We start from the raw sequence: 144,179 nt of genomic DNA, 5'->3' as shown, positions 1-144,179 counted from the left end.
ACTTTGGGAAACTGAGGCAGGAGGACTGCTTGAGTCCAGGGGGGTTCAAGGCCAGCCTGGGCAAATTGGAGAAATCCCACCTCTACAAAAAATAAAAAAACAGCAGAGTATGGTGATATGTATCTGTAGCTCTAGCTACTTGGGAGGCTGAAGCAGAAGGATTTCTTGAGGCCAGGAGATAGAGGCTGCAGTGAGCCTCATTCACACCACTGCACCCCAGTTTGGGTGACATAGCAAGACTTTATCTCAAAAAGCATATTTTCTAGGTTTGTCTATTGAGAATCTCAAGAAAAAATGACCAATCCAGTAGCACGGAGAAAGCTAGCCCTCACATTGTGGGTTCTGAATACCTTTTCCAGTGAAAAGAACTAGGGTTCTTTAGATAACTATCTAACTCCAAGTCTGTAATAGAAAATGTACAAGATGAGCCTGAAACATATTATAGCATAAAGCAAGGGATTAATTAAAGAATATGGGATCCTGAGAAAAGAACTCAAGAGACAACTTGAAGAGATTGTCATTGGTTAAAAATGGGACAATTTGAGCACCAATAAACAGTAAACTAATAACTGAAATAAATCAAATTATACAAAATGCTTTAAAATTCATGAGTTCATGATGATACTTAGAAATAAAAACAAAAAATCATTTTGAGGATGCTAGGGAGCTAATTCATTGTTTTGAAAAGTGATAAAGGGAAATAATTGACAATTTTATCTTCTTTTCTTCATAAGCCATACCTCAGGATAATCAAATAGCTGATAATGAAATATATTTCTTTAAATAAGTATTCATAACAGAAAAAGAAAGGGTAGATGGAGAATATCACCATTTTGCAACCATTAATGAGACAATCCAGGAAGATCTTCAATGGCTACTAACATCACAAAAAGAGAGACAACCTGATATAAAGTTCCCCCTGATCCCCATGTTTAACCACTCATGAAGTATCTTGTCAGAAAGTCAGACCTGAATGTAATCAAGCCTCTATACATAACAAATAGTTTTCAGGAAAAAACAGGGAAGGAGGGACATATTAAATGACACCATGAAGATACAGCCAGCAAAATCCAGTATGTGAACACTTATTCAGGAAAAACCTGGTTTCTTCAATGACAAATTGTGTATGTGTGTGGGCGGGAAGGGGGGGCAGGTAGGCAGAGATAGGGGAAGAAAGAACACTATAGATTGAGATGTGAGACATGTCAGTTGCAATACATGGATTTTGATTTGAACAAACAATGAAAAATATGAGACAATCAGAGAAGTTTGATTACTGACTGGATATCTGTTGGTGTTGCAGAATTATTTTTCAGTTTTTATATATGTTAATGGCCATGTTAAAAAAGAGCCCTTATCCTTCAAAGATGCAGTTGGAAATATTTACAGATTGAAATATTTACAGATGAGATTATGTGATGTCTGAGATTTGCCTTAGGGAAGCCAGTATTGGCAGAGGGTAGTGTGCAGGGTTTGAGAAGAAATGTGTTTGGCCATTATTTGGTAATTGTTGAAGCTAGGTAATAAATGAAAAGTTCATTGTATTAGTCTCCCTATTTTTGCTCATGTTGGGTATTTTCTATTAAAAAAGGGGAATACTGAGAGATAAGACTTTCTTTCACCCTAGTTAAACCAGGGAATAAACTGACCTTTTAAAAAATTATTAAATGGGAAGCTTAACTGATATTTTGGAATTTTCAAAGTACAATAAAGAGGGCAGGTATATCCCTAGAAACTACACCATAGGTCTTCTTGGAGGTGTGACATGTTCTTGATGACTTCTAGTTCATTTTTGCTAAAATGTGTTCCCTCTAGGACACTGAGAGGAGTGCTTGTGATTTCGGATCTGAGGTCAGCTCTTGCAACTCTTTCCCATAGGGCTGCACCACAGAGTGTGCAGAGTTGAGGGGCTCTGCTGCGTGTTGTTTGTTAACTCTGAGTGCGAAGGGTGTGCAACTCTCTTTGGTTCCTTTCCAAAAGTATTTCTGACTCCCCAAGTGCAGAATGGGGGTCAGGTGGACCTCTTATCAGGAGCCACGCTGAGATCTCCATCTCATTTTGCTCAGTGAGACTGTCAACTGGAATTGTTTTCCTGAAGGGAAAAGTGTATTTCCTTTTACTATTGCCAGAGCCAGTTGTTCCCACCAATGGTATTTTAATTGCATACCAAGCAGCCGTCTACATATTTTGTTGCCCAACATGTCTAAATTTGTCACAAAGTATTTTCCTTTTTGAGCAATGGAATAGAGTATTTTAAAGGAGGACGTGTTGTACAGATATATATCAGGGTGAGGTCCCTAATTGGCTGGAATTGATACAATGAGTAACTTATTTTGACATCAAAAATTAAATGTCTTGAAATGGTACGGTCTCTTTTTTCACACATTTGGAGGCAATATTAAGATTACAGGATGTATAAATCATTGCTATGGTACAGTTGAGAAAATTTGTCAACTTTAGACTATTTCTGTTTTGACGATATAGTCTAGAAATAAAACTGGGTATGTTTGTCTTACCCCATTTTATTACCTATTCCCATGGGTATCTGAGGGCATATTCCCACAAATAGAGGTTCTCCAAATGTCCTCTGGGCCTGACTTAACTTGAGAAATAAGGCTCAAAGCTATTGGATTATCGTTGGGGTTGGGGCCAGGGAGCTAGTTCAGAACCAGCATCCAGATCTTTTCCATACTTGCCCTGGTTAAATATGTTGATGTTGGCCTGTGCTTGCCAGTTGCTCTGTCACTCTGTCACACATTTAGAGCTTTTTAACCTGAGCAGGTATGTCCAGAAGGTGCAATTAATGTCAAATGCAGGACAATGGCCTGACCCAAGTGTGTGAGTGGTGATGTGGCAACACCTAGTGTCTTGATTTGAGGTCAGAGTTGAGCCTGATGAAGTATCTGGAATTCCATTCTAAGCCCATGTAATTTCTGGATTTTCTGGCTTAAATGCATCATTTCATCTTGGAGAAGGAATATTTAGAAAGAAATCTTTGTTTATTTTTAAACACTGTGTCATCGAGATGGGACAAACATATCATCAAATTGATTCAAAAATTTGATTAAAAAACCAAAAACAAAACAGAATTTTATAGTTGAAAGTAATTAAATTGATATGAATTAGCACATTCATTTATTCATGTACAGAGTGGAGGCTCTGACACTTTTCAACATTGGGCCAAGTGTAGGGAAACTGTGAGGAAGACAGTTTCTCTCTTCAAAGAATTATTACCATAGGAAACCTAACAGAGATACAGCCACACCTTTGGTGTTCATGGTTTTGACTCTTCTCGTGTTATCCTCAAGGCCTGACATGAAGCCATTTAGAATTTCGCAGAGGGACAGAGCATGGTGGGTGGAGGTGGGGGGGTCACAGAAGTGACTGCACTCTGCAGACTCCTCCTCCACCCCTATACATACACACCAGCCATGTTAGAACTCAGTTTTGTTATTATCTACTCCAGTACAAATTTGATAGTAGACAATCTATTGTATTTAGGACTTTGCGGGTATTTGAAGATTTCAGGAATGCAAAGCTGGGAGTGGGACAGGTAAGGGCACTGCAGCAGCTGGTAGGAAGATCACTGATCCAGCCTGGGTGGGTCAGAGAAGGCCTTGTGGAAGACAAAATGCTCATGCTAAGCCCTGGAGAACTGGCAGGAGTGGGCCAGGGAAATACACAGTAGGCAGTCACTGAATATCTGGGATGAATTTTGAAATCCATGCAGAGGAAATAGCATATTGAGAGAACCAGAGGGTGAACAGCATGGCAAATTTTGGAAGACAGTAAGTAGCTCAGCCATTCAACACTTGATGAATATTTATTGAGCATCTACTATGTGCTGGACTCTGTTGTAGGGATTGGAGATATAATGGTGAACAAGATAGTAAAGCTTCTGTTTTTACAGAGCTTGCAGAGAAGAACTGTACTAAACTAAGTAAACAAGAAAATTTCAGACAGATAGAACTATAAGAGGATGTGCCAGAGTGATTAGGAGTAAAGCTAAAACTTAATGGCTATTCAGTATTATTAAAAGCTATGACTTTTACATTAAAAAGTGATCATTTATTTGGAAGACTGAAGGTCTAATTATATTTTAGAGGAACTTTTATGTTATGGCAGAAGAATCCTTTTGGCTGTCCCTCAAATTGCCAAAAGTAAGATTGATCTTGCCCATGGGAATGAGAGGGGGCATAGGCAGGTGATAAGAGGAAAGAAGGTGTCAAGGAAAGGAAGAAGAGGGAGAGAGTGGTAGAAAGAGTGAGTAAAAAGATCACAGTGCACATTGTGGAGTGGATTGTTAATAATAACTGCTGTTTACTTTTTTTTTTCTTTTTCTTTTTCTTTTTTATTATTATACTTTAAGTTCTAGGGTACATGTGCATAATGTGCAGGTTTGTTACATATGTATACCTGTGCCATGGAAGATAAATCCTAAGCAACAAGACACCACTTCCTAGCTTTGTAATCAGATGACAAAACTTTCCTCCCAATATATAGTGGCCACTTTAGAGTCGTTTAATCTGTTTGATAATTGTGGTTCTGGGTCAAGTTACCTAGGAAGCAGACTCTGAATTGGACACCAGCATGCAGAAGCTTATTAAGGAGTTCTTTTAGGATTAGCACCTGTTGGGGAAGTGTAGGAAGCTGAACTGGGCAGAGGGAGAAGTTGAACCCTAGTGTAGCCACAACAAAGGCATGAGAGATCCATGCCAGCAAGAAACTCTGGAACTGGACTACCACAGCAAAGGTATCATAAGTTGGTGCAACGAAACAAGCCTTTACATCCCTGTGCTGCTAGTCACTGGATCCAAGCCACCCCTGGGAAGGGAGCATAAACTTGCTCAAAGTGACTCTCTTCAGATAATGGCAGTCCCCCAATAGGGGTGAGAATTGTTAGCTGTCAACTCTCACAGTAGTTGGTGGAATGAGTATTTTAATCCTCAAAGTGAGGAGTTGTGTGGCATATCACAGACCTGCTATGATTGTCTAATAAAAGCAATTTTTAGATAAAAATATATTAATAAAAAAAAAACTGCTGGTGTTTTTCTGAGTGTTCATGATTAGCCAGGCACTGTGCTAAGTGAATTAGATCTATTAATTTACCTTATTTTCGGCACAACCCTGTGAGGTAGTTACTATTATCATCTTCAGTTTATGGGTAAGAAAACTGAGATGGACTATGCAAAAAATTGAAACTGGACCCCTTCATTACACCATATACAAAAATCAACTCAAGATGGATTAGAAACTTAAATGTAAAACTGAGAACTATAAAAACCCTGGAAGACAGCCTAGGCAACACTATTCTGGACATAGGACCTGGCAAAAATTTCATGACAAGGACTCCAAAAACAATTGCAACAAAAACAAAAATTGACCAGTGGGACCTAACTAAAGAGCTTCTACCCAGCGAAAGAAACTATCAACAGAGTAAACAGACAACCTACAGAATGGGAGAAAATATTTGCAAACTATGCATCTGACAAAGGTCTAAAATCCAGAATCTATAAGAAACTAAAACAAATTTACGAACAAAACACAACCCCATTAAAAAGAGGGCAAAGGTGTCGGGCATGGTGGCTCACGCCTGTAATCCCACACTTTGGGAGGCCAAGACAGGCAGATCACGAGGTCAGGAGATGGAGACCATCCTGGCTAACACAGTGAAACCCCGTCTCTACTAAAAATACAAAAAATTAGCCGGGCGTGGTGGTGGGCACCTGTAGTCCCAGCTACTCGGGAGGCTGAGGCAGAAGAATGGCGTGAACCTGGGAGGTGGAGCTTGCAGTGAGCTGAGATTATGCCACTGTACTCCAGCCTGGACAACAGAGCGAGACTTCGTCTAAAAGAAAATAAAATAAAAAAGAGGGCAGAGGACATGAACATTTCTCAAAAGACACACACATGGCCAACAAGCATGAAAAAATGCTCAACATCACTAATCAGAGAAATGCAAATCGAAGCCACAGTGAGATACCATCTCACACCAGTCAGAATGGCTATTAATAAAAAGTCAAAAAATAACAGATACTGGCGAGGTTGCAGAGAAAAGAGAATGCTTATATACTGCTGGCAGGAATATAAATTAGTTCAACCATCATGCAAAGCAGTTTAAGTTTCTTAAAGAACTCAAAGCACAGTTACCATTTGACTCATCAATTCCATTACTGGCTATATACCCAAAGGAATATAAATCATTTGATCATAAAGACATATGCACACATATGTTCATCACAGTACTATTCACAATAGCAAAGATGTAGAATCAACCTAAACACCCATCAATGGTAGAATGGACAAAAAAATTGTGGTGCATATATACCATGGAATACTATGCAGCCATAAACAAAGAACAAGATCATGTCCTTTGCAGCAACATGATGTAGCCATTATCCTAAGTGAAATAATGCAGGAAGAGAAAACCAAATATCACATATTATCACTTATAAGTGGCAGTTAAACACTGAGTACATATGGACACAAAGAGCCAACAACAGACACCAGGGCCTACATGAGGGTGGAGGTTGGGAGGAGGGTGATAACTGAAAAACTACCTATTGGGTACCATACTTATTATGTGGGTGTTGAAACAATCTGTACCTGAAACCTCCATGGCATGCAATTTAGGTATACAACAAACCTACACATGTTCCCCTGAATCTAAAAAAAGAAAACTGAGTCAGAGAGAGGTTTGATGAGTTGCCCAGAGGCATAAAGCCAAAGGCGAGACTCAAAACCAGACATCCTGTTTCCGCAGTCTAAACTCCTCCCCATGAATCTCATGGCTGCCCTCAATGGCTTTGGTATGCCTCAGTGCTTCTCTGTCCCATGTTCATTTACTGTGCCCACAGAACTGGGAGACTCATTTTTGGAGTTTCAGTGTCAGCTCAAGCTTGTGATTTTACAAAAGCAAGTTAAGCCTTCCTGGTGTCAAAGCTTTGGACTCAACCTTCTGTTGCCTTCTAGGGATGTCACCCAGGTAGACTATGAGGATCTTGAGACAAAGGTGAAATTCAATACAGGATATTTTCAGAATCTCTTTTCTGCCCAAGAGATGAAGCTCCCACCAGGCTGCAGATGGTCCCTCTGATGCATTTTTCAGCCCATCCCTGGACTTCTAGGATAGCCTATGAAAATCCTGGTGGTTTAGTGTCATAGAATTGAAGCCTGGCAAGGAAATACCAGGGTTTCCTTCAGTGATGTCACATTGATGAGAATCTGGAAACAGATTTTAATGACCTTCAGAAAAGGTGAGTTCATGGCATTATTGGGTCATCCATTCTTATGTTTAACCACCCTGTGATCAGCACATTGTTTTCCTCTTGTACTTACTGTGACTCCATTTCCCACCTTTTATGTACTTGAACTCTCTCCAGAATTTTCAATTATCTAGGTGCAATGCCTAACATTTAAATTAAATCTAAATTCTAACACAGAGCTTATTCCAGACTCTCTATGAGAATTGTATACTGTTAACTCAAACCTAAGCACAGTGGGGAGGATTATGTGATAGACATAAATTTTCTTTGACTGTCTTACTGAATTTACAAAGTATTTCTGGAATTGCAATTTGATGCTTATAATATTAATTACTGCAAAATGATTTCTTTGCATGTAAATGAACATCGATTTGGATGATGGGAGACAACTAAAACCATAATATTATTACTGATATAATGCTACACAGAGGACAGAGCTGGGTTTGGGCAGCAGAGGCCTGAATCCTGGCTCCATGACTCACTGGCCAACCTTGAACCAGTCACTTAAATGTTCCACAGCTCAAGTTACTTAGCTGAGAGCAGAAGGTTTATTAGATGGCTTTTAAGTTCTTTCCAGTTTTAAAAGCCAGGGACTCCAAACCATTAGAAGCAGAAAGTAGAATGGTGGTTCCCCGGGACTGGGAAGTGGGGGCAGGAAAGGAAAGTTGTTAGTGGGTGTAGAGTTTTAGTTTTGCAAGATGAAAAAGTTCTAGCAATCTGTTGAGCAACAATGTGCATATAGTTACCACTACTGTACTGTTTACTTAAAAATGGTTAACATGGTAAATTTTATGTTATGTGTTTTTACCAAATTAAAAAGTCAGGGACCCCAGTGGTCTTCCTTTTTTTGGCATCTCAGTGAAAATACTCTTAATACAAAGAGGTACACTGAAATTTTAAGTCATATTTATCTTGAGGTCTACATGAACTCTGACACCCTACTCCAGAACACACACACACACACACACACACACACACACACACACACACACACACGGTTTCTGGGGAATCACTGTAGAAATGCCCCCTTTTAAGTGCATTTTAATGGCGAGGAAGTTATCATAGTGTTCCTAACGTGAAGATTGTTTGGCTGGATTTATTTATCATCAGGAATTTTTCCTTCATGATGGCCTGGAAGAATTTAGAGTTTATCTCCAACATGGGAAATGTTATCCAGCAATGGTCTTCCTTAAAACTTATCCTCAAAGCCAAGGAGTTGGCAAAGACTCACATTTGGTGTCCGAGCAAAGACAGCTGAAGTGATTGCTCCCGCTGTTCACAAACTACGCCTGAAGGAGGTCTCCACACTGCTTTTCAACACTTGGTTGGATCCCCAGTGTTGACATGGTGACTCAGAGGAGAGCTGAGCTGCTTTGTGAACATCAGAGCATCAAGATCTAGCAGGCTTGGGGGGCGCTTCGAGGTGGGACGGCTTGAATGTTGTGAGCAGGAGCAGATGTTCCCAGCAACCTCCCACCCCACCCCTTTCCCTAAATAGTCCTTATTTATGTATTTGTTGCCAGTAATATTTTTCCATTGTGCATGTTGATATAGAATTCAGTTAGTGCTGCTGAAGCTCCAGAAAGTTTTAGAAAGAAAAATCTGAAGTGAAACCCATTGCCTGCCAAAAAGAAAAAGAGGCACAAATGCCCTTAGCAAAGGAGAAGTGTTCTGGGCTGCTGTTCCTATTGGGATGTTGCCAACTCCACCTTATCACCTTGTAGATTGTGGAAAGCTGTGGACTAACTTGAGGCACAAATTGACTCCACGTGTTTTCTCCCATGGTGAACTCTTGCTTTCTGATCACTTCAGGGCAGGAGAAGAGAGGCAGTGCTTGGTGGGCATGTGGCTTTCTGCTAGTCGGGGTGTGGCGGGGTGGATTCTCCAGCTGAAACCAATAAAATCCACTCAGAAGAATTCTTCACAAAGTTAGATGGGAGTTTGACAGTCCCAAAATGCTCACACAATTTCTGCAGCTGTGCAGTTCTTAAAAAACAAAACAAAACCCAAAACAACAACAACAAAAAGTCTTAGAAAAAAGGACAGTGTTTCTAAATTCCTCTTCCCACAGGCACTCTATGCCTGCCTCTGGGCACGTCATCAGAAAAGCTCACTTCTCAGTGATGTTAATTCATCAGTCATTGGAAATACCCCTGTTCAATCATGTCTGAAGCTGGTCACAAAAGTTTTCTGCTTCTTGGTAGAAGTGTGGTCAGTTTCATCCCCACTGATTTTATCTGGGCAAATGGGCTCCCCTTTAAGTGTGTTGAGGTGTGAATATCATCTCCTAGAGTTTTCTAATTTTGTATATGGCTAAGAAACCATTCAGGTTTTCTCCTGTCCTGTGTTTGGGCCATCTTTTAAGTTTGTACCACTGCACATGCTACAACTTGTAGAAGAATGGGTGCTGAGTTGCTGTGTTAAAAATGTGTTTTCCTTTCTTTTAAGGATCACAATAAATGGTGTTCTTCTCAGAAACTAGTATACAGTGTTTACAGCAGCATTATTCAACAACCTGTGTCCATCAATAGATAAATGAATAAACAAAATGTTAGTACATATATACAATGGAATAATGATCTAGTCATAAAAAGGAGTGAAGGGTGGGCGTGGTGGCTCATGCCTGTAATCCCAGCACTTTGGGAGGCCGAGGCAGGCAGATCACCTGAGGTTGGGAATTTGAGACCAGCCTGACCGACTGGAGAAACCCCATTTCTACTGAAAATACAAAATTAGCCAGGCATGTTGGTGCTTGCTTGTAATCCCAGCTACTTGGGAGGCTGAGGCAGGTGAATTGCTTGAACCCGGGAGGCAGAGGTTGCAGTGAGCCGAGATCGTGCCATTGCACTCCAGACTGGGCAAAAAGGGCAAAACTCCGACTCAAAAAAAAAAAAAAAGGAGTGAAGTACAGATACATCATACAATTTGGATGACTCTTGAAAACATGATGCTAACACATTAAAATATTTTAAAAAAAGATATGAAAGAAGCCAGACACAAAAGATCACATACTGTGTAATTCATTTTATATGATAAATCTGGAATAGGCATATCTACAGAGTCAGAGAGCAGATTAGTGGCTCCTTGGGGATGGGGGAAAGGGAGAATGATATGGTATGTTTTTCTGGGGTAATGAAAAAGTTCTCAAGCTAGAGAGAGGGAGTGGTTGTATAACATTACAAGTGCACTAAATGTCACTGAATTGTGTACTTTAAAATGGTTAATTGTATGTTACATGAATTTAATCTAAAAACTTTTTTTTTTAAAAGATGTATGTTGTTTGATTTTTTAGAGGTGTCCTATTTTTGTTTGGGTGTGTGTCTTTCCTTCTGTGCCAGCCCAGAGAGGCTTATTCACATTCTATCTAAACGATCCGTTTCAGGCCCTTGAACTATGTACAGTTGATATTTAGCCTGTCTTCTTATATTCTCCCCCAGAAATTTATACATCCACAGCATCTCCCAATTTGCCTCTTTTTCTTAGTGACAAATATACCCTTTTCAGAATCTATGCTCAAGACTAACTCTGATTGCAGGTGAGAGGAACTCTGGAAAATTGGTAGCTCGAGATGAATAATTTGTTAGCTTTTCAAAGCTTTGGAGGTCAGGGTGCCACAAGTGGAGCTTTAAAAAACAAACAAACTGGCTGGGCGCGGTGGCTCATGCTTGTAATCCCAGCACTTCCAGAGTCTGAGGCGGGCGGATCACGAGGTCAGGAGATCCATCTGAGACCATCCTGGCTAACATGGTGAAACCCCGTCTCTACTAAAAATACAAAAACAAAATTAGCCAGGTGTGGTGGCGGGCGCCTGTAGTCCCAACTACTCGGGAGGCTGAGACCGGAGAATGGAGTGAACCTGGGAGGCGGAGCTTGCAGTGAGCTGAGATCGTGCCACTGCACTCCACTCTGGGCAACAGAGTGAAACTGCATCTCAAAAACGAAAACAAAACAAAACAATAACCAAAACAAACAAACTGAATACCTCCTTTACTTCTGGTCTTTTATGAAATTTCTTTCGCTGACTTTTCTCTGTGAAATGTTCTAATAAAGGAAAGTATTTTCCTCCTGCCTGTTTCTGTATTAAAGCCTCAAAGTATTAGAAGATGCTAAAATGATCCTATTGGTAAAAGTAGATAACCCTATAAATCCAGTAGTCATTGGGCAATTGTAATTTATATTCTGGGAGTGGGAGCCCCTGACTAGGAAGAGACCCATGACTGAGAGGAGGCAGCAGAGGAGGATGGAGTGAATGAGCAGGGAGTCAAGTGGGCCCATTAGAAGCAGAGGAAAAGAAATGAGGATGGGTGTTTACAGCCTGGAGATTTTGCATGCATGGTGAGGCAAGACATACTTAGGATTACTGCTCCTCTGCTTCTATTGATGATGCTACAAGAGCCTCTAGATAGAATTGTTCTTCAGTTTGATAATCTGGTTCTTTGTTCATGTCTTTTACCCTCAGGAAACAAGGACAGCAGTTTTCCTACTTAAGCCAAGAAAAACCGACTTTATGAATAAACTTAGTGTTGAATCCCTGGGGGACCCAGATTGACAAAACAAGCTCAAGTGGAGGAGCTACTAGAGTCAAGTTCCGTGTACCAAGGGTAAAAATCAATCTTCTTGTTCAAGGAGAAAGGACTGCAATAGCTTTTTTAAACAGCTCTCTGGACTTCAGATAACTAGTCAATATTCAGATAAGCTAAGTAATAGTTAACCAAAAGCACACATTGAATTTATCTTGAAGTTCATGGGTTTTAAGATGACGGAGATTGGTTATCATAAGTTTGAGGAAGTTCAGCAAATGCTCCTGGGGTTGAGTTGGTAGACACAGAAATTCTTTAGGTAAGAGTTTAGATGACTCAGAAGATTCTGCATCTGATCATTCATTGTTTACAAGCCCTTCTCAGTGGCATTAAAAGAGTGTTCCTTTCATAAGAGTTTCAAAACAAAACCAAGATGGGCAATTCTTAAGAGAATACATTTTGGAACTAAAAACATTATTGTTTTTGAAGTAAAATATAAAATTAAGACAACTTTATATTTTGAAGTAAAATATAAAATTCTTCAAATTAAGAAGAATAATTTGATCTATTCTTATATGAGAGGTTCTCCATTTTCTCCCAGTGATACCCTCTTCTTAGTGCCTGGAACATGCACAGCCAGGAAAGAGTCCTCCTATCCACAGGTGATTAGTTTGGGGTGGGCAAGAGACTTAAGATGGACCAATCAGATCTTGTCACCTGGAGGAATACGGAACCCGGGCATGGAGACTGTATCAGTTCATTCTGAGTATCTAAGGCATCATATTGCCCTTAGTATATGAATGACTAAGTTGAGAAGCTGGTCTATGGAGAGAAGAGAATTAAGTATATGTGCAGAGAGAAGCAGTCATAAGAGCACACTTGGTCCCAGAGAGAGAGAGGGAGAGGAAGGGCAAAGGTACCTGGTGACTTTCTGGGTTCCCTAAGACCAGCTCTGGTTCCTCTGTTTGGCCTCTTTGAGATTCCTTTGTGTGTGTCTTCATGATGTACTCTTTTTGTTCATGCTGGCTTGAGTGGGTTTCAGTTTCTCACACTCCCGAAATGATCCCCAAATAGTTCAGTTCTCTGCTCACCACCTAGTGCCAGCCCCTCCAGGGCAAATGGTGATCTCCTCCATTTTAAAAGCTTTTCAGGGGTGGGGATTCCAATTCTCATAAAACCCTATTCCAGTGTTTAGAAACCTTTAATTAGAGTCTTTCCTATTCCACACCAAACTGTTACATAAATGATAGTCCGTTTTTCTTCCTTTTTTTTTTGTCCAGTGAGATAGGTAATAATTTTCTTACTTGAAGGCTTTAGATCTTTTATTGGTATTTCTTACTAATGAAATTACCTCATTATAAGAATCAGATAGGAGGTGTGTGTTAAAAATTCAGATTCCCTGTCTCGTCTGGATCTGATCCAGAGATCTAGGGTGGAGCTAGGAATCTGTATTTTTAACAAGCACCCCTAGCGATTTATATAATCAGGGAAGTTGAGAAAGACTGTATTTAACAATAGTTAACAAGTTACCCCTTGTGATTTACTGTCTCCAAAAAAATGTGTCACTTCTAATTGCCTCCCCACCTAAGTCTACAAGTTTAAACTCTTCATTCTTTCCAAGGCTCAGAACAAATGCCAGTGTTTTCATGATCCCACAGCTGGGGAAATCTTGTCCTCTATTTTGAGTTTGAGAAAGTGGTGACTGAGCAGCACTTGGTACAGGACAATCTAACTTTGATATTTGTCTCTGACTTCCTTATGGAATTTCTTCTATTTTTTTCTATTATGGTTATTCAGTGACTTGTCTGGTATTCCCTGTCAGACTGTACACCCATCCACACAGGAATTCTTTGCAGCATGCCACAGAGGGCTATGTAAGGAATAGGTTCATGCAGGGTGTGTGTAGGGCCTTTTGGTGATCTACCCTGGAGGCCATCCTGCTGTGGCTAAGGGGTTATAGGAGAGCCCACCCTGTTGAGAACAATTGTGGAATTCTCTAGGGCCAAATCCAAAGAGGGCTTACCTCCCAATGTGTGTCCCCTACCCTACCCCATTGAGAGTAGCACAACAATTAAGGCCTTTATTAAGAAAAGGTCTACCAGGGTGAGTGGGGGAAGAAGCTGACTTTGGGGGAAATGCAGTTTGTCCAGTGGCAACGGTATCTTCTTCCTCGTTTTGCCTTGGGGAAGAGAAGGTATTTGTTTTGTTCCCTCTACTTTCTACAAGATTGAGGGGTTTAGTCTATTCTTCTCTCCGTAGTTAGAAACACAGTTTATTCTCTGAAAGTTACTGTGCTCCTAAACCTGAAACCATCAGAATGTGCAGCACTGCATGTGAGGGGAAGGAGTTAGAGAGAGATGGCAGAAGTAAGAGGGTGCTGGTGTGGGGCAGGAGGCAGTCTGCTTTCGCACTGTTTGAAACCCAAGGGATAGGGTGTTCCCTGTGGTCAAGGAAGGACTGCCAATGGGGGCAGGGCTTAAGTTATCTTGCTAGGAGCTTCTAAGAGCGATGCCTCTTTGGGTGAGGGAACCTAGGCCATAAAAACGTGCGGATGGGCCATCGTTTTAGTGGATAAGGGTTTTTAGTGGATAAGGGTGGTGAGGAAGAGGCAGGGCCTCTGAACCTCAGTGACTTTCCACGTGGCGTGTACTATGCAGGAAGAGGTCCCTGAGTGATACGGTTTGGCTATGTCCCCACCCAAATCTCATCTTGAATTCCCACGTGTTGTGGGAGGGACCTGGTGAGAGGTAATTGAATCATGGAGGCAGGTCTTTCCCGTGCTATTCTTGTGATAATAAGTCTCATAAGATCTGATGGTTTCAAAAAGGGGAATTTCCCTGCACAAGCTCTCTTCTCTTGTCCTCTGCCATGTGAGACATGACTTTCACCTTCCACCATGACTGTGAGGCCTCCCCAGCCACATGGAACTGTAAGTCCATTAAACCTCTTTCTTTTGTAAATTACCCAGTCTCAGATAAGTCTTTATCAGCAGTGTGAAAATGGACTAATACATGAGCATCCTCTGGAAGGCAGCAAATGTATCCCCTTGAGACAGGCAGCATTTAGGTTCCTGCCACAGGGCGAGGTACAGCAACAAAGAACAGACAAAGGGAGAATAGACTTGCCACCCATGACTTATGGCTACTGAAGCAAGAGGATGCCATCTCTCACCCACTGCTCACCACTGAAACTTTTGTGAGGAGCATGTGTGTGTTGGGGGGTGGTAAAGAAGAGCGAAAGGAGGGAGTAAGAGGGCAGAGTGGGAGAGCAGACCTCTCCCCATCTTCCCAACCCAGGCAGTTTGAACCAACGGCTCAGCTAAAGGTGAAGAAAAAAGAGAAAGAAAGCTTTGCACAGGGCATAAGATGGCTTTAATCACCAAAGAAGATGAAAAAAGAATGGGACTCAAGTTGAGATTTTGTTAAGGGAGGTGGCTACCCAGAAGAAAGGGGATTTTGAGAGGGTGAAATTAGTAACCATTATTTAGAAAATTAAAATGATTCCATGCTTGTACTTCTTAGGGAAACCAACATATGCAATGAATAGATTCTCTATTCAATTGTATTATATCATTTTTCAGATATGAATCCTGGACTAACCTCTGTATTTGAGTAAAGGTAAGACCAGGACTGTTATAATGGAAAGATTACTTGCAGCTCCTGCACAACAATATCATGTTGCCTTTCTAACAGTGCCTTTAAAGAGATGATGTATAGATGCGCTAAGCTATCCATTATCATGCCCATTCTTTACGTTATTTGTAATTTTCTCCTTAAGTTCTATTTTGTGCAAGTGCTTTTATAGTTTTATTGAGGTATAATCAACATATAATAAATTATATATATTCAATATGTATAGTTTTATAAGTTTCAACATATGTATGAAACAATGAAACCATCAACACATTCAAGATAATGAACATAGCCACCACTCCCAAAAGTGTCCTCATGTTCTTTTATCTTTATGTACTTATTTTATTTTATTATTTTTTTTGAGATAGGGTCTTGCTCTGTTGCTCAGGGTGAAGTGCCGTGGCATGATCATGGCTCACTGCAGCCTTGACCTCCTTGAGCTCAAGCCATTCTCCTGAGTAGCTGAGACTGCAGGTGTGCAACACCATACCCAACTAATTTTTTGTAGAGACGAGGTCTCACTATGTTGTCTAGGCTCTTCTTGAACCCCTCAGTTCAAGTAATCCTCTAGCCTTGGCCTTCCAAGGTGTTGGGATTATAGGCATGAGACACCATACCTGGGACCTCATTTCCTTTTTTTTCTTTTTTCTTTTTTTTGAGATGGAGTCTCGCTCTGTCGCCTAGGCTGGAGTGCAGTGTCCGGATCTCAGCTCACTGCAAGCTCCGCCTCCCGGGTTTACGCCATTCTCCTGCCTCAGCCTCCTGAGTAGCTAGGACTACAGGCGCCCGCCGCCTCGCCCGGCTAGTTTTTTGTATTTTTTAGTAGAGACGGGGTTTCACCATGTTAGCCAGGATCCTCATTTCCTTTTATATCTCTTTCTCCTACTGCCTCTTCCTATCCTCCTCATGCCCTTACTCCCCCAACCCTGAAATCCTCAGGCAACTTCTGAAATGTTCCCTGTCATTTTTTGGATTAGTTTACATTTCCTAGAATTTTATGTAAATGGAATTATTCAATATGAATTCCTTTCTTTTTCTGGCTCCTTTCACTTAGAATTATTTTGCAGTTCATCAGAGTTGTAGTTTGTATCAATGGTCCACTCTTTTATATTGCTAAATAGTGTTCCATTGTATGTATATACCACAATTTATTTATTCATTCACCTGTTAATGGATAGTTGGGTTGTTTACAGTTTTTGTCTGTTATGAATAAAGTTGCTATAGACATTTGTGTACAAATCTTTGTATGAACGTATGCTTTTATTTTTCTTGGGTAAATCTGTAGGAAGTAGAATGGATGGATCATGTTGTTACTGGAAAGGGGTCCCAATCTAGACCCCAAGAGAAAGTTCTTGAACCTCGCATAATAAATAATTTTGGGCATGTCCTTAGGGTAAATTGAAAGCAAGTTTATTCAGAAAGTAAAGGAATAAAACAATGGTTACTCTATAGGCAGAACAGTGGCGTGGGCTGCTCAACTGATTATACTTGCAGTTATTTCTTTATTATAAGTTAAACAAGGGGTGAGTTATTTATGAATTTTCTGGGAAAGGGGTGGGCAATTGAGGGCTTCTCCCCTTTTTAGAGCATATAGGGTAACTTCTGAATGTTGCCGTTTCATTTGTAAACTGTCGTGCTGCTGTTGGGAGTATCTTTCAGGATGCTAATGTGTTATAATTAGCACATAATGAGCAGTGACGATGGCCAGAGGTCACTTTCCTCGCCATCTTGGTTTTGGTGGGTTTTGGCCTGCTTCTTTACTACATTATTTTATCAGGAAGGTCTTTGTGACCTGTACCTTGTGCAGACCTACTGTTTGATCCTGTGACTAAGAATGCCTACTGGGAATGCAGCCCAGCATGTCTCAGCCTTATTTTACCTGGCCCTTCTTCAAAATGGAGTGGCTCTGGTTCAAATGCCTCTGACAATATGTAGATGTATGTTTAACTTTTAAAGAAATTGCTAAATTGTTTCCCAAAGTAGATATAGCATTTTGTGCCCCCACTAGCAGTGTTTGAGGCTCCATTTCACCTATGTCTTTACAAACACCTGCTGTGATCAGTTTTTCTAATTTTACACATTCTAATCAGTATGTACTGCCACCTCATTGTGATTTTAGTTTGCATTTCTTTAATGACTAATGGCATTGACCATAATCATTCCTATAGAACATCATTCTGATTTTAGTCCAATATACTGAGATCACTAAATTCTGTTCCCCCTTTTTATAGTGGTCCTTTTCTGCCCAGTTTGTTGCTGAGCATTCCAGCGACATTGTGCTACATCCTGTTGGCTAAGCTGGTGATAAAGCCACTAATAAATGCCAACCATCTCATTCAATGACATCCCTTATATTGGCGCTGATTATAACCAAATTTTGTGTCTCACATTCTAGTTGATGTGTACTTAGACATGAGAAACAGGATCTAGACCCTATATTTTTTATTTATTGATAAGATGTTAGATTTGGGGAAATCAGATTCCTTGGAATTATTGTTTTTTCCCCTTTCAGCATGATCCGTCTGTTGAAGACACTGAAATTGACCTGGCCTAGTACAAGTTAAGTATCCCTTATCTGAAATGCTTGGGACCAGAAATGTTTAAATATTGCATTTTCCCCAGATTTTAAAATATTTGCATGTACATAATGAGATATCTCAGATATGAGGCCCAAGTCTAAACAAGAAATTCATTTTTGTTTCATATACACCTTACACATATAGTCCGAATGTAATTCTATATAATATTTTAAATAATTGTATATGTTTTAATCACACGAGGTCAGGTGATATGGTTTGACTGTGTCCCCACCCAAATCTCACCTTGAACTGTAATAATCCCCACATATCAAGGGCAGGGCTAAGTGGAGATAATTGAATCATGGGTGTGCTTTCCCCCATACTGTTCTTGTGGTAGAGAATAAGTCTCAAGAGATCTGATGGTTTTATAAGTGGGAATTCTCCTGCACCAGCTCTCTTGACTGCTGCCATGTAAGATGTGCCTTTACTTCTTTGCCTTTTGCCATGATTGTGAGGCCTCCCCAGCCATGGGGAACTGTGAGTCCATGAAATCTCTTTCCTTAATAATTTCCCAGTCTCCAGTATGTCTTTCTTAGCAGTGTGAGAACAGACTTATACATTAGGTGTAAAATTTTCCACTGTGGTGTCATGTTGGTGCTTAAAATTTTCAGATTTTGGAGCATTTTGGATTTCAGATTTTTGTATCAGTAAATCTGACCTGTATAATTCTTCCACTGGACAACACAGGCATTTTACATAACCTTCCATTAATGTATCTATCTCTTAGGCTCCCTAACCTAAAGACTCATCTACACTAAACACACATAAAAAGTGGCATAAATGAGTATGTTTTCAGATATAGGGTGACTATTAAATACCCTCTGAACTTCTTCAAGATATTAGTAAAATTGATTTTATTTTTTTGTAGCAGTTTTCTCTTTTATTTTTATTGAAGGAAGCACATGATTACTTTTTCCACTTTATCACTCTTTCGGGTCCTCTGCTGAATTCAGAACTCTTCCCCTGACTTCTTCTCACCAGGTTTAGATACAGTTCCCTTTCCATCATGAGGAATTCACCACCCTACTAGTCTTTTATAGTTCAGGTTGTCATAAATCTTTTATTTATAGCTCACAATCACTCTTCCTGGGTGTCTTGCTTCCAGCACCACATATGTTTTAGAACAAAGTTGACTCATATGATTTTCAATTATAATTTAACATGCTTCCCTTTGTATTTCCTGCCTGGCTGTTTTCCATAAGATTTCCAATTCTTATCTCTCTCTTCCTTGACATATTAGCTCTGTTAGAAAGGCTCAGACTTACTGACTTTGTAGAACAATTAGTCATGATTCTTCTATGCATCTGTCCACTATCTTGCTACAAAGATGCTGATTTTCTTGACATACCAATTTGTCAATATGAAATTGTGAAATATATTATGTGAGCCCTCTCTGTGGCCCCTTTAGAAAATTTGGATATTTGAAAGTATCTTTTTGTATTCATCTTAACGCTGATCTTAACAGTCCTAGAAGATTCTAATTTTGAGAAGTGTTTATGTGTGTGTGTGTGTGTGTATATATTTATATATACCCCCAATGCATTCTTAAAAGAAATGCCTTTAGTTGATTCATGAATATTCACTGATTTTATTCAATGATGAATAAATCTAGTATTTGACAACTGTTAAGCCAGCATGATTTGGACTCTTCTTCTACCTACTTTTCCTGGAGTCACCACTGTGATTATACTAGCTTTGAAGAGAGAAGTTCGGATTGATTTGAAGTAACATGTGAAAATGTGGTTGAGGTTCCTTACAGTCTCTAGTGGAAATCTGTCCACATTAGAGAACCTCCGCATGAGGTGGCATGATTGGTTTTATGTGTTCCAGGGAGGCCTAGTATTTGACAAGCTGGGAATGTTTTGGATTAAAATGGAAGCACATTGGCAGAGTGGTGTGGGGAAGCTTGCATAAGGTATAATGCCTGTCAGCACCCTGCCTTGATCGAGCTGGTGCTTACAAGTTCCTCAATTTAATGAGTCCAATATACACCTATGAGTTTTTATAAGCTAACACCAAAGCAAGTTAGAAAAAGTTGAAACACATATGTTTTTTGACCAACTGTGATATTTTCAGGTACTCACCCATGAGGCTTTAAAATGCCTATAAAATTTTCTATTGGAAGCAGTTTCTGGAAGCAATAGTGTACTTGAGGTCTAAATTTACACAGCCCCTTGAAGGTGCATCACCTTCATGATCCAAAGATCTGCCTTGTAGCAATTCCTTCTTCTTCATTCTTCTATAGTTTTGCACTTATATATTTTGGCCAGAAACTAAACTTTTTTGCTTACTCTAATGCCCTTTGATCCATAGAGTTATTCAAATTTTAAAAAGTATTGAAACTACCAAAAGGGTTACTAAATGGTATAGTTGGGGGAGGAGAGAGGTGATTGTAATGGAATTATCTGAATAACAAAGATTGGACAATAAATCTATTTTATTTCCTACCTTACTGATGAAAATCTTTGTAACTTTTTTTTAACCTTAATAAGTTCAATATAGTAAGCATAATGTAACTTTTCTCTAATGATTGAGAATGCTGTTGTACCCGAGGCTTACGGTTTTGAACATTGACTGTCATTGGGAATAGTTCCTTGCATACAATAGATGCTCAGTAAATATTTACTGGAAAAACAATGAACGAATTGCACAGTACTACCATTCCAGAAATGAGAGAGAAGGACTTAAGTCTTCAACAACCCCAGGGATACATTGCCTATTTTTCTATAAAAGATTGTCTTTTACTCTTTATTTTCTAAATTATTTTGTAAAAAGTGGAACACAAAAAGGATCATTCAACTGAGTGTTAAGTTTAGATGGGTTCTGATGAACTGAGCCTTAACGAAATATTTTTTAAAATTTTGTGTTTTGTAGAGAAAATGTTAAAAAACACTGACAGTATTAGTAAGAAACAGGTTTGCTCAGATGTAGCTTAAGACACTGTAAAGCTGTCTTGAGCATTCAAGAATGTAGTGGGTTTTGTGTGTGCCAAAACCCTTTAGCTTATACCATCCCAGTCGACTATCCACAGAGTCAAAAGGAGCACAGCTCAAGCCAAAAAGCGTGACAGGATGCACAGTATATATTGTATATTGCCCTCTTTTAAGATTTGCTTTTTCAAAGAAGACATGAAATGAGTATTCCCTAGCCAGATTCTCTACTCTCTTCATTACAGCATAATTGGCACTATGGTTTCCCTGACATCTGTACCAAAGATGTTGCTGATTGCTGAATGCATGATATTGGCAGTGGTTGTCAGCTGTTCTGGGTTAGTGCAGCTGATGTAATCACCAAAGTTTCATTCATAACAAGAGCTTGTCTTATAAGGCCCCTTAACCACTCAAATATGGATTTGTGCTGTACGGTCAAAGATCGAGCATGTATGCAGCACGAAGAAGTCCAGAACGTTCTGGTAGATATTTTATTTGCCAACAATATTTCTTTCAGTTGTGTCCAATAAAAATAGTTTGAGTGGATGAATGGTGTGGAGAGACAAGGTTCTTATACCTAGAGGTCTCTCTGATCTTTCATCTTTCCCCCTGAGATCTCTGCTCCACTTTTCATCAAAAGCGCCAGAGACACGCTCCTTCAGGATTGATTCTCATGCTGGTTTCACAGGGATTGATGATGTATGTTTTTCTTGTGTAGCCATGTGGATGGAGTAACTGATCTTCCTTGTTGAGCAGTTAATGAGTGCTTTTCTTTGCCTGGCAGGCTTCTATTTCTCTTTTAAAACTTGGCTCAGGCATCTTCTCTGCAAGGGTTATTTCTTGTCACCCTCCCCACTGCCAACAACTCTGCTTCTGCTCTCATAATATCATGTGTTTATGTCTGTCAAAGCACTCACAACGCTGTATTGAAATTTTGTGTTGTACATCTGTCATCCTTTCTAAAGTGTAAGCTTCTCTAGGGCAATGGCTGGTTCTTATTCATCTATTTATCTATGTATATCCTGTCCTGAAGCATCGAATAGCAAAGAAATATCTTTCTCAAACTGTAATGTTTGCAGACAACTTTAGCTGGTGCAGGGATTTAGCTGGTGCACGGACCCAGCACTCAGTTACATTCAATTGCATATAAGAATGTTATTCCTCTTTATAATTTTTTTCCAATTCTTCTGATAATGACAAGAGGAAATTCTTACTTGGTTCTAACATGTTATTAATGTGTCCCTAACTTTGCTAAGGCTTTATTTTAATTGACTTTGGGGCTTAGAGTCTTTAACAGACAACTGTATCCACCCAGAATGTCATAATATTGTTTGTTTTTCCTAGAGTTTATTTATTTTTTGGCCATTTTCTGTTTATGGCAAGGGATACTGGTTTTTCTTTATTGTTGTGATATGCAATTTCCTGATAAATTTTAATTTATTTCAATTAAAATGAGTCAAATATTAATAAAAAGATGTAAGATGATATGTGAAGGTGGCTTCACTGTCAGATTATCATGTAGTATGTAACCCTGAGCAAGTTAACAAGCCTCTGTAGACCTCAGTGTTCTTCAATAGTAGAAGGGAATGGAGTTAAATATCACATTAATACGAATATATAAGGTCAACCATAAGATTACAAAGAAATCTTTTATGGAAAATTTCTCTTGTTTCTTGAGGGGAATATTCACTTTCCTCTCCCATTATCAGTCTTTGTGTGGAAAAGACTGAGAAGTACCAATGAATGTAAAAGTGGTGTGTTCAAAACAAGGGCTGTAATAACTGAATAATCATATAATTTACATAGTAATACATTATAGGAGCTTTACGAACATTGCCTGTCATCATTAAAAACAAGCAGTCCTTAACAGGCACTCTCAGCCCTACTTCCCTGCCAGACAACACAGAAATTTAGTGGCTTCCTCAGATTTCAATTCCAATTTTTCTGATTCCAAAACCCACAAGTTCTTCATCCTTTGCTACACTTGAATTACAAAGTGAAGCCACGAGGGCCTGAGATTCAGAAATCTGTAATGACAATGCATTTAAACATGCACATAGTATCTACACAATTGTACATAATAACATCCTTTTTTTAAAAGAGAAACTGGCTGGTATCTGAGGGCTCTAGAAATCATCTATCGGAGGCCAAAATCATGTAATAGTTGACCATTCAGTATCTGAAGCTTCACATTGTGTGCGTGATCTTTGTGTAGAGGTGGGTTGGCTAGAAAGCTTAGAATCTGTGCTTCCCCTTTTGTGTTTTTCATGGTTTTGTAAGAAGATGGGAATCTTAAATGGTCTTCAAAGTGGAAAGAATAATATTGGTTCAAAAGGGGCAACAGAGATCCCACAATGTTTGGAATGGAGGAAGGTTTCACATCTTTCTTCTGATAGCTGTCAGGAGTAAATACCACTAACTGGCCTCAGATAATCTACCCAAGATGCTTAATTCCTTTCCTGAGCAGAGGATAGCAACACTTCAAAGATGATCCTCATTTTTTTATTTGCAAAAGTTTATTCGCAAAATTTTTTTGCAAAAGTTGTTTTTGCAAAAGTTTTTTTTGCAAAAGTTGAAGAGTAGGTAATCCCAAGTTTCCATATTTGTAGTGCTCACAAATCAATTAACAAACCAACTCTTAACTCCTTTTCCAGATAAATGCTTTGCATTAACAAAAGTGGAGATATTTAGATTGATTTGCTCCATTAGCTGGATCCATTACATATACTACTTGATATACTATTCCCTAGGGGTTTGTATATGCCACTATAGTGAAATTCAAAAAAATTTTCCAACCTATATTTGTAATATAAAATGTATATTTTGTCTTAGTCCCCATTTCTTGATATACAAGTCTTAAAATCCTTAGAATCTACAAAGTGATGTATTTTTGTATGCTAATAACTTGACTGATGGCTGGCAGTCTCTAGGTAGCTTCAGGATGGCTTCTAGTCACAGAAAGGAAGGCAGGATTGGAGGTTCGGGACTTTCAGCCCCTCTACCCAACCTCCAGGGAGGGGAGAAGGGCTCAAGTTTAAGGCGATCACCAATGGCCAGTGATGTAATCAATTATGTCTATGCAATGAACCCTCCATAAAAACCCAGAAGGACAGGTTTTGGAGAGCTTCCAGAATAGCTGAACATGTGGAGGTTCCTGGAAGGGAGTGCACCGAAGGAGGACATGGAAACTCCTGGCCCCTTGCTCCATACCTTATCCTATGCATTTCTTCATTAGCATTGTTGGTAAAAGCCTTTATAATAAATTGGTAAATGTAAGTATATCTCTCTGGGTTCTGTCTATCATGCTAGCAAATTAATACATCCAAGGAGAGGGTTGTGTCACCTCTAATTTATAGCCAATTGATCAGAATTACAGATAAAACAACCTCTTGTGACTGGCATCTAAAAAGCAGGGGGCAGTCTTGGGGACTGAGCCCTCAGCTTGTGGGATCTGACACTATCTTCAGGTAGATAGTGTCAGAATTGAACAGTTAGAGGATACCCAGCTGTGGCCACTGCAGGAATGATTGCTTGCTTGCTGTGTGTGTGGAAAAACCTTCACACATTTGGTCACAGAAGTGGTCTGTGATGATTGTTGTGGTGTGAGAGCAGAGGAAAAACAGTCTGTGTCTTTTTTCTACTCAAAATGTTATAAGTGCAAAGGTCTTAGTCACATTCAAAACTGTCTTTATTTTTCTGACTTCATCTTATCTCTATTTGCCATCCACATTAGAAAATAAAATCTTAGAAAATGTCTGGCAAACATGATAATTTTAGGTTACAACCCAGTATACTTGAGGCTTTCCTTGTGTCTCTTTTTCTTGTCCCAGGCAATCGTGCCATTTTCCAGGGTTCCACACAGGAACTTATGGGCCTGCAGACTTACTGGGGCATTCGATAGCCCCACTCACTGGAGCAAAGGGCACGGGGACACAGCATCAAAGGTGCTGTCTAAAAAGGTGCCTTTATATCTTATTCTTGCTGCCCTGATAAGTCTTCTTCAAAGATTCCTTTGTCTTATGGAATCTTTATTGAGTCTGGGCAAAAACCTTTTGTTTTTTTGGTAGTTTTAAAACTTTATTTGATGTATTTGATGATCAGCAGCTGGTTCTTATTCACATTGGCTGTAGATTTTTGAAAGTGGTAACAGGTACAGAGGTGACCAACGTATAGAGCTTGTTTAGTGAATCTTCATCCTCATTATGTTTTCTGGACGACACAGATATGGTATTGGACATTCCTTATTTCTTTGGCCCAGACAGCTTTGTTGAGCCTGGCATTAATGGACACATCTGGAGTATCCATCTCCTTCATGGCAAATTTCTGGTTCTCTTGGAGTGCCTGAGGGGCATGCTTCTTGAAGCCCACTCCACTGATGTGCTTGTGAATGTCATTGATGGGGTAGTCTTCGGTCACCACCTCTTGATGGAAGAAGAGCCCTTCTTCTCACCACCCTGTTTTGTGGGAGCCATGCTGCCAGGCCTAAGTTGGAAAGGAAGAGCGAGAAGGATTCCCAACAAACTTATTAGAACCACATTGCTTGCTTCTGTTCTTATTGTTTAAGCTAGGACCCAAACAATGCAATCGCAGCTTGAAAGCCTTCCTCACAAGGCTATTGTCTCTTTCAAAGATTCAAAATTGTATTTTGAACCTCAAAACTGAGCTTGGACCAGTTTTGGGTTGGGCATATTGCAGTTTATTTTATTATAACCCTCTTATGGCTTATACAGACATTTTATATATATAATGTTCCATGTGTGAAATATTTAAGAAAACCAACATGGGTAGTGACATTTTGCATTTCTGCAGTAACAGCTTGACTCTGCGGGCATGAAGCTGGAGTATCCCAGCTGCCTGGGCTGGTAGCAGGCACCCTGGGGAACATGGGTGTGCAGGAGATGGAGGCTGTGTATTGTAAATTCTTCAAATCACTGTCCTTCCATATATATGAAACTATTCATTTTTATAAGCCCGATGGAGCATTAAATGTTTTGTTGCTTCTAAATCTCACTGTAATGAAAACTTATTCCTGCAGTCTACTGAAGGGTTCAATCAATGTTTTTCTCTTAATATTTCTATATCCTTCCCTGCTTGATAGAGTCAGTAACTATAACCAGTCAGATGTGAAAGAGAATAAATAAATTCTTAAGTCCTTCATCAGAAACTATACTTAAATAAAACAATTTTAATTGTACACATTTGTCATATATGTTGTTCTTTTGAGATGAAGGTATATTTTGGAGGGGGGTAGAGTTAAAGGGCTTTATAACTAGTGGAATTTAGGCTAAAACTGTCAAGTAATATTGCAAGTGTCTAGCAGGTGGCAACTGTTACCCTGGTTCCTGCATGGCAGGCCCTTGAGCCCTGAGTAGTGCAGAGGTTCTGGAGTCAGGTTACTTGATTCCACAGCCTAGCTTTTCTCTTGATGCGTTTCCTCAGGCCCACCGTGTGCATCCGCATCCTGTTCCATGAGGTGGCAAAGATAAACCTATCTCAGAGGGTTGCTAGGGGGACACAATGAGTTAAAGTTTGTGAAGTCCAGCCAGGATGTGAAATCTTAACCATCAAACCTTGCCTTCTATGCAAATCCAAACGCACATTTTTTTCCTCATAAAGGTGGTGTCTAATAGATGTTGTCCAGTTACATCATTGGGAAATTATTTGATATTTACCATGTATAAAGTGCTGTACTGTGGTGGACAGCAGGAATGTGAAATGGCTTAACATGGTCTGCCCCCAGGGAATTTAGAAATGTGGCAATAAAATGGGGACATAAAAAGGTGGTTTTCAGAGCAAGATAGTTTATGCAAAGGGTCAGTTGGAACCATAATTCTTCAGGGACTATTAGCTCAAGCTGACATAGGCTGGGGTCCCAGGACTTTGTGTGTGGTATTCCATTTCATGCTTCTTTTGTTAGAAAGGTGTCTTTCCTCTCCAGGAAGCTTTCTCTGGACCCATTTCTAACCTCTGGGATTACTGGGCAAAGAATGGGGAGGGAATTTCATGCAGGAAGAATATCACAGAAAATGAATGGACTAGAGAGCACAGAGGGCCTATGTGAATTTGATTCTGTGAAAATATAAAATGTATCATGGGAAATAGTGGGGAAGTTGCTGAGACAGCACGTGATGGGAGCCATCAGTAGCAATTGGGCAAGGGTTGGAATAAGCAGACTTTATGTGTTAGGAAAAATCCAATGGCATTGTGGAGAATGGAGTCCCTAGGGGCAGGACTGAGTCAGGGAAATCATTAGGAGGCTATCATAATAGTCCAGGTGAGGGTGGTTGTTGGGACCTATAGCTTAGTACATTTAGAGAGGACAGGGTGGATTCATGAACTATTTAGGAGAAAAATCTGGTGAATTTTCTGACTGGAGATCAAGGGTGGTATGGGTGATTTGGACTCATGAGAAGGAAGTGCAGGAGAAGAGGCAGGGTCAGCTTGGGAGAAAATCATGAGTGCGAGGAGCCTGTGCAACATACAGAGGGAGTGTCCTGTAGAGGTTGGATGTAAGTTGGAAGCTCAAGGGAGAGATCAGGGTTGAGAGAGATATTGTAGCATTACTGGCATATGTGGTTGAACTGTGTCAAGGAGGGTGTGGAGCAGGGAGAGAGCGGGTTCAAGATGGGTCTTGGGAAGCACTTAAAGGTAGGAGAAGGAAGAGCAACCGTAAAGGAGTCTGTGAAAGAATGAAGATGAGGGCAGGAACCAGAGTGCAGGGAGCAGGAAGTAAATAGGAGAAAACCCGTGTGGATTACCTTTATAAAGCTTGGTAGTTAAGATCTGGGGAAAGAAACAATAATTAGAAGAAAATGCAGTGAAAGCTGTGTACTGCTGGGATAATCTGGCCACAGGGTTGTGACTGCATGAACCAGGTTGATGACAAGCAATAGGAGGTAAGAAAAAAATACCAGGAGACTAGGCAGGAAGGCTCCCTAAGGCTGGGAGACTAGACAGATGGGGCTGCCATTGTCAGGAATAAAGTCGTTTGTAGTCACACTGTTTCCAGGGACATGTGTTTCTAGGTTGATCATGGAATGGAAATTTTAAAATAGAATAGGATGTGGTGGTGTTATTATTTAAACTAAGATTTTACTTATATGTACTAGCAAAAAAATGCCAGAATGTTTTTTTAATGAACACCTACTTTTTATTTAAATGTGCTGAGGTTGTGCCTAAAAATGACATATTATATTAATTTGCATTTCTTGGTTGGAAGGCAGGCAGTATCTTATAATGTGTAAGCACTCAGACTACTAGTTCCCGCTTGTTAAACATGGGGATAAATAGAATACCTTCTTGAAGAGGTTGTTTCGATGACTAAATGAGATCAGCATACATATAAGCATAGGGGTCAGCACATAATAAGCACTGAAAGAAGGTTATCTGTTATTTTTATTTTGATAGTCACTCCTGAATATGATTTTTATGCAAATTGCAGTTTATTGAACAGGGTTTCAGTCATTTAAAACTTATGATAATTATATATAAGCTTATATTTACTTCTGAGCTACGAGAATGAGATATTCTTACCTAAATAAAATTACAGAAATTCTTAGAAGAAAATATGTACCTACTTAAGAGAGCTGTTTTTTTCCCCACCATTTTAGGAACTCTATTACATGCACATGATTTAATTCCATGTAAACTAAAGCTAACAGGTAGACACTTTGGGCACTTTACAAGTTATTGAAATCTGTTTGCAAATGCAGAATGTCTATTAAATAACATTTAACCCAATGCGTCCACCACAGAACTTAGCCTTCAAATTTTATTTGTTTAAGTATATTCCACAGAAGAAAAAAATTATACTGAATTCAGAAAACATCTCTCTCCGATATGTCAAAGTTACTTGGGGGTTTTGATAATTTTTATTTGTGTGAATGTGTGTGTGTGTGCGTGTATGTGTGTGTGTGTGTGTGCACATGCTGAGACTAACTAGAAAGGACTTTATCTTATGTCCCTTTTAAATGTGACTTTCTCTGGGATGGTATTTTGGATATTGTAGATACTCAACAAATATTTCTAGTATGCCTACAAGAACAAAATACAATTTTTGTACTAATTTCTAAAATTGGTTCATTATTTGATGCAGATATTAGATTTTGTGTTTACTTTAATCACCTCATATCAGGATGGGAAGATATCTCATGTCAGTTAATGGTATGCTTTTCTTCTGAAATGTATATCTATAGATTATTTTCCTTTCTTTCCCAAGTAATAGAATAATTCATTATGGATTGAGTTCCTAGGAAATTTGATTTCCGTCAGGCTGAGATTACTATATCCAGGAACAATACAGGTCAGGTTTCTTTTCTCATGGAGGATCTGGGTTTCATATCAAGAAATATTCATTTATTTCATTTCCTCCACAAAATTCTGTGAGATATGGTATGCTTTAAGTTTAATCTGAAATACACAGATTTGTAACAGTCTTTAAATGAAATTAATTCTTAAAAGGGGTTTTTAACTAACAATTACTTTCACTTTCCACAACTGTGGTGTAGGCTTTCATTATAAAATGAAGAAAAGGGACAACCTTGTGCTAGGGTGCCTGTCAGAAGCTCACTTGTAAATAGGGAAATGCCAGATTATTCATTGCACAGAGCGAAATTCAGACTTGCTTGAATTAAATGAATTTCTCACTTCCATTCAGTGTGATATTGCCCATTGGTCTTGACCAAGGGGTTTTGTTGTTTTTGTCTGTTTTTTTTATTTTTATTTTTTCCTAATTTGACCAGCTCTGTTTCCTTTCTTTGGATAAAAAGATACCTTTTCAGAAATGAATCTGAAGTGATTTCAGCATGGTCAGTGTGGTCTAGTTTGGCTGGAGGTAGAGGTTCATGATTAAGGGAAAACATGGAAGCTAAGGGCAAACCTGACTGGGTTTATCAACCTTTATCCTGCTTCACTTGCTTTTAGTTGATTTAGCTATTTAAAAAAATTACTTACCCTGAATATCACTTAGCTAAGCAATATATCACAAGACTCCCTTCATTTTCTCTATGGTAATGGTTGCCTAAATGGTTTTCAAATGACCATCCTGAAACTGAAGGGAGTCTTCAATTTAGGGAGACTTCAGTTTCACAATGATAAAGATTGCCTGATAAACTGATTTTCAGAAACTTAGAGTCTACTCTTGTTCAGTTTGAGTCACTTGAGACCACTGACTCTTCAACTGGGCCTGTGTAAATGTCCAGTGGGTGGCCTTTTGACATCAGAGGGCCATGAGCTCAACCCTCAGATCATGCTAATATTGTCATTTTGCAAACATACATCCTATGAAGAGCCATGAATCTTGACTAATTCTTGCACAGAACATAGATTACCACACTTTTCCTTACCCCCACTCACTTTTCTCTGCCTCACACCACTCTGCTCCGCTATTCCAAAAGGATTCCCAGTCCCCATCTTTGGGGAGGTGGGTTTGAGACCTGCTTTCCCATCTCTTGGTTTGGCTGCCACATAAATAAATGCTTTCTCTGCTGCAAATCTCATTGTCTTGGTGATTGGCATACTGCATCATGGGCAAAACAGGTCTAGTTCAGTAACAGCATCATTGCTGGGAAAGGAGGAGATCTCTAAGATTCCAAAGTTCCATCTAGACAATGTTTTGGGTCTTTCTTTTTTGAAATCTCTAAAATATGAATTTCAGTGGATTGTATTATATTTATAAGACAGTCTACATTGTTTACAGTGCTTCACTAAATCCTAGAGTTTATACATGTCTAAAGCTTTACGTCTATCAATTAGTCAAATGACATAAACTACAGTGGTGAAGACAGGAAAATATAGGTCTTCTCAATCATTGTTTAGTTTCTCCATTTTAAGATATGCGTTGAAAAATGGGTAATATTTACCCAGAGCAAAACAAACAAACAAACAAAAAACACTTTTTGGAGCCTGATGCTTGATGGGATGTGACCAAAAAAAAAAAAAAAAAAAAAGAAAAAAAAAAGAAATCTTGTACTAGATTCTGTGGTTATAAGGCTAAGGAGGCACTAAAGCTAATGTTTCAGCAGTGTGCAATTAAAAACACTCTTGGTAAAGTCTCTTTTCTTAAACATATTGTGGATTTCCCTGTCTCTCTTTCTGTATCTATTTTATATATTCATCAAGGTTCCAAATTCCTTTAATAACCAGAGAAAACCTTTTTTGTTTTCCAATAATAGGTAAAAGTTCAAATGCAAATAGAGTGTGGGGTTTGAGTAATTCAAATTCACATTAAAGTGCAAATGACTAACACCAGAGTCCTTCCTCAAAGTAAGGATCCTTTGCTACTGGCCTGGAAGGCCTGAAACTGTTCTGTTCTGTGAGCAGGCATAATGCAACTTGGATCTGTTGCTTACTATTTCTTCTTTTTCTGTGTGACTCTGTTGTTTTGAATCAACAGATTGATTCTGTAGCACCAATAACGCATTCATCACTTCTGCATGTTATCTCTTGGCTTTTGGATAATATGTGGCATTGGAATAATTATAACTGAGACTGTTGTGTCATAGATTAAAAACATATGATTTGAAGCAAACGTACCTTTAGAAAAAGACAACATTTGGAACTTGTTATCTTTGTATGCATAACTTTTTTTTTTTTTTTTTTTTTTAAAGACAATCGTATGGGATTCAAATGCTTTGACTGACCTAACAGAGAGCAGTAAAGAGTTTAATGCATTTCTTTCCTCACACAGCTTTCCTGGCCAGAGCTATGATCTGAATGATTGGCAAGCCCTGTAACTGAGTTCCCAGGAAAACAAATGACCTCATGGATGGAGTGGCTCCACATTAGGAAGTGCAACAAAAGTTATGAAATGCAGTCACAGCAGGGAAAGAAGTTCGTTTGCACTTGGACGGTGACCTTTTGTTTCTAAGGTGCCATAGGGTGGGTCACGCTATTAAGTGTCTTTACCTTGGTCCTGGGGGAAAATGTTGGGTCTCTCTTCTCCCCTCTTCTCTCCACTCTTTTTGATCTCAGTTTTTGGCAGCACCTTCTAACTATGTGATATGTTTGAGGCTACCAGGTGAGAATGCTTTTTGGCTTATATTTGATTCCAGGGAGCAGAGCTTCCTGATTCCTGGCTCTTTTAGAACATTCATTCCCATAGCCCTCTCAGTGGTTTGTCATCATTTGTCTGCATTGAAGTGCTGTATATTCTTTCCAATATTGTTATAGGAATTCAACAAGAGCTTAACTAGTACACCCTTTACATCTTTGTTTGATATGTTCAAGAAGCTATAGATGAGTGGGAGAGGTGGAAGCTTTGCCTCTGGAGAAGGGCTTGTTCTGGGATGGGATCTGGGGCTAGGAAGGAGACATCTCAGGAGTACTTTGGTCACCAACACGTATCTGTCAACACAGATACTCGGTTCTTTTCTCTATCCTTGTCTGAGTGGCCCCTAGAAATCTGGCTGACCATGTGCCTGACTGAATTCTCTTGCTATCTGAAGATTCTGCACTTATCTTTTCATTGTTACCTCCCTAAGTGCTATCCTAGATACCTTGGGCTCAGAAGATTGTAAGCCGAGAAGACTCTTCTTTCTCTGTCTTCCTAGTCTTGATCTTTTGCCTATCCTGATGATTTTTCCTTTTTTAAATAGACTATTCTTTAGAGGAGTTTTAGGTTTACAGCAACATTGAATGGGAGGTGCAGATTCCCTGTATAACTATCATTTGTTCTTTGTATTGCCTTTGCTTCTTTGTCAAAGGTCAGTTGACTATATCTGTGTGGATCTATTTCTGGGCTGTCTATTCTGTTCCATTGATATATGTGTTTATTCTTTTGCTAGTAAGACACTGTCTTGATTACTGTAGCTTTATAGTAAGTGTTAAAGTTCGGTAGTTGCTAGCTAGATTAACAAAGAAAAGCAAAGAAGATCCAACTAAGTACAACCAGAAATGACAAAGTTGACATTACAACTAATCCCACAAAAATACAAAAGGTCCTCATGGACTATAATGAACAACTCTATGCAAATAAATTCGAAAACATAGAGGAAATGAAAACAATTCCTGGAAACACACAACCTCCCAAGATTGAACCATAAAGAAAGTGAATATTTGAACAGACCAATAACAAGTTCCAAAATGGAATCAGTAATAAAAACTTACTGACCCAAAAAAGCCCTGGACCAGATGGGTCTACAGTTGAATTCTGTCAGAGGTACAAAGATGAAGTGGTACCACTGAAATGATTCCAAAAAATTGAGGAGACGCTCCTCTCTAACTCATTCTGTGAAGACAGTATCAGCCTGATACCAAAATCTGGAAGAGACACAGTGAAAAAAGAAAACTTCAGGCCAATATCCCTGAGGAATATAGACACGAAAATTCTCAACAAAGTACTAGCAAACCAAGTACAGCAGCATATCAAAAAGTTAACACACCAGCCTGGTGTGGTGGCTCACGCCTATAATGCCAGCACTTTGGGAATTTAAGGAGGGCAGATCTCATGAGGTCAGGAGATTGAGACCAGCCTGGCCAACATGGTGAAACCCTGTCTCTACTAAAAATACAAAAGTTAGCCGGGTGTGGTGGTGTGCACCTGTAATCCCAGCTACTCAAGAGGCTGAGGCAGGAGAATTGCTTGATCCTGGGAGGTGGAGACTGCTGTGAGCCGAGACTGTGTCACTGTACTCCACCCTGGGTAACAGAGTGAGACTCCCTCTCAAAAAAAAAAAGAAAAGAAAAGTTAACACACCATGATCAGGTAGGCTTTATTTCTAGAATGTAAGCGTGGTTCAGCATTTGCAAGCCAGTAAATGTGATTCATCACATAAATGGAATTAAAAGCAAAAATCATATGATCATCTCGATATTTGCAGAAAAAAACTTTTGATAAAATCTAACATCCCTTTATGATAAAAACCTTCAACAGACTAGGCATTGAAAAAACACGCCTAAAAATAATAACAGCCATCTATGACAAACCCACAGCCAACATTATACTGAACAGACAAAAGCTGGAACGATTCCTCTTGAGAACTGGAACAAAATAATGATGCCCACTCTTATCACAACTATTCAGCATAGTAATGGAAGTCCTAGCCAGAGCAATCAGGCAAGAGATAGAAATGGAAGGCATCCAAATAGGAAAAGACATCGAACTATCTGTCTTTTCTGACAATCTGATTCTGTACCTACAAAACCCTAAAGGCTTCTAGAACTGATCAATGACTTTCTCAAAGTTTCAAGATCCAAAAATCAATGTACAAAAATCAGTGGCATTTCTATACACCAATAACGTTCATGCTGAGAGTAAAATTAAGAACATACTTTCATTTACCACAAAAAAAAGTGAAATATCAGGGAATATGGCTAACCAAGGAGGTAAAAGAGGTCTATAAAGAGAACTGCTAAACACTGCTGAAAGAAATCAGAGAAGATAGAAATAAATGAAAAAAGCATTCCATGCTCATGGATTGGAATAGTCAATATCATTAAAATGGCTATATTGCCCAAAGCAATGTACAGATTCCATACTATTTCTTTCAAACTACCAACATAGTTTTTCACAGAATTAGAAAAAGTGTCCTAAATATATGCACCCCCAGAATGAACCTGAATAGGCAAAGCAATCCTAAGCAAAAAGAACAAAGTCAGAGGCATCACACTACCAAACTTCAAACTATACTACAAGGATATAGTAACCAAAACAACATGGTACTGGTGTAAAAACAGACACATAGACCAATGGAACAGAATAGAGAACCCAGAAATAAATCCACACGTCACAGCCATCTGGTCTTTGACAAGGCCAACAGAAACAAGCAAATGGGAAAGGACTCCCTATTCAATAAGTCGTGCAGGGATAACTGGTTAGCCATATGCAGAAGAATGAAACTGGACCCCTACCTTACTACCTTTCATCATATACAAAATTAACTCAACATTTGTTAAAATTCTAAATGTAAGACCTGTAACTATAAAAACTCTAGAAGAAAACCTAGGAAATACCCTTCTTGATATTGGCCTTGGCAAGGAATTCTTGGTTAATTTTCCAAAAGCAATTGCAACAAAAAATTGACAAGTGGAGCCTAATTAAAGAGCTTCTGCAACCAAAAGAAACTATTAACAGAGTAAACAGACAACCTACAGAATGGGAGAAAATATTTGCAAACTATGCATCTGACAAAGGTCTAATATCCATAATCTGTAAGGAACTTAAATCAACAAACAAAAACCAAATAACCCCATCAAAAAATGGGCAGAGGACATGAGCAGATACTTTGCAAGGGAAGACATACAAGTGGCCAAGAAACATACAAAAAAAGTTCATCACTAATCATCAGAGAAATGCAAATCAAAGCCACAATGAGATATCATTGCACACCAATCAGAATGGCTCTAATTAAAAAGTAAAAAAATAACAGATGCTGGTGAGGCTGCAGAGAAAAGGGAATGTTTATACAGTGTTGGTGGGAATGCAAATTAGTTCAGCCACTGTGGAAAGCAGTTTGAAAGTTTCTCAAAGAACTTAAAACAGAGCTATCATTCAATCCACCAGTCCCATTACTGGCTATATACCCAAAAGAAATTAAATCATTCTACCATAAAGAAACATGCATGCATATATTCATTGCAGCACTAGTCACAACAGCAAAGACATGGAATCAACCTAAATGCCCATCAATAATGGACTGGATTAAAAAAAGGTAGTCCATACACACCATGGTATACTATGCAGCCATAAAAAAGAATGAAATCATGTCTTTTGCAGCAACATGGATGCAGCTGGAGGCCATTATCATAAGCAAATTAATGCACAAATGGAAAACCAAATACCACATGTTCTCACTTGTAAGTGGGAGCTAAATGCTGAGTACATATGGACACAAAGATGGGAACAATAGACACTGGGGAGTACTGGAGGGGGAAGGGAGGGAAGGGGGATGGGTTGAAAGACTACCTTTTGGTTACTATGCTCACTACCTGGATGAGGGGATCCATACCTCAAGCCTCAGCATCATGCGATATACTCATGTAACAAACCTGCACATGTACACCCTAAATCTAAACCAAAAGTTAAAGGGAAAAAAAAAAACGTAAAAAATAAAAATAAAGTTGATTAGTGTTATTCTTCTATTTTCACTCTTGTCCTTCAATATTCTGTTGGTTATTCTGTCTTTCGCCTCTCCATATACACTTTTAGAATCAGTTTGTTGGTATCCACAAAATAATTTGCTGATATTTTGACTATACTGCATTGAATCTATAGATCAATTTGGAAAGAATTGACACCTTAACAATGTTGATCTTGATTATTATTTAAGTCCTGCTTTGTTCGGCTAGGCACAATCTCATTTATGCCTTATAATATTCCTATGAGGTGAGCAAACTGCAAATACAGGTTCAGATAAAGTAGGTAATTAGTTCAAAGTCACACAGGTAGGAAATGGTAGAGACAGGATTTGAATGCTGATCTACCAGGCCCAAGAGTTCTGTCTCTGAACCAGTTTCCAAGGCAGTATTGTGAAGTGCTTCAGGAAGCAAGCTCTGGTGTGAAATTAGCAGGGTGTAAACCTTTGCTCTGGTACTTGCTGGGCATGTAACCTGGCATAGATCTTAACTTTTCTCTTTTTCGTTTCTTCATCTCAAAAATAGAGGAGATGCTATTATTAGTAGCTGTTTTAGTTGTTTGGAGCTTCATAGAGTTGGGGACATATAGTGGTGTGAACAGGGCCTAGTACATAGTAAGAGCTTAATAACCTTTAGCTACTACCATATGCCCACTCCTTGTTGGTCATACCTTTTGGGTCCTGGGTCTTGACACATTTGGGCAATGAAGTCTAAGTATTATAGTAAGGACAATGACTACCTGGCACATCTGGAAGAATGTCTGCTAATCAGTACAAAAACAGTTTTAAATCCAGCAAGTGTGTGTCCCTGTGATGTGATGTGATGTGATAATTATTAAGGTTAACAATGCAGTAATCCTTTTATTCCATAGTGTGATAAAAGCCTTATAATTCCAATATGCCAAAAGGAGAAAACTTGCCTTAAACTTTCCCTAATGTATAGATGATTGATATGGCAAATATTTTCCTGAGTACAAAAAGAATTGTGTGTCAGAACTTGGGACCAGGGACTCCTCAGGAAGAGAAAAGAATGCTGAAATGGGAACTGAGACACTAAGGACAGTCTTCATTAAAAAATGCAAAAAAGAAATGTCATTAGTAAAGCTACATCTCATTCTATTTCTAGATCCAGACCAATGTTCCTCCAACTCTATTCATTGTTGCCTCTCTAAGAAGAGAAATGGGATAAAATTAAAATTTATGTCTGTGAATTAATTTAATTAAAATTATTTTTTCCCTAGTGAGAGAAATTAAACATTGAGAAATAATATTTTTTCAGGTAGGATGAAGCTTTGGAAGAACATAAACCACTGTAATATCTAAGATTTTTTTCATGCCCCACCATAAACCAATTTTATTGAGAATGAGTGAACTAGACCACAGTTGACTCATGTCTCACATAAATTATGCTGCTAGACTCATAACTGGGCTTCATGTCTTTAAAACTTTTAAGTTGATCTAAAATAACGTTAATGGAGGCTTATTTTTAGCTTGTAACTGAAAGGAAAGAGTGAATTTTGGGGTCCTCACTCCTTGCCTCTTCATTCCTGATTGAACCTGATACTTGGGTTGAGTATGATGAGCATCAGTCTGCCATGAACTTCTGACTAAATTCTGGGCATGTTGTTTAAAGCCTTCTGTCAAGAAGTTCCTCTGTGCCCAGTTCCTCTCACTTCTCTACCAATTCATGGTAGCTGAGTCTGCAACTTTGCTTTCCTCCACATCAATATGCACTCTCACCGTGATTTCTTTTTAATGCTTTTGTGTCTATTCAGAAAGCCATGTGTGTGTGTGTATGTGTGTGTGTGTGTGTGTGTGTGTGTGTTTTCTTTCTAGTTCATTTAGGTGGTTGTAAACTCTTTGTTGAAAAAGACCAACCAGGGATTTCCCCCTCCAGTGGGGATTCTTAGATCTCTACTGAGTACACAGAAAATACCAGCAAAACACTTCTAGTCTTCAACACTCCAGTCCATGGGTAAATCATCTGGAGACTTATCAAAGAAACCTTGTATTCATCATCTATTGCCATATTTAAACTATAATTTATGAGAAAGACAGTGAATTAGTTTAGTGACTTCTAGATGTTGGATTCCATGGACCAGTAGAATCTCAGGAAATAGCTTTGGGTATAGAATAGAATTGATAACTTTTTTATTTTGCCAATTATGGGCAAATACTAGCAACTATCCCATATAGTTATATCATTTCATTAAAGAAAGCACACTTGAATACTGAAGAATAGAAATGATATAATCTTAAAATTATAGTTTTTTTGAATTGAATACATTTAACTTTATGAAAGTCTCACTGCATTTTCCTAATTATAATTTTTCCATCTGTCAGTGAAAACTGACATGCACTAGCAGTTTTCTAAGGGTGAACTGATGAGCTCCATCCATCCTTCTCTCGGTTGGTCCTTTCTAATATCTCTTCCTTACTTATTCTGGAAAAGGCCCCAGATAGTATGCAATAATACATTACAATGGCAAATAAAATAATTTTAAAATTAAAAGTCTGTACCCTGACCATTTCTCTGTTTGTATTATTGCATATAGTTGAGGTTCAAGTAGAAAGTATGTTCCAGGGCTGAATCAAATTTACTTTGGGGTTATGTGTGCCACAACTCCATCCATTTTTTGGGGGTGACTTTTTTGTTTTATCTAAAGACTTTTGTAAAACAATAATATAAGAAATATCAATATTTTCAGCAGTTAACATTTTGTTTGCATACCTATAATCCTAGCTACTTGGGAAGTTGAGGCAGGAGGATCACTTGAACCCAAGAGTTTGAGTCCAGCCTGGGCAACATAGCAAGACCCTGTCTCTAAATAAACTTTTAAAAACACCATTTATGAAACCTAAGCACACCCAATTTCATTTAGAAGATTTGCTTGACTCCAAAACGTTTCTGTGCCATTAGTATTGTGACTCTAGAGCAGCGGATATCCTGGGGAAGATGGAAGTCAAGGGTAGAATATGGGAATATAATACTTGTCCAAATGGCTGGGTATCAGCTCTGATATTTAGAGGAAATATAATGCTTATGAAGTTACTGAAAAGATTTAGTATGTTGATTTTGGTCATCAAGACACACAAGTAGGAACTGGAACCTGTGGTCAGTTTTCTTACACTTTTGCTTCTGAGTCAGCTACAGTCTCATATTTTATTTTATTTTATTTTTTTAAAACAGAGTGTCACTCTGTCATCTAGGCTGGAGTGCAGTGGCATGATCATGGCTCACTAAAGCCTCTAACTCTTGGGCTCAAGTGATCCTTCCACCTCAGTCTCTCAAAATGCAGAGACTACAGGCATGAGCCACCATGCTCAGCTGAGTCTCAGGTTCTAAATTCCATTTGACTTGTGATATATACAACACTCTTCATGAACTGCTCCATGTATGTGAGTTTCTCTGCTCTGCATGTAATAAATTTCAGGGGCAAGATATTTATTTCTCTTCTAGGTGGACTGTTATTAAGGTCATTGGAGATAACATTCCTTTTGTACAAGGCCATTTTAAAGTTCTGCCTATTTGTGTGGGCACCCCCGGAGCTCAGTTCCATGTCCCCATCTTAAATGCATCTCTGCCTTGGGGAGTTTTATTGGATAAATGAATTAATTCTCAGCTAATTGGCCATTTCAGTTAAAGAGAATATTCTGATTTCTAAGTCATGCCTTTTATATTAGGTATTATTGTATGTTATAGACATATTTGAACATTACTATACATAACCTTTAAATGAATTCTATGGTTATCATCTACCTGTTTCTGAATAATTTAATGTGAATGTTTTTGTAGCAAAATATAAAAACTTTTAGATTTTTTTGGCCAACCTTGTGCAATATTTAATCATGCTTTTTGTTTTGTTTTAAATGGAGAAAACCTTACAGAATGCATAAGCTCTATTCTATGTCACTGTCAATAATCTGTTAATGAACAGCCAGGATGGCGTTGTTTGAGAGGTAGACACAATAACTAGGATAAAACAGAAGTTATGGCAGGTCTGGGGGAGTCTCACTAAGTGGGTGTGCCATCATTATATGCACTCACCGGAACGATTGATATGTTAGAAGGGAGGGAATAAGTGAAAGGGGACAGATGGAAAATGGCATATTGAAAAAAATCATTACTTTTATTCCAGGCTATGGGAATGGTCACCTGGGAGAGGTTATAGGCCAATGATTCAGAAGTTCCTTTAAAGCTTCTGAGTATTTTTGAAGAAGAATATGATGACTGAGGCAGAAGTGGCCCCAGTTTAGATCCCTTACTGCCCCTTATTATCTATGATTAACTTCTGTGACTCAGTTTTCTCACTGGTAAAGTTGGGATAATAATAAACATATCTTCTGGGATGGTGAGAAGTCTCCACTGCCATTCAGGGTTTCAGGTTGATGAGGCTCTGCCATCACATATGTGTGAACTTCAAGTTCACTGTGCTCGTTTCAATTCCAATTAGCTCGAAGGGGAGGAGCATGGACAGTTTTAAGAGTGAGATCTGGAAGTGGCTCATACCTCTTTCACTCATGTTCCATTGGCTAGATCTCATCATAGGGCCACATCCAATGCAAGGGAGGCTCCAAAAAGGGGATTTACCTATATGCTCAAGGAGAAGAAAACATGGATTTTGGTGAAAATGGAGCAATCTCTAGTACCAGGTGTAATACTACTTGACAAAGTGTTTTTGTTACTATGAACTCTCAGCTTAATAGACCCCATATGCCTGAAAAATATTCATTCATTTATTCACTTGTTTATTCATGCCACACACACTCTTTAAGAACTTACTATGCACTATTTATTATGCTAGGTCTGGTAACTAAAATGGAAATGACTTAGATTTGTTTTTTGCATCAAAAGAGAAAAAAATCCAAATTTCCAAACATATATGTGTTATATTGCATCATAACATATAATGAATAGCAGAAGTCATGTAAACCTCTTGTTTTTTACTGCATCAGAATTATACACCTAGCAGATCTCTTTCTGACTCAATACAGTTCTGACTGAACACACAGAAAACACTCAAACGTATCTCTTCATTAACAGTACATTTATTTGATCAAGGAACAAGTGTGTCTGAAACCCATTAACAAACATGAGTCAACCTATTCAATATGTTCCCTAAAAGGATTTAAATTTTAAGAGAATATTTTGTTATTTTTTAGGGATTTTGGCTAAATTCATTGACCACTTTATTTAGTGCTGTGTAGACAGGACCTTTAGCTCTTGGGGTAATAGATCTTATGGGACCAATTTAGTTTCTTCCAGGAAAGCAAATTTCCCTGCTCTGAATGAGATCTGATTTTCATTAGATGGGTTTACTACAAGGTTATTTAGTGAAAGTAATGTCCAGAAGTTTCTAACTCAATTTAAATTGAGCTTTTTCTCATCCACCTGCATCCCTGTGGTGCCTGAGTCTGAAAGCATGCTGGAATTTCATTTGGGAAGCTACCATTGACACAATTTGGGCTGAAAGCTTAGCTTTTCATGGAAAATGAGTGAAAGAATGCTTGAGCATGACTTTCCTCAGAAGAATAAATTAAGGATTAATGTTGCATTTCAACTAAAGTTGGCTAATGATTATTCTCTGCACTGTGGTTTCTGAAATAACATGATTGTTGGATGAATCACAGAAATAAAAGGAAGGAAGGAAAGAACTAGATCAACTCAGGGGGACAAGTTGCTTGGGAAAATAGCTGAACCACCTAAAGCATATTTTAATTAGCCACAGTGGAGCAAACACTAAATTAACTATGCTTTGGGCTCAACACACCTTGAAGCAGCTAGAGGGATTCTGGGGATGAATAGCTTTAATTTTGTCCAAAGAAAACCACTCTATAATACATCTGTTGGTGGTTAACAGATCTTCAATATGTCTAAAAGACTGAAAATATTGTATATTTAACGAATATAATTTTGAATTCCGCTTTTTCATGAATTCAACTGTAGAAAGGAAAACATTAGAAATGAGGCTCCCAGACTTTACTTATGAGAACTTTTATAGAAATATTCTAAGAAAAAAATTTCATCAATCTTTATAGTGCCTGGAGGACCGCGAAGGACAACAACCTAAGGACCTCTTTGAATATCCCCCAGCCTATGCACTAGGTAGGCAAAAGAGTGTGCATTAATAATTGTGGAGTCAGAATTGTTGAGTTCTGATGGCTCTTAATTCCGTATCACACAGTATCTCTTCTCATGTAGGGTGATGGTCTTCTTAGCAGAACCTACAGGGGCATAGAGCTGGGAAGAATCTTGCCTATAGATTCAGAGTTGGAGAGGGTGGCAACTTAGCATGTCTTCCCTGGAAATGCTGGTTGCTGCAGAAAAGAAGAAGACAGAAGTTTTTTCCATAACTGCTGGGGCTGCTGCCTCCAATTACCATGTAAACTATCTTGGTATTTTCTTCTGTCTGGGGATTTTGGACATTGGAGTGTCTCCAGAAGAGATGCAGTGGTTCTAAACCCTGGTTACATGTTAGAACCTCCCAAACAGCTCTTTAAAAAAAAAATGAAGATACCAAGACCCACTCACAGATATTTGATTTAATTTATCTGGGTAGGGGCCTGCTTATATGTATTTAAAAAATTTTCTTGGCCAGGCGTGGTGGCTCACGCCTGTAATCCCAGCACTTTGGGAGGCTGAGGTGGGTGGATCACGTGGTCAGGAGATCGAGACCATCCTGGCTAACATGGTGAAACCCCGTCTCTACTAAAAATACAAAAAATTAGCCGGACGTGGTTGCGGGCGCCTGTAGTCCCAGCTACTCCGGAGGCTGAGGCGGGAGAATGGCGTGAACCCAGGAGGCAGAGCTTGCAGTGAGCCGAGATTGCACCACTGCACTCCAGCCTGGGTGACAAAGGGAGAATCTGTCTCAAAAAAGAAAAAAAAAAAAATTTTCTTTGGGCAGTAGTTGTGCAGTCAGGGTTGAAAACCATGGAGACAGAGGGAGCTTGATATTTTCCAAGGACTAGGAAATAGTTACATGCTGGACTTGGTCAAAGCCCAACTCAGTTTTTCTTCCCTTGTCACAGACTTTCCAACTAGAAGACATTTATGGAATAGGTCTAGCATTATTCTTGTAATACTGGATACGAACCAGTAACGGTTCACATTTTTCAGTCTGTCTACATTGTTTGTAAACTGTTACTTCAACTACCAAAATTAACTGGACTAGACCACACTGGCTACTGATTAGGGCCCAGTTAACTTCTCTCTGATGCTTTGAATTATTTTATGGTTTACTTGGTTCCTGTCAGTCAGTGATATGCAAATTAAAATTTGGTGTATATTTTTCATAGTGTATAATTGTACAATCTGAAATATCCAAACCGTATCTATACATAATTCTTTCCTATGCCACATCCCCATTTCTTTTAAGCCAAATGTACATGCCCACTTATATGTTAAAGTTAATGCAAACCCTGTTTCGTGGATAAAATTGGAATGGGTTTCTGTGCAGCGTTAAGTTAGCTCTGTGATTAATCCTGTATCTTTGTATTAGGTTATAGTCTCAGGTGATTACTTGGTTCCCTATGAGGTAGAGGCACTTCTTTAATTATCATAGATTTTCTTTACAAATACAGTTTTACTTAGGTATTTAAGGTGGGTCACACTGACTCAGAAGAATATGATAGCTTATTGATTCTATTCCACAAGAAACATCATGTGGCAATCCACAAGAAACTTTCATACATTTTTACATAAAATAACAAAAGAGTCATAAAGGTGTTTACCATGATTAGTAGGTGAATGCTTGGTTAGTTTCTATCCTTCTGAAGACAGCTGATCTAGGGAGGCTGAGGATGGCAGAAAGAATACCTATAGGCAACAGGGAGTATTCAAGATGGCTCTGAGCTAAGAATTGGGGAAAAAACTTGGAGATGGCGCTACTACTTACTGTATCTGGAAAATGACCTGGTTGAGCTAGATTATACCTCAGGCTCTCTGCAGTCCTAAGAGCCTATGGTTTTGTTCATTACCATATTTTACAACTTTGTTTTTGTGTTAGATGATCGCCTCATGGAGCTCAGGACCAGCATTTATATCGTCTTAAATGTCCATGGCATTTAGGGCAGCACTTCTCATTTTCCATGGTAAACTCACTGGTGATATTTAAAAGATTATTAATTTTTGAAAAACATTATGCTTCTTCAGTCTTGTCAGGACACCTTAGGAGGGACTGGTTACTGAGTGATCTCAAGGAAGCAGTTGGAGGCCAGGGGAACTTTAAAGGAGTGAGGGAATTAGTGAGGAGTGGAGGTTCCCTGAAAGAACAAGATGTGTATGAAAGGAGGTAGGAGTGGGAGAGTTTCATTTGAAGTTTCTTTCCTTGTCTCTGCTTGGAGTTGAAATCTGCACAGATGTCAAATCTGTATTATTATTTTACTTAGAAAAAGTTTGTGCATTATATTTATTACTTTGAAGCTTTTCCCAACCTTTTGAAAGAAAGATTACTGAGAACAAATCTCCTAGAAATTAGTCTACCTGGGTCCAAGTGCCAACCTGTGCCAGCTGAGCAGGCTGTAGCTTTGGGCTGATGTCAAGTTGAAGATGGAAATACGAACAAAGAGTTCTGTTTTCCCCAATCCCTTATGGGCCCTTCTGGGCCCTGCTAAAGCCAAATTCAAGGCGGTCTTAGGGGATATGGCTCTAAGGCTGGCTGGAGTGAGGAATCCTTTGAAGTTTCCTGTTTTTTATCCTCTTGTTTCCACTCCGTGAAGGTTTAAGATGAGACTCTGGCTCCACAAGAAGCAGCAGTTTAGAAGAGAGACCCTCTAGAAACTCAGGCATAACCAGCTAAGCCCATCAGTGGGAGGGCAGATTTGGGAACAGAGTCATCTGAAGTTGTATTAGCATTGAGCTGAATTACTGATTTCCACAAAACTGGAAAACATTGCCCTGTGTTACATAAGATGTTTGCCCTTTGTGTTTCCTTGTCAAACTTTGTTTTTGAAATTTCTTTACACATGACTCTTTTAATCAGTTTATTTTTCTTTAACAAAGCATTAAAACCATTGGATATATTTATAGGTTGCGGGAACTGGGACTAACTGGGAGAATATTTAAATTTTTGTTTTCTATTTTTTCTCCTTTCGCTTTTCCCCCGACTGCTTCTGTGGGTCAGACATCCTCTCCTAAGTGCCTATACTCATCCCGACACTCTGAGACCCTCCATTGTCACTCTCTCCCTGGGCAGTGTGTCATGCTCCTGAGCTCTTGGATTCTCAGCCACATCTCACCTCTCACCCCATTATGACACTGCCAGAACAATGGACTGTGTCCTCAGAGCTTGTTAGGAGAGGGGGCCAGTCTATTAATTCAGGATAAAGGGTTAATGGGCCATCGTGGTCTAAAGCAAGGGTTGGCAAACATTTTCTGTAAAGGGCTTGTAGTAAGTATTTTAGGCTTTGTGGGCTATACAGTCTTTATTGCAACTACTGAATTCTGTTGTAGTACTGAATAAGTAGCCATAGACAAAATTAAAGAAATGTACATTGCTGTGTTTCAATAAACCATGGTTATTGAAATGTAAATTTTGTAATTTTCACTTGCCACAGAATATTATTCTTCTCTTGAATTTTTCAGCTATTTACAAATGTGAAAACCATTCTTAGCTCACTGACCAAACAAAAATAGTCTGCAGGTTGGATTTGGCCAGGGCCCATAGTTTGTTGACTCTGGGTCTAAAGTGTGAGTCCTCTCAGTTAATTTTTCTATATTTACCTGTACATTAGATTGCTTTAACAGAAGTAATTAGCAATTTCAGGTATTGTGTGTAGAGATATGGGGGAAGCTTCCAATCACAGCTCAGAGTTGACTGCCTGTCCATCTTCCTTCCTTAAGACCAGCTCTGGAAAAAGCTCCATTTTTCAAGTACATTTGCCCAGCTCTATGAAAGCCCAACTGTTGAGTAGGCACTGCTGTGTAAATAGTCCACATGTATCATTTATGTTTTAGAACACAGAAGGCTCTGATTCATAATGTGAGTCAATCATGAAGCTCTGCTGATTTGTCCTTGAAAATTCTGCACATTCTTTTTTTTTTTTTCCCCTCAAATCTTGCTGTCCTGTGGTAACATTTGTCAAGAGTGGCCCACTTTCCTTGTTTCCCTCTTTTTTAAGGTATGCCAACTTTGGGGGATATGTAACAATGCCTGAAATCCCAATGACTTAATCAAGGTTCTCACTTACATCACAGTCCAATGCAGGCTGATGTCCTTGCAGGTTGGCGGTGTGAGTAGGGGTGCAGGTTGGAGAGGTACCTCTGCTTTATTCAGTCCTCAGAGACCCAGGCTCTTTCATGTAGTGGCTTTGCCATTCCTCAGCACCCAAGAGCATTCCACCGGATCCTCTGCCTGTGACCGACAGACAATAGAGTATGTGAAGGACCCTGCAGGAAGTGTTTTAGGGCCCAGGCTGGGAGCTCAAGTGGAATGTTGGCCAGGAACCTCAATTCCTTTCCATTTGAGACTCCCTGTAGGACTGTTTGGTCCTCTTCACGGCATGGCAGCTGGATTACATGAGCAAATATTCAAAAAATAGGAAGTAGAGACTGCCAGTATTTTAGAGCCTAGGCCTGGAAACAAGCACAGCATCACTTTTGCTGTATTTTATTGTTCAAGTGGTTACAGAGACCATCTCCATTCAAGAGAAGAGGCTGTATTTCACCTTTTCATGGGAAGTGTTTCAGAGAACTTGAAGCCAACTTGAAACCAACACAGAGTGTTATGTTGAGGGTATATATGAGTGAGTGGATGAGCATGACACTAATTCAGAAGTCCTCATCACTATTCATGCCCTGCTGTGAACTATGAATCAGCCATTCTAGGGGCATGTTGGAGTTACAAGCTGATTGTCTAACGCAAGGGTTGGCAAACTACAGCCTGTGAGCTAAATCTGGCCCGCTGTCTGTTCTTGTAAATACAGGTTTATTGAAACACAGCAATGGTCAGTAATGTATAGGGTATGTGCTGTTTTTACACTACAACAGCAGAGTTGAATAATTGTTATGGAGAGTATGGCCTGCAAAGCATCAAATATTTACTCTCTAATCTTTTACAGATAAAGTTTTCTGACTCTTGCTATAAAGAGACTCAAAAAATCTCCCATCATTAGGACCAAGTGCAAATAAGCTTACAAAAGTCAGACCTGCTGTTGTGATCGACATGAGGGCACACACATTACTGATGGTCATGAATTGCTCTGTCTTTATTAACAGAGTCCCTGAAAAGTGAGTGCATTCTGCCGTCAAATCACCCAGCTCTCCAGCAGAATAAAATGTTCTGGTTATTTGAGTGTGTTTGCTCTTGGCAACCCCTGCCTGGAAACTGGCAACAATCCATATGTCACTCCATCTTCTTCCTCTCACCCTCCAACTTCGGTGCAGTTGGTAGGAACTCAGGCGTGTTTTTCAACCTAGATACTTTGGATGGTGCTCCTGAAGGAGTCTTCTGGAGCTGAGTGGTTCTAGACTTCTTGTGGCTCGTCTCAGACATTGCTTACATTTTTTGGCTGGAGAAAGATTTCTCACTCAACACCCTTTCTTTCAGAGCAAAGTTCCAAGCACTGGTCTTATGTCTGTTTTTGTTTTTAAGTTAGCACTAGATTGTCTGTATTAGTGGCATGTCTATGTATTTTAGGAATAAATTAAAAATAAATAATCACTCATTTGAAATTGACATTTGGAATTTTCTCTCTCCTTGTCCTTTATTTTCTTACTCTCTGAGGCAGTATTTTAGTCAAGTAAGTGTTCAAAGATAATCCACATTGAAAATTCACTTATAAAAAACCTCACTGGGGAGGTATTCATCAAAGGGTACCATGTTTCAGTTATGCAAGATGAATAAATCCTAGAGATCTACTGTACAGCATGGTGCCTGTAGTTAACAATATTGTAATGTATACTTAAAATTTGCTAAGAGAGTAGGTCTTATGTTAAGTGTTTTTATCACACACACAAAAATAATAAATGAAGATGGGAGGAAACTTTTGGAGATAATGGATATGTATGTGGCATGATGGAAGTGGTGTTGGCTTCATAGATATGAAAGGACATTTATATGTTTCTCTTGTTTTGAAAAGTTTTCTGTTATTAGTTCTTTGATTAAACTTTCTACCCAAATCTTTCTATCTAATTCTGCTTTAGGGCCCATAATTTTTAGATTTTCCCTTTTAAGGCTATTTTCTAGATCTCGTAGGTGTGCTTTATTCTTTTTTTCTCTTTTCTACTTTTTTTCTGTAGTAGGTGTATATGTATCTCCAAACTCATCAAGTTGTATACAATAAATATGTACAGCTTTTTGTATGTCAATCATACTTCAATAAGGTGTTTTTTTAGAGCCTCACTGTAGGAAACCTAATGATTTCTTTTCAAACTTCCTCCTTTCCCCTCCATCTTTCTTTCCATCTTTTTCTCTTCATCTGTCCCTCCCACCTGCTCCTTCTGTAACAACAGAGAGGGTTTATGGTCATGCCAATGACTTGGACTCCTGAGAAGGATGTTTTAGATTACATGTGATGTGTTCCCATTTACAACATGGGTCCCTTGGTTAACATTTTATCAAAAGGAACATGGAGAAGGATCTTGGCTCAACCTGTGCTTTATCATCTCATAATTCATTTGGAAGAGCCAAAAAGAAACCTGTAAAGATTTCACTTCCCAAGAAAGCCATGGACTTGAAGGCCTCCAGGAATGATGCTTTTGGCCTTCTTTAGACTTCATATCAACATGACATGAAGTGTTCTCTTTTATTATTTTTTTGTCAATTCCAATTTGTTTTTTGATTTTATTCCTTTGATTTGTGCTAATCTGAAACAGACTGTTAATCCGAAACAGACTGTTAATCCATAACAGCAGAAACATTCACTGATTTTATTCTTAGCATTCTGTAAATGTTTAGCAGAAGTCAGAATTATAGAAGTGATAATGAAACAGGTGTATGTGTGTGTGTGAGATAGGTCTCCTTCCCCACCTTTGCCCTTTACCCTAACATGGCTCCCAGCTTCTGGTAACCATAGTGGAAAGACTGGAGTGGCTTTATTAGAAAAGGGAAGTGGCAGAAGAGAGGCATGTAAGAATTAACAACTTGGGCCCACGGATTTTGGAAAACACCTTGACTCCAAGATAAATGTGTATTTTTTTCTCCCTACAGACTACAAGAGCAACTTGGGAGATTCTGATCAGCAAACACAGCTATTCCTAAGCTTACCATCAGCACACTGCCCCCTCTACCTGGAGGAATTGCCATCTTTCCCTCATATATGAAGCCAGCCTGACTGACTGGATCAATCTGAACCATCAACAGGGTGGCCAATGCTATATGCAGATTACTCTGAAATTCACTCTCTGGGATACTATTTGGCACATTAGTCCAGTTGAGATTGACTAATTAGTGCCCTAGTATAGTAAAAATGTTGATGCTCTTTTCTATTCGGTCATCTTGACCCTCCCTTATGCCCCTTTCAAAGTATCAAATGCAGTATACAAAGTACCTCTGCCTCAAAGGAGCTGAATCCATTCTTAACCCTTGGTATCTTTCAAGGACGTGAGAATGAAGACTCAGTGTGTCCTGAGCATAACAGTTTGCAGGTAAGAAAATGAGGACAGAGGGATGACATATGTCTTGCCTGAGTTCTATGAGCCTTTAGCAAACTGTAGATCACCACAGTCCTTTCCACCTTTCTCTCCTTCATTGACTTTCTTCCTCCTTGTTTAACTGCACTTTCTCCGGTGATCAGGTCATGCTCTGGGCCAATGTCTATGACAGACCCATGAACTTCAGCTCTAGATGCTAAAGACCTGTTTTTTCCCTCTTCTCTTACATAAAAATATCTATGTTGCTTTATCCTGTATTTGTGTCTTAGGAGAATGTTTGCTCTCTTAGCAATTGTCAACTATTATTTCTCTTGGGCAGAGACTCACTCTTTTGGGGCTCTGGTGCTGGCTGGTATCAAGGTTTCAAAGAAGGGACTGAAGTTACTCTATGGGAAGCAGAAAGAGAAATTTGTGGGCAGTTGAGAAGTTGTAGAGGAAGGACAGCAAAGGGCCGTGGACTAATGGGATGCTGTACAGGGGTGATGAGACACACCATCTTGACTGGGCACATCTTTAGTGAATTCCTAAACTTATAAGTCATTTTGTAAGAATAGATTTGTTTGTATAAAGTAGAGAAGAGGTTGAGTTTCTGACTGGATTAGTGAGGAGTAAAACAGAGTTTGTTCAACACTGAAGGCAGAATGAGGAAGGGCCTTCTGGAAGCAAGTGTCAAAGGACTTTAGAAACCATGGGAGGGTTTGGGCTGTCGCTATCCATGGCATTAAGAGATCAGGTCAAGTGCATGTAGGTTTTTGAGGGTTAGGAAAGCCTGAGATGATGTTACCTGGAGCACACAGGTCAATCTGACTAAAGCAATATGATGCTTCATTAACTGTTGCAGCAATCACGTGTGAAGCCCTTCACTCCACCAATAGGCTTAAACTTGGCAAGGAGAGGGACTGAAGTTTTCAATTGTTTATTCTTTGGAGCTCAAGTTAGGATACACTTGAGTAAAGTTACCAAACAGGAACATCTTTGACCACTGAATCCTGGGGATAGTAGAGTGCAGAGGACAAAGTCAGAGTAGATAGTGGACACTGAGATAACTGGACTGTGGCCCTCTTTGTGCCTGTCTTTGCTTCTCCATCTCTGTCTCTGTTTCTCTCTTTCACGAGATGGAAATTCAACATGAAGGAAGCAGGATGTGTTGTGAGGTCAATGCTAGCTTGGCTGGCATTTTCCCTGGGCAGAGGAGGTACCTCTCTTTCTTTTATTCACCCCTTCCCCAAATTCTCACCCATCAGGGTTGAAATGCCTTGATCAGGTTGTTAAGGACTTCTGTTTTTCTGTTAGAAATAAGCCCTAAAACAACCACTGTTGAAAGAAGTTCCACCTTGATTTAAAATCTCAGTATAGTTGAATGGCCAGTATCGGACCTGGGATGGAGAGTGTGGAGGAAGCTGAGCACCAGGAGGGGTGAGATGCAGGAAAGAGGTAATGGTTACAGAGTGTACTCAGTTTTAGGCACTCCTTGTTCATTTGAATTTATGCAACAACTCCCATGAAAACAGAATTTTGTTTTTCTCTCTCTATCTCTCTCTCTCTCTCTCTCTTTTTTTTTTTTTTGTTAAATGACTTCATGCACTTCCATAGCCAACTAAATCCTCCTTGACTCTGGGGATATAATGGCTGCCCAGGATCTCAGGAATGAGGCTACATCTAATATCAATTTCAACCAGAAGGCAGCTATAATTTCAGAAAACCACAAGATTGAATGCAAGGATGAGCACTTGTATTAAAGAACAAGTCTTTTTGTATAAACAAAGGCACAGAAAGATTAAATAACTTGTTCAAGATTATGTGACTACTGGCATACGAGGAATTAGATATTTATCAGGCCCTGTCACACCTTGTTGGGTACCAACTGTGGTGAAGTGAGGGGATAAAAGGTGCATCAAAGAACACGATATGCTGAAGAGCAAATATTCCTTTCATGATTTACCTTAGGCTGGCTATGATGGTTGGTCATTGCGGTGCAAGGAGTTGGAGAAGGGAGGGATTAAGTGAGTCAAGGAGGGAGATCCTGGGGAAGGGTTAAACCTGAAAGAAGACAGAGCTTAAAGTAGCAAAGAGAAAAACTTGGAAGAGGAAGAAAAGGAAAACAAAGAATTTACACAGGGGGATTTTTCTCTTCCCTTAGAAAACGTGAGTTAAGTGGAGTGAAAGAAGAAAATAGTTCAGTTTTGGAGCAACAGATATTTATAGCTATCTATCACAAATTTCCCTTTGTGTTCACTTGAACAAAATAAATTCAATAGGATATCATCATTGAAATTCAACCAAAATATTGTGTATGGTCTGGAATTGGTTTTAAAAATTTTAACAGTCTAGGAGAGATTCTTTGTTTTCCTGACTTTAAAAAAGTTGCAGATAAATGTGCTTCTGATCAGAGAGGAAGCAAGGAGAGGGCACTGTGCCAAACATATGTAGGCAGGTGCTATACAACTTCTCCACACAGCCCTGCCAAAGCACTTGTGGGTGACCTGGCACTTAATGAAAAATGCGTGCTTCTCTGCGCACACATTGCAAGGAGGATGAGACCTCCCAGCTTATCTGGATTTGATATTAAAACAATATTGGAACACATCACTCCAAAGGTGTCAGAGTGGGCAATTCCCTCTTCGTGTCTGGTCCTGCCCCATGCCTACACCCAAACTCAATTCTTTTTATCTCCTAGAATAATGAGGCTGCTGAGCATCAATGGTAACATCATCTGAGATGTTGGCGGGTTTTGAAAAAATAACAGAAAATAAGTCTGTTTCTTGGCCCACGCCTTTACCCTTAGAGTGAGCAGGATTTTCTGCTTTGCTATTTAACTTTCTGTGATTAGAAAATACAAGGTCACAGAAAGGAAGCATAATGAGATGGAGTGGATTTTCACCATCTCAGAGAAGGTGTGGTGGAGGGTCCTGGCTCTAGTCAAGGTCGGTATATTAGTTTCTAAGGGTGGTTGTAACAAATTACCAAAAACGTGGTGACTTAAAACAACAAATCAATCCTTTCCAATTCTGAAGGCAGGAATTTCAGAATCATAGTGGCAGCAGCAACATGCTCTGTCTGAGACTCTGTGTAGAATCCTTCCTCATCTATTCCCAGCTTCTAATGGTGGCTAAAAATCCTTGGTATTTTTTGGATGGCAGCTGCATCACTCCAGTCTCTGCCTTTGTCATCATATGGCATTCTCCCTGTGTGTCTGTCTTTATGCATTTGTTTTCTCCTTTTCTTATAAGGACACCAAGCCATAACGGACTAGGGCCCACCTTAATGATTTTATTTGAATTTGATTCCACCTGCAAAAGCCCTATTTCCAAATAAGGTCATGTTCACAGGTACCATGGATTAGGATTTCAATGCATCTATTTGGATAACACAATTCAACACATAGCAACAAGTATTTGCGTCTGAAATGCTGGTGGGGCAGAGGCTACAATGAGATCTAATTATACTAGCTGATTGGCATGGGGGTGGGGGCAGGAGCCTGGGAAGGAGAGGAAGGGAAGCCAGAAGGACAGGGTCAGTATGAGGTCTAGTATATCCTCTGGTTTACTCCAAGAAAACAGGCCTGAGGCCTGCAGAGGGTGGAAGGCTGTATTGTCAGGGAACTCTGGAAGTTGCAGACTAAGGCCAAGAGCTGCTTTGGTGCCCAAGTGATTCAGATAGTGATATGATTTGGCTGTGTTCCCACCCTAATCTCATCTTTAATTCCCACTTATTCTAGGAGGGACCTGGTGGGAAGTATTGAATCATGGGGGTAGGTCTTTCCCATGCTGTTCTTATGATAGTGAACAAGTCTCATGAGATCTGATGGTTTTAAAAAGAGGAATTACCCTGTGCAAGCTCTCTTTCTTCATGTACTGCCATCCATGTAAGACATGACTTGCTCTTCCTTGCCTTCTGCCATGATCATGATGCTTCTCCAGTTGTGTCGAACTGTAAGTCCTTTAAACCTCTTTCTTTTGTAAATTGTCCGGACTCGAGTATATCTTTATCAGCAGCATGAAAACAGACTAATACAGTAAATTGGTACCAGTAGAGTGGGATGCTACTGAAAAGATACCTGAAAATGGGGAAGCAACTTTGGAACTGGGTAACAGGCAGAGGTTGGAACAGTTCAGAGGGTTCAGAAGACAGGAAAATGTGGGAAGGTTTGAAACTTCCTAGAGACTTGTTGAATGGCTTTGACCAAAGTGCTGATAATGATACGGACATTATCCAAGTTGAGGTGATCTCAGATGGAGATGAGGAACTTGTTAGGAACTGGATCAAAGGTGACTCTTGTTATATTTTAGCAAAGAGACTGGTGGTATTTTGCCCTTACCATAGAGATGTATGGAACTTTAAACGTGAGAGAGATGATTTAGGGTATCTGGCAGAAGAAATTTCTAAGCAGTAAAACATTCAAGAGGTTACTTGGGTGCTGTTAAAGGCATTCGGTTTTAAAAGGGAAACAGAGCATAAAAGTTCAGAAAATTTGCTGCCTGAAAATGCAATATGAAAGAAAATCCCATTTTCTGAGAAGAAATTCAAGCTGGCTACAGTTTTTGCATAAGTAATAAGGGTCCAAATGTTAATCACCAAGACTGTGGAGAAAACGTCTCCAGAGCATGTCAGAGAACTTTGTGGTAGCTCCTCCCATCACAGGTCCAGAGACATAAAAGGAAAAAAATTGTTTCATTGGCTGGGTCAAGGTGTGCTGTATGTAGTCTAGGGACTTGGTGCCCTGCGTTGCAAGCCATGACTAAAAGGGGGCCAAGGTACATCTCAGGCTGTGGTTCAGAGAGTGGAAGCCTTAAGCCTTGGCAGTTTCCACGTGGTGCTGAGCCTGCGGGTGCACAGAAGTCAAGAATTAAGGTTTGGGAACCTACGCCTAGGTTATAGAGGATGTATGAAGATGCCTGGATGTCCAGGCAGAAGTTTGCTGCAGGAGCAGGGAACTCATGAAGAACTTCTGCTAGGGGAGTGTGGAAGGGAAATGTGGGGTGGGAGCCCCCACCCAGAGTCCCCACTGGGGTGCTCCCTGTGAGAAGACAGCCACCGTCCTCTAGACCCCAGAATGGTAGATCCATTGACAGCTTGCACTGTGTACCTGGAAAAGCCACATTCAACACCACCCCATGAAAGCAGCCAGGAGGGAGGCTGTATCCTGCAAAACCACAGGAGCAGAGCTGTCCAAGGCCCTAGGAACCTACCTCTTGCATCAGCATGACACATATGGGAGACATGGAGTCATTTTGGCCAATTCCTCCCATTTGGAATGAGTGTATTTATCCAATGCCTATACCCCCATTGTATCTAGGAAGTAAGTAACTTGTTTTTGATTTTACAGGCTCATAGGTGGAAGGGGCTTGCCTTGTCTCAGATGAGAGGTTGGACTGTGGACTTTTGAGTTCATGTTGAAATGAGTTAAGACGTTGGGGAACTGTTGGGAAGGCATGATTGGTTTTAAATTGTAAGGAAATGAGATTTGGGAGGAACCAGAAGTAGAATAATATTGTTTGGCTGTGTTCCCACCCAGGTCTCATCTTGAATTCCCACGTGTTGTGAGACAGACCCAGTGGGAGTTAATTGAATGATGGGGACAGGTCTTTCCCATGCTGTTCTCATGACAGTGAACAAGTCTCATGAGATCTAGTGGTTTTACACAGAGGAGTTCTCCTGCACAAGCTCTCTCTCTTCGCCAACTGCCATCAATGTAAGATGTGACTTGCTCCTCCTTGCCTTCCACCATGATTGTGAGGCCTCTCCAGCCATGTGGAACTGTAAGTCCATTAAACCTCTTTCTTTCATAAATTGCCCAGTCTCAGGTATGTTCAGCATCATGAAAATGGACTAATACAATTAGGGAAAGAAAGGGAGGCTTTCTTTACTTTTTCAAGGAATACAGTGTGGCTTTGGCACATAGAAGACCCCAGAAATACAGCACTGTTTGACACCTGGAGAGTTGACAGCCTTAAGGGTGCTAGGAGGCAATAGATATATTAATGGAGACAAATGGCAGTGGTAGGATGGGTCCTCTCAAGATGGCTTTGGATAGGAGTGAAAGACCATAGAGAAAGGCAAGTCCTAAGGACCCTCCAGAACCATTAGTTTTTTAGTAGTTTGCCCATACAGACAATTGCCTGAGCTGGGAGAGTAAGAGAGTGGAAAGCGTGCACTACCAATAATTACCCAGGGACAGCTGGAACTTCTCAGAGAAACCAGCCTCACAGCCACCCCACATTTATTTAAGTTTTATAAAAAGTACATGTATTTAGGATGTACAATGGGATGTTTTGATATGTATATATACATTAAACATTACTATAGTTAGCTAATTAATATATCCATTTCTTCACATAGCTACCATTTTTTTGTATGTGTGGTGAAACCAGTTAAAATCTACTCCTTTAGCAAATTTCAAGTATAAAATACAGTATTATTAATTATAGTCCCTGATACAGTTAGGCTTTGTGTCCCCACCCAAATCTCATTTTGAATTGTAGTTGCCACAATCCCCATGTGTCATGGAGGGACCCAGTGGGATGTAATTGAATCATGGAGGTGGTTTCTGCCATGCTGTTCTCATGATAATGAATGAGTTCTCACAAGATCTGATGGTTTTATAAGAGATTTTTTCCCTCTTCACTCTGTACTTTTTTCTCTCCTGCCACCACGTGAAGAAGGACATGTTTGCTTCCCCTTCTGCCATGATTGTTAAGTATCCTGAGACTTCCCCAGCCATATGAGTTGTGAAGTCAATTAAACTCTTTCCTTTATAAATTACCCAGTTTCAGGTATTTCTTCATAGCAGGGTGAAAAAAAATACAGTCCCTATGCTATGCATTAGATCTCTCGAACTTGTTCACCCTGTGTAATTGAAACTTCATACCTTTCAACTAATACCTCCCTGTTCTCTGCCTCCTATCTACCACTATTCTACTCTGTTTCTATGAGTTGGACTGTTTTAGATTCCTCATATCAGTAGTATCATGTATTATTTGTCCCTTTGTGTCTAGCTTATTTTACTTAGTATAGTGTCCTCCAGGTTCATCTAGGTTGTCACAATTGACAAGACTTTCTTCTTTTTAAAAGCTGAATAATATTCAATTGTATATGTATATCACATTTTCTTTATCTATTCATCAATTGATGGACACTAAGATTGTTTTCATATCTTGGCTATTGTGAATAATACCGCAATGAACAAGGGAGTGCAGACACTCTTTCACAAACAGATTTCATTCCCTTAGGTTATGTCCTCAGAAATGGGATTACTGGATCATTTGGTTGTTCTATTTTTAATTCCCGTGAGCAATCTGCAGACTGTTTTCCATAATAGCTATACCAATTTACATTCCCATCAAATGTGTGCCAGAGTTCCCTTTTCTTCACACCCTCACCAATGCTTGCTCTCTTGTCTTTTGGTAATGGCCATTCTAACAGCTATAAAGTGATATCTCATTGTAGTTTTAATATGCATTTTCCTGATGATTAGTGATGTCAAGTACCTTTTTATATATTTGTTGGCCATTTGTAAGTCTTCTTCAGAAAAGTGCCTATTTATTTTCTTTGCTCATTTTTAAATGAATTGTTTTTTTAAAAAATAATATTGAGTTGTAGGAGATTCTTATGTAATTTGGATATCAATCCTTTATCAGATATATGGTTTGCAAATATTTTTTCTTATTCCATGGTTGCCTTTTTATTTTGTTGTTTCTTTCGTTGCACAGAAGTTTTTTCATTTGATATAGTTCCACTTATTTATTTTTGCTTTTTATGCCTGTGCTTTTGATGTCAAATCCCACCCAAAAATTGCCAAGACCAATATCGAGAAGACTTTATGTTTCCTTCTAGGAGTCTTATGTTTCAGGTCTTATGTTTAAATCTTTAATCAATTTTGAACTGTTTTATTTGTGAGTGGTGTAAGACGAGGCTCCAATTTCATTATTTTCTATGTGGATATCCAGTTTTTCCAACACCATTTATTGAAGAGACTATCCTTTCTTTGTTGCATGTTCTTGCTGCTCTTGTCAAAAATTATTTGACAGTATGTGTGTAGGTTTATTTTTGGGCTCTCTATTCTGCTCCATTGATCTATATGTCTTTTTAAATTCCAGTGCCATGCTGTTTTGATTCCTAAAGCTTTGTAATATAATTTAAAATCAGAATGTATGAAATCTCCACCTTTGTTCTTCTTTCTCAAGATTTCCTTGGCTATTTGATGTCTATTGTGGTTCCATATGAATTTCAGGATTTTTTTCTATTTCTGTGAAAAAAAGCCTTTGCAATTTTGATGGGGATTGCATTGAATCTGTAGATTGTTTTGACAATCACCCTACTCTTTAGAAGCCTGTGGTACTGTGAGCACAGCAATCCCTTTCAGGGCTGACCCTAATCATAAGCACACTGGGCAACAATCTTTTATTGATTTGAATTGTATTAGAGGTAGGCTATAGAGGACAATAAAGTTCTTTGCTTTGATTTTAGGTTTAACCTTTAGAAAAATGCCCTATAGGCTTATTTACATGATCTAGACTTTTGCCTTGGGATTGAGGGTCCCTTCAGTACAGCGTTTTCTTTGTTGACACAATACAAGGACTACGGGAAAATACACAAGTGCTAACTCTTCAGGGGCTGAGGGCCCTAGCTGGGAGAGAAGTGATCTTCTTCCATTAGACTATCAACGTTGGTTGGGTTGATAGAATAGCAAGTGATCACCTTTGATACCATATCCTCAGGGGATAAAAGTTCAATAGAGGGAATTGGTACTGGGAAGGAGATTGTTAGACACTTGTCTTGGTCCAACCCAAAGTTGAGGGATAGGGAATAGAGGCTGGGGCATTGCTGAGAAAGAGTCTCAAAAAAGGACACAAAGGGAATCTAAGATGCAATATGTCTACTTATCAAGGGTCCCCAGAAGCAACCTCAACCTTTCTTATATCCAGAGGGAAACTGAGCAAAGGAAGTAAGAAATATTTCATTTCTCTTCTTGGCTATGTAACCTTCCTTTTCCAGGAACCAGGATGTCTAGCTTCTCTGAAAGGTATTAAGTTCCAAATATGACATTGATGACAGAGATGCCATCCTGTTTTATTATTCTAGGGTCTCTCTTCCTGCTACTATGGAAGAATGGAAAGCTTGGCTCTCAGAGGATTTTTATGAGAATCAGAAAAGCTTATACCAGCAGCCCCAGCAAGCACTATTTCTGAGGCTGTCTCAGGTCCTCTAACTTTTCTATTCTTAATTTTCATTTTTTGCAGGTACACAGGAGTTATGTATGTTTATACGGTACATGAGATATTTTGATACTGGCATACAGTGTGTAATAATCTCGTAAGGGTAAATGGGACATCCATCACCTCAAGGCATTAATCATTTCTTTGTGCTACAAGCATTCCAGTTATATTCTTTTGGTTATTCTAAAATGTAAAATACATTATTTTTGACTGTAGTCACCCTGTTATGCTATTAAATACTAGATCTTATTCATGCTATCTATTTTTGTACTCTTTAACCATTCCCACTACTCATCCCTCCACCCCTACCACTAACCTCCGAGGCCTCTTGTAACCATCACTTTACTCTCTATCTCCATGAATTTAATTGTGTTAATTTTTAGCTCTCATGGATAAGTGAGAACATGCAAAATTTATCTTTCTGTGCTTGACTTATTTCACTTAACATAGTGACCTCCAGTTCCATCCATGTTATTGCAAATGACAGGATCTCATTCGTTTTTATGGCTGAATAGTATTCATTGTGTATATATACCACATTTTCTTTATCCATTTGTCTGTGATGAACACTTAGTTTGTCTCCAAGTCTTGGCTATTGTGAACAGAGCTGCAATAAACATGGGGGTGAAGATATCTCTTCAATATACTGATGTCCTTTCTTTTGGATAGATACCTAGTGGTGAGATTGCTGGATCGTATGGCAGTTTTATTTCTAGATTTTTGAGGAACCTTCATAATGTGCTCCATAGCAGTTGTACTAATTGACATTCCCACCAATAGTGTACGAGGGTTCCTTTTTCTCCACATCTTTACCAGCATTTATTTTTGCCTGTCTTTTGAATAAAAGACATTTTAACTGTGGTGAGATAATATCTCATTGTAGCTTTGTTGTGCCTTTCTTTGATGATCAATGACATTGAGCCCCTTTTCATATATCTGTTTGTCATTGTATGTCTTCTTTTAAAAAATGTCTATTCAGACCTTTTGCCCATTTTTAAATTGGATTATTGGATTTTTTTTCCTGTAGAATTGTTTGAGCTGCTTATATATGCTGATTATTAATCCCTTGTCAGATGGATAGTTTGCAAAAATTTTCTCAAATTTTGTGAATTGTCTCTTCATTTTGTGGATTGTTTCCTTCACGGTGCAGAAGTTGTCAACTTGATCTGATCCCAATTGTTCATTTTTGCTTTGGTTGCCTATGCTTGTGGGGTATTACTCAAGAAATCTTTGCCTAGCCCAATGGCTGGGGGAGTTTCCCCAATGTTTTCTTTTAGTAATTTCATAGTTTGAGGTCTTAGATTTAGGACTTTAATGCATTTTTATTTGATTTTTGTATATGATGAGAGATAGGGATCTAATTTCATTCTTCAGCATATGGATATGCAGTTTTCTCAAGGATAATTTGACTCCTCTCTTTCCAATTTAGATGCCTTTTATTTCTTTATCTTGTCTGAGTACTCTAGCTAGGATCTCCAGTACTATGTTGAATAACAGTGGTGAACGTGGGCATCCTTGTCATGTTCCAGATGTTAGAGGAAAGGCTTTCAGTTTTCCCCATTCAGTATGATACTAGATGGGGGTCTGTTATATATGGCTTTTATTATGTTGGGGTATGTTCCTTCTACACCAATTTTTTAAATCATAAAGAGATGTTGAATTTTGTGAAATGTTTTCCAGCATCAGTCATATGATCATATGATCATATGATTTTTATCCTTCATTCTGTTGATGCAGTTGTCACATTGATTAGTGTATGCTGAACCATTTTTGCATCCCTGGGATAAATCTCACTTGGTCATAATGAATGATCCTTCTAATTTATTGTTGAATTTGATTTGCTAGTATTTTGTTGAGAATTTTTGCATCAATATTTATCAGAGGTATTGACCTGTGGTTTTTCTTTTTTGATGTATCTTTGGTTTTGGTTTCAGAGTAATAATGGCCTTGTAGAATGAGTTTGGAAGTGTTCCCTCCTCCTCTATTTTTTGAATAATTTGAATAGGATTAGTATTAATTTTTAAAAAATGTTTGGTAAAATTCAACAGTGAAGCCATCAGGTCCCAGGCTCTTTCTTGCTGGAATGTTTTTATTATGGCTTTAATCTCATCACTAGTTATTGATCTGTTCATGTTTTGAGTTTCTTCCTGGTTCAATCATGGTAGGTTGTAAATGTCCAGAAATTCATCCATTTCTCCTAGGTTATCTGGTTATTGGCATATTGTTACTGATACTAGCCTCTAATGATCCTTTGAATTGTGTAATATCTGTTGTAATATCTCCTTTTTCACCTCTGTTTTTATTTATTTGGGACTCCTTTCTTTTTTCTTACTTAGTCTGGCTAAATATTTGTCAATTTTGTTTATCTTTTTAAAAAACAACTTCTCATTTTATTGATTTATTGTATTTTTTGTTTCAATTTTATTTATTTCTGCTCTGATGTTTATTATGTATTTGTTTTACTAGTTTTGGGTGTGGTTTGCTCTTGCTCTTCTAGTTAAGATGCATTGTTGTGTTGTTTATTTAAACTTTTTCGACTTTTTTGATGTAGGTGCTCATTACTATAAACTTCTCTCTTACTACTGTTTTCACTGTATCCTATAGGTTCTGATATGTTGTGTTTCCATTTTTATTTTCTTCAATAAATTTTTAAAATTTATTCTTAATTTCTTTATTGACTCACTGGTCATTTGAAAGCATGTTGTTTAATATCCATGTGTTTGTATAGTTTTAAAAATTCCTGTTGTTATTGATTTCTAGTTTTATTACATATGTTCAGAGAAGATGCTTCACATTATTTTAATTTTCTGAATTTTATAAGACTTGTTTTGTGACCTAACATATCGTCTTGAGAATTATCCAAGTGCTAAGGAGACAAATGTGTTTTCTGCTGCTGTTATATGAAATGTTATGCAAATATCTAGTATGTACATTTGGTCTATAGTGCAGATTAAATTTGATGTTTCCTTATTGATTTTCTGTCTAAATGATCTGTTCAATGCCCAAAGTGGGGTCTTAAAGTCTCCAGTCATAAATTTAACAGGGTCTATTTCCTTCTTCCTTCTTTAGCTCTAATAATATTTGCTTTATATATCTGAGTGCTTCAGTGTTGGGTGCATATATATTTACAATTGTTATATACTCTTGCTGAATTGACACTTGTCGTTATGTAATGACCTTCTTTGTGTCTTTTCATAGCTTTTTGTCTTGATATCTATTTTGTTTGATATGAGTATAGCTATTCCTGCTTATTTTTATTTACCATTCGCATGGAATATCTTTCTCCCTCCCTTTATTTTTAGTCTCTGTGTGTCTTTATAGGTGAAGTGGTTTTTTCATAGGCAACAAATGAATTTTTTTTTTAATCCATTCAGCCACTCTGTGTCTTTTCATTGGAGAGGTTAATCCATTTACATTCCATGTTATTGTTGATAAGTAAGGACTTACTCCTGCCATTTTTGTATTTATTTTCTGGTTGCTGTGTACTCTTCTCTTTCTTTTTTCCTTTGTTCTTGTCTTCTTCTTAATGAGGGTGATTTTCTCTGGGGGTATATTTTAATTTCTTGCTTTTTATTTTTTATGTATTTGTTGTATGTGTTTTGATTTGTGGTTACCATGAGGCTTGCAGATACTATTTTATAACCCATTATTTTAAACTGATGGCAACTTAGCACAGATTGCATAAACAATCTAACAAGAAGAAAGCTAACAAGATGTTTACACTTTAACTTCATCCCCCCATATTTTAACTTTTTGTTGTTTCTATTTATACCTTATTGTACTGAATATGTCTTAAAAAGTTGTTGTAGTTATTTTTATTATGATTTTTTGAGACAGAGTCTCGCTCTGTCACCCAGGCTAGAGTGCAGTGGTGTGATCTCAGCTCACTGCAAGCTCTGCCTCCCGGATTCATGCCATTCTCCTGCCTCAGCCTCCCAAGTAGCTGGGACTACAGGCGCCTGCCATCATGCATAATGTTTTGTATTTTTAGTAGAGACGGGGTTTCACCGTGTTAGCCAGGATGGTGTCGATCTCCTGACCTCATGATCCGCCCTCCTTAGCCTCCCAAAATGCTGGGATTACAGGCATGAGCCACTGCGCCTGGCCTGTAGTTATTTTATTTTATTTTTGTTTATCAGTTCACCTTTTAGTCTTTTTACTCAAGATATGAGAAGTTTACACACCACAATTACAGTGTTATAACATTCTATGTTTTTCTATGTACTTACTATTACCCATGAGTTGTGTACCTTCAGATGATTTCATTTTGCTCATTAACATCCTTTACTTTCATATTGAAAAATTTCTTTTAACATTTCTTGTAGGATAGGTTTGGTGTTGATGAAATCCCTCAGTTTTTATTTGTCTGAGAAAATCTTTATTTCTTCTTCATGTTTGAAGGATATTTTCATTGGATACACTATTTTAGGATAAAAGTTTTTTCCTTCAACACTTTAAATATGTCACGCCAGTCCCTCTTGGCCTATAAGGTTTTCATTGAGAAGTCTGCTGCCAGACATACTCGAGCTCAATTGTACGTTACTTTTTCTCTCTTGCTGTTTTCTAGGTCTTCTAAGTATGCTTCATTCTTTTCTGTTTTATTTTCTTTTGTCTCCTCTGACTGTGCATTTTCAACTAGCCTGTCTTCAAGCTCACTAATTCCTTCCTCTGCTTGATGAATTCTGCTGTCAAGCGACTCTAATGCAGTCTTCAGTTTGTCAGCTGCAGTTTTCAGCTCCAGAATTTCTGCTTGATTCTTTTTAATTGTTTAAATATCTGTTTAATGTATCTGATAGGATTCTGAATTTCTTCTCTGTGTTATCTTGAATTTTGTTGGGTTTTCTCAAAATAGCTATTTTGAATGCTCTGTCTGAGAGGTCACATATCTCAATTTCTCCAGGATTGTTCCCTTGTGCTTTATTTAGTTTTGTGAGGTCATGTTTCCTGGATAGTCACTACACTTGTAGATGTTCATTGGTGTCTGAGCATTGAAGCATTAGGCATTTATTGTAGTCTTTTCAGTCTGGGCTTTTTTTTGTACTCATCCTTCTTGGGAAGGCTTTCCAGGTGTTTGAAGGAAATTTGGTGTTGTGATTTAAGTATTTGGTAACTGCAGCCATATCTGCATTATGGGGCACATTAAGCCCAGCAACCCTTTGGCTCTTGCAGATGTGTAGAGGTGCCACCTTGGTGATCTTGGATAAGACAGAGAAGAATTCCCTGGTTTACCAGGCAGTTACTCTTGTTCTCTTCCCTTGCTTTCTCCCAAACAAATGGAGTCTATCAGTTCCAAGCTCCCTGGAGCTTGGATAGGGCTAACACAATCAACCCTATGACCACCACCACTGGGATTGTGCTGGCTCAGACCTGAAGCCAGCAGAACAGTGGGTCTTGCCCAATGCTCATGGTAACCACTGCTTGGCTACCCTCTTTGTTTGCTCAAGGTCCTAGGGCTCCACAATCAGTGGGTGGTGAGGCCAGTTAGGCTTGTGTTCTTCCATTCAGGGTAGCAAATTAATCCTGGCCCCTAATGGGTCCAGAGAGGCCATGTGGGAGCCAGTGCCTGGAGTCAGAAATCTTAGGGATCTACTTGGTGCTCTCTTCTACTGCAGCTGAGTTGGCACCCAAACCACAAGAAAGAATCCCACTCTTCCTTCTACTTTTCAGAAGCAGAGGAGTGTCCCCATAGCCACTGACATCCCAGGTCCATAGTGAGAACTGCCTGGCTACTGCTGATGTTCACTCAAGGCCCAAAGACTCTTTAGTCAGCCTGTGGTGAATGCTGCTAGTCCTGGGATTCTAATTCTGCCTTCAGGAAGGTGGGCTCTCATCTGACCCAGGGCAGTTCAAGACATCCTGTCCAAGAGCCAAGGCCTGGAAGAACATACTTAGGGCTCTACCCCACTGTGGCCTAGCTGGTACCTAAGATGCAAGACAAAGTCCCGTTTATTCTTCCTTCTCCTTTTCTTTTATTCTCTTTTTTATTTTAACCATATATATTTTTAGACTTAAAAAAAACCATACATTACCCTGTTTTCTTAAAGACTAATCAACAGGATGCTTATTAAAGTCTTAATTTTACACATAAATTATAGTGCCATTGTTTTATTGAAGCCATCATTGATTTTATTGAAGAATTATAAATATAACATTAGATCTAGAATGTTTTTCAAAATAAATGTGATTGTAAATATAGGGAACCTATGTAAGAAGCATTGGGTTTTTAGCATAAATATTTCTTTTCTTTCTTTTTTTATACTTTAAGTTCTGGGATACATGTGCAGAATGTGCAGGTTTGTTACATAAGCATACACGTGCCATGGTGGTTTGCTGCACCCATCAACCTGTCATCTACATTAGGTATTTCTCCTCATGCTATCCCTCCCCTTGCTCTCCACCCTCAGACAGGCCCCAGTGTGTGACGTTCCCCTCCCCATGCCCATATGTTCTCATTGTTCAACTCCCACTTATGAGTGAGAACATGCAGTGTTTGGTTTTTTGTTACTGTGTTAATTTGCTAAGAATGATGGTTTCCAGCTTCATCCAAGTCCCTGCAAAGGACATGAACTCATCCTTTTTTATGGCTGCATAGTATCATGATAGATACCTGCCACTTTTCTTTATCCAGTCTATCATTGATGGACATATGGGTTGGTTCCAAGTCTTTGCTATTGTGAATAATGCTGCAGTAAACATATGTGTGTATGTGTCTTTATAGTAGAATGATAGATAATCCTTTGGGTTTATACCCAGTAATGGCATTGCTGGGTCAAATAGTATTTCTGGTTCTAGACCCTTGAGAATCACCACACTGTCTTCCATAATGGTTGAACTAATTTACACTCCCACCAATAGTGTAAAAGTGTTCCTATTTCTCCATATCCTCTCCAGCATCTGTTGTTTCCTGACATTTTAATGATCACCATTCTAAGTGACGTGAGGTGATATCTCATTATGGTTTTGATTTGCATTTCTCTAATGACCAGTGATGATAAGCTTTCTTTGTTGGCTGCATAAATGTCTTCTTTTGAGAAGTGTCTGTTCATAACTTTTGCCCACTTTTTGATGGAGCTGTTTGGTTTTTTTCTTGTAAATTTGTTTAAGTTCTTTGTAGATTCTGGATACTAGCTGTTTGTCAGATGGATAGATTGCAAAAATTTTCTCCCATTCTGTAGGTTGCCTGTTCACTCTGATGATAGTTTCTTTTGCTTTGCAGAATCTCTTTAGTAAAATTAGATCCTATTTGTCAATTTTAGCTTTGTTGAAATTGTTTTTAGTGTTTTAGTCATGAAGTCTTTGCCCACGCCTATGTCCTGAATGGTATTGTCTAGGTTTTCTTCTAGGGATTTTATGGTTTTAGGTCTTATATTTAAGTCTTTAATATAACTTGAGTTAATTTTTGTGTAAGGTGTGAGGAAGGAGTCCAGTTTCAGTTTTCTGCATATGGCTAGCCAGTTTTCCATCACCATTTATTAAATAGGAAATACTCTCCCCATTGCTTGTTTTTTGTCAGGTTTATCAAAGATTAGATGGTTGCAGATGTGTGGCATTATTTCTGAGGCCTCTGTTCTGTTCCATTGGTCTATATATTTGTTTTGGTATTAGCACCATGCTGTTTTGGTTACTGTAGCCTTGTAGTATAGTTTAAAGTCAGGTAGCGTGATGTCTACAGCTTTATTCTTTTTGTTTAGGATTGTCTTGGCTATACGGGCTCTTTTTTTGTTCCATATGTAATTTAAGGTAGTTTTTTCTTGTTCTGTGAAGAACATCAGTTAAGTAGCTTGATGGAATAGCATTGAATCTATAAATTTCTTTGGGCAGTATGGCCATTTTCACGATATTGATTCTTCCTATCCATGAGCATGAAATGTTTTTTCATTTGTTTGTGTCCTTTCTTATATCCATGAGCAGTGGTTTGTTATTCTTCTTGAAGAGGTCCTTCACATCCCTTATATGTTGTGTTCCTAGGTATTTTATTCTCTTTGTAGAAATTGCTAATGGGAGTTCATGCATAATTTGTCTCTCTGCTTGTCTATTATTTATGTATAGAAATGCTTGTGACTTTTGCACTTTGATTTTGTATCCTGAGACTTTACTGAAGTTGCTTATCAGCTTAAGGAGGTTTTGAACTGAGATGATGGGGTTTTCTAAATATACAATCATATTATCTGCAAACAGAGACAATTTGACTTCCTCTCTTTCTATTTTAATACATTTATTTCTTTCTCTTGCCTGATTGCTTTGGCCAGAAATTCCAATACTGTGTTGAACAGGAGTGATGAGAGAGGCCATGTTTTGTTTTGGGCTGGTTTTCAAAGGGAATGCTTCTAGCATTTGCCAATCCAGTATGACATTGACTATGAGTTTGTCATAAATAGCTCTTATTATTTTGAGATACCTTTCATTAATACCTAGTTTATTTAGAGTTTTTAGTATAAAGTGTTGTTGAATTTTCTCGAAGGCGTTTTCTGCATCTATTGAAATAATCATATTGTTTTTGTCATTGGTTCTGTTTATGTGATGGATTATGTTTATTAATTTGCATGTACTGAACCAGCTTTGCATCCCAGGGATAAAGCAGACTTGATCATGGTGGATAAGCTTTTTGAAATGCTAGTGCACTCAGTTTTCCAGCATTTTATTGAGGATTTTTGCGTCAATGTTCATCAGGGTTATTGACCTGAAATTTTCTTTTTTGTTGTGTCTCTGCCAGGTTTTGGTATCAGGATGATGCTGGCCTCATAAAATGAGTTAGGGAGCAGTCCCTCTTTATATTGTTTGAAATAGTTTCAAAAGGAATGGCACTAGCTCCTCATTGTGCCTCTGGTAGAATTCGACTGTGAATCTGTCTGGACCTGGACTGTTTTTGGTTGGTAGACTATTAGTTACTGCCTCAATTTCAGAACTTGTTATTGGTCGATTCAGGGATCAGGTTTAGTTTTGGGAGGGTATATATGTCCAGAAATTTATCCATTTCTTCTAGATTTTCTAGTTTACTAGCATAGAGGTATTTATAATATTCTCTGATGGTAGTTTGTATTTCTGTGTGATCAGTGGTGATATCCTCTTTATCATTTTTTATTGTGTCTATTTGATTCTTCTCTCTTTTCTTCTTTATTAGTCTGGCCAGTGATCTCTCTATTTCATCAATCTATTTAAAAAAAACAGCTTCTTAGTTCATTGATTTTTCGAAGGGTTTTTCATGTCTCTATCTCCTTCAGTTCTGCTCTGATTTTAGTTATTTCGTGTCTTCTGCTAACTTTTGAATTTGTTTGCTCTTGCTTCTCTAGTTCTCCTCACCTACTTATACATTTTAATAGTGAAAGCATTTGAAATATATTCTTCTAGCAATTTTAAAATATTCAGTACATTATTATTAACTACGGTTACCATGCTGTGCAATAGATCTCTAAAACTTATTCCTCTGTCTAACCGGAACTCTGTGTTCATTTGACCATCATCTTCCCATTCCTCACCCCCTACTCCTCACTTGCCTCTGGTAATCACCATTTTACTCTTTCCTCTGAGCTCAACTTTTTAAGATTTTTACATATGAGTGAGGTCATACAGTACTTGTCTTTCTGTATCTGGCTTATTTCACTTAGCATAACATCCTCCAGGTTGATCCATGTTGTCCCAAAAGTTATTCAACTTTGATGCCTCTCCCTCACCTCCTCTCTCTGCCTGCAGGGACACAGGAATCTAAGAACCAGGTCTGCTTTCTCACTATTTTATCTCCAGGGCCTGTCAGACTCGAATGCATGAAGTACAGAATTTGAGCAGTTGGTAAGTCCAGTTACCTCAGTTTCCATTTCTTTCTGCACATACGCATTTATTATGCATCTGTGATTTGAAAGGAGCCATGGGGAGAATGACTTAGTTATATAAAATCTCGGAAATGGTAGCCGGAAATTTGTTTGTAAAGAGAGTGGTCAGTAAGTTTAGTTTGGCTTAAATATACAGTCTGAACCCTTGTGTTACTGAGAAAGAGAATAAGTAGGTGGAAAGCATTAAGAAGCAGTCAATAGAGTTTTGAAGTCCACAGTTTTGTGATGGTTGTGACACAAATTAACTCAGAGCTGCAGCAGGCCTTTGCACAAAGAGACATCAGCCTGATATTTGTAACTAAAAATAGTTAAAATTCATTTGGCTGTAGTGGTGGGCAGGAGAGGAGATAGAGCAGAATGTGGGAAAAGAGTAAGAGAAAAAGAGAAAGATTTGAAGATAAAAAATCATCTAATGAGAATCCAAATAAAATTCAATAAACTTCTCAATGGCAGACACTATTGGCTACCTACCTCAGAGCCACCCAACTTTATTCCTTCCTAGCAGAATCCTGGGCTTATTCTGGTATCATTCCTTCTTGCATGAGATTCTGAGGAGGTCAAGCTTATTGGCAAACCCAAGAGGTAAACTAAAAGTGGCCCAAGCCAATTTTGGTGCTACTCTTATTAGAATGTGTCTAGTTCTGGCCAGTGAGGAGAGATTGTTTGAAGGAATTCTGAGAAAGTTTTTCTCTTTGTTTTTGACTTTTGAAAGTTTGACTATGATATATCTAGGTGAGAATCTCTTTGAACCTATTCTACTGAAATGTTGTTGGGCTTCTTGCGTGTGTAAATTAATGTTTTCATCAAAATTGGGAAATTTTAAATCACTATTTCATCAAATACTTGTTTATGCTTGCCCATTTCCCCCTCTCTTTCAAACATCTATTATGCATATATTGTTACATTAATGGTATTTCACAGGTTTCTGAGGCTCTGTTTGCTTTTATTCATTAATTTTTCTTCTGTTTCTTAGACTAGGTAATCTTTATTAACCTAACTTCAAGTTTATGAATTATTTGCTCTAATAGCTCAAGTCTGTTGTTGACATCCTGTAATGATTTCTATATTCATTTCAGTTATTTATTTATTCACTCCAAATATGTATTTGAGTTTAACATTTTTATGATTTCTACCTCTTTATTGATAGTATTTATTTGATAAGACATAGTTGTGATACTTTCCTCTAATTCCTGAAACATTTTTTTTCTTTAATTCTTTAAACATATTTATAATAGCGGCTTTAAAGTTTTTGTCTAGTCAATCAACATCTGGGACCCTTCAAAGCTAATTTCTGTTACCATCTCCCTTCATGTATGGGCCATACTTCCCTGTTTCTTTGCATGTATTTTTCTTTTTCTTCCCTGAAAATTGGAATTTTCTTGTATTTATTTATTTAAAAAATCCTTAACTTTTTAAAAGTTAATATGTTCAGTATTGGAAACTGAAAGACATCAGAATCAAAGAACAAAATTATTCACAGTCACAAGCGGTTTACAGTTTGAGGTATCCTTCTAGGTCCTGTGTGTTTATAGATACAACATCCAAATTTTATGAGATTGAGATTGTACAGTATGTATCATACTTTTTCAAACATTGTGAATATTTGCTAATTCAAAATTCCAAAGATATGAGAGTGTTTTGATAATCAAAAATATACTATACCAACTCAATTTGTTAGAAAAAAATGCAATCCCACCATTCTTGGGACAAATATTTCATAGAAGACAAAAATCACAACATGTCTCTAGATAAAAGTATTGGTAGAGTTACCTCAAACCAGCCTTCCCTTAATGCTCAATTTAAAATTAAACAGAAATCAGCAGAGTACACTAAGTATATTGTTTCTAAGAGAATTCATGATCAGATCTATAACATCAAAATATTAGCAAGAAGGTATGTTTCCATTGAATTACTTAATGTATTCCTGCAGTACAGCCAAAAGAGATGTGCATACATGGATGGCTATTGTCAAAATGTAAATATAAACACCTCTACATATGTCCCTGCCTTTATACTTCCTTCTTCCCCTCTGCTGCTAACCTAATTAACAAGTTCTGACATACACTGGTCAGAGGTGGTTTAACAATTTCATGTTCAAGATTCATCTTTTCTATAAAGTATAGCAAAAAGATAGTTATAAATTGGCCAATTCACTAGCTCTATTTTTTATCATACTTGTTACCTCAGGACATCTATAAAGGTTAGATGTTGCAAAATAATGAACTTTGTCCGTAATAAACACAGGCACTTTAGTAGAAATGCACATAGAGACCTACAGTTGTAATCTAAAACCATCTTCTAGATATGGAGATAAAAGCAAACAGTCCTTCCCTTTACCCTTCCTCTTCTTCCTCTTCCACCATTCCAGTGACTAAATACAGAGTTACATCTAGCTACAAGAGATGGATTAACAAAGGTCCACTCCCACAAGACAGCCCTTCCTAAAAACTAACAAAAGAATATTTATAAAGGAATTATTTCACTATCTCTAATTTTAACATACTTTGAGCATTAGGACTTGTTTACCCTTTAATACACAATATTAATTAAAATGCACACACAGAACAGTGGTTAGACCATCTGAACTAATCTAACTCATAGGCACAGAACCTTTCTCTTTCGCTACCTGCTACTGCTTAGTAAACAGTCAGCATACTCTCCAAGACTTCAAGTTTAACAATGCTATTCCCAAATCTGACTGTGTGAAATAACAAAAATTACTTCAGTCCTTTACTTTTAACATATGTTGTATGCTTTTATTATTTTTTAAATTTTTAGTATTTATTTTTAAAATTATACTTTATGTTCTAGGGTACATGTGCACAACATGCAGGTTTGTTACATATGTATACCTGTGCCATGTTGGTGTGCTGCACTCATTAACTCGTCATTTACATTAGGTATATGTCCTAATACTATCCCTCCTGCATCCTCCCACTCCACAACAGGCCCCGGTATGTGATGTTCTCCTTCCTGTGTCTAAGGGTTCTCATTGTTCAATTCTCACCTATGAGGGAGAACATGCAGTGTTTGGTTTTCTGTTCTTGTGATAGTTTGCGGAGAATGATGGTTTCCAGCTGCATCCATGTCCCTACAAAGGACATGAACTCATCCTTTTTTATGGCTGCATAGTATTCCATGGTGTATATGTGCCACATTTTCTTTATCCAGTCTCTCATTGATGGACATTTGGGTTGGTTCCAAGTCTTTGCTGTTGTGAATAGTGCTGCAATAAACATACGTGTGCATGTGTCTTTATAGCAGCATGATTTATAATCCTTTGGGTATATACCCAGTAATGGGATGGCTGGGTCATATGGTACATCTAGTTCTAGATCCTTGAGGAATCGCCATACTGTTTTCCATAATGGTTGAACTAGTTTACAATCCCACCAACAGAGTAAAAGTGTTCCTATTTCTCCACATCCTCTCCAGCACCTGTTGTTTCCTGACTTTTTAATGATCACCATTCTAACTGGTGTGAGATGGTATCTCATTGTGGTTTTGATTTGCATTTCTCTGATGGCCAGTGATGATGAGCATTTTTTCGTGTGTCTGTTGGCTGCATAAATGTCTTCTTTTGAGAAGTATCTGTTCATATCCTTTGCCCACTTTTTGATGGTTTTTTTTGACTGTTTAAATAGTCATGCAGGTTGTCAGGAAAGTGGGGGAAAGCTGACAGTCACAGGCCTCACCCAGCTCCCACACAAACAGAAGGGCTGGTCTCACTCCCACCATGCTTTCCCCCACAGCCCCAAGTCTGTTTCCAGGTAGAGGGTGAAATTGGCTTGAAAACTTGTCCAAGGCTATCCACCTCCCAGCTGTAAGAGAAAAGAGCTTTAGTTCTTCCCCTGCCTGTAGAGTCTGCAAGCCTGATTCATGCCCTCCCAGAGTTCTGGGCAGACGGCTTCTCACCTGGTTAAAATTGTTACGAAGTTCAGCTAGAGAATTCCTTCTCCCTGTGAAATTTTACCCCCTGCTCCTCTGGCCACTCTCCCGGGGGATCCATGTGGTATCAGGCAGGAACGGGCTCCTTGGGGACCCAGCAAGCTCCCAGGGCCTTCTGCTGCTTCCTCTCCTCCTGTATTTTGCTGGGCTCTCTAACTCAACTCAGGTCCAGATAAAGTTGGGAACTTCTCCCACAAAAAGACCTTCAGCTTCTCCATTGGGGGTGTGTGTTCAGGAGAGAAGGGTCTCCCTTTCCCACTTCTGCAGTTGGGGCACTCACAGTATTTGGAATGTCTCCCAGGTCCTGCAGCAGCAGTCTGCTTCCTTCAAAGGGTCTGTCGGCCCTCTCAGGATTGCTGGTTTGTTCTTGCAGTAAATGTGGAGCTAAAATTCACAGTGCAAGCCTCCATAGGCTGCCCTGTCCAGAGCTGCAATCTAGTCCTGCCTCTTGTCCACCATGATTCCCTCTAAAAAAAATCCTGTGGCATTTTTTTAACCATCTCTGAAGCAACACTTATCAAAAACTTTTGGGCAACTTGTTTTCCTGAATGTTGTTCTCTCAACTACATTTTTAGTTTCCCAAAGCAGGAAATGCGTTTTAGCCAACCCTAATACAGAGCCCAAGGCTGAGTGAGTGCTGCATAAATGTTTTGTGAATGGAGTTGAATAGTGGTCACTCACACATAAAGAAAGCCTCTTCCCTTGTGTCTTTTTTGGTTTTCTCTTCTTCAAGCCTTCTGCTGCCTTGCTGCCTGCTATCCCACAAGCCTGTCATTTTAATTCTTCCATTAAAACAACTATTTGCAAACATCACTTCCCTTAACTGATTTTTATACTACTGTTTTTATTCCCTTGAAGATGTCAACATTAGAGTGGAAGATGACTCATAATTTTCCAGATATTTTTCCTTTTGCTTAATCATTCATCAGACTCTTTTCTTTTGGACTTTAAATGTTTATTGGAACAACATTTTCATTGTATTTTCTGTCCAATAAGAACCAAGCATACATAGTAAATGCCAAAACCTATTGTTAGAGTCCCCTGGGAAAAAAGACATGGATTTTTAACACCTTATTATAGATGCCACAATGCCTAAACAGAGCAAGTAGCTACTTTAGGCTTTGAAGTCAATTACCAGCAAAGCCCACAAAACCAGTAGACATTCCAATTCCCAGGTTAGTATGTTATCTGGGGCCTTAAATGTCCCCTATTTATCGTTAAGAACCTACTAAGGAAGAAACAAATCTAGACTCTTATTCAGTACCTGAGTTTTCCAAAGTAATAGCAATTTTATCTTCCTTTCTACCAAACCTGGGTTTTGTCCAGAGGGAAAGATGTTTTTGCAATGTTTCCTGAGACTGGCAGATCTGGATGCTTCGTTTTTGCAGACTTGAAACTTGATTCTGGAGTCATATGCTTCATACCATCATATTTCACGATGATTTTTTTCCTGTAAATATGATGTCATTATGAAGTTATTAAAATAATACAGTGTTACATGTTATATTTTGTAGCTGACTTACAAAAATGCTGTGAGTTAACTGCAAGTTTCTTACTTTTTCATTCTGTAAATGAAAGCTGTAACTGCAATGCTTATTTTGATGCAGATAGTTGGATTATATAGATATATAAAATATATATATTTTTTCTCTTGGTATCCTGCAATTTCTATTTTATTGTAAACAAACTAATCAAGGAGCGGGGAGGCATTCCCAATCTCATAGGGGGTTACAGCAGTATTTAATATAGAAAATTAAAAAGTCTAGAAAATTATAAATAAAAAAGTGTAGTTTACTGGAATCCCACCACCACTGAATTTCACGTATCCTCATGTGTGTGCATATATACATATGCACAGACCTATTTTCTACATTTGCATGTATTTGTAATCTTAGAGATATTTTGTTTACATTTAGAAGCTGAAATCCTAAATTTGATATTGGAAATATAATAATACATGATTTCTTATACTAAGATTTGATTATCAGCAATATTTATTAAAGCCTTTTTCTGTGTTATATGAGAGCTACTTTTACCTAACTTAATGGACATAAAGCTGAACATTTTATAAATTAGAATTTAGGTATATTAATATTTTCTATTGATTTATAATTTGAGGTGATTTTAACTTCCACTTGACCTCCAGTTGGTAATGACAATAAATGTAAACATGTTTTTTCTTTCTTTCTTTCTTTCTTTCTTTTTTTTTTTGAGATGGAATCTCATTCTGTCACCAGGCTGGAGTGCAGTGGCACGATCTTGGCTCACCGCAGCCTCTGCCTCCCAGCAGTTCTCCTGCCTTAGCCTCTTGAGCAGCTGGGACTACAGGCGCATACCACCACCACGCCCAGTTAATTTTTTTTATTTTCAATAGAGATGGGCTTTCACCATGTTGGCCAGGATGGTCTCGATCTCTTGACCTCGTGATCCACCTGCCTTGGCCTCCCAAAGTGCTGGGATTACAGGCGTGAGCCACCACCCCTGGGCTGTTTTTTCTTTATAAAAATACAGTATGCCAATTTGAAGCTTCAGTGAGCTATGATTATGTCACTGCACTCCAGCTTGGGTGACAGAGTGAGACACTTTCTCAAAATAAAATAAAACAATATGCCCATTAAAACAATTTGGAGATTGCAGAAATGTTCAAGTAAGAAAATAGCCCTGTGAATCGCATCATGCAGAGATAACACTATTCTAGCTGACTATTGTCTTCCAGCTTTATGTGCTTGCATCTAATTTTTCTTTTTTACCAAGTTGAGATTATGCTATAGATTCAATTTTGTGCCCTGCTTGAGTATATTGTGAAATTTTTCTTATGTCTGTTATTTTTGAATGCAATTATGCCCATCATTTCTTGATTCTATAATGTTTAAAAATTACAAAAAAAAAAAAGAAAAAAAATCTCCCATAACCCTACCACTGAGGAAAACCACTTACACATTAGTATTTCCTTCCAAGCTCTGAATTTCTTTGCTCTCCATCTTCAAACAAAACTTGTCCATAACAACTCCTTATTTAATTTTCTTCTCCTGAATAATAATCTTGAAAAATGAATTTCTTTAAAGAAATTATCATTATATAATATGATTTGAAAATTCATATTTTCACATTTTGTAGAACTTTTACATTTACAAAAGACCTCTAATCTAAGAAAATTGATTGTAACATTTTTCTCCAAAAAATCTATTTGCTCTGGATGATATATTTTAACAGCCAACATTACATTTAAATAATTTTTCTCTCAAAAATGAATCTATTCACTGGGCTTTTGATGGACAAATTGCACATTATAATAAAATGGTTTTTTCTATATTTAAGAAAAAGTGTCCATGTTGACTGCATAGAATTTTATCTGATCGTTTGGAAATTTGCAGTGCCACATATATTTCAGCAAGGAATTCAAACAGTCTCTCAGGATTTTAAGCACTTCTTTTTATGAAAACGAATTTTCATCTTTATTTTCCCAAGCCGTCTCCTTACATATAGCACTTCAGAAAACTCACCATTACTGGTTTTACTGCCTGGTTGCTTAAAAGTTAATTGGTTCAGCACCTGGGCAGGAAGCTATTTTGGCAGAAGCTCTGTTTTCTTCAAGTTCTAGCAGTAAAAATTTGGAGAGTGAATTGTAATCAGGCACTTCTTTTTTCACTATAGAGAAGACAAGAATACTAATACGTTGGCTGAAGAAATTTCAGTGCACTCGTTTGGAATATGAAAACAGTTTCTTGGTTATAATTTGGCATTAAAAGTGCGCATTTCTTACTGAGTTGTGGGTCTGAAGTTTTCATTCTCACTTAAAACATATCTGTTACTAGGCCGGGTGCAGTGGCTCAAGCCTGTAATTCCAGCACTCTGGGAGGCCGAGGGGGGCGGATCACGAGGTCAGGAGATCTAGAGGATCCTGGCTAACACGGTGAAAACTCGTCTCTACTAAAAAAATACAATAAATAAATGAATAAATATAAATAAATAAACAAACATATGCATACATACATAAATAAATAAAATAAATTAAAAAATAAAAAATTAACCAAGCGTGGTGACAGGCGCCTGTAGTCCCAGCTACTCGGGAGGCTGAGGCAGGAGAATTGCTTGAACCTGGGAGGTGGAGGTTTCAGTGAGCTGAGATCACGCCACTGCACTCCAGCCTGGGAGACAAAGTGAGTCTCCGTCTCAAAACAAAACGAAAAAAACAAAAACATATCTATTACTCTTATGTACTTTCTTCTTACCATAAATTCTCCCTAAATGTATTATTTCATAACCTTAGATAAGAGTGGGCCTCGGTGTCTTAATCTTTGTCTTTTTCTAATTCTCTCAAGTTGTTAAATTCCAGATGAGAAGATGAGATTTAATAAGGACACCCATGACTAATTTCATACCTATGTTTCTCAACACCTTAAATGTTGTTGTCACATTGCATGCAATCTCTGTATTAATTTATGATGGCAAAAAAAGTGATAACATTGTATTTTTTGAGCAGACTAGCCCCAATCTGACAAAAGAAGTCTCATAGTTACCCAGTAGTTTGTGTGGGAGTGGCTAGAGGAAGAGGACCGGAGAGACATGCAGATTTAGCGAGTGTTATTGAGGACTAAGAATTGGGATCCTCCTTATGGTTTTCTAGGAATACAATGAAGTGTGGAATTCATTTTAAATTATTTTTGGCTATTGAACTGCTTCTTGAATGCATTACAGCTTCAACACTGAACCACTCGTGCCAGCTGTCATGAAGATTACATGTTTGCCCTAACAGAAGAAAACCTCCCACATATACTTAACTTTCCCATAATTCTTTGTCCATCCAAGCCCTCTACTCTTGTTCTGTAAAAAGAAGAGAGCATTGGCAGGTTGCACTATAAGAATTCAGAGGAGTTGTATGTGTTTATCTGAGCTGAAATAGGAGCATTTGTCTAACCAGTTTATATATAAGCACATTGCTCTTGCCTTTGAAGTTTTCTGTATGCTGCTTTCTCATCTTATTGCTTTCCCTTCCATGTCCATGGTGAACATGATTTAAACTGTGAGTTTTTCAGTCTTTGCTTTTCATTATAGTTTTGCCACATCCTGTGTGCCTGAACAATACATTCATTTTGTCTTATTCTAGAATGTTATATAAATGAGTCATATTGTATATATTCTTCTGTTTCTTGGTTTTAATTTTATTTTCTTTATTTTTAATAAAATGTTATATATTTAAGATGTACAACATGATGTTTTGGGATACATATAAACAGTGAAATGATTACTACAGTGAAGCAAACATAACTGCAATTTTGTACTGTGACTTTTATTTTCTACCCATATCATGTTCCTTTGATTCTTCCATGCTGTTGCTTATAGCTAAAATGTCTTCACTTTCATTGACATATAATATTTCTCCATATAAATACAACATAATTTATTTGTAATTTCTCTCTTTAAGAAGTTTTCCTGAGAAAGGGTACATGGTAGGTAAGTATGCTGACACTCTGCATGTCCAAAGCTGTTATTTACTCTCATGCCTGATTCTATTTGATTGGGTATAGAATTTTAGGTTGGAAATATTTTTTTCTCAGATTTTGAAAGCATTGCTCAAATGCCTTCAAGCTGCTAGTGATGTAACATAGAATTCTGATACAATTCCTTTCTTTATCTTTTGTAGGAAACCTGTATTAACTAGAAGTTTATCAGCTATTCCCATTGATCACAGGGTTCTTACATTTTATGATGTATCTTGGTAGACTTTTTCATCCATTGTGATAGGCATGTGGAAAGTGGAAACTCCTGTCTTTCTGTTCTGGGAAACTTTCTTCAATGATTTCACTCCTTCTCTTTTCTCCTGAAACTGCTATTATTTGGATGTAGGATTTCCTAGGAAAGTCTTCAAATTATTTTATCTTTTAGTTGCTATTTTCCGTCTTTTAATTTTTTTGATATACTTTCTGAGCTATTTTTATCAAATTTTCCTACCAAGCCTTTTATTGAGTTTTTCATTTATACCACTATACTGTTAATTTCCAAGAGCTCTTTTCTTATTCTCTGAATGTTTCTTTTCCTCCTAGTTGCTTTTGTCCTATGTGTTTGTTTTGAGCTCTAAAGCTAGAGGCGTTCTCCAGTTGTTGGCTGATCTGTCTGCCCAGTCATATATAACAGTGGGGCCCTGAAAGGCTCATTGGAAACTTTAAGTTTTGAGGGATCTTGTTGAAGGTTATACTGCAGAGTGACTATCTGGATTGTTTCCTTGGGAAACCCTAATATTAGTATCTTGAAGTCTTTTCCCTTGAGATGGTTTCGTTTCCCAGGAAGTGTGTATCAGTCTTCAGTCTAGAGTCTATATGGTGGTTGCCAGTATCATGAGAGCCAAATAGCGACAGAGAGTTGGGAGTTTCAGCACTCAGTATATAAGGTTTTTCTTAATCTCCCTGTTTCCTTTCAGCATTACCTGCTCTTAATTGTATCTGGTGTTCCTAGTGCAGAAACTTCTGTTTTACCTTCTTCAGAAAATAAAGCTTCAGTCTATTGCTGACATGAGGAAGGAGAAGGGCGTTAATCACGTTCTGAATAGATATTCAGCCAGTTCTCCCATTTGTGTCTCTCACCCCTTATGTCACCTTCTAGAAATATCTGATATCTTCAATTCTTGAGACTTCAGGGTGTTCTACACTATAAATTGGATGAAGTCAGAGATATTCTATCTGCCTTAGACCCTTTCCAGGTCAATTATCTAACATGCATCTGCTTTGTTAATTCCATATTTTTATTTATTTATTTTTAAAGATGGAGGTCTCACTCTGTCACCCAGGCTGGAGTGCAGTGGATCAATCATAATTCACTGTAGCCTCAAACCTCTAGGTTTAAGTGATCTTCCTGTCTCAGCCTCCTGAGTAGCTAGGATTATAGGCATGTGACACCGTGCATGGCTAATTTATATATATATATATATATATACACACACATATATATATGTATTTTTTTTTTTGTAGACATGGATGGAATCCCTTTATGTTGCCAAGGCTGATCTTGAACTCCTGGCCTCAAGAGATCCTCCTACGTTGGCCTCCCAAAGTGTTGTGATTACAGGTATGAGTCACTACACCTGGACTTCCATATTTTTATTTGTCTTATTCCACCTGTTCCTCCTGCTGCTTCTCAAACTCTTCTTCTTTCTTCTACTTTTCCTCCTCCTTCTCCTCCTTCTTTCTTAAATAATGACAAAATAATTCTTAAAGAGAAGGTTTCGTGGAGAGGAACAGGTGAGCATTGGTATTTGTTCATACTAAACTTAAGAACACATAGTCTCTTATTGCTCTGGAGTTCTGAATTTAGAGGATCAAACGATGATAGTTAACATGGTAGCTGGTGATTTTGTTTCTTTCACTTTTGATGATACAGACTAGAAAAGTCAAAAAAGAGGAGGAGGAATAAATAAATCTATAATTAATCTGAATCTTATAAATAAGTAAAATCAAAAGTTATTGTTCTGTCAATGTAATTTTTAACAAGGACACATTAAACAAATGAGACAAAGATTCTACCTTAGACTTTTAGTAGGAAGAATGGTATCAACTTTTCAGTTTTCAAATTTTAGAGGAGTGTCCCAAGAGTCAAAGAAACAAAACCTGCAGAATTTCACTTTAGGGGCGAGGTGAGGGTGGAAGGAGACTAAATTCTGTAGCTGGAAAAGCAGTTCTATATAAGAGAATAAGAAAATTCTCTAGGGAACAAATCAGCTGTGGGTCAAATTTTAGTTTCTGTTCTTTCCCAATTTGAGAAGTTCTTCTTGTACATGTGCCTTGGATGTTATAAAACCCTTTCTTTGTCTGACAATTTGCTGCCTGCCTGATTTTAACTATCAAGCTTTAGAGAAGCTCCAGTTATGATGGTTTTGAAAGAAAAGATTGAAAACCAGTAAGAAGATTTGCTAAGCAAAGAGTGAGTGAGGAAGGGAAAGTTATTTTAACCTAGGAGTCTGTAGAAAAGAACCCTGACATTTCTGTTTTTGGCAGTTTACAGCTGGTAAAAGAATTGGGAAAATTTTTGAGACAGAGGAAGTGATGTATGGGGAGGGCTACAAAGTGAGTGTGGTGCTAAAGGGGCTCGGGGTCTTTCTCGTGAATATGCTTTTCTCTGGTTCCTGCCAGAGGTGAAGATGTGGCCTTCACTTTTAGCTTACTCAAGTATCCGTGCCACCTAGACAAATCAGGTGCCAATACTTTCTTTTAGGTACTCCAGACTGTACAACCATGATCCAAGAATGGAAAGAATCAAGTAATTCATAATTTAGTATCTGAAATGAGAAATTGGGCTCAGAATGTCTTCAACTGCTGCCTTGTATTATCCCCTAACTCTGTGTGACTTCCCATGTGTTTTTGCGATGCTTCCCTATGGAGACCCTCAGAAGCTTGAGGCATAAGTCACATGTATTATTCATTCACTCAACAATTGTTTATTGAGAGTCTATGATATTGCAGTCATTTTGCTAATGTTGAAAGAATTGAAGATGACTAGCACGGTCAAGGAGTTTTATTGTTTATCAAGGAATTTTCTTATACATTAACCATTAGCTAACTTAATCAGTAATCAACTAATTGATATACAATTGTTGCTCATTATTTGTGGATCCCATATTAGCAAATTTTCCCATTTCCTAAAATTTATTTGTAACACTCAAATCAATGCTTGTGGTGCTTTCATGGTCATTCATGGACATGTGAATGCACAGAGTAGTGAAAAATTTGAGTGTCACTTATAAGTGGAAGCTAAGCATGGGGTACATATGGATATAAAGATGGAACAATACCTTTAGGGAACATCAAAGGTAGTCTGGAAGTACTCTTCATGGCCTGGGGTGGTGGTGGCTATAGGGTGAGGCTCCTCAGCCTTTGGAAAAGGTAAGGAAAAGTGGGAAGGATTGTGTCATGTGGTTTAAGTGTCAGCTCAGCTGCAATACAGTAGAACATCAGGTAGACTTCTCAGGTTTTTGACTCTAGTGCCCGAGTCCTGGACAACACTTCTGGAACCACCCAGGTATTAAGGGACCTCACTGCCCTGAAGGGAAGGACACAGGCCTGGCTGGCGTTGCCTGGCTGCTTGTTGTAAAACCCCAGGTTCTTGAGCAAAGAGAGACAATAGCCAGGAAGTAGTTACAGCAGGCCTTGGGAGAGACCCAGTCCTGTGCTAGCTTCAGTTCTGACCCACACACTAATGTGGTGGTGGCCACAGGGGTGCTTGTTTCACTCCACTGCCAGCTTTAAGTGGCTCAGAAAAGAGAGGGGTGGGGGAGGGAGGGAGGGAGGAGGAGGGGAGAGAGAGAGAGAGAGAGAGAGAGAGAGAGAGAGAGAGAGAGAGAGAGAGAGACTGTGTATGTTTGGGAGAAAGTAAGGGAAAAGAATATTCTCCCTGGTAATCCAGAGAATTCTCCTGGATCTTGTGCAAGACTGTCAAGGTGGTACCTCTATGAGTCTGCAAGAACAGAGTTACTGGGCTTGGGGTGCCCCCTAAAGCAGGTACAGCTTAGATCACAGCACTCAAGTCCTTTCGTCTGGAAAGCCTTCCCAAGAAGGATGGCTACAAATAAGTCCAGACAGTGAAACCTACAATAAATACCTAACTCTTCAATGACCAGACATTGAAGAATATCTACTAGCAACAACACCATCCAGTAAAACATGACCTCACCAAAAGAACTAAATAAGGCACTAGGGAGCAATCCTGGAGAAGTAGACATATGTGACATTTCAGATAGAGAATTCAAAATAGCTGTGTTGAAGATACTCAAAGAAATTCAAGATAACACAGAGAAGGAATTCAGAATTATATCAGATAAATTTAACAAAGATTGAAATAATTAAAAAGAATCAAGCAGAAATTCTGCAGCTGAAAAATGCAATTGTCATACAAAAGATGCATCAGTGTCCTTTAGTAGCAGAATTGGTCAAGCGGAATGAATAATTGGTGAGCTTGAAGACAGTCTAGTTAGAAATACACAGTCGGAGGAGACAAATAACAACAACAACCCTGAAACATACCTAGAAGATCTAGAAAACAGCACCAAAAGGACAAATCTAAGAGTTACTGGTCTTAAAGAGGAGGTAGAGAAAGAGATAGCGGTAGAAAGTTTCTTCAAAGAGATAATAACAGAGAACTTCCCAAACCTAGAGAATTATATCAGTATCCTAGTATGAGAAGGTTATAGAACACCAAGGAGATTTAAGCCAAAAAAGCCTACCTCCAGGCAATAATAAAACTCCCAAAGGTCAAGGATAAAGAAAGGATCCTAAAAGCAGCAAGAGAAAAAAAAACAAAAAACAAAAAACAACAAATAACATTATAATGGAACTCCAATACAACTGGCAGCAGACTTTTCAATGGAAACATTATAGGGCAGCAGAGAGTAGCAAGGCATTTTTAAAGTGCTGAAGGAAAAAAACTTTACCCTAGAATGGTATATCTGGCAAAAATATCCTTCAAATATGAAGAGGAAATAAAGACTTTCCCAGACAAACAAAAGCTGAGGGACTTCAGTAACACCAGACCTGCTCTACAAGAATGGTAAGGCGGTGGGGGGGGGGGTTGGGGCGTGGAGCAAGATGGCCAAATAGGAACAGCTCCAGTCTCCAGCTCCCAGCGTGAGCAACACAGAAGACAGGTGATTTCTGCATTTTCAACTGAGGTACCAGGTTCATCTCACTAGGGAGTGCCGGACAATCGGTGCTGGTCAGCTGCTACAGCCCAACCAGCGAGAGCTGAAGCAGGGTAAGGCATCGTCTCACCTGGGAAGCACAAGGGGGAAGGGAATCCCTTTTTCTAGCCAGGGGAACTGAGACACACAACACCTGGAAAATTGGGTAACTCCCATCCCAATACTGCGCTTTACCAAGGGTCTTAGCAAATGGCACAACAGGAGATTACATCCTACACCTGGCCAAGAGGATTCCAAGCCCATGGAGCCTCCCTCATTGCTAGCACAGCAGTCTGTGATCTAACTGCAAGGCACCAGCAAGGCTGGGGGAGGGGCGCCCGCCATTACTGAGGCTTAAGTAGGTAAATAAAGTCTCCCAGAAGCTCGAACTGGGTGGAACCCACAGCAGCTCAAGGAGGCCTGTCTCTATAGACTCCACCTCTGGGGACAGGGCACAGCTAAACAAAAAGCAGCAGAAACCCCTGCAGATGCAAACGACCCTGTCTGACAGCTTTGAAGAGAGCAGTGGATCTCCCAACACGGAGGTTGAGATCTGAGAATGGACAGACTGCCTGCACAGGTGGGTCCCTGACCCCTGAGTAGCCTAACTGGGAGACATCCCCAGTAGGTGCAGAACAACACCCCACACCTCACACAGTGGGGTACACCCACGAGATGAAGCTTCCAAAGCAAGAATCAGACAGGTACACTCGCTGTTCAGCAATACTCTATCTTCTGCAGCCTCTGCTGCTGATACCCAGGCAAACAGGGTCTGGAGTGGACCTCAAGCAATCTCCAACAGACCTACAGCTGAGGGTCCTGACTGTTAGAAGGAAAACTAACAAACAGGAAGGACACCCACACCAAAACCCCATCAATACGTCACCATCATCAAAGACCAAAGGCAGATAAAACCACAAAGATGGGGAAAAAGCAGGGCAGAAAAGCTGGAAATTCAAAAAATAAGAGCACATCTCCCCCTTCAAAGGAATGCAGCTCATCGCCAGCAACAGATCAAAGCTGGACGGAGAATGACTTTGACAAGTTGAGAGAAGAAGGCTTCAGTCCATCAAACTTCTCAGAGCTAAAGGAGGAATTACGTACCCAGTGCAAAGAAAGTAAAAATCTTGAAAAAAGAAAGGAAGAACAGATAACTAGAATAATCAGTGCAGAGAAGGCCATAAATGAACTGATAGAGATAAAAACCATGACACAAGAAATACGTGACAAATGCACAAGCTTAAGTAACTGACTCGCTCAACTGGAAGAAAGAGTATCAGAGATTGAGGATCAAATGAATGAAATGAAGTGAGAAGAGAAGTCTAAAGAAAAAAGAGGAAAAAGAAATGAACAAAGCCTTCAAGAAGTATGGGATTATATGAAAAGACCAAATCTACGTCTGATTGGGGTGCCTGAAAGTGAGGGGGAAAATGGAACCAAGTTGGAAAACACTCTTCAGGATATCATCCAGGTGAACTTCCCCAACCTAGTAAGGCAGGCTAACATTCAAATTCAGGAAATACAGAGAACGCCACAAAGATACTCCTCAGAAGAGCAACTCCAAGACATGTAATTGTCAGATTCACCAAAGTTGAAATGAAGGAAAAACTGTTAAGGGCAGCCAGAGAGAAAGGTCAGGTTACCCACAAAGGGAAGCCCATCAGACTAACAGCAGATCTCTCGGCAGAAACTCTACAAGCCAGAAGAGAGTGGGGGCCAATATTCAACATTCTTAAAGAAAAGAATTTTCAACCCAGAATTTCATATCCAGCCAAACTAAGTTTCCTAAGTGAAGGAGATATAAAATACTTTACAGACAAGCAAATACTGAGATATTTTGTCAACACCAGGCCTGCCCTACAAGAGACCCTGAAGGAAGCACTAAACATGGAAAGGAACAACTGGTACCAGCCATTGCAAAAACATGCCAAAATGTAAAGACCATCGATGCTAGGAAAAAACTGCATCAACTAATGAGCAAAATAATCAGCTAATATCATAATGACAGGATCAAGTTCACACATAACAATATTAACCTTAAATGTAAATGGACTAAATGGTCCAATTAAAAGACACAGACTGGCAAATTGGATAAAGAGTCAAGATCCATCAGTTTGCTGTATTCAGGAGACCCATCTCACATGTAGAGACACACATAGGCACAAAATAAAGAGATGAAGGAAGATCTACCAAGCAAATGGAGAACAAAAAAAAGCAGAGGTTGCAATCCTAGTCTCTGATCAAACAGACTTTAAACCATCAAAGAACAAAAGAGACAAAGAAGGCCATTACATAATGGTAAAGGGATCAATTCAACAGGAAGAGCTAACTATCCTAAATATATATGCACCCAATACAGGAGCACCCAGATTCATAAAGCAAGTCCTTAGAGACTTACAAAGAGACTTGGACTCCCATACAATAATAATGGGAGACTTCAACACCCCATTGTCAACATTAGACAGATCAACGAGACAGAAAGTTAACAAGGATATCCAGGAATTGAACTCAACTTTGCACCAAGTGGACCTAATAGACATCTACAGAACTCTCCACCCCAAATCAACAGAATATACATTCTTCTCAGCACCACATCGCACTTATTCCAAAATTGACCACATAATTGGAAGTAAAGCACTCCTCAGCAAATGTACAAGAACAGAAATTATAACAAACTGTCTCTCAGACCACAGTGCAATCAAACTAGAACTCAGGACTAAGAAACTCAATCAAAACAGCTCAACTACATGGAAACTGAACAACCTGCTCCTGAATGACTACTGGGTACATAATGAAATGAAGGCAGAAATAAAGATGTTTTTTGAAACCAATGAGAACAAAGATACAACATACCAGAATCTCTGGGACACATTTAAAGCAGTGTGTAGAGGGAAATTTATAGCACTGAATGCCCACAGGAGAAAGCTGGAAAGATCTAAAATTGACACTCTAACATCACAATTAAAAGAACTAGAGAAGCAAGAGCAAACACATTCAAAAGCCAGGAGAAGGCAAGAAATAACTAAGATCAGAGCAGAACTGAAGGAGATAGAGACACAAAAAATGCTCCAAAAAATCAATGAATCCAGGAGTTCGTTTTTTGAAAAGATCAACAAAACTGCTAGACCACTGGCAAGACTAATAAAGAAGAAAAGAGAGAAGAATCAAATATATGCAATAAAAAATGATAAAGGGGATATCACCACTGACCCCACAGAAATACAAACTACCATCAGAGAATACTATAAAAACCTCTATGCAAATAAACTAGAAAATCTAGAAGAAATGGACAATTTCCTGGACACCTACACTCTTCTAAGACTAAACTAGGGAGAAGTTGAATCCCTGATAGACCAATAGCAGGCTCTGAAATTAAGGCAATAATTAATAGCCTACCAACCAAAAAAAGTCCCAGACTAGATGGATTCACAGCTGAATTCTACCAGAGGTACAAGGAGGAGTTGGTACCATTCCTTCTGAAACTATTCCAATCAATAGAAAAAGAGGGAATCCTCCCTAACTCATTTTATAAGGCCAACATCATCCTGATACCAAAGCCTGGCAGAGACACAACAAAAAAAGAGAATTTTAGACCAATATCCCTGATGAACATCGATGCAAAAATTCTCAGTAAAATACTGACAAACCGAAACCAGCAGAATATCAAAAAGCGTATTCACCATGATCAAGTGGGCTTCATCCCTGGGATGCAAAGCTCGTTCAACATACGCAAATCAATAAACATAATCCAGCATATAAACAGAACCAAACACAAAAACCACATGATTATCTCAATAGATGCAGAAAAGGTCTTTGATAAAATTCAACAGCTCTTCATGCTAAAAACTCTCAATAAACTAGGTACTGATGGAACATATCTCAAAATAATAAGAGCTATTTATGACAAACCCACAGCCAATATCATACTGAATGGGCAAAAACTGGAAGCATCCCCTTTGAAAACTGGCACAAGACAGGGATGCCTTCTCTCACCACTCCTATTCAACATAGTGTTGGAAGTTCTGGCTAGGGCAATCAAGCAAGAGAAAGAAATCAAGGGTATTCAGTTAGGAAAAGAAGAAGTCAAATTGTCCCTGTATGCGGATGACATGATTGTATATTTAGAAAATCCCATCATCTCAGCCCCAAATCTCCTTCAGCTGATAAGCAACTTCAGCAAAGTCTCAGGATACAAAATTAATGTGCAAAAATCACAAGCATTCTTATACACCAGTAACAGACAAACAGAGCCAAATCATGAATGAACTTCCATTCACAATTGCTTCAAAGAGAATAAAATACCTAGGAATCCAACTTACAAGAGATGTAAAGGACTTCTTCAAGGAGAATTACAAACCACTGCTCAGTGAAATAAAAGAGGACACAAACAAATGAAAGAACATACCATGCTCATGGATAGGAAGAATCAATATCGTGAAAATGGCCATACTGCCCAAGGTAATTTATAGATTCAATGCCATCCCCATCAAGCTATCAATGAGTTTCTTCACAGAATTGGAAAAAACTGCTTTAAAGTTCATATGGAACCTAAAAAGAGCCCACATTGCCAAGACAATCCTAAGTCAAAAGATCAAACCTGGAGGCATCACGCTACCTGACTTCCAACTATACTACAAGTCTACAGTAACTAACACAGCATGGTACTGGTACCAAAGGAGAGATATAGACCAATGGAACAGAACAGAGTCCTCAGAAATAATACCAACATCTACAGCCATCTGATCTTTGACAAACCTGAGAGAAACAAGAAATGGGGAAAGGATTCCCTATTTAATAAATGGTGCTGGGAAAATTGGCTAGCCATATGTAGAAAGTTGAAACTAGATCCTTTCCTTACTCCTTATACGAAAATTAATTCAAGATGGATTAGAGACTTAAATGTTAGACCTAATACCATACAAACCCTAGAAGAAACCCTAGGTAATACCATTGAGGACATAGGCATGGGCAAGGACTTTATGTCTAAAACACCAAAAGCAACGGTAACAAAAGCCAAAATTGACAAATGGGATCTCATTAAACTAAAGAGCTTCTGCACAGCAAAAGAAACTACCATCAGAGTGAACAGGCAACCTACAGAATGGGAGAAAATTTTTGCAATCTACTCATCTGTCAAAGGGCTAATATCCAGAACCTACAAAGAACTCAAACACATTTACAAGAAAAAAACAAACAACCCCATCAAAAGTGGGCAAAGGATATGAACAGACATTTCTCAAAAGAAGACATGCATACAGCCAGCAGACACATGAAAAAATGCTCATCATCACTGGCCATCAGAAGAAATGCAAATCAAAACCACAATGAGATACCATCTCACACCAGTTAGAATGGCAATCATTAAAAAGTCAGGAAACAACAGGTGCTGGAGAGGATGTGGAGAAATAGGAACACTTTTACTCTGTTGGTGGGATTGTAAACTAGTTCAACCATTATGGAAAACAGTATGGCGATTCCTCAAGGATCTAGAACTAGAAGTACCATTTGACCCAGCCATCCCATTACTGGGTATATACTCAAAGGATTATAAATCATGCTGCTATAAAGACACATGCACACGTATGTTCATTGTGGCACTATTCACAATAGCAAAGACTTGGAATCAACCCAAATATCCATCAGTGACAGACTGGATTAAGAAAATGTGGCACATATACACCATGGAATACTATGCAGCCATAAAAAAGGATGAGTTCATGTCCTTTGTAGGGACATGGGTGCAGCTGGAAACCATCATTCTCAGCAAACTATCACAAGAACAGAAAACCAAACACCGCATGTTCTCACTCATAGGTGGGAACTGAACAATGTGATCACTTGGACTTGAGAAGGGGAACATCACAGACCGGGGCCTATTATGGGGAGGAGGGAGGGGGGAGGGATGGCATTGGGAGTTATACCTGATGTAAATGATGAGTTGATGGGTGCTGACGAGTTGATGGGTGCAGCACACCAACATGGCACAAGTATACATATGTAACAAACCTGCACGTTGTGCACATGTACCCCAGAACTTAAAGTATAATAATAATAAAAAAAGAATGGTAAAGGGGGTACTTCAATTAGAAACAAAATGATTTAATGAACAATAAATAATCACCCAATGGTACAAAACTTGCTTGTAATAGTAAGTACAGAGAAAAACAGAATATTATAATACTCTAACTGCAGTGTGTAAACTACTCATCCTAAGTAGAAAGACTAAATGAAGAACCAATCAAAGGTAACAACTACAATAACTTTTCAAGACATAGTGCAATACGATATAAACAGAAACAACAAAAAGTTAAAAAGCAGGGGGACATAGTTAAGGCATAAGTTTTTATTAGTTTTCTTTTTGCTTGTTTGTTTATGCAAATAGTGTTAAGTTGTTATCAGGTTAAAATAATGGGTTATAAGATGATAGTATTTGCAAGCCTCATGGTAACCTCAAAACAAAAAACTTACAATGGATCCACAAAAAATAAAAAGCAAGAAACTAAATTTTATTATCAGAGAAAATCACCTTCACTAGAAGAAGACAAGAAAGAAAGAAAGAAGAAAGAGAACATCATAAAACAATCAGAAAACAAATGACAAATTGGCAGGGCAGGAGTAAATCCTTACTTATCAATAATAATATTGAATGTAAATGGACTAATCTTTCCAATCAAAATACATAGAGTGGCTGAATGAATACAAGAAAAAGACCCTTTGATCTGTTTCTTACAAGTAACATCTCCAATCAAAAGATATAGAGTGGCTGAATGAATACCAAAAAAAAAAAAAAAAAAAAAAGGCCCTTTGATTTGTTTCTTACAAGTAACACACTTCACCTATAAAGACACACATCTGAAAATAAAGGAATGGAAAAAGATAATTCCAGGCTGATGGAATCCAAAAAAGAGCAGGAATCGATACACTTATATCAAGCAAAATAGATTTCAAGACCAAAGCTATAAGAAGAGATAATGAAGGTCACTACATAATGATGAAGGGGTCAATTCAACATGAGGATATAAGAATTATAAATATATATTCACCTAACACTGAGGCACCCAGATATATAAAGGAAATATTATTAGAGCTAAAGAGAGAGATAGGCCCCAATACAATAATAGCTACCAACTTCAACACCCCACTTTCAGCACTGGGCAAATCTTCTAGACAGAGAAAATCAACACAGAAATGTCAGACTTAATCTGCACTATAGACCAGATGGATCTAATAGCTATTTACAGAACATTTCATCCAAAAGCTGCGGAATACTAATTTTTTTCCCCAGCACATTCTCAAGGATGGACCATATGTTAGGTCACAAACAAATCTTAAAACATTCAAAAAGATTGAAATAATATCAAGCATCTTCTCTGACCACAAGGGAATAAAACTAGAAATTAATAACAAGGGGAATTTTGGAAACTATACAAATACATGGAACTTAAACAATATGCTCCTGAATGACCAGTGGGTCAATGAAGAAATTAAGATAAAATTTAAAATTCCTTGAAATAAATGGTAATGGAAAAACAACATACCAAAACCTATGGGATACAGCAACAGCAGTACTAAGAGGGAGCTTTGTAGCTGTAAGTGCCCACAGTAAAAAAGAGGAACATTTTCAAATGAACAATCTAACAATGTATCTTAAAGAATTAGAAAAGCAAGAGCAAACCAAACCCAAAACTAGTAGAAGAAAAGAATAAACATCAGAGGATAAATAAATGAAATTGAAATGAAAAAAATACAAAAGACCAATGAAATGAAAGTTTGGGTTTTTAAAAAAGTTAAACAAAATTGACAAACTTTTAGCCAGACTAATTAAGAAAAAAAGAAGGAAGATCCAAATCAAATCAGAAATGAAAAAGAAGGTATTACAACTGATATTGCACAAATTCAAAGGATCATAATGATTCAAAGGATCATTATGAGCAATTATATGCCAATAAATTGGAAAATATAGGAGAAATAGACAAATTCATAGATACAACCCAGTAAGATTGAACCAGGAAGAAATCCAAAATCTGAACAGGCCAAAACAAGTAGTGAGATTGAAGCTGTAATAAAAAGTCTCCCAGTAAAGAAAGGCCCAAGACCTGATGGCTTCACTGCTGAATTCCATCAAACATTTAAACAATAACGAATACCAATCCTACTCAAACTATTTCAAAAAACAGAGGAGGAGGAAATGCTTCCAAATGCATTCTGTGAGGCCACTAGTACCCTGATACCAAAACCAGACAAAGACACATCAAAAAAAGAGACATATATCTGATAAGTATTGATGCAAAAATCCTTAACAAAACACTAGTAAACTGAATTCAACAATACTTTAGAAAGATCATTTATTATGACCAATTGGGATTTATCCTTGGGATCTAACGATGACTAAACATATGCAAGTCAATCAGTGTGATACATCATATCAATAGAATGAAGGATAAAAACCATGTGACCATTTCAATTGATGCTGAAAATGCATGTGAAAAAATTCATGATAATAACAAAAAAAAAAAAAAAAAAAAGAAACAGGATAGAAGGAACGTACCTCAACATAAAAAAAGCCATATGTGACAGAGTCACAGCTAGTATCATACTGAATGGGGAAAAACTGAAAGCCTTTCCTCTAAGATCTGGAACACAACAAGGATGCCCACTTTCGCCACTGTTATTCAACATAATACTGGAAGTCCTAGCCGGAACAATCAGACAAGAGAAAGATATAAAGGACATCCAAACTGGAAAGGAAGAAGTCAAATTATCCTTGTTTGCAAGCAATATAATCTTATATTTGGAAAAATCTAAAGACTCCACCAAAAAGCTATTAGATTTAATGTAATCCCTATCAAAATACCAATGACATTCTTCACAGAAATAGAAAAAGAATCCTAAAATTTACATGGAACCACAAAAGACCCAGAATGGCTAAAGCTATCCTAAGCCAAAAAACAAAAATGGAGGAATCACATTATCTGACTACAAATTATACTACAGAGCTACAGTAACCAAAACAGCATGGCACTGGCATAAAAACAGACACATAACAGACACATGACAGAATAGCAAACCCAGAGATAAATTCATACATCTACAGTGAACTTATTTTTGACCAAGGTGCCAAAAATATATATTGAGGAAATGACAATCTCTTTTAATAAACAATGCTGGGAAAACTGGATGTTCATTTGCAAAAGAATGAAACCAGATTTCTATCTCTCACCATACACAAATATCAAATAAAAACCAATTAAAGACTTAAATATAAGACCTCAAGCTATGAAACTATTACAAGAAAACATTGGGGAAAATCTCCAAGATATCGGTCTGGGCAAAAATTTCTCGAGCAATATTGCACAAGCACAGGCAACCCAAACAAAAATGGGCAAATGGGATCACAACAAGTTAAAAGCCTTCTGCATAGCAAAGGAAACAATCAACAAAGTGAAGAGACAACCCACAGAATGGGAGAAAATATTTGCAAACTACCCATCTGACAAAGGATTAATAACCAGAATATATAAGGAACTCTAACAACTCTATAGGAAAAACATCTAATAATCTGATCAAAAAATGGGCAAAAGATTTGAATAGACATTTCTCCAAGGAAGACACGCAAATGGCAAGCAGCTATATGAAAAGGTGCTCAACATCATTGATCCTTGGAGAAATGCAAATCAGACTGGGCGTGGTGGCTCACACCTGTAATCCCAGCAGTTTGGGAGGCCAAGGAAGGTGGATCACAAGGTCAGGAAATTGAGGCCATCCTGGCTAACACAGTGAAACCCCATCTCTACTAAAAATACAAAAAATTATCCAGGCATGGTGGCACGCGCCTGTAGTCCCAGCTACTCAAGAGGCTGAGGCAGGAGAATTGCTTAAACCTGGGAGGTGGAGGTTGTAGTGAGCCGAGATCGCACCACTGCATTCCAGCCTGGGTGACAGAGCAAGACTCGGTTTCAAAAAAAAAAAGAGAAATGTAAATCAGAAGTACAATGAGATGCCATCTCACCCCAGTTAAAATGGCTTATATCCAAATGACAGGCAATAACAAATGCTGGCAAGGATGTGGAGAAAAAAGAACCCTTGTATGCTATTGGTGGAAATGTGTTTTAGTACAACCACTATGGAGAAGAGTTTGGAGGTTCCTCAAAAAATTGAAAATTGAGCTACCATATGATCCAGCAATCCCACTGCTGCGTACATGCACAAAAGAAGGGAAATCAATATTTGGAAGATGCTGCACTCCTATGTGTGTTGCCACATTGTTTACAATAGCTAAGATTTGGAAGTAACTTAAGTGTCCATCAACAGATGAGTGGATAAAGAAAATATGGTACATATACACAGTGGAGTACTACACTGCCATAAAAAAGAATGAGATCTAGTCACTTGCAACAACATGGGTGGAACTGGAGATCATTAAGTGAAATAAGCCAGGCACAGAAAGACAAACTTCACATTTTCTCACTCGTTGTATCTAAAAAGCAAACCAATTGAACTCATAGACATGGAGTAGAAGGATGGTTACCAGAGAATAGCAAGGGTAGTGAGGGGCTGGGGGAAAGGTGGGGGTGATTAACGGGTAAACAAAATAATAGTTAGAAAGAATGAAAAAACCCTTGATAGTACAATAGGGTGACTATAATCAATAATACTTTAATTGTACATTTTAAAATAACTTAAAGAATGTAATTGATTTGTTTGTAATTCCAAAGAATAAATGCTTGAGGGGATGGATACCCTCTTTTCCATGATGTGCTTATTTCACATTGCATGTCTGTATCAAAATATCTCATGTACGCTATAATATATACATCTATTATGTACCCACAAAAATTAAAAATAAAAAAATGGCCTCCAAGAGTAATGCTGAAGTGCTGTCTTATGTTCCTAAGGGCAAGAAAGCAGTCACGTGCCTCATGGAGAAAATATGTGTGCTACATAGCTTCATTCGAGCCTGAGTTATAGTGCTGTTGTCATGAGTTCAATGTTAACAAATCAACAATGAATGTTAGATAATGTAGTTTTAAGCAGAAACACACACCAAATAAGGTTATGAACTGATTAGTTGATAAAAATGTGACTGGTGATTTGTTGGAACCTAACCTTGTATTTCCCCAAGGAACAATATTTTAGTATTTATTAATTCAGTGCTCATGGAGTCTTTACAAGATACAATGATGATGAATAATGAGAGTCAACTATACTTTGACTCTCTCATTTAACAGATGAGCAATTGAGTCTCAAAAAAAGAAATAATTTTTTTTTAAAGTGTCACTTCTGTGGTGGAGCTGAGTTCCTAACTAAATTTTCTGATTCTAAATATTACAATTTCCTCATCATATATGTTGCTGAATGTCTTTACATTCACCAAACACACCACTCACAGTAAACCTTCCAATACTGGCAGAATAAACCACGTTAAAACCTCCTAGTCTGAGAAAGTCCTAGTCCAAATTTCACATTTATAAAGCTAAATATGAATATGAGCTAAATGAAACTAGACCCAATTTCCATATTATCGCATTTCATTTAATGAACTGCATATGTGTGGGTGTGTGCCTGCCTGTCGGTGTATGTGACTAGGTCTCCATTTGATTCGATGAAAAATAAAAAAGGAAAGAAATAATATCTGAAGATATAAGATATTTTTTGATGAGACCACTCTGACATTTTAATTGTCAAGCCTTTTACTGCTTCCAAAGTTCAAAATGCAATTCTAAGATGACAATTTACCTTCAAGTTTTTGTGTTCCTTTTGATATATAACTAATTTTTAAAATAGCTGTACAAATCTGTGATAGACGAAGGCTGGTTATTCACCAGGACACTGGCAATTTCTGAAAGACCAAATTCCATGGTGTTTGCAATGAAGTTCAAAGGCTGGAGTCTGAAATGCCAAGGAAAATAACTTTATCTGAGCACATGAAAGTAAATTCATGATTCAAATAAGCTAGTTTTCTATGCTTCCTTTTAAAGTTGTTCAGTGTGGTGTAAAATTTTTCTGCAAAAAGTTTTATACTTTTTAAAAATCTTACTGAGATAGACGACTCCTAGAATAAAGGACTTTTCTTTTAGCAATATGATTATTGACACTGAAAAGAAAATGACAACCCGGAAACATATTCTAAAATATGTCACCATCAGAGTTGCAGTGTTTACTGGGGACATCTGAATGGCCTCAAGCTCCATGGTGATTCTTATGTGGGTTACTGGGCATGCACTAGAGAAGTTCATTACTTGGAAACAGTGATTCATCACCGTGTTCCCACAATATGCTGAAGGCTGAAGGCACTCTCAGTGTATCTTTTCTTTAAGTCTTTTTAATGTATGGCAACTTTTAAATGTACTTGAAAATAAAATCCTTGAATATAAAGGATCTGTATTGAGAAATAATAGAAAAGTATGCATTGCTGGTTCATTTCCACTGAGTAGAGGTATCTATAGTTAGGACTTGTAATGAAGAAAGAGGGCTTAAGTTAAATAAAAACATTCTTGGTATTAGTTGTAGCTGGTTACTGTGGCAAGTTGTATCTTTTAATTTTGGCAAGTATACTGGGAATATAAAGTGTATTTGCAAAAGCTTCATATTTGGAGATGTGCCTGTATGTGTAGAGAGGTAAGGGACAGTAATGTGCCCAACTGTCCTCTTGGGCTGTTTGATCCTGACCTGTTGCCCTGAGTAGAATCCAGTTAGCCCCACAAGCCCTCTGCACCACTAATCTGAGGCAGTATGCCTGTAGCCATAACTCATGGAACATTAAGAGCCTTGGGACCAGTCTATGGAGTTTCACAGGATGATGGCCACACATGGCATGTGGGAAGGGAGGAACACTCAGGGAGCCAGCAATCTGGTTTCTCCTTTTGGTTCTGGGCAGCTCAAATGAGTGGTTAAGAACACAAAATCTGGACTCAGATTGTTTGAGACTGGAATTCTATCTCAGTTTACTACCTGTGTGACTATTTTACTGAATTTCTCACTCTTAATTACTGCTTTGTTGGAATTCCAGAGGATTCTGGGATTAATCTAGCTGATGAATGAGCATCTACAGCACTGTATGTATATGGATGATACTTTAGCACAGTGCCCAATACATGGGAAACACTCCATAATTATTAACTATTATTTATTTCCAGTTAAAATGGGTGAGCTGGAAATGTACATTTTGATAGTTGCATGAATTGTTGAAGAAGATGATGAAATCTCCACTGACAAGCTTTATAAATGAGCTAACCTTCCTATTATTCTGTGATAGTTTAAGGTCCTATTGGACCTAACACTGGTGATGGGAGTGCGGGTTTATAAGACCCTTTGGGTTTTCTTGACGTTCACTTAGTTGATGACTTCTACATCTGTCTGATACCCCCATTCCTCTCTTGTGAACCTTGCCATTCACTGGTTATTTTCCACGGAGGAAAAGTACTGGAATTTGAAGGAAGTATATAGCTCCTCAATTTAATTCTTTTTTTCTTTCCAGAATCCAGTCAGCTCAGACATTTGTTAGCTGTTTATGGGGTTTCATAAATGGTTGTAGAACAGTTTGATTTACTTGGACAGAATCTACCTCATGAAATAAATTGTGTTCCAAAAGTTCATGTATAAATTAGTTGTCTGGAACTTTTGCTAATTTCTCCATATAACGCTATAAATGTCATAGCAGTTTTTAGACAAACCCAATCAAATATACTTAATGCTAGCTATTAGTAGACTCAAAATGCCTATTATACTACCATGTGTTCTAGGTTATGGAAATGGGGGACATATGGTGCAGGAGGAAGTGACGGAGATAGAAGCATTTCTTCATCCTCTGCAGAGTACAAGATTACCTCCACTGGAACTTCCAAATGGATGTGCTTTCTGGAGTTGTCACTTCCCTACCACCTTTTGTGCACCTTTGCTTATTCCCTAGCTCTGTTATCCTCGGGGCTTTTGGACTCCAACAATTACATAGTTTTCCTTTCCCTGAAACTACAAGTTTAGCATTGAGTATCCTATCAGCAGCTGTTTCCCTCTAGATATTAGCAGGCAAACAATTTGATGGAATTTCTATACATGACCATATCAATGATTAGTAGTCCTTAATTTTTCCAGTGGTAGAATTGAAAAAGGGGTCAAATTAATGTTTAATTAGCAGAATTCTAGACAGTTTAAGAAAGTGAAATGATACATTTACACAAAACTGGGGAGGAAGTTAGTACCTTTTGGAAAGGAGAAGTACTTCATAAGAAATAGCAGCCTGGTCTTCAGAGCAAGCATCGAAATCTTGCTTCTAAAACGGGGCACCTATTCATCAACCTGGATAGAAGATGTGGTGTGTCTTCCTGGAGTGTCAATTTTCTTTATGGTAAGACAATTACAGAAGTATGAATTATAGAATGCAGACTCGTTTAATAGACCACTGGAGTTCAATGACATTTCCTGCTTGCCGTGGGTCACTCCAGGTTATGCCAGCAGACCCCACTGGGGACCAGTCTGCAGTCTCTGATCTTCTGGATCCTGCAGAGGCAGCATCTGAGAAACCCTAGGCAGAACTCCTTCTGCACTGCATGGTTTCTTTTTTGTAGGATCACAGAGTTTCTTTAAAAGTTTCAAGATTTCCAAAATGGGTGGCAAGGAGAGGGGTGGGAGCTGGATCACTCTTCACCTAGTGTTTGCAAATTGGAGACTAATTGTACTTTAAAATCTTCAAAGTTTTAGCCTATTATGGTTGAAAATGTCTGAAACAAAAGCAAAAGGGTCTTCTTTACCCTCCACCATTTTCAAAATTTTAGTCAAGTCATTTCAGGGCTTTTCTTGAAAGGAATGTCATTATAAGAAGCAGATGATGTTATTGTTGGTAATACATTGGAAGTTTTTTTGGTAGATTTAAAAATATGCACACCCGTGCAAGACAGAGGTATCTCCTAAAGTTTTTTTCTCTCATTTTTTTAACCCAAGACATAAGATAAAATCAATAATCTTTTATAAATGTAAGAAAATTCCAAGGATAAATTTTTTCTAGACAGTATTGTGGATTATTAAAGTATTGACCTTTGACTAAATTTTATGGAATACAGGGCTGGATTGTAAATGTCTTAAGTGTACTATGATCTTAAATCTAGGTAGGAAGAGAAGTGGAATTTTGTTCTTTTCTTCTCTTCTTCTAAAAACAAAAACGATTAAATCTCTTAATCTAGGCTTAGTGTAGAACCCAAACCACACGGTGTAATCAAGAACAGGAAATTTGTCCATGTGGACATCTCTATGAAAATACAGCTTGTATTTTCAATATTACAAACAGACCAGCTTTCCATAAGCCTATGGTAGACCTTTATTAAGATAGATATTTCCAGTTTGGCTAAAATCTATCCCTGTGGCACTGAGAAACTAAAACAAAGTTAGTGCACAAGTCATGGTTAATAAGAGATAGAAAAGGAGAGAATTAATTACCTGTTTTCGTAACATAAGAGAACTCAGTTGTTTCCCATTACTGCCTTTGTTCAGCCATTTGTCTCTCATTGCTTCCTCTGTAGCAGGCTGTGCAGGTCAGGCTCAAGTAAGGAATGCATGAAACTCAGCTTCTAAAGGGAAATCCAGGTTAAAAATTTGAGGAAAAAACCCTGAGGTTTTGTGCATTCTCTAGGGAAATCCAGACTAAAAATTTGAGGAAGAAAACACTGAGGTTTTGTCCCTTTTTTAGAACATTGATCTTAGATTCCCTCAAGGGCATTTTTTTTTTTTTTCTGTTGAAACAAAACTTTGCCCATTATACAATTTCTATCTTTGGCATTTAGTTGACCACTTATATTCAAACAAAACGTAGGCATATCTTGTGAAAGGGTGAGTGTCTATTTTAGACACTTAAATTTTAAAAGACTTTTTCTCTGTTCTGGAAAGATCACAAATGAATGAGTGAGGAGACCAAGGGAGGGAGAAAGACAGAATAGTTTTGGCCGATATTATAAAGCTCTCACACAAGAGCAATCATAAAAGAGCTCCACAGATTACTTATTCCACTGTTCATGTGCCTCTCAATTTTCCATTTCATTTGCTCATTCTTCTTTGAGAGAGAATTTGGGCTAGTGAATTCTTAGGTAACTTTTGTCACCTGTCTTGTGCATTCTTATTTGGTCAGAAAGTTGAACGTGAAGACCTTTAAGTAAAAATGACAGCCTTTCAGAGACAGTATGGATAGTGGTGATCAGGATTGCCTCATTCTCAGTTTGCGCTGTCTGAATAAATTCTAATAAAAAACAACAGCAACAGCAATATCAGCAATGCTTCCTGACTGTAACACAGTTATCTTCAGCCTGTACTCCAATAAGACTGGTAGTTGAAGCCACTGGTTAACTCAATAGCACTAGTGTTTTATAAAACCCTTGGTGCTGTTACCTCAAAAGATCTCAAATGAATATTGTGGGTTGCTATTGCTACCATATTGGGATAGAGATTTTCCTGGATAAGATTCATATTGGGTTCTTTAAAAAAAAAAAAAAGAATGGAGAAGTCCCCAAAGTAACCCAAGATGCTGTGTGCTCTTGGAAGCTGGCCATTTTGTTGTTCTTGAGCTTTGCTACCAAACTCAGAGACCACAGTAAGTTACCGAAGGAGATTTCAGATAAGACACTGTTGATTACACCAATCACCATCTTCTGATAGAGTTGCTCAATACTGAATATCTCCAATGTGAATGGTAAGGTGCCAGTCAGCATCAGGAACTTACCCCTCTATCAAGGGGAAGAAGAGGAACAACCTGAAAAGAAATTTTGCTCTTGGACAGAGAGGCTATTGTAATCTTTCAACAGCAGCATAAGATATGTGATTCTTTTCAAGTTAGTGTCCTGCTCTGCCTCAGCAAAAAGAAGAACCAATGTCAAATTTCTTGAAAAGAATGATGGAGTTTTAGTTTCTGCAGTGAAAGACTCCGTGAGACTTGTATCTCTGACTATGCATGTCCCTTTGTAGAACTATGTCTTGCAGCATAAAGATGTTTAAAATGTCTCAGAGGAGAATCTGAATGTTGATCACAAATTCCTAACAGGGATGGTTCTATTTCCTGTGTGTTTATGTTATCTTAATGTAATTTTGTGTTTTCCATTCAGAGTTAGACAAGCTGAAATCCAAAAATACATCCTAAAAAAACAGTTCTCCGGGTTGACAAATGAGTTTTCATTGTGTCTCATAGATGGCCAGTCTTGAAGCCATAGGAGAACCAATTTAGTACATTTTTTCCAAACCCAGTCTCACCCCTCTGCATGTTCAGCTAAGAGCAGAACTAAGGGTATATTGCCCATGTCCTAGAAAATTACCTTCACCCAGTACAAGGGTGAGCTGGCTGCTTATATCTGCCTTAGTGCATTGGTAATTCTTGGACACCCTGCTGACCCATTTGCTTACAGATAACACTGACTACTCCAATAAGCACACTGCCAACTCTTTTTATTTTTTGCCTTCTTTTTTTTTTTTTCACTTTATGCTACTTGCAAAATGCATTTGGAACTGATCTTCAGATGTGAACTGACAGTAAAGTAGGATTTACATGGTGTGTGTGCTTAGGTTGGGTCTCTTTCTCTGCTTCCATATCCTGCCTGAAGTGTGAGTCACAGTCTCCGATTCCATACAAAGCGCCCTTTTCCTGAGATTTGAATAGGACTCTCAGGTTCATTTTCTCTGTTAAATTTATGTTCTGCTTGTTTCCTTGCTTCCACCCAAAGCCTGGAGTTATATAACTACTCAAGAAATGCCTTTCCAGGAGAGATGCCGGTTTTAAGCTATGTGTATGTATCAAAGGAGTAGTGCCTTTCTCAGTTACTTTACTCATCTGATGGTTGAAACCAGATTTTTTGTTTTTAAACTTTGAGGAAGGCGATGGGAGTAGTGGGGGTGGGGTGGGCTGGGGTGGGGTGAAGAGGATATTTAGTGTTTTACTTTTTTGCCAACATAAAAACTCCAGAAATCCTCTGCCAAGTTGGTGACTTTGGAACCTATTGGAGGCAATGATAAGAGCAGAGGCGATTCCAATGGGAGCAGATGAAGGGAACTGTCTTGCCCACAGTGTCTCCTAGCCCTTCTGTTAGATATATTCCATTTTATCTTCTGTTTCTACTCTCCACATTTCTCCAGACTGTTTTCTACCCCAGGGCCATCTGCATGGACTGCAATAATGGGCTTTGCTGCCTTCTGGCTACCTTTGGGCTCAGCCAGTGGGGATCCCTGGCAGTAGATTGGAAGGAATGCAAACAGTGAGGTCAAAGTTTCTGTTCCTTGGCCTCCTCAAGATGTCTTGGACTGGTTGTTCACCTTGACTAAAGTTATTTTTCCTTTCAAGAAAGCCAATGCTAAGGAACTTGACTTCTAGGTTCTGGTACCTTCTTCCCTCCTTTGTCCCTTTGGGCCTAGGGGTGGGGCAGATCTGCTGCTGTTAGCTCCAGGCCCCTGCATTATTCTTGTGATTCCCTTTTGTCCACTCATGACTTTGTAATCAGTCCCTTTGTAAATGATCTCTCCTTGAATTATCTTAATTTGAACATATTTGCTGCTGTCTGTTAGGATCCTGGCTAATACAATCAAGAGTTTGAACTTAGCAGTTAAGTTACTTATTTGGTTAAGAAGCTCCTCATTTACAAATCAGATACATCCTGGAAATGTTAAGCCTGTTTTTATACTAAACTATGAACGACAAATCTGGTTTTTAGGAATCTGGTCTCCCTTCCCCTCCCCCCCCTCCCTCCCCTCCCTCCCCTCCCCTCCCCTCCCATTCTCTCCCCTCTCCTCCTCTTCCCTTCCCTTTTCTTTTCTGTCCCTCTCCTCTCCTCTCCTCTCTTCTCCTCTCTCTCTCCTCTCCTCTCCTCTTCTCTCCTCTACCTTCCCCTCCCCTCCCCTCCCCTCCCCTTCCCTCCCCCCTCCCCTCCCCTCCCTTCCCCTCCCCTTTCTTTTCTCTTCTCTTTTCTTTTTTATTTTCTTTTTTTCTTTCTTGTGACAGGGTCTCACTCTGTGGCTCAGGTGGGAATGCAGTGGCGCAATCTCAGCTTACTACAGCCTTTGCCTCCTGGGCTCGAGCGATTCTCTTTCCTCAGCTTCCTGAGGTGCTAGGGCCACAGGCGTGTGCCACAATGCTTGGCTAATTTTTTATGGAGACAGGGGTTTTGCCATGTTGCCCAGGCTGGTCTTGAATTCCTAGGCTCAAGTGATCTGTTTGCCTCTACCTCCCAAAGTACTGGGATTACAGGCGTGAGCCATTGTGCCCAGTCTAGAATCTGATATTTTCAAGTTGGAGATTTGAAGTGAGGAAAAGGAAAGAGATTTTTGAAGAGTGGAGGGAATCGGAGAGGTGGGTAGGTATAAAAGACAAATGTAGGCTACTTCACAATGTTTTAGCTCTGTTTATCCCTGACAATTATCTATACCAGAATGAAGGGGGATGGACAGGGCCTGTTGTTTCTCCACTAGAGGTGTTTCTCAATAAACTTTGCGGTCCCCTTGGAACACTGTCAGAAGGTATGTGCCCCGCCTCTTAGAAAGTGGATGAAGCAGGTTGTCAAGGGCACAGAGGAAACAGCTAAGATTGGGTTTGAACTCAAAGAGTCTGATTTCAGCCTCCAAGCTTTCAGCCACTAAATGTATGTCTTTGACTGTGAGTGGCCTGTATGTGTCCAGGCCACAAAATAAATGGAGAAGCCATTCCTTTGGTAGGAATCTTGGGATTTCAAGCATTTAAACCTGGCTGGGCCAGAGAGTTTAGAAACGTACAAAAACTACAGAGACTAACGAGAAAGCAGAATAAAATTCATGTGGAATTTGTGACCAACATTCAAATGTTCTTTAGAGATATTTTTATTATCTCGTAGTTGTGAGACTTCTTGTAAAGGGACCTAGGGAAGGAGCCAGAAGCCACGGGGAATGATCAGGCCAGAGAAGACCCGTAAAGAAGTAATAATGACTTTCACACTCACCATCAACCAGGATTTCCACTCACTATCAACCAAATTTGTCACTGAATCAGGCACCTAGAGTCGAAAAACTCTTTATCCCACTAGTAATCCTCTAAGCTACTTAAATACTGGATTTAAATATTTTTCAGCTGTTTTTCCAGCCAAGTTGTGCCAAAAAGCTGTTTTTAGGTGGAGGTAATGGGTGTTACTATTTGAGCGAAGCAGCGTTTTGGACCAGATTGCCTGCATAAGCCTGAGGTCATGTTTTTTGGTTGGTGCTGGGGTTTAAGCAATCAGGCAGGGAGATCATGCATGGTGGGGGATGTCTGGGAAATCTGTGCTGGGAAAACAAAGTGTTCGTTTCAGTGGTTTAGGTGCTGCCTTGGCCTTCCACGCTGTTATCTGCTGAATGCACAAATCATGTTGTGGTGAGTGGAACACAGGTCTCCTGTGCTTCCCACGCACTTACCAGAATATGAATGTTACAAAGAACAAACACTAGAGACCAAAAACCAGCTGGGTTAGACTTATACAGGCAGTGGTTCAAAAGGTGATATACAAACTGTTTAGTCCAACAATTGTGAATTTGATATTTAATTTTAACTGAAACCCAGCAATATGTGAACTTGAAAATTTATTAGCTGTAACAGAAGGCAACTCTTACACTCCACTGAAATCTCTGACATGCTTTAAAGACAACAGCTGGTTTGTTAATTTAGTGAACTTATGTCAAGTGTAATCATGTCTCAGACCTCCAAAAAATCTTAAGATTAGATGCACAAAAATAAAAACCAAGTATAGTGACCATTGGTGTATCCTTAAAAGATTTTGTGTTGAATGCGTTGAATGGAAGTTAGAGCTAATGCAGTTAGCTCTACAAAACAAACAAACCAACAAACCCAAACCTCACTATATTTTGATTATGTTTATCCTTAGAAATTAGAGAGAAAAGGTACTTAATCAAAGATGAAAAAATGAGGAGGCCTGCTAACTTAGCCTTTTTTTAAATGTGAGAATTTAGGGTTAAAAAGGTATCCTTTAACAAACTCTTCTAGTGTAAGGCTGAAATGTAGCAGAATCTAAATGTGGCTGAAGAAGATGTGGGAGGAAGAAGTCTTTAGGCCACATCTATTAGCTTTTCCTTTTTTCTCCTTTCCTTACTAATTTACATTAAAATGATATTTCATCCCACTATCTTTCTTCACGTAATAAAATATCAATTTAGACTTTTCTAGATTAGACATTGTGGTATTTTGGACACAGTAATTCTGACATGTTCTTTGCAGCATTTATGAAGAAAAAGGTTTGTTACAAGAATAAAGAGTGCAAATATGATTTCCAAGGGGAGTCTTAAAATTCATTAAGATAAAATCCTTTTGCAGACTTTTCTTCATTAACTCTATGCTTCTATGGACAATTGAATCTTACTGGACAATAAAATGATAAAATGCTTGTAGAACACTGGCACATTAATTATCACATGCTCTTCTTTCTTAAAGTGATCCCGTTTGACTTCTTGGACACCATTTGTTAGCATTAGTATATTTTAGCACAAGTTTGGCACATGTTAAACCCGAGCTCTGTCATTACAGTGTTCTGCTTAAATACCTAATGACAGATGGAGAACGAATGGTTCATTAACATTTATAGATAATGTGAAAGTTCATCCAATAAACAATCAGTAAGCCCTGTTAAGCCCTCAACAGTGTGCTAGGTGCTAGCTCTTCAGGGATGATGACAGAGTGGTGTCTAACGAGGGAGACCCATAGCCAAAGGATAATGACATGACAGGGTGGTTCCACCACAGTGAAAAACAAAACACGCTGGAGTTCTTGAGCACACCACCCAACCAGCTTGGTGTTGGGCCTCAGAAGTGTCTGAGATGGTTTCATGGAGGTGATATCAGGCTGGGTCTTGAAGAATTGATCAGGGGAACTCCAAAATGTGTTCCTTTCAAATGCTTGTGTTGCTTTGAATTTGAAAGTGAGATAAAATGCTGACCACCAGGTCACAGAATCTTCACATCTTTATGGATTCCCCACGTTTTCAGTGTTATAGCTGTGCAGCAGTTTTGCTAAGATGTAGTTGATGTGTATGTGTAATTTCCTAAGCTTACAGTGAGGAAAAATGCTTTCTGTAACACTTTCTCTCCCTCACTGCCAGGTTTCACACAGCTCTAAAGCCGAAGGGATTATCACACAGAGTTCCTAACCTAACACAGGAGGTTGGTGATTTACTTACATGAACCAGACATCCACTTTGGGGCCATATTTCTGATGAGCAAGCAGTTCAGGGGCCGCATAGGCAGGACTTCCACCCTGAGTAGTTAACTGCTCCTGAGAAAGACCCTCCAACTTCTCAGTATTACTCAATCAAAAGCCTGAAAGATTTACAAATGGGCAGACCAAGAAGCTTGCCTCCGGCCGAGAAATTGAATACTTCTTAGCAGCACTTGGATAAAGAGGGTCTATGAATAACTTGATACAATAATTCAGTAGAAAGTATTTTATAGCAGCAATTCTGATGAGAATAAGGGTGTAAGAAAACAGGGTGAAGCACTGTTCTTTTTAAAAATCATTTATTTTCTTGCTTCACATTCTTGGGCTTTTATTTTTATTTATTTTTATTTTTTGCCAGCTCTCTAGAAATGTTTTCTTTAGGTTAGGTGTGGTATAACGTAACTGGCCATTTGAATTCCACTATGTTGTAACATTTCTTACCTGTCTGTAGGTCTTGATGAGGGCACATCAGATCTGGCCTGTTAGTCCAGACATCACTCTTGGGTCACCACTCACCACTCTCTATTACCTCGGAAACTTGGGTTTACTTTACTCATTTTTGCTTTTTGCCTGACTCTTTTAGGGTTGGAATCACAGTTACACTGCTGTGTGACTCAATTTCCTCATCTGTAAAATGGGGAAATATTGATATCTACCTCACAGGTTTTTATATGGATTAACATGCTAATATAGGTTAAAGGTTTGGAACACATCATAAGTGCTCCATTAGATATCACTTATTATTGTTGTTCTTGTTATTTTTCTTGCACAATTTGTCTATTTCTACAAAGTAAGTAGGACAGCCTTTGTTGATCATTACATGTAAGGGGAGAGGACAGCCCCTGCTTTGTGCAATCATGGTTCAGCAGGAAAAAGCTGTCTGCAGGTCCACCTGGATAGTCAAGGGTCCAGGGAAGGAAGCGGAAAGGAGAGGCCCTATGGTCCTCAACTGAGCGCCTGCAAAGCTTCCCCAGTGACAATGGTAACCAGAAACAACAGAGCTTCAGTATCTGGGGTCTTGGATCTTGGACTATATAAAATCACCCCTCGTGAGCATGACTGGCCTGGAAGGACTCAAAGCTGGGTCCATGTCATGAAAGCTGTAAATTCTCAAGAATTCACACAGCAAGATTGACAGGCAGTCTCCAGGCTCCTCTGAAAGCCTCACTGCAGACCTCTAAGCTTCAAGGATGCAGGTTATTTTCAGGATTTTATTACTTCCATGAGAATTGCTCAGAGTTCACTTAGCAATTCTTGAAAAGCAACAGAAATGTTTAAGTATAAGGAACTTCTTAAGATTATTTTTGCCAAGATTATTTGGAATAGAATAACATTTTGAGAAAAACCATGGAATGGTTTTACAGACAACAGAATATATATTTATGTCATATATAATTATGCTTATAAAATGCTAAATTTGGATTTTTACTTAATTATACAATATTTTAAATGAAACATCATTTTAAGTAATTTGTTACTTGATAGCTTAACATGATAATAGACTATGTGTGCATCGTACATTTTTATCTATGCTTCAACTGTTATGTTTCCACTGCGTTTTGAAATAGTATCACTCCACCCGGATAAAATAATATGACTCTTAATGCTGCCTCCTGAGATGCTTTAGGCCTGTGTTTCAAGGAATTTAAAATTTCATTAATTAAATAATTAACTAATCAATTATTTCATTAATCTGCTGAATTAATGAAATAGACAACGACATTTATATTTATGAACAATTTTGATATTGTGTACATCCACAAGAAAATTTTCAATCTTCAAGCCCCTAAAGACATCAAGAAAAGTAAACCTTATATACCAATGTTAGTGTTTCGTGTTTTAGAACAGGAGTCCCTATCCCCTCTTAGGAACCGGGCCATATAGCAGAAGGTGAGCAGTGAGTGACCTCTGTCTCCTGTTAGATCAGTGAGAATCTAATGGAGCACAAACCCTGTTACATTCTCACAGGAGCACAAACCCTATTGTGAACTGTGCATGTGAGGGATCTAGGTTGTGTGCTTCTTATGATAATCTAATGATAAATGTAACATGCTTGGATCATCCTGAAACCACCCATCCCCGACTTCTGGTCCATGGAAAAATTGCCTTCCACAAAACTGGCCCCTGCTGCCAAACAGGTTGGGGACTGCTGTTTTAGAATATCACACTTTATGCTAAAGAGGATCCTTTCTTGACTTCAGCCTTAAAATTGATAATGGATTAAATTCCTCAAGTTTCCAGAAAAAAAAAGCACCAGTAGAGGAGACAATATTCTTTCAGCTTTCTGTTCATAGTTTTGACTTGACAAGGGCAGACCACTCATTTGGGAATCATCTTGTATTAAAATATGAGACCTCAGAGGCTGGGAAGAGTAGTGGGGACTGAGTGGGAAGGTGTGGTTTAGAGAGAAGGTGGGAATGATGAATGGATTCAAAAAAAAAATAGAAAGAGTGAATAAGAACTACTATTTGATAGTACAACAGGGTGAATATAGCCAATAATTTAATTGTACATTTAAAAATAATGAAGAGAGTATAATTGGATTGTTTGTAGCACGAAGGATAAACAGGGACAGATACCCCATTTTCCATGATGTGATTATTTCACATTGCATGCTTGTATCAAAACATCTTATGTACCCCATAAATATATATACCTACTGTGTACCTACAAAAGTAAAAAATAAAACATTTAAAACTAAAAATAAATAAAATATTAAAATATATTTATTTACAAAATAAAATTATATAAATCTCCTTATTCATTTCTTAGTAGGAGAAATGAATAAGGAGTCTTTATATGAATCATTAGGAAATTAACCAAACAAATGGAGTTTCTCTTTTTCTAATCAAGCCGTAGTTGGAACGAATGCAGTTAAAATCACTAAATAACTCCTGGGCAACCAGGCGGAATCTTGTATAAAGATAGCATCATTTTCAGGATTGTCTGTCAGGAACTTGGGACTCAGGATAAATCACGCAAGCACTTTTCTTCTGTCCAACATTTTAGGCAGATAAAATTTGGCTCAACTGAACCAACACCCTAAATATCTGAGAAGGACCTCCTCAGGAGACTGTGTAGGAGAAGATAGGAGTATTATCATCAAATATTATGTGAATATGAGTTATTATATGTTTTGTTGTCTTTTAAAAAATGAACTAATTGAAAAAAATAAAATGGTAGTCTTCTAAGTTTTTCTCTCAGTCACCCACTTGTGTGATTCTCACAGTGGGAGTGGGGCAGAGTCCCCTAAGCATGGTCCCTGAGAAGGACCCCTAATGTGTGAGGCCTCAGAGGCATTGATGATGGCATCCAAATATCTGTGGGAATGGAGATTACCAACGCTTCACTGGAGTGTCACAAGCATTAAATAACATAATATATTTGCATATGCATCACTACATACACAGATAATGTATGCAGTAAGTGATCTCTGTATATTTTAACTATAAGCAGAAGAGGCAGTCAGGGTGGGCTTAAAACAAAGAATGAAAGCATAACACTAGAATCAAGATTAGGGTTTCAGATGGAGTTTGCTCCTTGCCTCCACCGAGCATTTTACGGAAGTTGTCTTCTGTCCTTTGGTGTGCAGGCTTTTCCAAGGAGGAGAAGGCATGGTCATGCAGAAGGTAGGCAGAGAGCGGGGCCTTCTGAACTGTGTGAAGCAATGCATGGGAAGCCCCCTGAGTGGAGTTTTCTGCCTTCTTATTCTTGGACCTCACTGTGAAAAACAGCAGGGACTTGCACCTTCTCTAGTGTTACATACACACCCATGTGTAGTGATTGTAAGCTTGACATCATTAAGCAATTGAACATGTGAACAAGTCATTTGTTTAAACAATAACTAGAAGTTTGTCAGAAATCATTTCCCTTACAAGACTTGTTTGGATATGTATCTTTAGTGTGTCTCTGATATTAAGTTCACTATTCTCCTTTTCTGGAGTTTCTCCCATTCAAGGAAACATATAAGTATTTTTGTGTGCTGTGGAAAGGGGTCACATATGATAAGAATGCAAGGATGACTAGGGAAGAAAAACTCTAGCACTAAGTTACAGAATGACTTGAAATCCTTTTCTGGGTGCTGGAGTTCTACCGAAGTGAAAAGGGAGACGGAAGACAATGTTGTGGAATGAGCTATGTATAGTTTAGTGTATGAGGGATCTTGGGAATTAGTATCTATGATCTTTCCCAAATCATAACACATTTTATAAGGCATTTAAAAAATCTGGATGCATGGGAAGAACAGACACATTGTAAACCAGCTAATACCACAAGCTGGCCTCAATCAGAGTTTCCTCCAAATCATTATACCCACGAAATTTTGCAGAAATCCCTTCCACACTTATCAGTGCCACATTTTATGATTTTTACATATTTTGTTTATAAGAAAATTAAAGTCTTCCTCTAAACTACAATCAGAGTTTTCACAAAAACGCAAGTTTCTACCTAAACATTGTAAGGAGAGACTCTCGGGTCAGCTCTGTAAGCCCTGTGAGCTGGTGCCTGCTTTCCCCTGGCTAGCATACTCAGTGAGAAACTTCTCAAGAACACTGATCTTCCCTTAGTTTGCATTTAGCTATAGAGCCTGTGCTGGGCTCACTGTCAGTGATTGACATGTCAAGGGTTTCATAAATATGGGGGCTTTGGTGGCTTTTCCTGCCTGAGAAGAAAAAAAAATGCATAATCCTTGTGTACCATTCCATGCCAATGCGGATGCTCCACTGCAGACAACATCTGCCTGAAGATCATCTTCACTTCCGTTTCACTTAGTTTCCTTTGATCCCAGATCCTGTCCAGGAGGTTGCCACTGAGGCATCGCTCCATCATCATGTAATAAGAGTTTTTAGTCTCCAGGGTTTGTAGCTGCGCAACGTTAGGATATTTAACAATTTACTGGATCCAAGATCCATACTTTATACTCTTTAGAACATAGGAGTCTTGCTTGGCTTTCTTCTTACTGATGCCTTTGATGGCTACCTAAATAATTGAGGATGTAAATATCTGAGAAGGTGAGAGTTACTAATAAATATTGGTGAAGGTTACTAATAAAAACAGCCAAAGTTGGCTTTTTGTTTTTAAGCACAAAACAAGGAGAATTAGTAGTAACAGAAATTTTATAATACAACTTTGTAAAATTAGGATGTGAATATTGTATCACATCTTAATAAACATCTAAAGCTAACATTTTAATAATTAAGAATTGATAGTAATTATACTAAAATGTAATTATATTTCAGCAATCTAGTTGCTCTTTTTGTCAACTTTTCTGACATAGCTGTCAGCAAAGCTGATGTGATTGTCTTTTTAATTATAAAGAACATATTTATTAATAAAAATAGCAAATATATTACATCTTGGAACATATTTCAGCCACAACCAAAAAAGTAGTTGGATCAGAAATAAAAATGATTAAATATGGAAAGAAGTTCTATATGCCAATAAAATTAGCTTTAATGGATTCTAGGAAAACTCATTAGAATTTTCTATTAATTTTGCTTTTGATAGTTGTTAGTTTAAAGCAAGAATTTTTCCCTTTGTTTTCAGCAAAAAGAGATAAAGAAGCATTTTATTTCGATAGGAAAATAAAACAGAGGCCACAATGTGATTTTTAAAATCTTATTTCTTTGAGTTTATTTATATCTGCTGTGGAAATAATATACATAAACATACTTAGCTGGAACACGCATGTTTCTGAACTAACAGATAATCAAAACTTCAAGATATTTATCAATTTAAAATGATTTGAACCTTCCCAGAAAATCTGGGTTGTAGAGCAAGCTATGAAATAGAAAAATTGTCATTTTCTACTTAATATCATATCAGATAATGGATGGGCATGAGAGTTGGATCTATTTGTCAATGTGTACTTGCCTTTTCACCCATGTGAAGACCCAGCCCTTCTATTACTTTGGCAAAAGGACCCTTGTTGATAATTTTGCCCACCAAATAAGCCCCGACTTTCTTGGTGTGAGGGAAAGTCATTTGCAGACCATGAGAGAGCTTCCTGAAATACAGAGGCACTTGTAAATCCCTTCCCTGACTCTCCAGGCCTTGTTGTTCCCTGCCTTGGTGACTAGTGCTAGCTATGAAAACATCCGCCATTGTGTTTACTGCTATGAACATCTTCACCCACACCCTACTCTATAAAGCAGATCAGTCCTCCAGGGTAACCTGTGATCACTAACAGTTGCTGCAATTGATTCTGTGCAAATATTCCTGAAGGCCCTGGGTAACGCAAATACTAACTCTTCCAGTCTCTTCTCCTGCTCTTTGTTCCTGATCTGTGTGCTCAGGCATGCAGGTTGATCAAACAGAATCTATGTGTAGATTATTAAGCTAACATGATACATGTCAATGAATGGCTTCCAGATGCCTTAACACCCAATCCCAGGCATTGTACAGAATAAACCTTTTTCTCCATAGAGCAAAGGGTCAGACCAACTGTAAAGCCTCTCATCAGAGAGTAACTGGCTAAATTAAAATCCAGACCACTTGACTTGCTTTTCCTCCCTAATTCTTAGACTTTAGTTTTTAGACATAAAAACTGAGTAGATAGTACAGAGTTCCCAAATGCTATCTTCCCCTGCACACCTACAATATTTTGCACTCTTGTGGTACCCTTATTCCAACTAATGAATGATGAATATTGGCATATTACTGTATTAGTCCATTCTCACACTGATTTAAAGAACTACCTGAATCTAGGTAATTTAAGAAGAAAAGAGATTTAATTGACTCACAGTTCTGCAGGCTGTTTAGGAGGCATGGCTGGGGGATGCCTCATGGAACTTACAATCATGGCGGAAGGTGAAGGGGAAGCAAACACGTCTTCTCATGGCTGGCAGGAGAGAGAGAGAGAGAGAAGGGCAAGATGCTACACACTTTCAAACAACCACATCTCATGAGAAGTCTATCACAAGAACAAAAAGGGGGAAGTCTGCCTCCATAATTCAGTGACCTCCCACCAGACCCCTCCTCCAACACTAGGGATTACAATTCAACGTGAGATTTGGGTGAGGACACAGAGCCAAACCATATCAATTACTATTACTTAAAGTCCATAGTTTACATTAAATTATAATTCTTTGTTTTGCATTGTTTTATGAATTTTCTCAAACATGTAATCTCATGAACCCATCATTAAAGTATCGTACAGAATAGTTTCACTGCCCTACAAATCCCCTGTGCTCACCTATTCGTCTCCACTTCTTCCAAACTCTTGGCAACAGCTGACCTTTTTTACTGTCTCTATAGGTTTGCCTTTTCTAGAATGCTATATAGTTGAAATCAGACAGTATGTAGCCTTTTCAGACTGACCTCTTTTACTTAGCAATTTGCATTTAAGTTTCTTCTATGCTTTTGTATGGCTTGATAGCTCATTTCTTTTTATCATTGATTAATATTCCACTATAAGAACATACCACAGTTTGTTTGTCTGTTGACCTATTGAAGGACATCTGTGTTGCTTCCAAATTTTGGCAATTATGAATAGAACTGCCAAAACATTCATATGCAGTTTTTTTGTGTGTGTGGACATAACTTCTTCAACTCATTTGGGTAAATACCAATGAGTATAATGGCTAGATCCTATGGTGAGACTACATTTAGTTTTGTGAGGACATAAGTTTTCAGCTCAATCAAGTACATACCTAGAGGAACTATCACCAAATCTTACGGTAAGAGCATGCTTAGCTTTGTAAGAAACTTTTGAACTGTCTTCCAAAGTGGCTGCACCATTTTGCATGTCCACCAGCAATAAATGAATGAGAATTTCTATTGTTCTGCAGCCTCACCAGCATTTGGTATTGCCAGTATTGTGTTTGTATTTTAGCCATTCTAATAGTGATGTAGTGATAGCCCATTGTTACTTTAATTTGCAATTCCTTAATAACATGTAATGTTGAACATCTTTTCATATGCTTATGTACAACCCATAAAGGGTTTGGGTTTTCTCTAGGGAGGTTTTCAGATCTTCTGTCCTTATTAATTGGGTTGTTTGTTATCTATTTGTTGAGTGTTATGAGTTCATTGCATATTTTGAATACAAATTTTTTATCACATAATGTGTTTTGCTAATATATTCTCCAAGAACTGCTTCTGTAGAGTCGGAAACAGTAACCTTTCTCCCTAAAGGTTAAAATGTTATGCATAAGATATTATGCTACATATATGGGACAGTGAAATGCGATTAGTATACACATGTGGTAAGAGCCTTAAAAGAGTTGAGGTTACATTAATATTTGTGGTTATAAAAAGTACCTAACTGCATTTTATTGTAGTAAAGCAATTACTTTTTGGAGTCTTATCTGGAAATATCTATTTTGTATGGTCAGGCTGACTTGAACTCCAGCTACAAATTGGTTAGGTTTTGGATATTAAAAATCCTTAATGTTAAAGGTATAAAGCTGCTATATACTTCAATTCCAAAGGAAAATTTGAAGGTCTGTTACTATTTAAAGTTCAAAACCGTTTCTCCTAATGACATTCTTAATAAAGAATCATCTAGTGCAAATTCTTTTCATCACTTTAAAGTGTTTCCTGACACATATCTAGAAGCATGCCACATAGGAGGTGATTTCCACTTTGTTTAGGAAGATGTGAGCACCATTGTGGCCAGGGGGCTGGTTGGCTCGGATATTATGGGCTCTAGGCATGCAAACTTTCATGATACATGTTCAGATCTGCTATCTATGAGCACATTTCTTACTCAAGGATAACTTTTCCTGTGTATAAAGAATATTGTTGCTAAGCACTGATGCCTTTGATGGCTACCTAAATAACTGAGGATGTAAATGATGCTCGGTGAAGGTTACTAATAAAAACAGCCAAAGTTGGCTTTTTGTCTTTAAGCACAAAACAAGGAGAATAAGTAGTAACAACATTTTATAATACAACTTTGTAAAATTAGGATGTGAATAAAGTATCACATCTTAATAAATATCTAAAGCTAACATTTTAATAATTAAGAATTGATAGTAACTATACTAAAATGTAATTATATTTCAGCAATCTATTTGTTCTTTTTGTCAACTTTTCTGACATAGCTGTCAGCAAAGCTGATGTGATTGTCTTTTTAATTATAAAGAATTAACACTTAATTTTTTTCTGTCACTTAGAGAAGCTTTCTGTCACTTAGAGAAGCTTCTTCTTAGAAGCTTCTTCTTAGAACCACATACAACTTATTCTAAAATTGACCACATACTTAATAGTAAAACACACCTCAGCAAATGCAAAAGAACAGAAATCATAACAGTCTGTCAGACCACAGTGCTATCAAATTAGAACCCAGGATTAAGAAACTCACTCAAATCCGCACAACAACATGGAAACTGAACAACCTGCTCCTAAATGGCTACTGGGTAAATAATGAAATTAAGGTAGAAATAAACAAGATCTTTGAAACCGATGAGAACAAAGAGACACTGTACCAGAATCTCTGGGACACAGCTAAAGCAGTGTTTAGAAGGAATTTTGCAGCACTAAATGCCCACGTGAGAAAGTGGGAAAGATCTAAAATGGATACCCTACCATCACAATTAAAAGAACTAGAGAAGCAAGAGCAAACAAATTCAAAAGTTAGCAGATGATAAGAAATAACTAAGACCAGAGCAGAACTGAGGGAGATAAAGACAAGAAAATCCTTCAAAAAATTAATGAATCCAGGAGCTGGTTTTTTGAAAAGATTAACAAAATAAATAGATTGCTAACCAGACTAATAAAGAAAAAAAGAGAGAAGAATAAAATAGACACAATAAAAAATGATAAAGGGGTATCACCTCTGATCCCACAGAAATACCAACTATCATGAGAGAATACTATAAACACCTCTATGCAAATAAGCTAGAAAATCTAGAAGAAATGGATAAATTTCTGGACACATACACCCTCCCAAGACTAAACAGGAAGAAATTGAATCCCTGAATAGACCAATAACAAGTTCTGAAGTTGAGGCACTAATTAATAGCCTACCAACCAAAAAAACCAAAAAAACAAAAAGCCCAGGACCAGACGGATTCACAGCCTCATTCTACCAGAGGTACAAAGAGGAGCTGATACCATTCCTTCTGAAACTACTCCAAACAATGTTAAAAAAGGGACTCCTCCCTAACTCATTTTATGATGCCAGCATCATCCTGATACCAAAACCCGGCAGAGACACAACAACAAAAAATTTCAGGCCAATATCCATGATGAACATCAATGTGAAAATCCTCAATAAAACACTGGCAAACCAAATCCAGCAGCACATTAAAAAGCGTATCCACCATGATCAAGTCAGCTTCATCCCTGGGATGTAAGGCGGTTTCAACATATGCAAATAAATAAATGTAATCCATACTATAAACAGAACCACATGATTATCTCAATAGATGCAGAAAAGGCCTTTTGATAAAATTCAACACCCCTTCATGCTAAAAACAGTCAATAAACTAGGTATTGATGGACGGAATGTATCTCAAAATAATAAGAGCTATTTATGAAAAACCCACAGCCAATATCATACTGAATGGGCAGTAGCTGGAAGCATTCCCTTTGAAAACTGGCACCAGACAAGGATGCCCTCTCTCACCACTTTTATTCAACATAGTATGGGAAGTTCTGGCCAGGGCAATCAGGCAAGAGAAAGAAATACAGAGTATTAATATAGGAAGAGAGGACGTCAAATTGTCTCTGTTTGCAGATGACATGATTGCATATTTAGAAAACCCATCGTCTTGGCACCAAAACACCTTAAGCAACTTCAGCAAAGTCTCAGGATACAAAATCAATGTGCAAAAATCACAAGCATTCCTATGCACCAATAATAGACAAGCAGAGAACCAAATCATGAGCAAACTCCCATTCACAATTCTTACAAAGAGAATAAAATACTGACGACTACAACTTTCAAGAGACGTAAAGGACCTCTTCAAGGACAGCTACAAACCACTGCACAAGGAACTAAGAGAGGACACAAACAAATGGAAAAACATTTCATGCCCATGGATAGGAAGAATCAATATCACGAAAATGGCCATATTGCCCAAAGTAATTTATAGATTCAATGCTATTCCCATTAAGCTATCATTGACTTTCTTCACAGAACTAGAAAAAATTACCTTAAATTTCATATGGAGCAAAAAAAGAGCTCATGTAACCAAGACTATCTTAAGCAAAAAGAACAAAGTTGGATGCATCACACTAGCTGAATTCAAACCATACTGCAAGACTACAGTAACCAAAACAGCATGGTACTGGTACCAAAACAGATATATAGATCAATGGGACAGAACAGAGGCCTCAGATATAGCACCACACGTCTACAACCATCTGATCTTTGACAAACCTGTCAAAAACAAGCAATTGGGAAAGGATCCCCTATTTAGTAAATGGTGTTGGGAAAACTGGCTAGCCATATGCAGAAAATGGAAACTGAACCCCTTCCTTACACCTTATACAAAAATTAATTCAAGATGGATTAAAAACATAAATGTAAGACCTAAAACCATAAAACCCTAGAAGAAAATCTAGGCAATGCCATTCAGGACATAGGCATGTGCAAAGACTTCATGACAAAAACACCAAAAGCAATGGCAACAAAAGCCAAAATTGACAAATGGGATCTAATTAAACTAAAGAACTTCTGCACAGCAATAGAAATGATCATCTGAGTGGACAGGCAGCCTACAGAACGGGAGAAAATTTTTGCAATCTATCCATCTGACAAAGGGCTAATATCCAGCATCTACAGGGAACTTAAACAAATTTACAAGAAAAAAACAAACAACCCTATCAAAAAGGGAGCAAAGGATATGAACAGCCACTTCTGAAAAGAAGGTATTTATGCAGCCAACAAACGTATGAAAAAATGCTCATCAACACTGGTCATTAGAGAAATGCAAATCAAACCACAATGTGATACCATCTCATGCCAATTAGAATGGCAGTCATTAAAATGTCAGGAAACAACAGATGCTGGAGAGGATGTGGAGAAATAGGAATACTTTTACACTGTTGGTGAGAGTGTAAATTAGTTCAACTATTGTGGAAGACAGTGTGGCGATTCCTCAAGGATCTAGAACTAGAAATACCCTTTGACCCAGAAATCCCATACTGGGTATATACCCAAAGGATTATATAAATCACTCTACTATAAAGACACATGAACATGTATGTTTATTGTGGCACTATTCACAATAACAAAGACTTTAAACCAACTCAAATGTCTGTCAATAATAGATTGGATAAAGAAAATGTGGCACATATATACCTTGGAATACTATGCAGCCGTGAAAAGGATGAGTTCATGTTCTTTGTAGGGACATGGATGAAGCTGGAAACCATCATTCTCAGCAAACTAACACAGGAACAGAAAACCAAACACCACATGTTCTCACTAATAAATGGGAGCTGAACAATGAGAACATATGGGCACAAGAAGGGGAACATCACACTCGGGGCCTGTCAGGGGGTAGAGGGCAAGGGGAGGGATAGTATTAGGAGACATACCTAATATAGATGTTGGGCTGATGGTTGCAACAAGCCACCATGGCACATGTATACCTATGTAACAAACCTGACATTTTGCACATGTATCCCAGAACTTAAAGTATTAAAAAAAACCTTTTCTAAGTAATAACAAAACTGCTAAAATCTGCATGAAACCACAAAAGATTACAAGTAAATAGAGAGATTTTAAGAGATAACAAAATAAGAGGTATCACATGCCCTGATTTTAAACTATATTTCAAAGCTATAATAATCAAAACAATATGGCACTGGCATAAAAACAGACACATAGACCAATAGAACAGAATAGAGAACCCAGAAATAAACACACACATACATAATCAACTAATATTTGACAAGAGTGCCAAGAATATACATGGGGAGAGAAAGTTTTTTCAATAAATGATATTGGGAAAATTGGATATCCACATTCAAAATATTAAAGTTGAACCCTTGTCTTACACCATACACAAAATTAACTCAAAATGGATTAAAGACTTACACATAAGACCTGAAACCATAAAACTACTAAAAGAAAGCATAAGAAAAATGAGTTGGAGTGAATGTAGAGGAAAGGGAACCCTTGTAGACTCTCAGAAAGAATTTAAATTGGTAGAGACATTATGCATATAGCTTAATGCTTTATATATAATGGATTATTTTTAATACTGATTTAATAAATAAAATGAGATAATGGTGATTTAGGAATCATTTATTCCTCATTTCATTGTAAACTTCAAAGAATATTTTGGATCTTATTTATTGATTAGGAGTCAGAAAAAAAATAGCTATTTAAAGAAGGCACTGAATTTCATAAGCAGAGATGAAGTTATTGCATTTTTGCCACCTCAGGCTATTTTCCTACCCTGTAAGGCTAATCTATTTCTAGCAAAGTGACACTTACACTCATGTTTTCTCAGGAAGTTTATATTATGCCAGAGTTGGTTCATCCTGCAGAGTATAACCACTTATTCCCATTATTTTCAGTTCTACCTTGGTTTTACATCTGGAACCAAGTGGGTCCTCAATTGGGTAGAGAAAAACACAGAGTTTCCTGTGGATCTCTAAGATTGACCCTTTCTATTTTTGAAGAGATTATTTTTCATCATTTTAGAAGAGTGGCATTTTCTTTTTTGGATTTACTCAGAGAACACTGCCAGATCAAACTGTAAATTTTAAGGACAATCAAGGATCTGAAATACTTGCAAAGCTGAGGCAAAGGGAACCTTTGAGTGGTGTCCCATAATGTTGGACTGTTCCTACTCATTTCTACCTTCTGATGATTGAATTTTGAGGTGATGGTGGAGGAAGGAGAGAGAAAATTTGTGGTTGAAAAACACAACAATGGGCTTGAACTTGTGTTTACTTTTGGCCTATATTTGAAGGAAAGCAGGGAGGAGACTTCTTAAAAATGCCACATACTTTAAAACCTGAAATCTGACTAAGCTATGGATTGTTGTTATTGGGGATCAGCCCAAGTTGACACCTTGAAAAAATTCTGAGGTCAAGAAACTTCTAAAAACATTTCTTAAAATAATTATCTTGGCACCTCATAGAAACTTTTCTGATGAGAATAATTGCTCAGGGAAGCTCTTTTGGTTTAGAAATATATTATTTATGTGGACCCCCACTCAACTGAAGTCAATCTTTGAATATGAAAGAGGCCTCAAGTCCGGGGCAGCACTTTCCCTCTCGATGGATTTGCAGCTTGTGTTTTAATGTCCTCCTGCATTGGAGAGGTGTAGGAGAAGGTCACAGATCCAACACTGCTGAATGGTTTCCAGTCAGTGCAGAATAAATAGACTTCCAGAAGGAGGGAGTGTTGGAAAAGTCCAGTTGTTGTTCATCACATTGGCTTCTGTTCAGAAACCACTATGCCCAAATTATCTTTTGGAATTTTGCTGCTGTCTTACTTTTCCTTTTATGGAGTGGGCATTTCTATAAGGAATGAGATGAGCTGAAAAAGTCTGTGACATTTTAGAAATAAAATCAGGCTTTGATATGGATGTCAGAGGAGTGAATGAGAAGTTGCATTTAATAAAAAGTTTCCCATTTTTTCTTCAGTCTGTGTTAGAAAAATCTAGCCTAAAAAGTAATTGACAATGTCAGGACAACTGGAACATTTGTTGTAAAATATTTTACACCAACTGGAAATTTACAAAATAGAAAAAAGAAGAGTAACTAATAATCTGCTTTTAGCAAATGTAAGAATCTACTTACTACTGCTGTCAACATGGGGAATCTGCATGTATTAGTAAGGTTTAGAAAGCTTTCTAAGACATAAGTCTACATTGATGAAGATATTATTTTTGGCAGATAAGTTTGGCATCCTAGAATTCTAGCAAATTTAGAATTGCATTTGCTTTCAAAATGTCTTCTTAAAATAATATTTCACGTATGACCTGACATGAAATGAACTGGATGGTGAGGCTGTTTCTTTTTATGCTGGATGGACTTGTTTTATTAATGGTTTATCTTCCTGGTTCTAATATTAAGTGGATTTGCACCATCACCAGAGAGGGCCCTAGGTTTTAGGGGTCAGACTTCTATTTTGCACTCTCAGGATGCCTACTGAAAGTCTTGAGTATAAGCAATTGCCAAGAATATATGAAGTACCTTCAAATATATCCCCCAGATCATGGAGTTCTAGATCTTTGAATCCTTAGCTGTGACTTTGGTTAATGGGTGCCTGTAAATGCACGTGTCTGGGTGTACAACAGTCATTCCTTGTCTCTGTGGCCCAAAGTGGACCATAGAGTGAAAAGTGAGAATGAGACATTCACTTGTGGGATAATGTTTGAAAATTTTGGAGAAAAATAAAGTCAGTGATGCTGCTTATGGTGATCTGGGCCCTGCCTGGATTGGGGGGAAGGCTTGAACTTTGGCCTTTAGGCTTCCCCCTTAATTTTAACAAGGTGTTCCATTTTTACAGCTTAAGTTTTGTCTTATCATGTATAATTTCCTACTTTTCACACACCTTTTGGCAAGAATATTGTTTTAAGTTACTGATTAGTAGGTGCAAGTTTAGTAGTTGTATAATATATGAAGAATGTTGTCCTTTTTGATCTACTAAGCCCTTTCTTCATGAATCAGTGGCAAATTTTAATAAGAACTGCTAACCACCAATGAACAAGATTTTTTCCTTCCATGTGAATATCAGAACATTTAGCCAAGTAATGCTGACTTGTAGTGCAGAGCAGTGTGCAAACTTCTAAAGTAGTTTTGGGATAATTCTGGCTTATGCAGCACTATTACAGAACCGTAATCTATGCAAGACCTGTGCTAATGCTTACTTTTTAGTTTTAGATTAAAATTAGAAAACAACGAAGTCATGTTAGAACCATTTAGTGACATTTAAGGTTGTTCTTCAGAAATGATGGAGAAGGTTGGAATTGGAAACTGTCAACTGGTTAACAGTTTAAACAGAGTACTCAAGTTGTCCCACCAGAAAACACCTGCACAGAGAACTCCATGTTCCACTGGGACATTTTTCCTCTTCGTATTGGCATTCATTGTGGAGCCAGCCCCAGAGACAGTAACCCTACCTGCCAATGACAATGCTAATTTTTCTTATTACTTTGAAGACTATTGGGAAATAGCCATTTGTGAGGTTGAACAAAGCACTCTGTGTGTGTATGTTTGTGTGTGTAACTATAGGTCTGAATAGTATCTAATGAATATTTGATGATGTAAAGGCAATAATTCTGTTGTATTCAATAATTAATTCTTGATAATGCTAAATAAATGGACTCCTAATACTTCTTAGTCATGTTCAGAGGACAATAACAGGTTTCTTAAAGCAGTATTCCAAGTATAGAATGTGTTTTCGTCTCTGTCTAAGGCTTGAGCAGACTTAGAGCAGGTCTGGGTGAATTTAGGGACTGCTGGGCTTTAAACACATGGTCACTTTTGGTTTTCCAAACTTCTCCACTGCCCCACCACTGTAACCACAATAGGTCTGTTGCCTGATATACCTGGCAAGTCAATACACCGAGACAGCAGGTTGCAGAAGATAAAGAGGTTTAATCATAGAGCTGCCGAAGGAGGAAATAGAAGGAAACCTCAAATTCATCTTCCCAAGGAGTTTAGGGATAGGGTTTTTGAAGGTTTTGGAGTGGGCCTAAGTGTAGAGATGGTTAAAGTCAAAGAGTACAGGGTGAAGCCATGGGACAGGGAAATGAAACTGTATTCTCATGCTGATTCTGTTCTTCTGTGGGGATCTTCAAACTGGTTGGTGTCAGCTGTTTCACTGGAATTTGGGATCTGAAAAATACATTAAGCCATTCTTAAACAAAAGTCTTATGATTCTAATGTCAGAAGTCCCATCTATAGGAACAATGGTGATGTAAATTGTCAACATCTAGTGAATTTTAGTTACAGGGAAGTAGGTCAAAGTGAAGCCTGATTAATACTTAATTATAACTATGTTTCTGTCCTGAATTCTTGTTCACCATGTGAGGATGGCTTCACCACTCCCATTTCTAAATCACCTGCCTCAGGAGGGTCCTTATGAAAGGATCCCCTCTTATCCTCAGAAACACAGAACTTTTCTTGTGAATACTTTCTTATGTTTCCTCAGAAATGCAGTACATTCTTATGTAGAGTATCTAATGATAGGGAGTAAGAAATACTATGCTGTCCACAGAGATGCGTGTGTTCTGTCAATCAAACACAAATGATCACTTCAATAACTGTAATTATCACTGACTGTATAGTTCACACCTAACGTGTAATCATCACAGACACTGGTTTCATAATTAGCCTCCTGACTAATCTGGGCAGGAAGTGTAACAATGAAAAGAGGCATGTTGTGTAGACCAGTTGCCAATGCTATAGGCAAGTTGGTCCACCCTTCCTTGGTCTAGAGAAAAAGATTATTAACTCCTTTCATTCCCCACTAATAAAACATGCATCTGCAAGCATTCAGACTGATCGTGACTATTTCAGGGCTTAAAGAATAGTCATCTCTGGTTGTTCTCTGGGAAGAGAGCATTCCTACAGTACAACATTAATACAGCAAATCATAGGATATATGGCCAATTTTGAAGTGAGAAAAGAAGAATCCAAGTTGTAAATTCTTGTTTCTTTAGAGTGACAAATTAATTTTAAATGTGTAGACATCATATTGGAAAAGGAAGGCCAAAAGCTTTCCCCAGGAATATCAAACGGTTCAGAGTCATGTCTAATGGTAGATACACTCAGGTTGGGGTCATTTTGCGTAAGGAGCTCTGGGTCGACAAGGAGGCTGTGGTCAAAGGCTGTAGGGACAAACAACCACTTAAGCCTGACCCAGGTGTTCCAGCCTCTGACACCACTGCTCAGGGCTTCTGTGTCTGAGGACAGATTCCTGTAGAGTAGGCATCTAGCTTTCCTCCAGGAGTTTCCCTTCTCTCTCCTCACCCTTTTGGGCTATTCCTTCCTCTAAATGGAAACACCATTATTTGTCTTTCTCTTTTTTCCTCTCATTAATCTATCCTCTCATCCAATATATATTTACTGAAGTACTGGATTGCTATGCAATCAGGATGCAAAGATAACAGGGCAAGTTTCTGCCCTCAAAGAGTTCATGTACGAGGCATAGATATTTAAGCAAATAATGTCAACATACACCAGAAAAGGCTGTAAGAGGGACATATACCAAGTGCTGTGGAGGCAAAGAGGGGACATGATAAATTTTCCTGGGAGAAGTGGAGTGGGGGAAGAGTTAGCCTGGTAGAAGAGTTGATGTTTGAGATGAGTCACGAAGCAGAAATAGAAGTAGCCAGGCAGAGAAGGAGGAAAATTAAGTATCTCATCTGGCAAAGTTTAGATTGTATTGTATAGGCAACATAAATCCATTTTAATCGGGAAGGGGACATGGTTAGACTATTAGCAAGATAACTCTAGTGGTAGTTTAGAGGGAAACTTGGGGGGAACTCTAAGACAAGAAGACAATGGGAGGAAAATGTAATAATCTGGCAGAAAAATGAGTGCCAAAAATAAAGAAATTATTCTATGTATAAATGGGAGGGTAGATAAACGAGACTTCTCAGAAGTACAGTTGACAGGTATTGGTGATGAATGGGGTTTGGGGCTCTATGGCTTCTCACTTAGGTGTCTGGATAGGTGTTGTAATTGTTTATTCATTCAATACCTGACATGTGTAACACACAAAGATAATCAAGATGCAATTACTCTTCTCAAGTCCAGAAGTTCTCAATTTTAACTGCGCATAAAAATCATCTGGAGAGATTTTTTTAAACTTCCAGTAGCTAGGCTGTGCCACATATGAATCAAATTACGTTCAGGGGTAGAGTTGGGGGTGGGGTGGGTTCCAGGCATTAGTAGTTTTAAAATTTCCCAGGTGATTCCAGTGTGTGACCAGGACTGAAAACCACTGCTCTAAAGGATCGTGATCTAGTCAGTCAACACAAAGTTACAAAACAGTGTAATATGAGCTCTAACAGAAATAGCGACATGGTACCCCACCAATAGAGAGAAGGACCACCTAACTCTGCTCTCTGGCTCAGGGTGTCCTTCCTAACAAAAGCTCTGCTGTAGCTGAGACTGGGAGAATTGTAGGATGTTTTCTAGTGCTGAAGGTGGGGTGGCAACTTCAGAGAGCAGTCCCAGCAAAGGATCCTGCTAATACAGAGACCAGTTGAGGAGAAGCAGAGTGAGAGAAAGAGGAATGAAAATACATTTCAGTTTTGGTGCTTGCTGGGGCCATGGACTTCCAGGTAGAAATGCCAGCATCAGTTGGATACATGAATCTGGAGCTCAGAAAGAGTGAGGTCTGAAGATACAGATTTAGGAGTCTTGGGTTGATAGTTGCAGCCATAGGATGGTATAAAATAACTCATAAAAACTGGCATGCAACCCTAATGAGCATTGCCACTTAATTGGGGGCTGGTCTTAGAAGAAGAACCATGCTAAGAAGGAGCAGGAAGGATGTTTATTCGTCTTTGAAGACATCTTCCTTTCTCTTACCTTTCACCTCTCTGTCTTTAACACCTATTTGGTCATTGTCAGACATTAGAAGTTTCAAAATTTTCAACTTCTCAGTATTTTTTATTGATGGGAAAATCTCTAACAAAGGCTACTCATTTATTATTACTATTATTTTCATTATAAAGATGGTACCATTTGTTCAGACAAAGTCTTACCATTTTACAAGGCACTGGGGAGGATACCTTCTTTGCCTGTAAGGGCTCGTAAATGTCAACTATAAGATATAAGCATTCTCCTTAACCACCAGTTGAAATGCTCAGAGTATAACATATCTCTTTTCTTAAATCTTTGTCTTCATTTTCAGTCTTTCCTTAGGTAGGAAGCCTTTAGTTACTGTTTAGGGAAATGAATTTAAAAGAGCATATGGAGGAGGAGAAAGAATAGGGTTAAGAAAGACAGATATTTATGGGTATAAGGGGTGCTCTTTTGATTAACTTATCAGGTATTTGTTAATCATTGACTATTTGGTCACTATAGTATAAATTCCTTGGTGGTGGAGAAATGATTTATACTCACCATTGAATCTCTAGCCCAATGTCTGGCACATAGTTTATGCTTAATAAATGTTAGTTAAATAAATAAATTTTAAAATGCAGGCCAACCTTGTCTCTGATTTGTCCTGTGAGGGAAAAGCAAATTAAACACAGACTTGCTCTCAAGCATTTTGCAGTCTCATGAGAATGAGTGAGTAAGAAGTCCCTAAATTGTTTAATATAAGTTGAAGCATAATAAATTCCTTGGGGTTGACATAAACTCAGTTATGAGGACTCACAGGAGGGAAAATGTATATTAGAGTGGGTGAGGTCAGGGACAAAGATCAAGAAACATTTGATGGAAGAAGAAGCATTGAAGATGACCCTTGAAAAGATGAATGAGACTTAGACAAGTAGGAATGGATCAGTAGGACATAGCTTGAATGAAAGCAAACTGCAGTGCATTCAGAAAGGAGTGAGTGGATATAGTGGAAACGGAGTAGGATTTAAGGCTGGAGAGATGGGATTGGGGCCTCAGGTTATGGAGGGTTTTACCTGCTTTCCTGAAAACATCATTCTCTTCCATGGCCTGAGCAGGCAAAGGTACTCTTAGTCCCTTGTAGGTAAAGCTAACTTCCATAGAGATGAACCATCCAACCCCAAATGGGACAAAGGAAAAAAGAAGGAGCTTGCATAGTAATCCCTTCATCCTTCCCACCAAAGTACACTTTGTCCATCCTGTGCCTGTCCCACAGAGCCCTAGGGAAGACTGAGTGACCTGGGGCATTGACCTAAGTGAGGAGGGAGGTTGGAGAGGGGAGGGGAGGGGGCTAGCACACATGTATCCCTGCCCTTCAATATTGTGAGCTCCTGGCATATAGGCATTGTCTCATGTAGCTTTGTGTCCCCCTGTCCCCTGCCACAAAAGGGTCTAAGAGCTTCAATAAATATTTGTTGGATGAATGTGCATGAATAAAGTTCAATAAACTTTCATATTTTCCTTTTGAAGTCCATCTATAATGTAAAAGGTGCTTTTGTTAGACTGATACAAAATTCATTTCTGAGAAACAAAGATGCTGACATGTCTGGCTAGGGTGATTTGTGTTGGTTGCTTTGGTATAAAATGCTACCAGGGATGGGTCTGTGGTTGATGTGCCTGGCAGGGTTCTGTGTTCAGTGCTCATTTTAGTTACCCTGAAAATCAGGTCTGAATGTGATACATTTACCCCAATCTTCTACCTGAGAGCTCTAATTACAGTTTCAAAATTGTTATCATTTGATCAAAATCTCTTCAAAACTGAATTTACTTTTTTATAAACATGAGGACTTAAAAATCTTTAATATTTCATCAATGAGTAGCTATAGCATCTCTTACATGTTACCACTAATAGTATTTTTGAATTTTTTTTTTTTAAATTTATTTATTATTATTATACTTTAAGTTGTAGGGTACATGTGCATAACGTGCAGGTTTGTTACATATGTATACTTGTGCCATGTTGCTGTGCTGCACCCATCAACTCGTCATTTACATCAGGTATAACTCCCAATGCAATCCCTCCCCCCTCCCCCCTCCCCATGATAGGCCCCGGTGTGTGATGTTCCCCTTCTTGAGTCCGAGTGATCTCATTGTTCAGTTCCCACCTATGAGTGAGAACATGCGGTGTTTGGTTTTCTGTTCTTGTGATAGTTTGCTAAGAATGATGGATTCCAGCTGCATCCAAGTCCCTACAAAGGACTCAAACTCATCCTTTTTTATGGCTGCATAGTATTCCATGGTGTATATGTGCCACATTTTCTTAATCCAATCTGTCACTGATGGACATTTGGGTTGATTCCAAGTCTTTGCTATTGTGAATAGTGCTGCAATAAACATACGTGTGCATGTGTCTTTATAGCAGCATAATTTATAATCCTTTGGGTATATACCCAGTAATGGGATGGCTGGGTCATATGGTACATCTAGTTCTAGATCCTTGAGGAATCGCCATACTGTTTTCCATAATGGTTGAACTAGCTTACAATCCCACCAACAGTGTAAAAGTGTTCCTATTTCTCCACATCCTCTCCAGCACCTGTTGTTTCCTGACTTTTTAATGATTGCCATTCTAACTGGTGTGAGATGGTATCTCATTGTGGTTTTGATTTGCATTTCTCTGATGGCCAGTGATGATGAGCATTTTTTCATGTGTCTGTTGGCTATATGAATGTCTTCTTTTGAGAAATGTCTGTTCATGTCCTTTGCCCACTTTTTGATGGGGTTGTTTGTTTTTTTCTTGTAAATTTGTTTGAGTTCTTTGTAGGTTCTGGATATTAGCCCTTTGTCAGATGAGTAGATTGCAAAAATTTTCTCCCATTCTGTAGGTTGCCTGTTCACTCTGATGGTAGTGTCTTTTGCTGTGCAGAAGCTCTTTAGTTTAATGAGATCCCATTTGTCAATTTTGGCTTTTGCTGCCGTTGCTTTTGGTGTTTTAGACATGAAATCTTTGCCCATGCCTATGTCCTGAATGGTACTACCTAGGTTTTCCTCTAGGATTTTTATGGTATTAGGTCTAACATTTAAGTCTCTAATCCATCTTGAATTAATTTTCGTATAAGGAGTAAGGAAAGGATCCAGTTTCAGCTTTCTACTTATGGCTAGCCAATTTTCCCAGCACCATTTATTAAATAGTATTAAATAGGGAATCCTTTCCCCATTTCTTGTTTCTCTCAGGTTTGTCAAAGATCAAATGGCTGTAGATGTGTGGTATTATTTCTGAGGACTCTGTTCTGTTCCATTGGTCTATATCTCTGTTTTGGTACCAGTACCATGCTGTTTTGTTTACTGTAGCCTTGTAGTATAGTTTGAAGTCAGGTAGCGTGATGCCTCCAGCTTTGTTCTTTTGACTTAGGATTGTCTTTGAGATGCGGGCTCTTTTTTGGTTCCATATGAACTTTAAAGCAGTTTTTTCCAATTCTGTGAAGAAACTCATTGGTAGCTTGATGGGGATGGCATTGAATCTATAAATTACCTTGGGCAGTATGGCCATTTTCATGATATTGATTCTTCCTATCCATGAGCATGGTATGTTCTTCCATTTGTTTGTGTCCTCTTTTATTTCACTGAGCAGTGGTTTGTAGTTCTCCTTGAAGAGGTCCTTTACATCCCTTGTCAGTTGGATTCCTAGGTATTTTATTCTCTTTGAAGCAATTGTGAATGGAAGTTCATTCCTGATTTGGCTCTCTGTTTGTCTGTTACTGGTGTATAAGAATGCTTGTGATTTTTGCACATTAATTTTGTATCCTGAGACTTTGCTGAAGTTGCTTATCAGCTTAAGGAGATTTTGGGCTGAGACAATGGGGTTTTCTAAATATACAATCATGTCATCTGCAAACAGGGACAATTTGACTTCTTCTTTTCCTAACTGAATACCCTTGATTTCTTTCTCTTGCCTGATTGCCCTAGCCAGAACTTCCAACACTATGTTGAATAGGAGTGGTGAGAGAGGGCATCCCTGTCTTGTGCCAGTTTTCAAAGGGAATTTTTCCAGTTTTTGCCCATTCAGTATGATATTGGCTGTGGGTTTGTCATAAATAGCTCTTATTATTTTGAGGTACGTTCCATCAATACCGAATTTATTGAGCGTTTTTAGCATGAAGGGCTGTTGAATTTTGTCAAAAGCCTTTTCTGCATCTATTGAGATAATCATGTGGTTCTTGTCTTTGGTTCTGTTTATATGCTGGATTATGTTTATTGATTTGCGAATGTTGAACCAGCCTTGCATCCCAGGGATGAAGCCCACTTGATCATGGTGGATAAGCTTTTTGATATGTTGCTGAATCCGGTTAGCCAGTATTTTATTGAGGATTTTTGCATCGATGTTCATCAGGGATATTGGTCTAAAATTCTCTTTTTTTGTTGTGTCCTTGCCAGGCTTTGGTATCAGGATGATATTGGCCTCATAAAATGAGTTAGGGAGGATTCCCTCTTTTTCTATTGATTGGAATAGTTTCAGAAGGAATGGTACCAACTCCTCCTTGTACCTCTGGTAGAATTCAGCTGTGAATCCATCTGGTCCTGGACTTTTTTTGGTTGGTAGGCTATTAATTGTTGCCTCAATTTCAGAGCCTGCTATTGGTCTATTCAGGGATTCAACTTCTTCCTGGTTTAGTCTTGGAAGAGTGTAAGTGTCCAGGAAATTATCCATTTCTTCTAGATTTTCCAGTTTATTTGCGTAGAGGTGTTTATAGTATTCTCTGATGGTAGTTTGTATCTCTGTGGGGTCGGTGGTGATATCCCCTTTATCATTTTTAATTGCGTCGATTTGATTCTTCTCTCTTTTCTTCTTTATTAGTCTGGCTAGTGGTCTGTCAATTTTGTTGATCTTTTCAAAAAACCAACTCCTGGATTCATTGATTTTTTGGAGGGATTTTTGTGTCTCTATCTCCTTCAGTTCTGCTCTGATCTTAGTTATTTCTTGCCTTCTGCTAGCTTTCGAATGTGTTTGCTCTTGCTTCTCTAGTTCTTTTAATTGCGATGTTAGAGTGTCAATTTTGCATCTTTCCTGCTTTCTCTTGTGGGCATTTAGTGCTATAAATTTCCCTCTACACACTGCTTTAAATGTGTCCCAGAGATTCTGGTATGTTGTATCTTTGTTCTCATTGGTTTCAAAGAACATCTTTATTTCTGCCTTCATTTCGTTATGTACCCAGTAGTCATTCAGGAGCAGGTTGTTCAGTTTCCATGTAGTTGAGCGGTTTTGAGTGAGTTTCTTAGTCCTGAGTTCTAGTTTGATTGCACTGTGGTCTGAGAGACAGTTTGTTATAATTTCTGTTCTTGTACATTTGCTGAGGAGTGCTTTACTTCCAATTACGTGGTCAATTTTGGAGTAAGTATGATGTGGTGCTGAGAAGAATGTATATTCTGTTGATTTGGGGTGGAGAGTTCTATAGATGTCTATTAGGTCTGCTTGCTGCAGAGATGAGTTCAATTCCTGGATATCCTTTTTAACTTTCTGTCTCGTTGATCTGTCTAATGTTGACAGTGGAGTGTTGAAGTCTCCCATTATTATTGTATGGGAGTCTAAGTCTCTTTGTAAGTCTCTAAGGACTTGCTTGATGAATCTGGGTGCTCCTGTATTGGGTGCATATATATTTAGGATAGTTAGCTCTTCCTGTTGAATTGATCCCTTTACCATTATGTAATGGCCTTCTTTGTCTCTTTTGATCTTTGATGGTTTAAAGTCTGTTTTATCAGAGACTAGTATTGCAACCCCTGCTTTTTTTTTTGTTCTCCATTTGCTTGGTAAATCTTCCTCCATCCCTTTATTTTGAGCCTATGTATGTCTCTGCGTGTGAGATGGGTCTCCTGAATACAGCAGACTGATGGGTCTTGACTCTTTATCCAGTTTGCCAGTCTGTGTCTTTTAATTGGAGCATTTAGTCCATTTACATTTAAGGTTAATATTGTTATGTGTGAACTTGATCCTGCCATTATGATATTAACTGGTTATTTTGCTCGTTAGTTGATGCAGTTTCTTCCTAGCCTCAATGGTCTTTACATTTTGGCATGTTTTTGCAATGGCTGGTACCGGTTGTTCCTTTCCATGTTTAGTGCTTCCTTCAGGGTCTCTTGTAAGGCAGGCCTAGTGGTGACAAAATCTCTAAGCATTTGCTTATCTGTAAAGGATTTTATTTCTCCTTCACTTATGAAACTTAGTTTGGCTGGATATGAAATTCTGGGTTTAAAATTCTTTTCTTTAAGAATGTTGAATATTGGCCCCCACTCTCTTCTGGCTTGTAGAGTTTCTGCTGAGAGATCTGCTGTTAGTCTGATGGGCTTCCCTTTGTGGGTAACCCGACCTTTCTCTCTGGCTGCCCTTAAGATTTTTTCCTTCATTTCAACTTTGGTGAATCTGGCAATTATGTGTCTTGGAGTTGCTCTTCTCGAGGAGTATCTTTGTGGCGTTCTCTGTATTTCCTGGATTTGAATGTTGGCCTGCCCTACTAGGTTGGGGAAGTTCTCCTGGATGATATCCTGAAGAGTGTTTTCCAACTTGGTTCCATTTTCCCCCTCACTTTCAGGCACCCCAATCAGACGTAGATTTGGTCTTTTTACATAATCCCATACTTCTTGCAGGCTTTGTTCATTTCTTTTTCTTCTTTTTTCTTTTGGTTTCTCTTCTCGCTTCATTTCATTCATTTGATCCTCAATCGCTGATACTCTTTCTTCCAGTTGATCGAGTCGGTTACTGAAGCTTGTGCATTGGTCACGTATTTCTCGTGTCATGGTTTTCATCTCTTTCATTTCGTTTAGGACCTTCTCTGCATTAATTACTCTAGCCATCAATTCTTCCACTTTTTTTTTTCAAGATTTTTAGTTTCTTTGCGCTGGGTACGTAATTCCTCCTTTAGCTCTGAGAAATTTGATGGACTGAAGCCTTCTTCTCTCATCTCGTCAAAGTCATTCTCCGTCCAGCTTTGATCCATTGCTGGCGATGAGCTGCGCTCCTTTGCCGGGGGAGATGCGCTCTTATTTTTGGAATTTCCAGCTTTTCTGCCCTGCTTTTTCCCCATCTTTGTAGTTTTATCTGCCTCTGGTCTTTGATGATGGTGATGTACTGATGGGGTTTTGGTGTAGGTGTCCTTCCTGTTTGATAGTTTTCCTTCTAACAGTCAGGACCCTCAGCTGTAGGTCTGTTGGAGATTGCTTGAGGTCCACTCCAGACCCTGTTTGCCTGGGTATCAGCAGCAGAGGCTGCAGAAGATAGAATATTTCTGAACAGCGAGTGTACCTGTCTGATTCTTGCTTTGGAAGCTTCCTCTCAGGGGTGTACTCCTCCCTGTGAGGTGTGGGGTGTCAGACTGCCCCTAGTGGGGGATGTCTCCCAGTTAGGCTACTCAGGGGTCAGAGACCCACTTGAGCAGGGAGTCTGTCCCTTCTCAGATCTCAACCTCCGTGTTGGGAGATCCACTGCTCTCTTCAAAGCTGTCAGACAGAGTCGTTTGCGTCTGTGCAGAGGTGTCTGTGTGTCTTAGTTTACTGTGCCCTGTCCCCAGAGGTGGAGTCTACAGAGACAGGCAGGTTTCCTTGAGCTGCTGTGAGCTCCACCCAGTTCGAGCTTCCCAGCAGCTTTGTTTACCTACTTAAGCCTCAGCAATGGCGGACGCCCCTCCCCCAGCCTCGCTGCTGCCTTGCCGGTAGATCACAGACTGCTGCGCTAGCAATGAGGGAGGCTCCGTGGGTGTGGGACCCTCCCGGCCAGGTGTGGGATATGATCTCCTGGTGTGCCTGTTTCCTAAAGCGCAGTATTGGGGTGGGAGTTACCCGATTTTCCAGGTGTTGTGTGTCTCAGTTCCCCTGGCTGGGAAAAGGGACTCCCTTCCCCCTTGCGCTTCCCAGGTGAGGCAATGCCTCGCCCTGCTTCAGCTCTCGCTGGTCGGGCTGCAGCAGCTGACCAGCACCGATCGTCCGGCACTCCCCAGTGAGATGAACCCAGTACCTCAGTTGAAAATGCAGAAATCACCGGTCTTCTGTGTCGCTCGCGCTGGGAGTTGGAGACTGGAGCTGCTCCTATTCGGCCATCTTGCTCCGCCCCCTCACTAATAGTATTTTAATTCTATGTAACTTCTTGTAAGTCAGGCATTTAGATAATATGAGTACTTTCACTGATTATGTTAAACTTCATTTATCCAGAGTCCACTCATTTTTAAACCAGAAGGTGTCAAGTCTGAGTATTAAAAATATATCTGTTAAGCACACTGTTATCCTAAGCAAGGTGAGGTGTATTCTTTCTGCTTAATAGGATGACCAAAAAAAATTGATTTTGGAGTGTGCTTTGGGCTCTGAATACCAACACTAAAGGCACCAATGAATTATTCCTTTCTTTTGTTAGTGCAGCTCAAGGCCCTTTGAGTTGGAGGGTTCCACACTTGGTCAGGGCCATACAGAAGGTGTGGAAATGCCTGCTTCGTGTACATAAGACATGCCGGAGCTGGAGATTGGGGCATTTCTCCCACAGCAGCATTGGAGTCCCACTTGGCTAAAATAGCAGCCACTCAACAGGGTATGAAGGTAGCTGAAGCCTGTCCCCTCCCTCCTGCTGGGAAGTACTCTCCCACCCTCAGGGAGCTGGAGAGAGACTTTCCCCCTGACTTTGGCAAGACTGCCAATCCCCATTCTGATACATAATTTGCTTTTATTTTATCCATATTCTGGAGAATAACACTGTATTTCTTTAAAGACCTATAATGATTTTAAAGTCAGATTGCCTCCTCAACCATGGCAAATAATACCTTGTTAAAATTTGGTAATTCAAATGAATTATCTGTCCTTTTCATTGAAGAGAAGATGCATTCATGACTTTAGTTTAATTGTTCAGCTGTTATTTTTGTTGCCTCTAGAGTCTTTTGAACTTTGTTTTCTACAACAAAATGTAGAGAGACGCCCCCTAGGTGTAGAGGGAGCCCCAGCATCTCCTGATAAGCAACGTGAGTGGACCGGATTCCTCTGTCTCTGGTACAAGACCCATGAGGCCCTGCTGATATGATTTGCTTCATGGCAGTGTGCACAGCTTGTGTTTCTATTAATACTGTTCTAGGGTACAGATTTATTTGCAAATGTTTTTATTGGATTCTCCTGACAGTCATCTGGTAAACAAAAGCTCCAACATTTCTGGGGTTACAAAACAAGTGTCAGAATGTTTATTAGTTTCTTTCCTTGGTGTTATTTCTACTGCCTTCCTTATCCTCATCTTTCCCTTAGTTTCAGAAACAAACTTCAAAATCTCATAATCAAGTATTTATTATTAAACATAAAAGGATTACTAGAAAAACAAATATCTTGTAAGTGTCTCCCAAATCTGACCAAAATCATTTGAGTAATGTGGATGACAAATAGACTTGTAACTCAAGATTTTTCAATCATAAAAGATGCAGGGCTTCCTTCTCAGAAGAAAGTTTGAATCTACTTTAAATGGATGAAACAATTGAGATTTGGATAGACCAGTTGTTTGCCTAAGGTGATTAGAGATATAGCTGTTGAATTTTCTTTTGTGTTTCTTTTCTCCTAGGATCTCAATAGAAGAAAAACGAAACCTTTTGCTTTTCACCTATGGATATTTTCCTGTCTTAAGAACTGCAATTGCTTCTGGTTCCCTTCCTTCCTACCACATCCATAGGAATTTCTCTGCCCTTACCTTTAAATCTTAGCCTGTTAAGCACTCGTGTCCCATTCAGAGATCATTGCACCCATGCTGTTTTGCTGCTTTTTCTCCTTTCCTTCCTTCCTTTCTTTTTTCTCTTCTTTTCTTTTCTTTTTTCTTTTCTTTTCTTTTTTCTTTTCTTTCTTTCTTTCTTTCTTTTCTTTCTTTCTCTTTCTTTCTTTTTCTTTTCCTTCCTTCCTTCCTTCCTTCCTTCCTTCTTCCTTCCTTCCTTCCTTCCTTCCTTCCTTCCTTCCTTCCTTCCTTCCTTCCCTTCTCTTCTCTTTCTTTTCTTTTCTTTTTTCTTTTCTTTTCTTTTCTTTCTTTTTGAGGAGTCTTGCTCTGTTGCCCAGGCTGGAGTGCAATGGGATGTTCTTGGCTAACTGCAACCTCCAACTCCCAGGTTCAAGCAATTCTCCTACCTCAGCTTCCTGAGTAGCTGGGATTACAGGCATCCACCACCATGCCCGGCTAATTTTTATATTTTTTAGTAGAGTCAGGGTTTCATCATGTTGGTTAGGCTGGTCTCAAACTCCTAACCTCAGGTGATCCACCTGCCTTGACCTCCCAAAGTGCTGGGATTATAGGTGTGAGCCACCACGCCTGGCCCTGCTGTTTTCTTTAGTAAGTGACCAATAGCCCATGTGAGGATCACAGGAATGTCTATTTCTTAAAATTATAACCTCCCTTTTATATCAAGGGAACTGATAGGTATTTTATAAAACTTTTCCAAATTGGTTAAATTGGTGACCGTTAGGATCACCAGCTCTGTTCATTGCTATCTTAGACTGTTTTTCCCTTAATAGGGAAAATCTCCCACCCACTTCTGTTGTCATTTATGACAACAGCAGACTTCAGTAGAAGAGAATTGTGACTTTTTGCTTTCAGGTTTAGGATTAATGAACCTTTCCCTAAACCTTGCCTCCTGAGTTTCTGGCTGCATTTTTTCTCTCCTGGAAATTGTTTCAACAGATTTCTGTTTTTATGTTTTGTTTTGTTTTTTAGTGAGAAGACAGCATAAAAGTTCATGTGACTGGCTCACTAAGGCCACAATACATATTTCAGCGATAACTCCCAGTGTCCAGTTTCCTCCCGCTGGCCTAAAACAACAGCGTTCTTCATTTTGGGATTAGAGCTTCTCTCTGGAATTGCGGCACATTTCTGAGACCTGTAATTCATGTTCATTAAAGGAGAAATTCTTCTTTCCTGGTGGGATCCTGGGGAGTACATCTCAGTGAGGCAACATACACTGATTTTAATCATGATGTTCCTGCCATAAAGTTTCTGTGGGTGTACTGGGGAGACATTGAAATTCCTCCTAGGTACTACTATGACTTTACTTGTGAGAACTGCCATGAAGAGATTGTTCGGGCTCCTCTTTGTTGGTTTTATCACATAGATCCTGACTTCTGCTATCTGTAAACTTTTCTTCTGTACCTGCACTGCCACAAATTCCCTCTGGGCAGTCATCCTTTGCCCTCTGCTTGCCTGTGCAGCTTAAGTGGTGCTGGCCCCACTTGAGCGGAGGTCCTACACCTAAGTCGGTCAACTCTTCACAGCCCCTCAGCCACAAGGGTTGCTTCAAGGACAGCATGTGATCCTAAAAGAGTCAATGAACTCTATGAGACCTTTCATGGAGCTCCTGGGAGACACACAGATGCTCTCCTCCTGAAGCCTGACTTTGTGAAGAGAGGAGGGAGAACTACTGTGGATGTCTTCCATCTACTTGGAGGCTGAATCCAAAGCCAACACCAAGGGTGCAGCGCTGGGGAATGAGAAGTGAGAAACTGGTCCCGATGACATTGTTTGAAACCCAAATCAAGCAATATGAGCTGGTCTTCTTTGTTATATCAGCCAATAAACCATCTTTTCTTGCTTAAGGTTGTTTGAATGGGATGTGTGGTCACTTGCTACCAGAATCCTATCTGATATGCTCAGTATGGTAGTCAACAAACAGCATGAAGGACTCATCTACTCTAAAAATGCTTATCAGTAGATTTTAATAGCCAAGAATAGAACCGGTAAATTCAAAAAAACATAAGTCATGAAAAAATGGAAAATACTTTTAAATAAAAGACTTCTAAGTACTAAGGTCACTTAAAATCACAACAAAGAATCAACCTTTATTTATGTCATTTAATTACTCATATCCACCGGCTCTTCCAGGTCATTTTCATGATTTGACCCTTTCTATGTCAGCCATTAAATAATTTGGTACAAAATGCAGTGTGGTGTGTTAAATAGACTTTGTTTTGAAATGTGGCTAATTCTTTAACCTTGGGCAAGTTTCTTTGCCTCAACTTTTAGGAATATTTTTATGGTGATAATGTAGGTGAAGTGCTTCGATCAAGACCTGGAATAATGTAAATAGTCAAAAGTAAGAGCAGCTACTATTTATTGTTACTGCTATTACTATGGCCACTTGCTAGAAACGTGAGTACCCTCCCACGTGTTCTAGTTTTCATTACTCCTAGTCAGGGAGCTGCTCTACCCTCAGCTGCCTTCTCCTATTGTGGGTCGCTTCTGATGATTTGGAATACTAGCTGCCTTTCATATTGATTGTAACTATCAACTAAATGGTCGTTTCTAGAAATTCTGTATTTCTCCATACCCGTTATTTCTGGACTTTTGATTTTGATTACAAACAATGAAGAACATAAAATATAGTTACATATAGCGGAATGCAGCAATCAAACAACAGTAGAAAGTGATGGATTGTAACATCTCTCTGTACACACAGGCATGTCTATAATCCTGATTATTTCCTTTCGACCAATACTTAAAAAATCTGAAATTGCACAAGAGTTAGCTTATATTATTTTACTATATGTTACCCCAAGAATGGCTAATAGAAGACATCTGTTGGTCCATCTCCCATCTTCTAATCAATCTTAGCATTGTTTCTCACTGGCTCTAGATTAGCGTCAGAGTCTTTCTCAACTCAAACCACTCAGCAGGCACTAATTACAGAATGCTGGTGCTTGAGCTGAAACCTTTCTTTATCCCCTCATCCCTGGGTTTCCACATTTTGGAATTTTATTATTGAAATTGAGTGCATATTTTGAAGTGTTTTCAATTATTCCTTTAATTCTCTATATACCTTAGATTGAAGGAGGGATTATTTATTTGTACAGTCTTGAAGCTGGAGGCCTCTGGTTTCATGACTCAGATTCCTTTTTTTAGTGGAAAGGGACTACTTTTCTTGGATTGCTTTTATCTTATCCCAACTGATAAGAACAACTGCAAAAAAAAAAAAAAATACACAATGGAGGGAAAAAAGAATAGAAACATAGAGAAGTAATATGAACAGATAAGAGTCAGAGAGGAATCAGGAAAGAGATGTCATAATCCCAAATCCTAGACTCAGTTTGGATTAATCAATAAATGTGTATCAGAACTGCTGCTAAGGTCCACAGAGTGCTCAGGTGCACAGAAAAGTCAGAATGGTTCTTGCCCTATGCGGAGCTCACAAACTGGTTGGGAGGAGGAGACATATAGCACAAAGTCTGCAGTTACCAGACACTGTAGCAAGTGCTGGAATATGTATGAAGAGAATGAGATTCTAGGATGGAGTTCACTGACCTCAAGTAAAAGGGCCCCAATTTGACATTGTCTCACATTTCTTGTTTCATAAACTAAAGATTGGGTATGTGAGTTGTTACTTGACTTGTCTTGTTAGTTTGTCCTGTGGGAAGCCCTAGTTTTCCTAACAAGTCTGAGAAACCAAGTGTGGTGATGAATAATTTAAAAATACAGGCTCTTGAATCAGACAGTCCTGACTTGGAATGCTGACCTGTTGCTTACTACCTGTGGGATCTTGGGAAGGTTAGTAATCCCTCTGAGCCCCAATGTCTTGACTTAGTGGGTTGCTGTGGCTCTTAAATCTCATCTCTCTGAAGTACCTGGTGGCACATTAGGTGTTCAGTCAATTAAACTTTATTGTTGGTTAATTTTATTGTCATTATTATCAGGTCAGTAATCTGAACCCTGCTTCAATACTTGTGTTTTATTTGTCCACTTCTAAATTGGAAATTTACTGTTTCAAATCCTAAAGAAAAAGATGAGCTCAACCTGGGACAAGGAAACAACGATTGAGGATGTTGGCTGTAGTTAGGGGAAAACTTCTGGACTTCATGTTTGGGGTAGAGAGATGTAAGCCAAGAGATGAAGATCCCAATTGAAAGAGACAAACAAATCAGAGTGTCAAACACAGAAATCCTAAATATGGGGCAAGGGGTGCAAGGAAACTGACACGGAACAAAGTTTGATTTCTAAGTGTTCTCCAGAGGGCCAGAGAAAACTATCTTAGAGTTTGGGAACAGTTTTGTTGATGTGTTGACAGCTAAGGTTAGAGTGGCATTTCCTTTAGAATATCCCAAGTGTGTGGAAAATGACCTCTTACTGAATATTTTAGTTTCAGTTTAACTTCTTCCTGCATAATGAAAGTGTTGCCTTTTTTTTTTTTTTTGGTGGGGAGGCTTGGTGATAAGTTTGTTTATTTTATGGCTGTGTGGTTCATGGAATCAATTATATTCCAAAGAAGAGAAATCTGACAGGACAGAAGAAATGGTGCTACAGGAAGGAGATAACCACAGCAATAGTTTTATACTTGTTTCATGAAGAACCACAGACAGGGTTTAGCACGTGCAGTTAGTGTGGAGATTAAATGTGGCTGGAGTGGCTTTAATGAAATCAATGTCCTTAATATTTGGCATCATCTCCAAACTGTTGATAGAAATTTGGGGTTGGGTAAATATTCGAGAAAATAAGGATAGATGCTGTCTAAACTAAAAGCCCTCAACAACCTCACCAACTCCAAGTAAGTGATGTGAGAAAACATCTAGCAGGGGCATTTTCACTTAACCAAATATAAGGTATAAAAATGCCAACTTATCAAACAGGTAGATTAGGGTTATACAAAAATATTAGGGCTGGGCGTGGTGGCTCAAGCCGGTAATCTCAGCACTTTGGGAGGCCGAGGCGGGTGGATCACGAGGTCAGGAGATCAAGACCATCCTGGCTAACATGGTGAAACCCCATCTCTACTAAAAATACAACATTAGCTGGGCACAGTGGTGGGTGCCTGTAATCCCAGCTACTCAGGAGGCTGAGGCAGGAGAATTGCTTGAACCAGGGAGTCGGAGGTTGCAGTGAGCCGAGATCGCACCACTGCACTCCAGCCTGGCAACAGAGCGAGACTCCTTCTAAAACAAAACAAAACAAAATAAAACAAAAAAAGTTAATAATTCATTGCCTCTTGTAATCCTCACAATAAATCTCTGACTTTTGTATTTTTATTTCCACTTAACAGTTTCAAATGCATTGGGTAACTCGCCCCAAAGTCAACAGCTGGTCACTTACCAAGACTGAATTAGAACCAGGTCTGATACCAGCATACAAGCTCTCAACCACTCAGCTAAAATGCTGTCTTGAAAATGACTCACCATAGTAGTCATTACACACACACACACACACACACACACAAACAAACACACATACATTCACACGTATTAGAAGCTGATAATGGAAATAAGATTGAAATGTATCTTTAAAGACAATACATATTGTGTAGAAAAAAATGCCACACTCACTAAAGTGTTGTTTTTTCATTGGAATGTATGGATAAAGGGTTAGCTTTAGTCATTTGTATAATCTTGTTGGTAGAATGAAGACAAGTCATCTTTCTAAATGAATTTCTTTGTTGCTAAAATTCATTTGAGCAACTCAGGTCACAGTGACTTTATTTAGCAGGAGATAAATTAAAACTCTTGCTTCTGCAACTTCTTTGATGGGAAGGCTATTTTCAAGCAAGCCCACTGCAAGTGAGGTTAGATGTTCTGGGAGGAGATAGGTGTGCAAAAGGTGAGTGGAGAGACGACAGTAACCCTTAGACTGTCATGGGTACAAAATGTCAGGAGAAGCAGTGCATATTATAGGGTAGCTGGAATCATTTTTTTAAAGGGCAGGGGGATTTGAGTTATATATCAATGATCACTTTGAAAAGTTTGTCTTACTAAAACAAAGAGTTTTCAATTAAAAAAATCAGAACACTGAAGGAGAAGGGCATGAGTATTCCACAACATTCTTAAATACACTGAATTTGCAGTATGTCTGTCTCTTCAGTAAGTATAAGAAGTGTTGGTCAGTGCAGTCAATTGTGAGGAATTGTAGGTGGTCAACATCACGTAATATTTTGGGGTTCTGACAGTCATAGAAGACATGGAACCCAAACAGGAGTCAGCACCTGGAACAAGTAGAGATGAGGCTGGAGGGAAGCATGACAGTTGGTACCTTCACTCCTCCTCAGCCTCTGACACAGCCTGGCTTTTGTGCCCAGGTGGGTCAGAACCATGGGCAATGGCAGCAAGGAACCTAAGTCTCAGATTTGAATCCAGGACTGAAAGGGTGAAACACTGTCTAAGAAAAACCACCCTTTGTCTTCAGGGAGCTCTGGCTGCCAGCAGGAGTCTGATCTGGAACTCTGGAGCAGTGATTGCATATGCTGTCTTAAAGAAGCTGCCTTCCCACCATATCTTCTTCCCATACTCTATGCCTAAGTGAGAGACAAGCCACAAATATTATGGATTCCTTAAGAACCATAATATTTGCCCCTCCCTTATGGTAATTCATAGAACATGTCATCAGTTTAGTTTAGATGTTAAAAATCTTAAAGTAACCTCTTTTCATTGTTTGCTCTGTATTAGTCAGGGTTCTCTAGAGGGACAGAACTAATGGAAGATGTATCTGTCTATCTATCTATCTATCTATCTATCTATCTATCTATCTTAGAAGATATATATATATATATAAAATGGGGAGTTTATCAAGTTTTAACTCACATGATCACAAGGTCCCACAGTAGGCCATCTGCAAGCCGAGAAGGAGAGCCCGTCTAAGTTCCAAAACTGAAGAACTTGGAGTCTGATGTTCAAGGGCAAGAAGCATCCATCATGGGAGAAAGATATAGGCTAGGAAGCTAGGTCAGTCCCTTTTTTTTTTAACATTTTTCTGCCTGCTTATATTCTAGTCTCTCTGGCAACTGGTTAGATTGTTCCCACCAAGATTAAGGGTGGATCTGACTTTCCCAGCTCTCTGACTCCAATGTTAATCTCCTTTGACAACACCCTTACAGACACACCCAGGATCAATACTTTGTACCCTTCAGTCCCATCAAGTTGACGCTCAGTATTAACCATCACAATATCCAACTTTAGTATATCACATAGCTGACTATTTTATATGTATATATAATATAAACCTGCATACATATGTGCATACATATGCATATAAATATGTAATCTCATGTAATCCCCATATAAACTTTTAATAAAACAACACATGTATTTTATTATAAAGAAAACTGAAACTCAAATTGACTGACCAGTCCAAGATGTTGGAACTAGTGAGATGCACAGCAGATAAGAACACAGGGCTCTAACTGTAAGTCTGGCGTCTTTTTAAATTCTGCCATGGTTTTTGCTCAACATGAAGCTTGCAGGCTGGCTGCCCTAGACATGATTGAGTCAGGACTTCCTGGGATATTAGCCGTGGAGCACAAGTCATCACAATAAGAAAAAGTGACGGTGCTACAACAACACACGCAAAAAACATCCCCTACAATTACATCCTATTTCACTGTGTTTGACTTCATTTTTATAGGACCTAGGTTAGGCTTTTGTTGGCTGACCTTCCACAGCAGGGTTTAGTCAACCGTTCAGTAGCATATGAGACAGTGTAGTGTGGTAGAAAGAGTGGGGAAGATTGTAGCCAAACTGACCTGGGTTTGAATCTTGGCTCTGGCATTTTTGTGTCTTTTGCAAGATACTCTACCTCTTTGTGAATTTAACTTCCTAATCTGTGAAGCAGGAAACACAGCATCTTTCAGACTCATGGTAAGGTGCTTGATACAGTGGCAGCTGATTAATTGATGCTAGTATTACAGTTACCAGAGGCATAAGTGGGCCAAGAAGTGGAGGTGAGACCTGCATAGCCATTGCAGAAGGGTCTCAATGGCGGCTTAGTTTCTAGGTCCTGAGTGATCTTCTGTTTCTCTTCAGCTGGGAGTCCTCTGGCTCTCCCTGTCTCCCTCTCCACCTTGCTGTAATTGTGTTATGAGGAAGAAGGGATAGCTGTGAGACTGTAAAGAGGGTTTCAGAGTTTGCCTACTGCTCACAGGTTCCCGGTAGTTGCCTCTAAAACTGAGTTATCTAAAATAGGTACTTCCACCGTGTGGATATTCAGGGTTTCCACAGCTGTCCTGGGAGGATTTTGGCAGCGGCTCCTCTGTACCACAGCCCAGTGTGCCTGCAGTAGAAGCGGGATTTCCAGTCATCCCATCACTTCTCGGACTCCCCCTGGGAAACCAGGGGCGACAATGTCCTGGTGCACTGTGGCCGGTAGACAGCAGAGGGCACCTCTTGCCTGCAATGGAATGCAAACAGACCCCGGAGCCAGAGATGTGAAACACGCCAGCCCCATGGTGGCCACACTGACTGCTGCTCCCCGGTTTCTCTCGCTCTATACCACTACCGGCATTTGTTCTCTACTCCCCCACATTCACCCCCACCCTCTGCTTGGGACGGCCTATTGGTCTTTCATGACTTTTGAGTGAAGAGGGAGCTCTGGACTTGGAGGGAGTTGATTCCCCTGCAAGCTGGGGACTGCCGGCAGTAACTCCTCCAGGCCTTTGTTGAGAGAGGCCTTCCGATCATGTGTGGAACTTTGTTTTATTAAATCTGAGGAGTTCTATATTTTTGCCACATGTCACAGATCACCCACGTTGACTGAGCCCTGCCAGAGCTGAGCTGCTGTTACCCTGAAATGAAGCCAGATTTTTTAAGTGGGTGGGGGTAATTCCAGTTTGGTGCTATAAATTATATGGTTCTGCTTGATTTGTTTTGCTCTGGGCTGAGAGAACTCATCATGGAAGGTATGTGGAGATGTGTGTGTATGGGGAGGGGGAGCCAGCAGGAGCAAGGCAGTGGGGAGGAAGGAAGAGGGAATCACAGTGTGCTATAGTGAACCAGTTGAAGAGTAGATACAAACATAGCCCGTGTCTTCCTTTCCGCCCTCTTCCCCATGTCAGCTTGTTCTTTTTTTTTTTTTTTTTTTTTTTTTTTTTTTTTTTTTTTACAATTTTAAAACTTGGGGCTGTTCTTCTAAAATCCCAGGAAGAAACTTGGGGACTCAAGTTCCCCATGAACGGTAACAGAATTTCTTGTAATCCTATCTACTTCTTTATCACAGAAGAAAACTCTGGGAACTTAGAATACTAAGAAATATGACATGACTTGTAGAAATCCACTTTTCTGCTGTGAGTTTGTTAATACTGAAGGAGAATGCTGGAGGATGGTGATTATCATTTGTTCATGGCAATAATTTAAATGTGGTTGGGTTTCTGGGAAGATGAGCCTGGAAACACATAGATAAGGAAATAAGATTTAAACTTAATTGTTTTCTTAATTAATGGTGGGGGGTGGTGGTGGTTAGAATCATCCGGACCTGACAGGCAGGGAACTAGTATATAAAGCATACTATGGTAGAGTCAGAGAGGACTAAAGTTGGAAAATCTGTGTTCAAATCCTTACTCTGCCTCAAGTTCCTAATCTCTCTGAG

This window comes from Macaca thibetana, chromosome 4, assembly GCF_024542745.1.
Source record: "Macaca thibetana thibetana isolate TM-01 chromosome 4, ASM2454274v1, whole genome shotgun sequence".
In the NCBI taxonomy this organism is placed as follows: domain Eukaryota; kingdom Metazoa; phylum Chordata; class Mammalia; order Primates; family Cercopithecidae; genus Macaca; species Macaca thibetana.
This window is presented reverse-complemented; position numbering follows the sequence as displayed.